Below are 143,383 nucleotides of genomic sequence, written 5' to 3'. Positions count from 1 at the left end.
CTCCATGGCCAGGCCCACGGGGTTAGCCTTCAAACAGATCTCCCAGCTTCTGTTCTTGCCCCTGCAGTGTGACCACAACCAAACAGGCAGAAGGAGCCCTTGAAAACGTAACTCAGATCCTGTCCTGCCTCTGCTGGGTGGCCTGGTACTGCACTTGGAGAAGAAGGCTGTCTTTACAACAGGCTCCAAGACCCCATGACATCATCTGACCCTCTGTGTCCCCAAGCTCCCCTCCTTCTGCTCCTCACCCAGCCCCTCTCACCCCTGTCCCCTCTGATCTCCGGGTCCCAATACCTCAAACACGTCCACTCCTGTCCTACAGCCTGTGCCCTGGCCTCTGCTCTGCCTGCGAAGACCTCTCCCTAGAGACTCACAGGTGGAAGGCCTCACTTCCTTCCCTGGACTTTGCTAGCATGTCTCCTCCTCAGTGAGCCCTGCCCTGGTTGCTATATCTAAAACTACATCCTCCCCGCCATTGTCTGTGTCTCCAGGCTCCTTACCCCCTCTGTAGTATTTTTTTTTTCTGTAGCACTTATTTTTTTTCTGATCTAGGACTAATTTGACTTTTAAACACTTTTTGATCATCATCATCCCTCTACATGCACGCAACACACACACACACACACACACACACACACACACACACACTAGAATGAACTACACGGTGCATCAATCTGCTCTGCACTATGTCCCCGCCACCTGGAACCTCATAAGCTCTCCTGGCACCTGGTAGCCCCGACTTAGTGTCTGTTGAGTGAACGAGTTTCTCTAATAGGGACCCTCTGTCCCCGAGACCCTCCCTAGGGGCCACACGGTGCTTCCTTAGCTGTCTTCTGTGTCGGCCATCCAGCTGCACTGTCCCCTGCTCTGTTGGAGGGGGAGCCCTTGGACTCTCTCAGCCAGGAGACATGTCATACATCCCCTTCCCCGACAGGCCCTAACTCTGAGTAGACAAGGAGCAGGAGCTTGCTGGATAAGTACTTGCTGGAAGGATGAAGAAATATCATTTGAATTGAATTTAGAAGGCAGCTTCAGCAGTAACTTTAAAGGTGCTAATGAAGGTGTATGATTCTCACCCCCAAAGACAGCCCAGGGATTTCAGGGAGGAGGGGAGCCCTTCCACTAGTAAGCAGGTTACAGGTGGAAAGTAATGGTCATACACTGCAGGCAATTCATTATGGTTTTAAAAGTTCATTCGGTGCTCACACAACGCTGGCCAGAGATAATCTATGGCCTGGAGCTGAGGTGAGAGGTCAGCACCCAGCTCTCAGGGCAGAGAGATGGCGTCCACATCGCCATGATGGATGGAGGCAACCTTCAGCTTCTCGTTGTTCCCTAAGAATTCATGTGTGACTGCAGCCCCAAACCCACAAGTGAGGAGAGGGAGGAAGGACAGAAGCCAAGGAGAGGGGGTTGGTCAGCAAAACTGGAATCACTTGAGAAATGGAGACGGCCATCTTAGCCTGCCCTGTAACAGCCTGAGAGATGTATGCTCTTCCTGGGGTTGATTTTTTTTAAAGTGTCTCTCTCATAAGTCATTAATAACTAATTTCACAATCGCTGCATCATGTGACAGTCATAAAATATTGCCTGTGCTTTTCCCAGCAAATTTTAGTATTGAGCCAATAATTGAATCCAAATTATCTATTAAGTTAATTCTTTAGTAGACAATATTTTACACTTGAGGTCATTTTTCACAAGTCCCCTGGAATGAAGTAAATGTGGAATCAGTGACGACATTTCCCCCTCCTGAGCAAGTAAAAATAAAATTGCTGGGTTCAGCCCGGAGGGTGTCAAGCTGTTATGAATTCTTTCTATCCTTCCTCCTCCCAGTTAGAACTAGCTCCATGTCCTCAGACATCACCAGGCAGACAACTGGACGTTACCTCTGTGTAGACTGTCTTCAGTGCAACCCTCCTGAGTCTCCTCTTATGCAGAGTCACATGTCACCCTTGCAGGCCAGACTGACTTTATAACAGCTTAGCAGTTTTTGTGAAATCCGATGCAGAGTGCACTAGGGAAGTCCAGTCAACCCTTGCTTCCTGTCCTGAGAGCCAACCTCCTTCCCACATGGTCCCTGAAGCCATACTGGTGCCAGTGACCCTGTCCCCAGCCTCTTACCACCCTATCACTGGCCATGACGGATCAGGCCTGGGTGGATGTCTGACCAGGGCTGAGGCATTCAGAGTTCTTCTTACAAGAATTTGAACTTGGGTCAAAGAGAAACCAACAAGTCTCAGTTGATCCCTTGAATTAATGATGGGAAAATTTCATGCATTTTGCATGAGATGATAGCTTCATGACCCCAACATTTTCAAGAATCTGGAAGAGTCTGAAGGAGAGAAGAGTGAGAGCAGAAAGGGAAGGAAAGTGAAAGGCGTGGCAAGCCAGAAGCACGAGGTGAGTCCATGAGAGGCCACGTCCCGAGGGCCAGAGATGGGGGACAGGAATGGGACAGGGACCCTGTTCCTGGTCAGGGGCCCCTAGCCTTGGGTTCCATGAGACCCTATATCTCTATGTGGCCTTTGGTTTCTGTTTTCTTATGGGAACACATAAGATGTGTTTCCAGATGGAAAACATCTCTTGACTAAAGGTCTTCTTGAGTGGAGCAAGGGGCTGCACTGGAGCCAGCACACATTTCTAAAAATGCCTTTACCCATTTCCCTTTGTGGGGGTCCTGCACCTCTCTCCGGATCACCACCCAGATCTCTGGGCCCCTTGTTTTTGCTCCCTCTACCAAACACCTCCAGATGGCACCGTGGCCTCTCTCTTAAGGAATTTACCCTCATTCTCTGCTCACCACCAAACCCTGGAGAACAAAGCCAAGCGACTCGTTCATTCTTCCTGTAGAAGCTGAGCAAGGGCCACTGGAGCTGATGGCAGGACAGGCCCCTAGGCCCTGGCAAGATATCACACAGCCTAAGAGGTCTCAGGTCAACATGGTTCTTGCATTAGATCTATGATGAAGGCCCCATTTATCACTGAGCTGACTTGGGTTTCTGTTATAATCAACCAAAAGGACCTTGCTTTAAGAGCACCTGCAGAGTAGGTGCACACCTCAGTTCCCGCCTGCGGCTGGAAGACAGCAGAGAAGAACAGTGCAAGGTTCACAGCTGGATGGACATGCACCTGCATGCCAGTTTCTTCTCCAGAATTAAACAACGATGCTCACGTTTCTCTACTGAGCGTGTTTTGCTGTCAACTTGGGACAAGCAGCCTTTCTACAGTCAGGGCCGTCCCCTTCTGTTCTTGGTTTCCTGAGAAACCCATGATGATGATGATTGCTATAAATGGGTGTCGAACTTCTCTTTTTTATTACGATTATGATCATTATAAATGGATATTGAACTTCATCAAATGCTTTTTCTGCAACTCTTGGGATAATCATATGATTGTTTTTCTTTATTGGCCCATGAATGTGCTGAACTGCTGGACCTTCTGCTGTGAAACCACCCTGCACTCTTCCCATAGACCTACCAACACGACTGTGGCAATGGTTTTGAACACCCTGCTAAATTCGCTTAGCTAATGTTTTATTTAGGATTGTTTTCATCTATTTTTGCAAGTGAAATGGGCCTATAATTTTTTTTCTTCCTGTCCTTGTCTAGTTTAAGAGTAGCAATTAAACTAGCTTCATTAAATGAATCAGATAGTTTTTTTTCTCTTTTTCTATTTCCTGGAATAGCATCTGTAAGATGGGAGTTATTTACTCCCTACGTGCTTGGTGGAACATAATTATAGTTGGATGTGGACTTGGGTCTCTAAAAGAAGGACTGGTCAGGACTTCGATTTCTTCACTCATTACTGAACTGTTTGAGCCACATTTTGAGATGATGTCAAATTTCTTATTCTCCATTTTTTGTATTTATTGGTGTTTCATAGTATTTCTTTGTAATATTATTTTTCTATTTTTAAAAAGCTCAGGTGGTGCAATGGATCAAGGACCTTGAAATCAGACCAGAGACCCTGCATCTTATAGAAGAAAAAGTAGGTCCAAATCTTCAACTTGTTGGCTTAGGATCAGACTTCCTTAACACAAGAAATAAAAGCAAGAATCAATAACTGGGACAGATTCAAACTAAATAGCTTTCTCTCAGCAAAGGAAACTGTCAGCAATGCAAAGAGAGAGCCTATAGAGTGGGAGAATATCTTTGCCGCTCATACATCAGATAGAGCACTAATTTCCAGAATATATAAACAACTCAAAAAACTCTACACAAAGAATACAAATAATCCAATCAACAAATGGGCTAAGGAAATGAACAGACACTTCACAGAAGAAAATCTACAAGCAATCAGCAAACATAAGAAAAAATGTTCACCATCTTTAGTAATAAGAGAAATGCAAATCAAAACTACACTAAGATTCCATCTCACCCCAATTAGAATGGCGATTATCAAGAATACAAGCAACAATAGTTGTTGGAGAGGATGTGGGGGAAAAGGTACACTCATACATTGCTGGTGGGGATGCAAATTAGTGCAGCCACTCTGGAAAGCAGTGTGGAGATTCCTTAGAAACCTTGGAATGGACCCACCATTTGACCCAGCTATCCCACTCCTCAGCCTATACCCAAAGGACTTAAAATCAGCATACTACAGAGATGTAGCCACATCAATGTTCATAGCTGCTCAATTCACAATAACCAGATTGTGGAACCAAACTAGATGTCCTTCAATTGATGAATGGTTAAAAAAAACCGTGTATATATAAACAATGGAATATTACTCAGCTATAAAGAATAATAAAATTATGGCATTTGCAGGCAAATGGATGAAATTGGAAAATATCATGCTAAGCGAGATAAGCCAATCTCAAAGAACCAAAGGCCGAATGATCTCGCTGAAAAGCGGATGATGACACATAATGGGGGGTGGGAGCAGAGCAAGAATGGAGGAAGGAGGAACTGTATAGAGGGAAAAAAGGGGTGGGAGGTGTGGGGGGGAAGGAAAACATAACAGAATGAATCAAACATCATTACCCTATGTAAATGTATGATTATGCAAATAGTATTCTGTTACTCCATGTACAAACAGAAACAACATGTATCCCATTTGTTTACAATAAAAATTAAAAAAATAAAAGCTCAGGTGGTGGACATAGTTCAATGATTGAGTTCTGGCCTAACATGTGTGAAGTCCTGGGTTCAATTCCCAGTATTACAAAAAAAAAAAAAAAAAAAAAAAAAAAAAACTTACGTCTCATTTTTCATTCAGTTTTGTTTTATTACATAACTTTTTTTCAGTCTTGCCAGTGGTTTATCTATCTTATTAATCTTTTCAAAAAACCTACTCTCAACTTTACCAGGCTTCTGTGAATCTTCATTGTAATTTGCAATTTATTTATGTCCTGCCTTTATGTCTATTATCCTCTTCTTTTTCTTTAAGCACGTTCTATTGTTACTTTTCCAGCCAGGTGACATCAGTCCTTAGCTTCCTTGTTTGCAGTATTCTATGTGTTTAACGCTGTACCTTTTCTGTTAAATGCTGTTTTATCTGTGTCCTGCAAATTTTGCCATGTGGTTTATTCATTCACCTAGTTTCAGTATTTTGCAATTGTCTTTATTATTTCTTCTGTGATCCTAAAACTTAGGATTTAACATCTGAAAATCCAAAATCTGAAATACTTCAGAACCCCAAACCTTTCAGCACTAACATGACACCACAGTGTGAGATTCCTCACCTGGCCTCAGGTGACAGGATGCAGTCAAAACTCAGGTGTCCTAACAATATCATATAAAATGCTGAAGGCGATATATAAGGCATGTGTGAAAAAAATGAATTTCACGTTTAGATTTGTATCCCATCTCCCAAGGTATCTCATTAGGCATATCAATATTCTAAAATCCAAACCACTCTCGATCCTAAGCAATTCAGATAAGGGATGTTCAACCGGTATGTCACCCTTTACTTCCCAGACGTGGAACTTTTATTTGGGTTTTGGTTTTGGAGAATTTGACAGATAATAATTGGACATCTTTTTGAGATCTGGTGTGATGTTACAGTACAATATACACTTTCTATTGATCAGCTCAGGACGGTTGGGTTACCCATCACCACACACATTATCATTACTTTGTGATAAGCACATTCAAAACCCTCTCCGGTTATTTCCATCCCATTGTACTTTGGTCAGAGAGCATTGCATGGGGTTAATCCTTTGGAATTTATTGAGAGTGTTTTTGCGCTCTAGTTTATGTTCATTTTTTGTGAATATAATCAAAAGAATGTGTATTTTCTGTTTGGTATAAAGTTATATATTTGCATGTAACTATATACCCATATTGAGACTTGTTAAACAAGTTGTTCAAATCTTCTATATACCTAATAAATTTGTCTGCTTGCACTACAAACTTATGAGAGAATTATGTTTAAAATATTCAAATAAAACAGTTGATTTATTTATTTCTTCCTGTTTCCACAGTTACATTTTATATGTGCATGCCTGTGTGTAAGTATATATATATATACACATATGGTTGAGACTATATTGTTAGATGTGTATTTATTTTTCATGATTTTTATAGTTTTGTGATCTTTTATTCCTTTTATCAGATATAACATTCCTCCTTTTATTCCCTGTAAATTTACTTTTGCTTGCTATCCCTTCTTCTATCCCTTATATCCAACCCCTTATTATGTCTCTCATAGAAAGTATATTCCTACATCTTGTGCTTTTAATACAGTTTAAGAGTCTCTCTACTTTGAACTATGAATTTGATCCATTTATATTATTACAATTGATGTTGTATGAGTTAGGTTTGCTATCTTATTTCCTATTCCACTTTCCATACTTTTTCCTCCTTTTTTCTTTCCACTGGATAAAGTTTCCCTTCACTGATGTGAAAACTCTACTCTCTTTTTCTTGGTGCTAATTTCCTGTAGTTATTCAGGCCAAAGATTCGACCTCATCCTGGACTCCTCTCTTTCTCTCCTCAGTCCATCAGGATGTCCTGCTGGCTCTGTCTTCACAACATACCCACAAACCAACCCCCTCTGTTTTAGTCAGCTTTTTCGCCACTGTGACCAAAAGACCTGGAAAGAACAATTAGAGGGGGAAAACTTTATCTGGGGGCTCATAGTTTCAGAGGTCTTAGACCATAGATGGTTGACTCCATTCTTTGGGGCCTCAGGTGAGGCAGAACGTCATGGCGGAAGAGTGTGGCAGAGGAAAGGGGCTCAGGATATTGCACCTGGAAGTAGAGAGAAAGAGACTCCACTTGCCAGGGACAAAATATATACCCCAAAGGCACACCCCCAATGACCCTCCCTCCTCCAGCCACATCCTACCTGCCAACAGTTACCACCCAGTTAATCCCTACCAGGGGATTAATTTACTGATCGGTTAATGCTCTCATAATCTAATCATTTCACCTCTAATTTTCTTGCATTGTCTCACACATGAACTTTTGGGGGACACCTCAAATCTAAACCATAACACCTTCCTTCTCACCAACTGCACTGATGCCATCGACGCTCACCTGAATTAACATTATTGCTTCCCACCTGGTCTCCAGGCTTCCACTTAGCTGCTGAGGATCCATTCTCAACTCAGGCCCAGAAGGATGCTTCTAAAACATGAAGAGCTCGTCCCGCCTCTGCTCAAACCCTCTACCCTCTACTCATGTCACTGAGAGTAACCCTAAGCCTGTGCAATGACTCCAGTCCCCCCCTGGCTCACTCTACTCCTCTCACCCGAGCTCCATGCTCCTGTCCACACGTGCCAGGCACCCTTCTACCTTGGGGCCTGATGCTGCTCTCTCAGTCAGGCAAGGTGGTGCATGCCTATCATCCCAGCTACTCAGAAGTCTGAGGCAGGAGGCTCACAAGTTCAAGGCCAACCTGAGCAATTAAGCAAGACCCTGACTCAAAATAAAAGGACTAAGGACTTGACTCAGTGTTAGAGGTCTTGCCTACTGTGTATGAGGCCTTGGGTTCAATCTCCAGTACTGCAACACGCACACACACACACACACACACACACACACACACACACTGCTAGTATCTCTGCTCTAAGAAGCATAATGACCAACTGTCTCAGCTCAGTTCCTTGGGACTTACCATCACATCCATATTGAGTCTATACTTCTGGGCCATTTCCAGCCAGCAGCAAGGTTATTAAGCAAGGTTTGCATTCTTACAAAAATGCAAGGCTCTCCAAGGGGTGACTGGATCAAGGACTCCCTACTATTCCTGGAATCACATGTCAGTCTCAGTCTCTTTCTACCCTGAGAGGTCCTCCCTTCTGCAGGTGTAAGACCCACATATGGTCCAAGGCTCCCTTCCCAGGAAAGCTAATCCCGTTGTGGCATCTTCTCAGTGACCTCTTTTGTTCGCTGATTTATCCCAAGTGCAGTAGTGTCTGCAGGATGAGTGTTTAATAAAGGCTAAATGCTGATCAGTGGCATTCATATTAGAAGCAACTAGGGTTCCTAATAGACAAGGCAAAGGTTTGTCCTTCATAACCTGGTCTTTTCAACTAGTTAATTGAACAGTAAGCAGAATACGGAGATCCCAGGGTCCCAATGAACCATCACAACCAATACTTGCACAGAGGTTTAGAATGTTCCTGAATACCTTTACAAACATTGTCACATGACACCTCAACCTGCAAAGAACATTTTTATCTATTTTAAATTTGAAACACACATACACATAGAGGTTAACTGAGCTTCTCAAGGGGACACCATAGAGCCCGGATTCCAATCCAGATGTGGGTGTCCTAGGCTCAGGCTCCCCAACTTCTTCACGCCATGTGAGTCCCAGGATCAGAGTGGGGAAGGGCAAAAGTTGGTGACTTCCTAAGTTTTGTCAAGGACTAGAATAGGCATGCCACCAGACAGTGCAGGCCTGGTGACCGGCCATGGGGACAGGGTCTCCAGCTGCACAGCTCTGGAACAGGGCCCTCCTGGTGCCCCCTGGAGTTGAGTAACTTGGAAGTCCTACACAAGAAACTGCTTCCTGAGGCTCAGGGATACAGAGAAGACTTAGCTAAGGAAGAGAAAAATAGAAAGGCTACACAAAGGGAATGCAGACTTGTGCTCCAGACTGGGAGGAAAGACTGGGCAATGGACAAGAGACCTCCAGAGTCTGAAGTTCTCCAAAGACACCTTCCACCTCACCAGATTAAACTGAGGCGATTTCTCTTCCAATCCTAGGAACCGGAAGCACTTTTCATGCCCACCCGCCATGATGGGAGGTTTTGCACCCAAAACAGTGGAGCAGGGTCTGTGAGGCTGGAGGCTGTGCCATTGAGGAGGGGAGGGGTGGAGAGGAGTGGGGAGCACTCTGATGAGACCCCAGCAGGGCAAGCAGCAGAAGCACTTCACTTCCAATCACTGAAGGGTTCCCAGGGGGCTCTGTGATCAGGAGCACAGGTGGAAGCGACCAAAACCCATGGTCATTTTGTGTCACTGACTGAACGAGGCCCCTTCCTCCTTTGAAACCTGGAATAGCACCTAACAGCCCTGCCTCCTACTCCTCTGGACCAGGGCCGCCGACCCTCAGGCCTGCATGTGTTTCCAGCCAGCTTATAGTCCCAGTGGGGGTGAGCTTTCCAACCAGCCTGCAGCAACACAGGGGGAGGCAACAGTGGGTCTCAATCAGAAGACACTGATTCCATAGCCCTCATGGTGGCCTGGCAAGCTGGCCTTTGTCTATAAGCAACTGCCTCAATTTCCCTAGTGTCCCCAAGAACGTAACCATTTTCTGCACATGCCATGAGAAAGGAAGGAAAGAAAGGAGCAAGGAAAAAAGTGGGAGGCTCTGGAGCTCTGGATGAATTCCCTCCCTCCTCACCCACCTCCAGACACTGCCCCCCACTCCATTCATTGGTTTGGGCCATGTTTTGGGCACCTGCATTGTGCCAGGAACACTTCAGTATGTCAGCTGCAGACTATTCTTCCAGTGGGCAGAGTGGGGAGGGTCTGCCACTAAAACCTGTCTGGTTGTGGTCCTCCTATGCCCACCCAGAAGCTAAGGGAGCTGAATTAAATGCTGCCCACGGTCTCTGGCAACTCCAGGGTTTGCAAGGTGGCAGGAGAAGATTCAGGAAGAATCCGCACTCCTCCTCCTCCTCCTCACTGTCTCTCCTCCCCCACTCCATTCCAGCAGCTCAGTCTTTGCTCCACCACTGCTTCAGGGGACAAGGGGACAGGCACTGTGAGATGGAGAACAAACAGGCCCGGAATCTCCTCTGGCCTCTGGTGTGTCAAAAGCTTGTGTCCTTGGGGAACTGAGAGGACTCAGACTTAGCCTCAGTGACGGAGGGTTCAAGAATGCCCTTCCTAAGTTGTTCCTGGTCATTTTTACCCAGGCTGGGTAGAGAGAAGGGACTCATCTGAAAATGCCAGATGGTGGGTGGGTCAAGGGATGCCCCATTGGCAACCTTATGAACAGGGGTGACCAGATGGGGACGATGACATCTCTGCGGACACCAGCATGGGCAGTTGATGTCAAGGACCAGATGGACCTTCCCCTCCCCCAGCCAGCGCCTACAGTTCAACAGAACATCTCGCTGGGTGCCTGGCCTGCCTGACGTGAGGGTGAGCTCCGGAAGCCTGTAGGCTGACAGGCAGGGCAGGGAGAGGGGAGCCGGAGTGCCTGTCCTTCCTGCCACAGGCAGGACTTGCCCAGAGGGAGGGCCATGAGTGGGATGAGCCCCGTGGGACCCGCCTAAAAAGAGGCGAAGAGTGGACCGTGCCAGACAACACCTCCCGGGGACATCACCAGGAGACTCGCGGCCGGCCAGCTCCCTCTGAGGCACCTGCTGCCTAGTTGGACTTTTGCCTGGGTTCTGTGCATGAGGACCCCTCCCCTCCCCAGCCTCGTCCACCTCAGACCCTCCCCACTCCCACCTTGGCCTCAGTCCTCCTAGCTGGACCCAGTGCCAAGCTGCTGTCTCTGCCAGGACACAGCTACACTTAGCCAACAGCCTGCCAATCAACCAACGCGGGGGTCCCATGGGCTCCATGAGTTCAGCGACCCCCAGACTCATCCTGGTGACAAGAGACAGAGCTTCCTTTTCCAAATCTGCTACCTGCCACTGCCCAGGCTGCTCCTGCCATCAAGCTCCCTCTGTGCCCCATCCAGGCAGCCCGTGTCCCATCGCATCCTGGAGCCCAGCCAAGGCCCCGGGGGCTGCCCTGCCTCTCTCTTGACCTTACTGTGTGACTCTAACAACTGTGGTGCAATTATATGCCCTTCCAAGCTGCCCGGGCGACGGTTCCCAGGGAATTCTGCACTCCTCTCGGGGAAGTGCTGCTAATAGGAAAGAGTAGATGAACACGCGCTGGCGCGGGCACCTCGCTCCCTTCCCTTAATTTACAACAGCCCACCTCTGTTTATTGAGCCGGTAACATATTTGAACACTGACTCATAAGAGGCCCTCCTCACAGACACCGTATATCTGGAAAATAATTCCCCTTCCACTGAGGTGTGTGCAGAATTCAGCGCAGGCAATTTATAGCGCTCTGTGGAGAGAGGCAGGAAGAGGACACTGAAGCAGGGGGTCAGACTGCCCAGCAGCCAGGTGGCCTGTCCTGTAGGATGTACCCTAAGTCCCGCCCCCAAGGGCAACTCCAGGGAAAGTCCCTGTGTTCACTGGTGTACAAAGTGAAGGACAGAGCCAGGGAGGCCACAGGTCAGAAGCCTACATCCCCATGGAGCTCCCTGGCCACGCTCCCTACAAAGCCTCAGCATGTGCTGTCTCCTCTGTCCTCTCCCAGCCTCATGAAGAAGGCCACCAGGGATGGCTGCCTCCATTTTACAGAGGGGGAAGCAGGAAGTGAGTGATCACTTAGCCTTTTGTTGGTCATCTGCTCCCACATCCCCAGGAGGACAGTTTATGTCCTTTTTTTTTTTTTTTTTTTTTTTGATAGGGTAGGGAAAACAAGGCAACAGATGTACCTTCCCTATGCTTCCAGCTGCTGGGAGACACAGCAGCATCCATAGCTGCTAGAGAGACCTTCCATCAACAGTGACCACGAGGACCCCAAAGGCATCTGATTGTGATCAGCTCGTGACAGATTCAGATAAAAAAAAAAAATCCAGTTTCCCTCCCCAGTTTGTCACCTTCAGAGCTCCGGGAAGGGAGCTGGTAATTAGCCCTCATCACTGGGTGAGAGGGCACGCCGCTCCACTCCTCCCACTCCACATGCAAGCACGCACACACGCACACGCTACTCTCCAGGGGAGAATCCAGAGGACGCAGGGATGTGGCTAGTAGGGGTGTGCTCGGGCCCAGGGTGACCTGCAGAGATGTCTCACTCACAGGTGACCCCCAAGCCATCCTCAGGCATCTCAAACCATGGCAACAGAGCAAAACAGAGAGAGGTCGGACCTGAGTTCAAACTCGCTTTGTTACCTACATTGGTTATCTTAACCCCCTGAGCCTCCGTTTCTTCATCTTTAAAATAGGAAGTGTAACAGAAAAATGGTCTCTTGAGGATCACATGAAATATTAGACATCATTGCACACAGTAAGTATTCAATACGGCACACAGTCAGTACTTAATAATTATTCAACGTCTTCTCCTCCTTTTGTCGCTCTTTTTTTCCTTGCCAACCCCTAATAGCCCATCAACTCCAAAACGTTTTCCCCAAAGCTACCCTGAACAGACCCTGATGTTCTGACACAGGATTCATGGGGCAGTGACTTCTTAGGGGCTAAGTAAGTCTGGAGCTGGAGGCTGGGGTTGTGCCACCTCTGAATAAAGAATGTCCACCCACACCCCCAAAACAGAAGCATTCTCAGGAGAAGCTGTAGGGAAGAGGGGGACATGCCAAGCATGGGCAAAGCCTCATGCAGGTGACTTCAGCCATCACCGGGGCCCAAGGGGGAGCACTAAGTGTCAGTTAACCTCAGGGGTGTCCTGCCCAGGAGCTGGTTCTCGCTCCCCTCCACTTCCCAGTTAGAGAAAAAGACAAGGGGCACGTTGGGAGGCAGCTCTGGTCCCCGCAAGGCCGTCCTCATAGCCGTTTGAAGCAAAACGTCCCTACAGTCAGGAAGGGGACTTTCGGAAACAGGAAGGAGGCTCCTGGGGCACAGGAGTCGAGGGACACCAGCTCGTAATCAGGCTGCCTATTGGAGTGAGCCCAGGTCACCGAGTGTGGGAGGACAAGCAAGGTGACACCTGGCCCCCAGGGGAGCCCTTTCCAGGCACTGACCCAGCGTAGCAGATGTGCTAACCCTCGCAGCTGCTTTTGCATGGTGATCTTACCTTCTTCTATGAAGTCAAGGTCCAGAGAGGTGTGATGACCCACCCCAGGTCCCAAAGCTAATTAATAGCAGCCTAATTCCAGGTTTCTGGACTCTCAGTACCAACCTCCTTCCAAAAACAGTAGTTAAGGTGCACACGTACATACATACGTGCCATGTGCGGGTCACCTACGTGAGAACTTGGCAGCTCTTCAGAAGTGAAGGCTGGGATGCAACCTCAGAGGAGCGTAAGTCCTCCAGGGCCACACGGAAGGGTCCTGCCCCCAGGGCATGCAGTTCTCCAGGCAGGTCAGCAAGCTTCTGTGTGTAGGGCGGAAATCCTCCGGGACTGATCTGAGACTGGTGCCAGGGAAGTTTTCCCATTTGTTCTCCCCCAGACACCCTGATTCTGTGGGAAGATGAGCTTCAGCAGGGAGTGAGGAAACATTGTGTCTCTTCCTTCCAGAAGCTTTTGCTGAACCCCAAGGACAGGGTTGAGACCCTGCAACATGTATCACACTGATAACATTGTTTCAATTACTTTGTCCTCCACCTGACCATAGTTCCTCCAAGACAGAGTGGCCTGTCTCCGCACCACTGTTTCCTGGCACATAATAGTCACTCAACTAAGTGAAAGATTGTCTGGTTTGGGGAGTAGGACTATGTGTGTGTTGGGGACCACAGGAAACAGGGGGCTTATGTCAGTGAGTATGAGGGATAGTCATGGGAGTCAAGGGAGAGAAAAGAACTAGGAGGTTGGGAGAGGGACACAAAAAGGAAATAGGAAGGTTCTAAGCACATCCTTGGACACCCAGCAGTGCCCTACAAATGCCTCAACACGTGCTGGCCCAATCGGCTTCCTCAGAGTCCACTGGAGGACTCAAAAGCGTGAGCACCTTCATAACAGTTCAGGCCTCTGGAAGTCCCACCCCACCCGCCTGGCTGGCTACCCAGAGCTCACACCGTAAAAGGAAGGAGAAGCAGCAATGCAGGGTGAACCGAGCCCTGCTCATCCCTGGGGTCTCTGGAGGCCTGAATGCCCGCCATGCTCATCTGCATCTCTGCCCCACACCCCCTGCTTGCTTTGACTCAGTATCCTGGAGAAGAGCCAAGAGAGGGCAGGGTGGCAGGAAGTGGGCCTGAACTCCTGCAAACCTACAGAAATAATGGAGCTGGTAAAACATCTGCTTCCAGATGGGGTTGAAGGTTGGAGGCATTGTTTCTTCCCCTGGCGCAGAGGGAGCAAAGTGGAGGGTGGGGCGGCCAGGCCTCCTGCTTGCTGCATTCTGCCTGGGCGCGGGACAGCCAGCTTTGTCTGTGGGGGCTTCCTGTGTGGCCCCACGTCCTGCATTCTGACTTGGCAATGCAGATTAATCCGTCTGGCCCAGCCATGGAAGAAGTCCTGAGAAAGTCCCTTTGCCTTCTCCGCAAGGGCTAAGAGAGGCAGCCTCACCCTGGAGAGAGGTCCAGGGCAGGGAGGACCAGGCGGGAATGAAATTCTGGCCGGAAGCCCCTCCAGAGATGGCCTACAGCAGCCCTCATTGTACTGGGGAGGAAACGGAGGCCCTCAGAGGAGAAGGGGTTGCCCCAGGTCTCATGGCTCCTTCTCCCCTGCAAGACTCTGGGGCCACAGGACCAGCAGCCAAGCAGGGTGTGGGGGTCACCGGCAGATGGGGCCAAGGAGGATGAAGGGAAAACATGGAGCTGCTCTTGTCTACACCACCCACCAGCCCTACCGCAGACTGGGGCTTGGCAAAGTGGATCAGCCTCCCGGGTGTTAATAGCCTATCCAAACCCCCAAGTTTTTCCCAGACAGGGTTTCATGAGTCCTTGGGGACTTTTAGGGAGAAGCAGGAAGGAAACATTTTCCCCCAATACAAAAAAACAAACAAAAATAATCTGGAAAATCGAGGCCGGAGAGGGGCCAAGCAAAGGGCCAGGCTTCAGAGGGCCTGACCACCTCAGCAGCTGGCTGGCCCTGGGTCAGGCATGGCTCTCCCATGGCCTTGCCCTGGTGGCTGAGGGTCAGCAGAGAGCCTGGTTGGAAAACTGTCAGTCAGAGTCTCTCCTGGGTCCTCTTGGCAGAAAGCTCAGCCCCCAGCAATTTAAGGGGCCAGTGCTTGAGACCAGTTCCCCCACAAATACCTTCCTGAGGTGTAGATAACCCTCAGAGACTAGACCATTGCCCAAAGACTAAGATCTGACTAATTTCCTCAACCTCGGCTCCTCCCCCATCACTATTTGGGTAGCTCCCTACAGTACCCCTAAGAAGAAAAGGGCCTATGTTTCTAGGTCCCCCCACCACAGATAACCCTTCATCTCTTTCTTATTGATCTTTCCAATGTTTATGCAAATACAAGTACAAATGTTTGGATATATTCCCATTTCTTCCCTTTCTTTTATAAAAGATATGATGCAATTTACCTTGCTTCTTTAACAGAATATCATGGAGATATTCCACATATCCATGCATGGAGATCTTCTTCCTTTCTTTCCCCTGTATAGTTTTCCACTAGTTAGATGTTCTAGAATGCATTCATTTATCTGTTCCCCTGTTGACTGGCACAGGGTCGCTTCTAGCCTTCTCCTATTACAAACATGCCCTAAGGAAAGACTCTGTACACCTTGGCTTCTACTTGTACAGGTGTTTCTGTAGCAGAGGTTCCCAGCAGTGAGATCCTTGAGTAGACACATTTGTGATGTTATGGACACTGCCAGCCTTCTTTCTAGACTTCTTCCATTTTCCACCCTGCCAGCAATGATGGAGACCACATGCTTCCCCACAACTTTGCCAGCACTGAATTTTGTCAAGATTTTGGATTTTTGCCTAATGGGAGAGGTAGGAAATGGTTTTGATTTGATTTCTGTGTGGTTCTGATTTGCATTTCTCCCATTATGAATGGGTCGCACATCTATTCACATGGTAAAGAACCATTTGCATTTCTTTTTTTGTGAATTCAATGTTCCTATCCTTTGCCCATTTTGCTCTTGGGTTATGGATCTTCTTGATTGTGAAGTCTTTTCATATTGGAAGGATTAGCGCTTTGCGACATGAATTGCAAATACTTTTTCCTCTGCTTTTCATCTGTCTCTTGACTCTGCATATGGCATTTTGGACATGTTAAAAATCTTTTTAATTTTTAGGTAGTCAAATTCATCCGTCTTTTCTTTCATGGCATCTAGACTTTGAATTATAGTTAGAAAAGCCATTCAAGGTGGCTGCCTTGCTTCCTTTAGAATTTTCACATTTGTCTTTAATATTTAAATCTTTGCTCTCTTTGGAGAGTCTCTCAATGCATGGTATGAAGTATGGAGTCAGATTCATAGTTTTCCAAAAAAGGCTCTTGTTCCAATACGCTTTATTAAATCTCATGTTCACCACATTGATTTGCGTTGCCATCTGTATCCTTTACTAACTTCTTCCATATATCCTGGGCCTACCTGGCTGTTCTTCCCCATTGGTCTGTCTATGTCGATGCCACACTGCCTTAACAAGCAAGACCACACAGTGTTTTCAAATTATGTGATAGAGCTAGACTCTCCTCATTGCCCTTTTCTTTTCTAAGATTTTTTTTTTAGATTTCTTGCTTCCTCCTTTTTCAATATAGACTTTAAAATTACTGACCAAATTATATTGTTCTCTTGCGTGTATGTATAAATACCTAACAACAAATCCCACCATTATGTACAACACTAATGCACCAATCAAAAAAAATATGAAAAAAACTTTAAAATACTTCTTAGTTCCAGAGGAGTGATACCTCTTGGTATATTATTAGAATTGTATTAAATGTGTAAATTAACCCCAGGGGGCATGGACCTATTTGTGATATTGAATATTTCCATCCAAAAACATGTGGGAGATGGGGGAAAGAGATTCAGTTCCAGGTGAAGGGTTCTGAAGCAGGGACAAGTGTGTGATGGGGAATCGGTAACCTTAAAGTTAAATCTGAATTCACATCTTACCCAGCCATCCCTGATACTATAGCATCACCCTGGCTCTTCCTACTTTGCTCCTTTTATTTGAGATTTTATGAGAGGACTTTTAGCAGGACACATTGAACACGTGACCTGATTGCATAATCTGACATCCAGGTTAGGATTAGGATTGCTCAGGATCATGATGGCAGTGGGAAAAGTAAAGGCAAATAGAAAACAAGATACAAGGAAACTTAACGAGCCCTTCTTGTGTATCAAGACTAGGGAGGGGAGTTTGCAAGGAGATATAGATGCTCAGACACCCCCAGAGCACAGAGCTGGGCCCAGCAGCTTGTGATGGCTTAATGCAGGGTGCCTCAGTCCAATCAGCTGCTAGAACAAAGTATTTTAGCATGACTAATTCATAGACAACAGAAGTGTTCCACTCCTGGAGCCGGGGAAGTCCAAAATCAGGCGCCAGCACATTAGGCTCAGGTGAGCATCTGCCCCTCATATGTAGCATCTTCTGTGTATCCTCGCATGACAGGAGACACACACAGCCCTCTGGAGCCTCTCCTATCAGGGCACTAATCCCATTCATAAGGATGGAGCTATCATGTTTTAATCACCTCCCAAAAGTCCCACCTCTTCATGTATCACCTTGGGGATTAGGTTCAACATACAAATTTGGGGGAGAAAAACGTACATTCAGACTACAGCGTGGGAAAGAGGGGATCATATGACATGATAGCAAAATGGCTTTCAGTTCTAAAGGTTGGAGAAACAGCTGTTTGTGGACAGCAGAGGAAAGCCTCAGTGTGAAGTTGAGACCCATGAAATGTCCTGGCACTCAGGCCTGCCCCTGGCCACCAGAGCCTTCCTTCCTGACATGTTCGTCTCCAGCCAGCTTTAGGGTCCAGTGTATTCCAGCTGCACCAGTCTGCTCAGGGAGCCCAGAGGCAGCAATCGCTCTCACCTCTGCATGCCTGCGATGCCATTCCCTCCCGGAGGTTGCCCTTCCTCCTCTGCAGTCCTCTCTTGCTCATCTCCTAGGCACAGCTTCAGTGTCTCATCATCACCGGGGAGGCACCTGACCCCTTCCTACCCATGCTTACTCTGTGATGGTCACTTCTATGTCTCAACTTGATTGAGCTATGGAGTGCCAGACATCTGGCTAAACCCTATTTCTATGTCTGTGAAGTGGTTCCCAGAAGTGCTTAGAATCTGAATCAGGAGACTGAGAAAGGAAGATCTGTGTCTCCAGTGGGTGGGCATCCTCCAAACCCAGAGAGGACCCAAGAGGATACGAAGGCAGCAGAAGCTGGGGGACCCCTCTCTGCTTGACTGCTGGAGGTAGGACACCAGTCTCCTGGCCTTGAACTGGAACTTACACCACCAGTGCTCCTGGTTCTCAGGCCTGTGGCCTTGGATTAGGATTTACATCACTGACTTCCCAGGCTCCCCAGCTGTCAGATGGCAGATCATGGAATGTCTCAGTCAGCCGCCATAATCCCACAAACTAATATCTTACAGTGAATTTCATTTTACATGTGTATCCTATTGCTTGTTTCTCTGGGGAACCCTCATGCATAGTCTCCTTGGAGTACCCCAGTACTGTATTCTATGTACAACCCCCTACTCTACACCCACATTGTTTTTGTATCAAAAATCTCCTCCATTAGACTCTTGGCTTCTCCAGGGAAAGGACTTCATTTGTATTCCAGTGCTGAACATGTCAAAAACATCCAATTGTGTTTGTAGAAATGATAGAGCAATCAAATCAATAAGCAGGGAGCCCTGGGTGCCGATCCCCAACCCGCCACCCTGCTCACACTCACAACTAAGTGAACTTGGACAAGGTATTCATCATCCCTCAGCCTCAGTTCCCATGCTTGTGGAATGGAGAGAAGGACAACACCCCCTGCAAGAATTATTAATAGGATTAAATAACATAATGCCTGTTCACGGCCTGGCCCAGTGTCTGGTGCCTAAAAAGCTCTCAGTGGTAGCTACGATCACTGCCACAAAAGAAATTTTGGTTAATAGGGTTTCTAGTTTGAGCTAGAAACAAAGGTGTCCCAGGCTGGGCTCAGGTAACAGGGACATTTCCTATAAGGAGAGCTCTTTCTAGTGCACTCTGTCCCTTCCCAACAAATTACCCCACCTCCAGTTGCGGCCAGAGCAAGATGTACCAAGACTGCCTCTCCAGATGACTCAGTTTCCCAAATGTATTGCCATTCTGAGCAACTGCCTCCGTCACTGGGTCTGAGCGGATCACAAAGGTTCTGCAGTCAGGGAAGCTCCCCGCCATATGCAGAGCCCCATGGGGTAGAAACACATTCCCAGTACCATGGACTTTCGGGAGCATTCATCAGAAATGCCTGCTGAACAGCAAACCCCAACTTCACATAAGGTCCCATTGGAAAAGTGCTGACAAAGGTCTGGTTATGTAACGGAGGCGGCAAATAATTAGCACAAATGCTCCCCAGCAGAAGTGGAAGAAACACCCCTCAGGCCTGAGCTATTCTCTAGAAGACGGCGGGAGAGCTGCTTACATTAACCCAAGTATCAGGAAAGGATCTGCCTCCCCAGACCAGACTAAATTGAAAATCTTCCAAGAACAGCCTGCTAACCCAAGGGACAAGGGGACAGGCCAGGGCATAGGGATCTTCATGGAAGGGCTGCAAGTGCTTCTTTGCCCCCTGGGAAGGTGTGGAGAAGCCCAGGCCCTTGGCTTGACTGTACTGAGGACTTTTAAAGGGCATCTTACCTTCAGATCCTCGGGGTTCAGCACGTAGTAGGCTCTAGATAAGAGGTTTCTTTTTTTTTTTTTTTTTTTTTTTCATTACTGGGGGTTGAATCTAAGGGTGCTTTATCACAGAGCTACATCTCCAGGTCCTTTTATTTTTATTTTTATTTTTTATTTCAAGACAGGATCTCACTGAATTGCCAAGTCTTTCATCAAACTTGCACTCCATCTACCTCAGCCTCCCCAGTAGCTGGGGTTACAGGTGTGCGCCACCATGCTCAGCTGAATGAAAGGTTCTGAGTGAATAAATATGTTTTCCTGCATCTTGGACTCCTGACCAGAAGGGATTTTCAAAGGACCACAGGAGTGGGAGGGGGTTAGGCCATCGTCAAGGAGGACTGAGTGGCAGGGAGGTCCCTCCAGCCACTGCCACCACATGTCCATTACATCCGTGACTCAGGAGCGTCTCCCAGTCCTCCTTTGTCACATGGGCCCAGGGTTCTGAGACTGGCTGTGCAGGGCAGGGAGAGATGGATTCTTCCTGGTTAAGGGCAAGCAGCCAGCTCTCAGCAACGTGGAGTGAGTTACTGCCTACGCTGTAAATCGTAAGGGCTTCAGCAAGAGCCACTGAATAAATAGGTTACGCTTTAAAGCCTTCGAATGGGGGTTTATACTGGGATTCACATTTGGAAAGTTGCTAAATGCCATCCGCGGGTGTGTCCAGTGTCTGCTTCAGAGGGAGGCGTGTGGGGGTACAGGACAGTTGCTAGGCAAACCTCAGGTCTGTCTCAGCACATGCCCACTCCGCCACCACTGTGTCACTGCTGTCATCTCTGCTAAGCTGCCTAGTGGGGCCTTTGACTTTGAACCCAGCCTTGGAGACAAATCAAGACCTTCAAAGTTGGTCCTCGTCTCCCCCAGTGCCATCAGACCATGCCAACCAAGGGCAAAGGTGGCTCATCCATAGACCAGGTCCCCTCAGCTTCCACCCGGCTGGGGGTTCAGGCACTGACCATCTTCAGAGCAAACTTCAGGGATGGTGCCCACTGCTCCACACTGCCCCAGAAGCATCCCCAACAGGCACAAGGTAGAACGCACTGACCGGGGCCCCAAGCCTGTGGCTCCCTCCCATCACTTAACCTCTCTGGTCTCAACCTGCTCACGTGGAATCCAGATCAAAACCACTGCAGATCTACTTCACGTGGTCCTGTGAGAATAAGAGATGAGATCACAGCTCGGAAAGAGCCCCTTGATAACAGAGAACACCGCACCTGCCCCACAGGTCAGCGCACCAGCCTGGTGCTGGCCTGGCTGGGCCCTGCCACCTCTATTGCTGTTTCCAGGCAATACTGGAAGCCACCTGCTGGGCCAGGCCCCACTGATGGCCAGAAGCAGCAACACAGGCAAGGAAGTCATTCTTGCCAGAGGCCAAGGGCCCACGCTCCAGGCCAGTAATATCACCACCATTTCTCCCATACGAGGGAGCCAGACTATCTGATCTCTGCAGCCCTGCCACCTCTCTGGGCTCCAAGTCATGAGCCAGACCTCAGGCCTGCACCTTCTCTCCAGTGATATCCAGAAGTTTATTCCAGGATTTGAGAGCTCGTGTGCCCAGTGCCAAGCCAGATGGTCAAGGTCGCCTAAGAGGAGGCACCTGGCCTCAGGGAAAGCACACTTACATTAGACAGCCACGACTCCCAGGGCACATCACACCACGGGCCCCAGGGACTTTCTGTCACCATCAGAAAGAACTGCTGAGCACTTAAACGTGGAACAAGCACTCGGAGCCCCATTTTAACTTACATGCTTTTGTGCAATCCTCCTCTGTCCGAGGGAAGTATCATTACTGCCATTTTCCCAGAAGAACCACTGAAGGTTGAGAGGTGAAGGACTTGCCTGGGTTCCCACAGTCGTTAAGTGGCAGACCAGGACAAAGATGCATGCTCTGTTTACTCCAAAGCCTATATTCTTGGTGCCAGGTGCTCAGCGGCTGGTGTTTTCAAAGAAGGTTTTGTGGAAGAGATAGGTAGCTATTTATTTCTTCATATACTTACTCTCCTACCCCCACATAATTCCAAAAAGCTTTAAAGTTGTGTTTATATTAAAGGTATACCTGCAGAGCCACAGAATAGAAAGGGAAGCAGAATGTACGTGAGGCCGGGACTAAATGCTCTCGTTAACCATTTGTTTGTTCATTCATCATTTCTTGGGTCTGTCCTAAGTGCTAGATGCCAATGGCTTCTCCCTGGATGTACTGGGAGGCAAGACCCACACCCCAGCCTCAAGGATCTTCAAGTTGTGTGTATGCGTGTATGTGTGCATGTGTGCACACTGTATCAATAAGAAGGGAAAGGGACAATCAGCCTGAGAGTGTTCTGCTGGAGGTGAGCATGCGTCATCCGGAACAAGGAAGTGGGCCTCTTTCCCAGAGAGTGGGAGTCAGAAGCTTTCTGGAAGAATGTGTAAAAAGAGGGGTGTGCAAGGGTTTCTGATATTTCAGTTCCAGAGCACAAAATTAAACTGTTTGCTGGCACCACAGGACAAAGGGGAAATACTATGTGATTCCCAGTGTTCCAACATCAAGGATGACTTTTCCTCCTGTGCAAGGGTCTGCCATCATATATACCCATATTTAAAGGGACATTGTCTTAATGGACAGTGTCTTGCAGAATGCATTTCCAAGACAATGCAAACCTCAGGAAGTGGCTGTGACTTATAGCAACCCCTGATAGAGCCAAGCTGGAATGGAGTCCAAGCAGCCGCCTGACCTGGCTTTCCAACAGTCAAGCTTGCTTCAACAACTGAACCAGAAGAAAGTAGAAGTGGACAGTGAGGAAATAAATAAGAAAAAGGAGATCAGAAGGGAACCTATATTTTTTAAGAGCCTACTATGTGCCAGGCCCTGCTCCGGGCACTTTATGCACATGGATTCATTCAATACTCCCTACTCTTATAGGTGAAGGTCACTCAGCCCCCTTCACCAGTGACAAATTGAGACTTTAAAATTAGAGCTTAGGAAAGGACCTAAAAATTGAGCTGGTCCACACTGAGATGGGCCGTCTTCATGAATTAGCCAGCCACGGCTCTTACCCCCCACACATTATAGGTTGTCTGGAGCTGTTCACCTGACCACCTGGACCAAACCCCTTGTTTGACAGAAGAGGAAACAGGCAGACAGAGGCAAGTGACCTAGACCAGGACTGGAACCTCTGCTTTCCTGACTCCTAGGCAGACACTTGCCCCTCATGCTTGTCCCCAGGGTCCAGCAGAAGGACTTGCCTGGAGGAGTAGCGGTTCCTGGGACCCCCACCACTGGCTACTTCTCAGTGCAGAGGAGCTTGTGAGGACCCCTGTGCCCTGTGCCTGCACCCAGCCTCAAGGACACAGCCCATCAGTACAGCTCTGACCATCACACACAGAACCCGACAGAGCAGGTAAATCCTGGACCCCACCTGAAGGGGATGGTGTCCAAAATTCCACCTATGTTTTATTCTGGGGCAATGCTCACCATGTGCAGGGACAACAAGGACAGGAGAAAGGAAGTCCCCTCTCTGCCACCTCTGAGGAGCTTTCCATCCACTCTTTGCCTGAGTCCTGAGTTCATGAGCAAGAACTTGAGTACATTTTTTAAAGCCCCAATGAGAGTCTTAGTGAATTCTCCACTGGTTGCAAATCCTCCCAGAAAGAATGCCATCCTGGGGCCACTGAGGGTGATGACCCTGAACTGGCAGGTTTTCAGCTGGAACCTGAGACAGGAAAGCAGGCAGATAGGTAGCAGCACCCCCAGGAGCAAGGGGTTCTTCCCCCAACCCCCTGCCAGGCCCAGTCATGACCTCCATGGTCACCTTGGACCACAAACAGCTGGATCAAAGCAGGGCCAGCCCAAGGAGCTCTGACCTCTGTGGTCTGGTCGTTGTCCAATCCTCTTTCCTCTGATCTAATAGTCAATCTGCTTCCCCCAAAGAAAATCAAGGCTTGATTCAGAGAATTGCAAAGGAATAAACAATCCCACCCACCCTCTATGCTGGGCCGTGAGAAACTTCTATCTATGTGCAAATACATGCCCATGGGTACCCCCATTGCCACCGAATCACTGTCCCCCGACCCTCACTGCCAAATGGGAGCACAGGAAGCAGAAATAACCTGCAGTGCCCTTCACCCAACTGAACTGGCATTATGCTCCAGGAGGCAGTGCCATCTGCGGGTCTTTTAGACTCCCCATCCCCAGGGTCACACATACACTAAGAATTTTTAGTCTCATGATTGTTAGTAAATGGAGAAAACTTGAGACACAGGTTTTGCTGTCCCTGCTTCCTCCCTTCTCTCTTGTCTTTACAAGAGGCCAAGGAGACTGAAGCGTCCTGCAGCTAGTCTGCTCTTCCCTGTTTCCTCTCACCCCTGGCCCCTGGCCCCCAACTGATGACCCCTGCTCCCCTCCAGCAATGGATGGAGAAAGATCATTATCACGAGGAGGCTGCTCACCCGAGTAGACTTCTCGTGAAGTTACGCTTTTTCGCCTGACACATTGGAATCTTTCAATTTGATTGTCCTCCGGAGATTGTATCTATTTCCTTCCCATTTCAAGAGGCAGCTGTTGATCTCCGTTCTAATGGCCTGGTGATTTCCAACAAGTTCCTTGTCCCTCTGCTGATGGCCTTTCTCAATCACATACCTGAACAAGCAAGACTTGATGTTCCCCCTTCTATTATCATTAGCTCCATCTTAGTAAATAAAACCCACCTGCTCCCTGCTCTCCCAAGATGCCACTTAACCCTTTCAGGCCCTTGTGCAGTGCTGGGTAGATTTTCTCCTGCTCGCCTCCCTGTTTATGTACCAGGACAAGTGACTGAAGCACAGGACAAGTGCACACTCTCAGCGCAAATTCAGAAAGACACTTGTAGACCTTTCTTGGGTGTTTGGAGCTGGGACATCATGTTTTTTTAGTGGAGGGGGTGAGCCTGGGTAAATCAAGACCAGCAGCTGTTCAGAAGGACAGGAGGGCGATGTGAGCTGAGAGCTTGGTTGAAAGGTGAGCCGCCGCTGAAGGACTCAGTCAAGGTGCTCATGCAGATGCCCAAGGCCACAGCATAGGACTCTGCACAGCACAGGATGACACCCTGAAGGTATCATCAAACATCCTCATTCCTGTCCGCTGCTCGGAGAGTTCCCTTTCTTCTATCCTCAAGAAGAGCTTGCTAAGTCAATTAATGATCCAACGTGAGTTTGCAGGGACCGTGTGCGATACCTAGGAGGAACACCATTGCCAGGGAGGGCAGAGGCGTGGGACTAGAGAACAGAGCCCAGGATTCTCTCTCAGTCCTGCTGTTGGTGATGGGCTGTGTGGCCTGGGGTGAGGGGCAGGTTTGGACTTGCTTCAACAGTAAGGAAAGGACATCTGAGCCTGCACTCTCTGGGTTTCTGCTTTGTTGTGCTGATTCAGAATCCCTCTGTACCTCTCCTCACCCCATTTTCCTAGAACACTCTCCTGGAACCCACGGACACTCATCCCTGCTTTCTTTCAGTCAATCAACAATCGTTTATTGAAATCCCCAAGCACTGCCCTCAGGATTAAGGATAAAGCTGGAAAAAAAGAAAAAGAAAAAAAAAAAAAGACTGTGGAGCTCTGTCTTGGAGCTTACTTTCTAATGGGAGGAGGTAGATTATAAACAAATAAATACACAAGCAGTCAAGTGCAGCACAACAGTGTCTCAGTCAACAACAGTCCTCTACAATTGTCATGGAGCTGAAAATCTCCTATCTCCTGGTGACATCATAGCTATCATAATGCAATAGAGCAACACGATGACGCAGGTGAGAACAGACCTGCTGCACTGCGAGCCATTGAGGTCATAACACGGCAACTATGTACAGTACAGGACAGAGGATCATGACAGTCAACGCCCACATTACTGGTTGATGGTTTTCTCCACTTTTTCTTCATTCTTTTCAAGAGCTCTCTTTTATAGTTGGCTGTAAAGCAGTACCCAGGGCTGGCGGCAGCAGCACCACATGCCTCGTGTCCACTGTGTCTCTGGACCACATGGAGGCCACATGGAGCGTCAACCTGGACCATCTAGGTTCACAGAACTGCTCTACAACGTCCACGCAAGGACCAAATCGCCTAGCAGTGCAGTTCTCAGAAGGCAGCCCTGTCATTAAGCAACGCCTAGCTGTCCGCAAACACGTGTGTATCCATGATCGTGCGTGCTTGGGAGAGGTGTCAGGAAGGGGCGTCCTGAAGTAGGGCGCCCCCCACAGGAGAGGGCTCTTCAGTGAGCTGACATGAGCGGGGACCTGAAAGAAGCGAAGGAGTGTGTTTTCATGATGAGCAGAAGATGAACAGCCAATTCAAAGGCCCAGAGGTGAGCGTCAGCAAGCAGGCCACTGTGGCTGGGGCTGAGCGGGCAGAGGAGGGCGGCCAGAGAAGCGGTCAGCAAGGTAGACAAGGCCAGACCATGGAGGGCCTCTCAGGCCATAATGAGGGCAGGTCCACTTCAAAGAGATTATACTACATTTCTTTGTTTAAGCAAAATTTTATAATTCAGATTTTTTTATTCTCTTGGACAAGTTTTCCTCCCAATTAATTCAAGCGAGGGGCCTTTTGCCCCAGATTGATGGAAAAGTGCAAAAACTGCACAGTTAAATTTAAAGAGGCTAATTACTGGAAAATATCTAGCAATCCTTGGGCAAACCTCACGGGTGGCGCGAGGCTGCCTAGCACGCTGGCACGTACCCAAGAGGCTTCCGTTCTCCACGCTAGTCCCTGTGAAAGGGAAAGGACCCTCCAAAGCGGCCGGACTGCACGTGGGGAGAAGGTAAGATGGGAAGATGAGATGGAATCAGACAGAAGAGTCAGTTAAGGGACTTTGGGAGGACAATCCCCCAGCCGGCCAAGAAGAAGAGCCATCTGACCTGAAGCAGAGTCCTTACTTCTCCAGGCATGGTGCCCACAACAGATAGGAGAAGGTGAAAACCCAGGCCGGGAGAGCAGGTTCCAAAGCAGAAGGACAAAAAAGGGATTCTGCAGGGAGTGCGACTGGATTCCCAGCCCATGCTGGACCTAATTTTTAACAGGACCCAGAACAAGGGGTGCCCTAGTCTGCATGCACGTGGCATACCCCGAGTCCCACGCAGTGGCCTAGACCCCACGCTTTCATGCTTAAGCATTTGGGAGCTCTGGCCTGACGACAGTGGACAGGGATGGAGGTCAGAGGAGTTGCAGAGGACTGCAGAACACTGAGGGAGAGCCCTGGGAACGTCTCCTGCTCAGGAAGGATCCTGCTGCCGGAAACCAGCCTCTCCAGCAACCATGCTGATTGCAGACAAGCTGGTACCCCCACATCCCGCCTTAAGTCCTGCCACTATCAAATACATTCTGAAGTCCTGGATACTCAAGTCCACACAGAGATGCCCAGGACCTGGGCCTAGGCCAAGCTCTCCCCGTGAGGCACCTGGAAAAGGCTAGGCCTGCTTCCTGAATAGGTCCTTTGTAAGGCACAGAGCCAGTGAGGTAGGGAGGTCCTGGGTGGTGTGTCCTTCCCAGTTCTGCCAGCCAATGGCCAAAGAACAATGACAATCTCAGGACTGATTTGTTCCACCTGTAGCAGGAACCACAACAGTTGTGTCTGCATGTACAAACCTAGCTTGGACTATCTGAGGCTCTTTCTAGACCTGTCCCCTCCCAGGCTGCCCTGTAGCTGCACAGTAGGTTGCAAGAAAGTCCATTTGAGGGACTGGGTAAGGAGCCATCACTGTGGTGGGACAACAGTACCCCTGGGCCACTTCTAATTGTCAGTAAGGACAGGTCTCCTCTGTCGGAGGAAAGTTAGCCCCATGTCCCCATCACCACCAGGCACTCAGTTAGAAATGTTCTCAGTAGCCACCCCAGAAGGAAGCATTTTTGGACCGATCCTGTTGCTGTCACCTCACTCAGCCAGCTTTCTAACAAAACGAGAATTAAGAGTAATTTGAGGTTGCTGGGAACACTAGAAAAATCCTTTCATCTTCCACTGGGAATGGAAGTGAAGGATGGCCTGAGCCAGCAGGTGTCATGCCACAAGGATTTATTTGGCCAACCAGGCTGGACTCTGATTTTCAAATGGAATGGGTGAAAGCAATGGTTTTTATCTTAAATTGTCAACCTCTTATGCGGAGGGGCAGTCGCTGCAGGCCTGAGGAAAAGCAAGGAAGTGTCTCCCAGAGGCTGCAGGAGCGTCACACCCCAGCAGGCTCACCACTGTGGTTTGGCAAACTCGCCTGCAGAGATGGTGAAGGGGAATGAATCACTTTCTGCCTGGGTGGGCCAGTGCAGGAGACTCCTCCGTGACCTCTGGCTGCCAGATGGTTCGCAGGTCAAGGTGGTGGCTCAAATGTGCTCTCTCCTAGGAAGGGAGGCCAGCTGGGGCGGGTCATTGTTCCACGTGGCCCCAGGGTTGGCTTCTCTAGAAATGCTGTCTTGAAGAAGAAACAGGCCAGAGAGCGAGGCACACAGTTGTCAGCCGTGCCCAGCGGGAGCGCCATGGCAGCCGTCCAGCCTCTACACCAGGCATGTGGTGAAAAATCGAAGCAACCAAGCAGGGTGGCAGTATTTGCTGAAAGAGAGATGGATTTTGTCTCCTTGCAAGTCATTTTGCACTGGACTGGTGAGCTGAGAAACAGCTGGTGACACAGACTCATGGGATCCTGTTGGGGAGGAGCCTGAAGTGGAGGGGCCCCTCTGCCCTCTGCCCTCACGAAGGAAAGTAGAGTTCAGAGCAGCAGGCAGGGACTTGCTCAGGCCCAGCTTCCTCCATGCACCCAGCCCTTTGCCCCTACCCCTGAGAGGCAGCTCCTTTTGCTCTTGGCCTTGAGTCCTCCACCAGCACACATAGTAGTGTCTGTGGCAATTAGGGAACCATGCCCCCTCCTCGGGGCGGAGGCCCAGAGCAAGGGCACAGATGGGTGAGTTGAGAGAGTCTGACTTGCAACCCCATTCCCCTGCTGGCTGCTATACAGAGCACAACTTGATAGTAGCACACACTGTCCCCACTTTCCAGCACACCCCATGTGGGTCTGCCCTCCACCCTGCTACCTGGCTACCTGCTTCCTTTCTTACACCCCAGCTCCAACAGAAGTCCATCCCTCCCAACTTCCTCTACCACCAACTCGACTATAAGTTTGAATCCCTGTCCACGCTGGCCAACCTGCCCTCTCTCCCTCCACTCTCAGGTTGATTTCAGTCCCATCAGTCATTCCCTGCTGCCACCACTCTGTACTCCAACGGCCTGAGATGGATGACTTGGACTCAAAAGAGTCTAGAGCAGTGCATTGGCAACTACAGGCTGTGGGCCAAGTGGGGCCTGCACCTGATTTTATAAATAAAGTTTTATTAGAACACAGGATCTCCTGGACATTGACATTTTGCCTGAGACACCTTTTTAGTTACTGTGGCAGAGTTAGTAGTTGCAATTGAGATGACGCAGCCCTGGTCATTCTAGTCCTTCCTAGAAAAAGTTTGCTGGTCCCTGATATACAGCAATCATTCTGAGGTTCAGGGAAGTTCAATGACTTAGCTAATGTCACTAGCCAATAGCCAGCAGAGCCAGGATTGGATCCTTATCCTCTGACTTTTACCAGCATACCCCAGATTTTTCCTATAGGAAAAAGCACACAGAATAAAGGAAGTTCTCTTCAAAAAACACTGGGTGACTTAGAACTCTCCAAAAGCTGACTCCGGGGGCCCAGGGTCCCTTCCTGCAGTGAGACTCTAAGAGCCCATAGTAGCAAAGCCCACTCTCTTGCCTTGGGCACCACCAGGGACTGACAGCCACCAGTCGCCCTCCCAAAGGTGCTGACATTCCCTCCGTTCAGCTCCTGTGACTAACCGATGCTTCCTGTTCAGTTTTGAGCTGCTGCACTTACTCCAGTGGCACATCCTCTGCCTTCATGCATGGAGAGGGGGCAGCCAATCAAAGGGACTCCAGAGAGCGTGACATTTGAATGTTCTGTAGCCACCGTCCCTGGTGACTCTCAGATCAAATCAACTCTGATTTACAAATAACACAAGGACATTTCCTTTTTTGTCTCCCGCTCTTCCTGCCCTCTCAGCTCCACTTGGCAATGCTTCCAAGAGTGCAGCCCAGGGGCTGATGACAGCCATACTCTTGTCTGCCCCAAATCCACAAAAGCTTCTTAGGACGCGGAAAGGAGGAGGAAGGGAGAAGCTCCAAGAATGGACGCAAGAGAAGGAGCCTGGTCTGCAGAGCAGGTGCTACGGAGTCAGGGAGGCCAGGGTAGAGGGCCCACTGTGTGGGAGTGTCGTGACTGGGAGCCCACAGTATGCCAGGCACGTGGCAGAATATCCCATGGGATCCCAACACCACTCCTAAGAGGCGGGACTGACATCATTTCACAGATGAGAAAACCGAAGCTCACACGGGACATGATCTCCCAGTTGGTTGGTGGCAGATCTGGAATTCAAATCAGGTCTTTCTGATTCCTAAATTTGTTCTCTCCTCTTATCCAGGGGAGGGGTGGGCAAGATAAGAGCAGCCCAAGGTCAAGCCAGCAGGACCCCATCTGGTCAGGTTCTTTCCTGGACAGGCTGACTCCTAGCCAAAGCCATTTCCCAACGAGGTCATTAGCAACCCCAGCAAAACCAGATGGCAGGTGCTGAAGCAGAATGCCCACCTCCATCTCCCTCTGCCCCACCAGAAAGACCTTGAGCTGGGGGCCCTGTCACTGAGCAGCCTCTTCCTTCCCCTTCCTCCGCCCACCTTCCAAGTCCACACCATCCTTGATTTCATGAAGTCATTTACAGAACTCCCTCCCCATCGCCCTGTAGGCTCCCAAAGGTACACTCAGCCTGCTAGTGGCCTGTTACCTTGACCTTGCAAGTACCAAAGATGCTGGAGAAAGAGTGTAGGCGCAGCAACAAGCCCAGGTGAACGAGACCCTCCCCATCCCCCCGGGACAGTGACTGCAGGCACCTGGGCAGCCACAGACCAGCATCGGCAAGGCACACACACGTGGCAGCTCAGTTCAAGATGGCAACAAATGACAGCACAGACCCTGGAGCCAGCCGGCCTGAGCACTGCCACTTACTAACCCTCCACAATATCTTAGGCAAGACAGGAGCTTCGCTGAGCAGCAGTCAGCTCACCTTTCTGTAGAAGGGGATATGGCACCAGCCTCTCTGAGTCCCAGTGGGGATCCAATAAATTAATATTCATACAATTTCAGAAGAGCATCTAGCATATGTGAGGGATGTGAGCATGAGTTCAACCTTAAGACATACATATTTTAAAACACTTGCTTGAGGCTTTTTTGTTGTTTTGTGTTTGTTTGTTTTGTTTTGTTTTTTAAGTACTGGGGTCTGAACCCAGGAACACTTAATCACTGAGTCACATCCCCAGCCCTTTTTTACATTTTATTTAGAGACAGGGTCTAGCTGAGTTGCTTAGAGCCTCACTAAGTTGCTGAGGCTGGCTTTGAACTTGCAATCCTCCTGCCTCAGCCTCCTGAGGCTCTGGGATGGCAGGCATGTGCCACCATGTCCAGTCTTGTTTTAGTTTTGTTTTCAGGAAGAGCTATCAAAACCCTTGCAAAATGCCTGATCCTGTTTTTCCGCCCTGGAAGGTAGGGCACAAAAACCCCATTTCACACAAAAATGGGGGGAGGTGATCCTCTGCAGGAACCCGGTTCTTGTTCACATCTTTGTGAGACTTCAAAGTCCTTTCTATTTGCTCACTTGCTTTAACATATATAAGGAAGCAGCACAACTGGGTTTTTCAAAAATACATCACAACTGAAGTATTCAAAGCAGACACTCCAGAAGGCTGGGCACTCTCCTGTTGTCCAGAATACTGGAGACACACCTGGGAGGGAGGTGGACACCTGGACAGGAAAACCAGGCAGAAGGCTTAGCATACACCACAGTCCCTCTCAGTGTCCCTCTCCTCTCTTTCAGAGCATGTTTAGTCAAAAAGGACTTCAGTCATCATCTAAGGCAACATTTCAGGTGAACCAACCAAGGTTGAAACGAACAAGGTGACAAAATTTCCTGTAAGTGACCAAAAGCCAGTCTTCCTGACGTTTAGCCCCACCACAAAGAATGTTAACACCTTATTTATCAGTTTGGGTTCCAAAATGACTTTGTCTTTTCCTAAAAAATTGAATCCATGTTTAAAAGATGATTATCCATCCCCAAGGAGATGCAAAAGAATGGACACCATGTCATCTATTGGTTTACATTCCCTTGTATTATCATGGAGCTTGTGACCAATTTTATCCCCTGACATCCCAGTCCCTTGGATGATTCAAACTCACCTCACAGATCAGGGTCTCTTCAGGAGGCAACACTGAAGCTTTGCTGTGAGTAAAGGAATCCATGTCTTCCACAGACATTTTGGTGGTCAGTGGCTAGAAACTGGGTACACACACATACACACGCACACAAACGCACACGAGACCCTTTGGCATGAGGCTAGCCACAGCAGGTCGACCCTCAGACCCTGGGAGCCAGGGGCTAGCAGGCCAGCCCTGAAGGAGGAGGCTAAAGCAGGGCTCCTGGGTGGGAACCTCAGCAAGCAGGTGAACCGTGGCAGGAATCTGGGAATGGTGAGACGTGTCCATCCTGGTAGACCCGGAGTAGGCTGGCATCAGGAAGTTCTGCCCTGAGACAACAGAGCCCAGCTAGGGACTGAGAATCCCAAGCAGGGCTTATTCCCCAGAATGGCCAGAAAGAGAGGGACCGGGCCTTGACCTGGGAAACCTGTGTTGCCACACACATTAGAAAGAGCCTAGGGTGCCCGGAACTAAGATGGCACCCCTGTGACTAGTATCAATACACAGCGGAGGCCTGGCTAGGCGAACCACTGGCAGGTCAACAAGGGGAAGTGACCCTGCTCACTTGATGTCCAGAACACTGAAGTCCTCAATGGACCTCCCCAGGCCTCCCACTGCAGATCTCCCCTGGGCCTTCCTGCTGGCCTGAGTGGCCTTCCGTGAATTAACAGGAGGACCACAGAGGCAAGGGCCAAGCGGAAAGCTATCTATGCCATTGGCTGGGCATAACTGCCCATGCCGGATGCTTCCCCAACAGAGGGGAGCACTCCTGTGTGGCTTCTGACTTGGCAAGGTACTGGGGCCAAAACACAAGCTAAGATGGCCTTCCAGACAGAGGCACGCCCCAGATGAGCAGCCGCAGCGAAGGAAGCTAGCCTGTACCGCTTGCTGACTGAGCTCAGCGCAGGGTCTGTACTGCACAGGGCTCTGTTCTGCCCAAAATGACCACCAATGTCAAATCTCTCCCCGGTGGTCCCCGCCAGTCTACTCCTGGTCCCACTCCTGTTTCTCTGCCCTTGTCTGCTCCCCAACCCAAGTCTCAACTTCTCAGCCCAAATGTTCTCCTGTCACTAAGAGTCATGTTCATCAATAACTCAATTAACATTAAGAAACTGACATTTGACTCTTCCCAGATTTATTTACAGATTTTCAGAGGAACACAAAGAATGACCATCATCTCAAGCAAAGGAATGAATACTTAATAGTAAATTTTTGGCTATGCACTGCATGGATGAGGAAGTACTTTCACCAGAGTAAAGCTGCCCAGTATCCATTTCTCCATCATAATGGTGCCTCAATTTCCTTGTGGGGTACCTGCCCCCATTCCCCAGCCCAAGGGCTTACTTCCTATTAGGAATGTCAGTCACTAAGACACAACCTTCCTCTCGCACTCAAGAATGGTGGGGGGCAGGCACAAGGCCTGTCCAGCCAGCTGGACAACAGTTGCTGGCCACTGGTCATTGACCCTGTAGATCCTGCCTTCTGGCCCTTCAGCTGTCCCCAGGTCCCTCCCTCCCTCCATAGTTCACCTCCTCCCACAGCCTTCCAATAAATCACTGTTTGAACTAACCAGTCTCTCCTGTGTGCAAGGAACACAGAATTCCAGGCAGACATCAGTCACCCCAGCCTGCAGTAAGGCCAGCAGAGGCTGGGAGGAGAGATGGCTGCTCAGTGTCCTCCCTCCAGGCAGAGACCGGAACAAGATCCACTGCAGCATGACCACCGTGAGCAGATGTTACTGACACGTGCAACCAGAAACCAGAGCCGTTTGACTGGACCCAGGGTCAGGAGGCTGGAAAATGACATCCCATGGCCCACAGTGACAGGACGGGATCACAGGAAGCCCTGAAGGCACAGGCCAGCCTTCCCCAACCCCTCGGCCTGCTACCTTCTGTGTACATGAGCACACGCGCACTCGTGTGCACACACACACACACACACACACACACACACAGATTTGTGCACACGAGTACGCCCTCCTCCTGCCACTCTCCAGGGAGAATCTGAAGAACGTGGCAGGCCCAGTGTCCAGGCAGGCTGGGTGCAAACAGAGGGAAGGACGGACTCAAACACTGATGGCGGTCTTCCCTCTCTGGTGGGAACCAGGAGGCCAGGTCCACCACATACCTGGAGCAGACCAGGGGTCCCAGGGAGAGACACCCTCCACGGCACACAAGACAGACACAGCCACCAGGTGCCTGAAAACAAAACCATATCTAAGGGGACAACAAGCCATCTCTCCCTCCCTAAGGCTACCTCTCCCTTCATTCTCTCCCAGTTAGGAAGCAACAGGCATTCAAACTGACAGGAAGGCAAGGTAGGAGAGATCAAGAGCCCACGACAGCATGGCTGAGACCCTCGAGCCTGCAAGTGTGAAATCATCCCCACGGACCATCATCTACCGGCTCACTCTGGCACACGTGGACGAGACGCACGGGGGGACCCAAGTAGACACACTCATACACACGCGCAGGAATGTTTCCAGCCCCACCGGGAACACCCAGCAGGCAGCAGGGGCCAGGAACACGGAGCGGCGAAGGCACAGGGCAGTGAGGCACAGGCAACTTGCTTCCTAGTACTTTTATTGGAGCCTTGGTTAAGCGTGAATGCGCGTCAGGAGTCCCCGCCACGGCCCGTCAGCCCAACTGGAGCGGGGCCCTGGGGTCGATTTCCTTTTTTCCCTTTATAGACAACATTATTAAAAAAAATAAACTTTACAATAATACATTTTCGCTCATCTGTGGGGTATTATTCGATAGTTTTGTTTCTTAAAAAAAGGAAAGAAAAAGGAAAGCACAGGATATAGGTACGTGGACGTGTATATACACACATGGAGAGAAAGAAGCCTCGTATGTACACAGTCGACGGATATCTCGGAAACGAGGAGAAGGGGTGGAGGTGGGGAGGGGGAGAGAAGGAGCGAGCTTGAGAGACCAGAGTGTTGCAGACACACGTCCCACTGTGGCCTCTTCTGCCCCCTTCAGTGGTCCCTTAAGGGAAGACCCGCCAAATGGAACCACGAGAAACCGAAAAAGCCAACGAAGCATCATTTCTCTTTGACTTCAAAACTCCTGATTCCAAGGAGGAAGCTGCACTCTGCAGCCGGTGCCCAGGGCTCGGCCCCTCCCTGCAGGGGATGGCCCAGGCAGGCTGAGAGGCCCGGGCCCCACGCGTACCACAGCCAGGAGGACCCAGCCCAGCATGGGGGCTCCACACCACACACCGTGAGGGAGGACAAGCCATCTCCATCTTTGAAGCCAAGACGAGGGCTGACAGGGCCCAACCGGAGGCCTGTGGCCAGCTCCACTTCCCCCAGTGACCAAGGCCCTCTGCTGGGCCCCCAGCAGGTTCCCAGAGTGGGCAGCTCCAGAGCAGCTGCCACCGTCCTGTCCCCAGCCGGCATTGGGCACAGCACAAGTCCCTTCGGCAGTGGGGGTCTCAGCGTGGTCTCTTGCTTCAGAAGGGTCCAGAGAGAAAAACACCAGGAGACAGTGACGGGCGTTTCTAGAGCCTTGTACCCCACTGGGGCAGAGTGTCCCGGAAGCCAGGGGGCCTTCGGGCCAGCTCTCGGGCTCCCCACCTGCTGGTCTGTTGGGTTTAGAAAAACTTCTCCCGAGAAGGAACCTGGGAGGAGACAGGTTCAGAGACAAGGCGGGGGGATTTTTTTGCAAGGGGGGTGTGTGTGTCTGGGAGCGTTTCCACTTGGTTGGGCGGGAGTTCTCATCTGTGTAGTTGGTAGAAATCTTGAGACAGGGTCCCAGGGCCTACAAGGCCCATTTCAGCAACAGGAAGGGGAGCGCGGTCAAGGCAGCCGACGGTCTGGCTCTGCTCGGGCCTGAGTTAGGTTTGATCACCTTGTTGCTCCCTGGGATGATATTCGTCGTGAGCTGCGTCCACCGCAGAAAGGAAGACAGAGAAAACAAAAAGGTTCTGTCAGTGGGCTGGGCGCCAGTCTCCTCCAGTCCACCCTCCCTGGCCACCAGAGACCCTCCCTTATGCTCTGAAGGCAGAGCCAGGCTTCCACAGGGCAGGGTAGGGTAGGAACAAAGTGATGCTCTGTCCCTGCCGGGCTCCCAGCCCTCAGGTTGGGGCAGGTGAGCAGAAGTCCCCAGAAAACAGGTTATGTCTCCCTGCTTCAGGACCCGGAAGGAGGATGTGCATCCCATGAGGAGGGAGAGGGTCTAAGACCCCAGGGAGAAGCTCCAAGGTCCCCAAGGACCTGCCTCTGGAGAGGAGAGGAAAGGCAGGGAGGGGAAGCCATGTTCTCCCAATTCCTGAAATCCCTCCTCCAGGAAGCCTTCCCAGCACATCTCTGACTGAGCCGCTCTCTTCTGCAGAATTTTTCACCACACTTTCTTCTCACCTAAGCTACCATGGTAGATCTACAAGGCACATATACACTCCTATGCAGGGGGGTTCTTTAAGGAAGGGACGGTGTCCTTTTCCATCTCTGTATCTAATAAATGTCACAGGACCAGTGCTGAACAGTGCTCGACACATTTGCCTTAAAGATAAGCAAAGCGTGGGAGGGCCTCTGCTTGGAAAGCTACTCCCCTCTCCCAAGGAGACAACGCAGGCCCTGACTGAAGCCTCTGTACTCCCCCACACCCACCCGAGCAAAGTGAGTGCCCACTCAGGTCCAGGTGGGGGCCGAAAGAGCAGACGACCCAGCAAGGGGGTTCTGGGGTTCTGATTTCAAGGCTCACTAGGAAAAAGCCCTCTGGGGCACTAGGAAGGCCAGTCTCCTCCACCCTCCCCCTTTCGGCACCACTCACCTCTGTGAAGCACAGGCTTAACTCTTTGGAGTTATTGGCCTTCAGTCCCTGCTCCTGTAGAGAGAAGGCACTCGTTAGGCCAGGTCACCATGCTTTTTCTGCCCTAGCTTTGACGAGCAACTTGGATAAGGCCCTGCCACTCACTGTTGGCATTGTAAAGCTGAAGGTGCATAATAAAGATCGCTGCCCAGTCCCACGCAGCAGGAAGGCCCCTGCATCCCTGAAGCCCTCATCAATTAGATCCTGGCTTCTCAGGGCTCCTGGGGAACCAAGCTCTAAATCGTGCTGTCCAGTTCACGGCATTCTGTAGGAACCAGTCATCTGCACGTCTGTCTGCATACTCGGAGCTCCGCAAAGGCAGGGACCACGTCTCCTTTCCTTGCATTGAGCCATGTTTGGCTCACAACTCAATTAATGTTTTACTAGATGCATGCACGCATGAATGAATAAATGAATGAAAGCATCAGACCAGAGATGGCTTTCAAGAGCCAGCTCCTGTTATTTGCCATCAGTGCTGGAAGGCTCTGTAGAAAAAGATCATGAGCCCTCATCTGGGCTCAGGAGAGAGAAAACTGTGATTGATTAGTGATGTCTGCCACTGGTACATGTTAGCTGGACATCTGGCAACTGCGCCAGGCCATTTCACTCCCAAACAGATGTGCAGCACCTGGGAACTCTGTAGACAAGATGAAGAGTGAGAAGGAAAGATTGGCATCATGGTCATTCCAGGATTCTCTGCCCTGGCACAACTACTTGGAAGCAGGACCACAGAGCATGCGTGAAGAACAGTGCTTTGTTACCATCATCATGAGAGCCATCCATGGGAACCAGCTGGGGATATGGTGCTTCCAAAGGCTTAGTTCCCAGGGCACTTGTGGGGAAGCTCTGGCTGCCAGGAGCAACTGGGAAGCCCAAGAAATTATGCCTAAATCACGACTCTTGGCCAAAAGTATCAATAATTCTTTGGACGTCGTAGGCAATCGACCACCCAGGCATCTGGTCAGCTAAACAAGGCCCCAGCTGTCACACAGAGACCCCAGCCAAGAGCAGTCACTGCCAGTGGTGGAGACAGAAAAGTGGTGATTAGCACTGCAGGAATGGAACCAGACCCAACCCTGGAGGGTCCTATTCAAGACCAGGTACCAGCGTCTCCAGGTGCAGGAGATGGCCTGGCCAACCCCCAAGCTGCTTCCCTCCATGGACATGCTCCCCACGGTCCTCCCAACCACTAGATTCTCCTTCTCAGGGCGTGGCCCAACTGCAGCCAGGGATGTGGGAGGCCACTGCAGGGACAGAACACCACGCCTGCCCCACCTCAGAGGTCATGCTGTCATCACTGCAGCCCACCTGTCCTTCCCCACCCCGTCACCAATCCTCAGTCATTTATATCCATCCCCACCTGTGATACATACGATCTAGCAGCTACTGATGCCCTTTCTGGCTTCCTGCTGTAACCGTCAGGGGTGGCTGGCCTGTTCTGTCCCTGTCTTGTCCCTGTGTCTCACTTCCTACAGTGCTCACTGAATATGGAGTCCATGTGGAATCCCAGAGGCAGACAGCCCCATTTTCAATCAAAACTGCTGCTCTTTGTCTTATACTGGAGTGATGTGCAAAATTGTTTTTGAAGTCTAGAGCTTAAAAAAAATTTTTTGTTTTGAGAAAATGACAAATCTAGCTGGCCTTTAAGGTGGAGCCAGTACAACATTGTGTGATGATGCCCACCAGCTCTCGGGCAGGCCCAGGGTCAAAGGCAGACCTAGACAATGTCAGTTCAGTTGGGTTCTATGCCAAGGTCAACCCACACGGAGAAGCCCGCAAAGCATCTGAGCCCCAAGCCCAGCCAGGTGTGTGGAGATAAAATCTGAATGCCGATGTCCTCCGGAGCACTGGCCTAGGCTTGGATCCTGCTCCCCAGAATGAGCAGGCCCTGTCAGGTTCCTCCCAGGACAGGAGAGAGGAGTGGGGATCGACAAATACCACACAGGAAAAATGAGAGCCAGAGTCCTTCTGAACCTATGGATGTCCGGTTCTGCAGGCCTCCAGGGCTGACCGCCACACCCAGGGAGCTCAGGGGACCCAGCAGGATTGTCCTTGCTGCCCTGAGCAGATGCTCCAAGTCAAGTGCTGAGACCTCTGGTTTATAGAATTTTCTCAGTGAAGGGTCCTAGCCCTTGGGACCCACAGGACAACCCCTTGATCCAAGGCAGCCCAGAAACAGAATGAGAAGCAAAAGCTCAAGAGGCCACTGCCCTGTACCCAAGTCCTGGTTCTGCCCAGGGCAAGCCTACTGTGCCTCAGTTTCCTCATCTATAAAAGACAGATAGACAACTGTGCTTCACTAAGCCAGGGATACTGCACACAGGACATAGCTCCCCACAAAACTAAGGCTCACTGCTCACTGCACAAAGCAGAAAGTAAGCCAAGCAGAGCTGTGCACCCCAAGGCAGGGCCCAGGAACAAAGCTGTGAAGAAGGCAGAGGATAAGGTGAAACCTCGGTAAGCCAGCAGCCTGGGGCCTGCCAGGGATGAGTGACAGGGCGGGCTCCTGCTCTCTCCTCCACCTCCTCCAGCCTCTTTGCCACAGATGACAGCTGGAGAGGCAAAGGGCTTGGGAAGTCCCCATTCCTCCTGACTTCCACAAAGCAGAGAAGAAGCAAAGGCTGCATTAACCTCCCGCACAGTTAACCTGAGACCTGGCCACTCCTAGACAGGGAACAGTGGGCGTGTCCAACCAGCTGTTGAATTTTCTGGAAGTGGAATAGGGGAGGGGAGTACAGAAAGAAAGGCCACCATCTAATGCTCAGACCACTGCCTCCCTTCCTCTCCAGTTGGGGATGCCCTTCTCCCCAGTGGGTCTCAGCCCTGCCCTTGAGGGGCTCACACCCTAACAGAGATAAACCTCCCCACAGTCGCCTCCAGGCCAGTTAAATATCTGGGGGGGTGGGGGGAAGCTGCCATCCTTCCCTAAGGCTCCAGGCCGGGGACAGCTCTCTGAGGACATAGTCCCCTCAAGGCTGCCCCCGAGCCCAGCTCTCCCTGTGCAACTTGTGCTTGGGTAACTCAAGTCCCTGACCCTGTGCTGAGCCTCTCATACTCTTGAGATAGACTCCGGGTGTGTAAATGACTGTGTTCCAAAGGCAACAGGCCCAGGCTGCTGGGATGGCAGGACCCAGGGATTCTAACAGCAATCCTGTGACGTGGAGCCCAGCAGAGGGACAACTTGGGAAGAGCTGGTCCCCATGGGCTGCACTATGGGGGCATCAGAAGCATGAAAGAAGTGACAGGTGCAGTTAGCACTAGAGAAGGGGCATGGCCATGAATCAGGACAGCAACAAGGCAAGCTTCATCCTTCTAGAAGTTTCTCCCAGAAAAGCTTCCATGCCAGGAAGTTGGAAAGACACAGTCTTCCTCCTCTGCCTTGCCCACCTCTCTCCCCATCCACCTCCAAAGTCCAGTCTGGCTGTCCCAGAGTCTCACTGGCCTGACCCAGGTGCTACTAAGTCCAGTGCTGTCCTGCTGGCCAGATCTCTCCTGAGTCCCTCGCTCCTGTCCCTGGCCCTACCACCAAACCCTGGCCTCTGTCATCTATACCCTGTGAGCCTGTCCCCCAGCCCCTCCCTCCCACACACACCCACACCCAGTGACTGTCACCTCTTCCTCCCCCTCCACTCCCTGTCCCCACCCTCTTTCTATCCCTCCTTTCCCAAACACAAAGGATCGAATATTTTTCAATTTCCAAAACCAGGGCCCTGACCCTCCAGTCGCTCTCCCTTGCCAGCCAACCCCCATCTGCTCTCAGGTGACTCTCCCACAGTAGGGCTCTGCTGTCCTGCGTCCTGGCTCCTGCTGGCCCTCTTCCTGGGACGCCCTCAGCCACTCCAACCCCAGCTCCACAGCTGCACGAGCCAAGCCCGATTCTTCCAGGCCTGGCATCAGGCTTCCTGTCCATCAGCCCTGGGCTAAAGCCGTCCCTTCCTCCCCGAGTCTTGCTTTATTCATTCTCTCATGCCAGCCGCCTTCACCCTCGTGATCACTTGAGCAGGGCCTCCTGGCCCAAGGACCAGGAAATGGCTGATCAAGCTTGTCGGCCTCAGTGCCCAGGTTAGAGTGACCCGCAGTTAGAGTGTACATGGACACACGCACGCACACACTAACGGCCACTGGGCCCCATGCTCTGGCATCCACAGGTCTGTGTACTGGGTAAGAGACCCATCCAGGCAGCAGAGGATGGGAGGAGGGCACTGGCTGCTGGCTGCTAAATCTGCCTCAGTGCGAGGCAAGGGGCCCTATGGCAACCCCTCCAAACTCATTTTTATTGTCCCAAGATGACTGGCAGCAACAAGTGAAGGATTGGAGAGTGGCTGGCGGAGACTAGGAGAGCAAAGGGGACGCATGTCACTAGGTCTCCCAGCCCTCGGAAAGGGACCTGATGAGACTGGCATTCTGGGCCCAAAGCAACCCAAGGGGAGTGTCAGGGATGGCGGGAGCAGGCCATGGCCAGGCGGAGCCCTAACCCGCCACCAGCCTTCCCAGGTCCCCACCACACCGCTCTGGTCCAGGTCCTGCCACGAGACCAAACAGCCTTGTGACCAAGCTTCCTGTATCCCGGATAGGAAACCATCCTTCCCCCGACCCGCCCACCTAGTGCACCCGAGGGCACCCAGCAGGGGAGCTTCGGGAGAGCCTAAAGCCCCCAGCCTCTGCCAGGGGACCTCAGTAAGCCTGCAGACAAATGCACTGTGGACTCCTGGCTCTGTCCTCCAACCCACGCTGGGCACCGTCTCCACGCCAGGCCCTGTACACTCCTTGTTTGAGGTGACACAGAAGCGGGTGGCAGAGCCATCAAGGCCTCCAAGGACACTGGCCCAGTAGGGCAGAGGGAAGCACATCTTCTGATGAGGGAGTAAGGCGGAGGGCAACTTTGCATGGCAGAATCAGGGATGACCACCCCAAGAGCGAACCTGTGACCAGGGCTCACCAGGCAGAGGGGCGGGGAGGGGAAGGAACGTCTCACTCAGAGGAGATGGCAGGTGCCCAGGGCCAACGTCTTGCTCACTCATCTGTGGCCCGTGCCCTGGGCAGCCTCCTGGGCTTCAGAAACAAAGGCTTTGGATGAGGGTCCGAGCCTGGCTGTCTCCCAGGTTCCCGCTCTCTGAGCCAATGGGGTGAAGAGCAAGGCGAGGACGTTCCCCCAAGGTGCACATGGCCCAGAAGAGACCACCTCCAACTTCACCAAGTGTTCTCCGAGTTCCAGAGAACCCCAGACCAACAAGACCATCAGAGAGAGGGCCACAGAGGCAGAAGCTGAGGGCAGGACCTGAAGCTACGTCAAAACTGGACACAGGGTCAACTCGGGGCCGCACCACTCCTGGCTCCGCATCTCTGCCCGGCAGCCCACAGCAGGAACCAGAGCTCCTCAACCCCACATCCAGCCCACCATGGGAAGACCCTTTGCGGGGAGCAGATCTGAGGAGAGTCAGCACAGGGGCCGGGGGCCCATTCCCAGCCCTGCTCAGCCACCGACGGGGTTGCAGGGCCATGGACAAATCACTGCCCACTCCAGACCTCCCGTCCCCTAGGTTTGGGAAGGAGATCTTGGAGCATACTTCCAGTCCAGATACCCGAGTGGATCCCCAACAGGCTGCCATCTCTGTGGGTCTCTAAGGCTTCCCCAAGGAAAGAAGAGGGATAGAGGGGGGCAGAAACAAGGAGAACCATCTTACTTCTCTCCAGGATGTATCCAGGGTACACAGTCTCCTCCCCACCAGGCCTTGGCTTCCGTCCCTGCCCACATTCAGGGACCCCTCTATCGTTATGGGTTCCCATGACTCCCATGACTCCCAGCAGGGCCACCACAGAGCCATTCAATCAGAGATGATCCAAGCTAGCAAAGCTGATGGACGGCAGAGAGGTGCAGGCTGGGGTGGGCCCGTGCCAGCCCCAGCTGAGCCGAGGCCAGGGTTGAGGGCTGAGTCACACTGCAACCCCAAGCCTGGCATGGTGAAGTCATAAAAAAGGCTGCGGTAAAACAGAAGCAGGGGCTGTCCCCTTCCATTTCTGAGCAGGAACCGCATTAGGGTGGCCTGAAGGGGGAGCAGGTCATGAAAGGGCTCCATGCTGACCCAGACATAAGCGCACCTGGAGGTCAGCTGCCACCAAAAAGGGGAAGGGGCAGTGGGAGGAGGGCTTCCCTACCCAGGACAGGCACCAGGACACATGCCAGCTCAAGACTCACTGCTCCCGAACCTTCACGGAGGCTGTACCACTGCAGATGCTCCCCGCCAACCAACTCCAGCCTGAAACATCCCCTGTGCCCACCAGCCACCACCTCACCGTTCCCTCCCTCCTCTGCCCTCCCAAGTATTTTGCACTAGGTTCTCTTCTAAATTCTCTGTTCTCAGCGTGTGTGTGTGTGTGTGTGTGTGTGTGTGTGTGTGCGTGTGTTTCTGTCCTGCCTAGAACCAACCTCTTCAGCAAGGAGACTACCAGAGTGCATGGTGCAGTGGTACCAGGGTAACGCAGCGAGGGAGATGCTGAGCTCCTCCAGAGTGCCACGTGTCCCCTGTTGTGACACTGCCTGTGGTCTATGTCTCATGCTTATTTCATTGTCTGATCCTCAACAAGGCCATAGGACCAAAAAACAGGACTGTGTTCCCTCATTCATCAATGTCTCCCTAGCATCTCACATACAACTTGGCAAGTACCCCACACAGGTGAGAGGACACGTGAGTGGGTGGGTGGGTGGATGGACAGATGGATGGACAAATGAGCCCCATGGGCTTTGAGTCAGATCAGTTAGGTTTGGCCATCGTCCGCACCAGTCAGTTATGTGATCTTGGGTCCATCACTACAGCTCTAGACAGTTTCCTGCACGTGAAACAAGAACGCCAATACCATACTGTGTGAGAGTTCACTAGGAAAAGCAGAGGATCTACTAGGACAAGAGCTGGTAATTAGCAGAGGGCTGATAAATGGTACCCATTACACTTCTCGGGTGCCCTGTGATGTCTAGCATGATGCCATGTGTAGCAGGTGTTCCACGTTTGCAAGATCAATGCCAAGGAATGAACAGGTAAAAACCAACCTCACGGCTCCTCCCTGCCTCTGTGTCCCTGACCTAAAGGCAGGACCTTCAGTGTACCTTTGCTGGCCCCAGATGAGTAGTTTCCCATGCTGTTCTGACTCCATGCTGCTTCCCCAGACCCTTGGCTCCCTGCCCCCTCCCAAGTCCCTGAGTGGCAGAGCCCCACCCCTCACCTGGACAGATGTGCAGGTGGTGATGATGCTGGTCCCCAGGCTGGTGCTATCACTGAGGTCATCTGGCAAAGAAGGAGTCTTCTCCACCCTTGGGGCCTGGGTGGCCGGGAGTAAGGGGTTCTTGGGGGACACGTTCACATCTGTGCCATTGCCGAAGGCCTGAATGGCATTCCCTGGTGGGTGGGGGACAAGCAGACGGACAGAAATCAGGACCCCCTTCCATCACTTCCCCCACCCTGACCACTACCTTCCCTGGACAGCCAGAAGCTGAGGACAAAGGGTAAACAAGGAATTTCACTCAGTTCGGGTTCTTTTCAGACCTACAAAGTCCACATCTAGAGAAGAAAAGAGCAAGAGGGAGCCAGAATGGAAGGAAACGCACAGCATGGTGAGGACGGCCTCAGAGGAGAGGAGGAGGAAGCGGGAGGTGTGGGAGCCCAGGGAGGAGGGCAGGGCCAAGGGGGTCCCAACCGCTGATCCCTGAGCACAGGCCCCCCGGCTCCACTGCCACCTCAGAAGCTTCCAGGCCCCAGCTGCAGGCGTTCCAAGGGCCCAGACTCAGCCCTCCTCCCTACCCACACCTTACACTTTCCATAGGTGGCCTCCACGCTGCCAACTAGCTCTAGTTCCCTGAGCACTGACTCTTCAGAGTCCCGGACAGAATTCTGTCCCCAAGACACAAGCCCATAACCAAGCGTCCAGGGGACTCACTTCCTCCATGCCCCAGATGCACCTCCCCAGGCCTCACGTCCAAGTCCACACCAGGCATCTCTTCCCACCACTGCCAACACTCCCAGCCCCCTGGGTTGCCAGTCACGAAGGTGTCATCTCTATGTCCCCAAGTCCCCCAGACAGAAACCCAGGTGGGGGCCTCCTGGAGCCTCCCTACCCACCCACTGGCAGCCCGCTGAGCTGGTTTCCTAAAGATCTCTCCACCCCATCTCTTGTCACTGTCCCCCTCCCACTGCTCTGGTTCAGTCGTCATTGTCCTCTCCCTACTACAGCCTTCTTAGGGACTCTCTGTACTGTGTCACCCATCAGAATCATGTCCCTACTCCCGTGACCTCCACATCACAACCAAGTGGATCTTATCTCCACCCCACCTGCTGGCGTCCCTTCAACCACCCACGCCACCACCATGCCACCTGCAGGGTCAGAAACCCCAGTGCCTCACGTCTGCAGGACCCTTCATGAGGAGGATGCTCTCGCCTGTCAGATAACGTAATGTGGTCGCCTTCGAAGCTTGTGCAGGCCGAGTGCCGGGGAGCTCCCTAACAAACTGTGGTCTTCTGGGGAGCCCGGGGCCCTGCCAGGGTGGAGAGCAGGTGCCTTCTGCTCCTCAACTGTGTACCCTGGTATGCACCAAGGGAGACAGCCTCTGAGAACCCTCAGGCCTCCCACCTCCTGGCTGACAGTGTCCCCACCCCGGGCTCCTGCCACACCCCGGGCAGGACTCTATCCTAGGACCGTTCGCACTGCACTTTGATGGCAGGCGGCCCCTCCGTTCACCTCCATCTGGCCACACGCCCCTCAGTGACAGGCACTGGAATCTGAATTACCTACTGGGCCACACAGAAAGGAAGAAAACGGATGAATGGACAGACAGATGGAAGGAAGAAAGGAGGACAGGAAGGAGGGAAGAGCCTGCAGGTGGGTGGTCAGCAACAGGTGTCCCATTGCAAACACTAAAGGCAGGCTGCCCTCTGTGGCCTCTGGTTTAGAAGCTAGATGGCTTCCAGTGCCAGTGGGGAAATACTCATTAAAGGAAGAAATGGCAGAGGCCCGGGATGAGAGAGCGCTGTCTCCAAAGGAACCTAGCTGACGCAGTCAGAATAACAGACCAGAAACCTGGGCTTCGGCCTGACACAGGTTCAAGGCCTCTGGTGTGAACTGAAGCTTGCCAGCTGGCAGCTCTCATGTGACTCTTCAGAAGCTCAAAATCCAGGGTCCCTGCAGGCAGCACCCATGGTAGAGAAGCCCCATGTGAATCACGGGCCACCTCACAGGAGGTAACGCGAGTGGCCTAGGCAGGCTTCTGGTTCCCGGGGCAACGGGCAGGTGGGAAGCAAGGGGTTTGTGGGAAGGGAGGACACCCTGGACTCACGGAGGCACGGGTTCTCGGTGAAGTCCCTGAGGAACTTCTCACACTCCTCCTCCATGTTCCCGCTGCCTCGACAACTGCACCAGGGCGACACCACGATGCCGGTGGGGCTGGAGTCCACGTAGTTGGGGGTCATGTCAAACCCTGGCAGGGAGGAAGGGAGGAAGGGAGGGAAGGGGAGATGAGCAGTCAGGCCTTCCCTTGGGCCCCAGCCCCAGGTACGCCAGGGCACATGCACCCCAACTCTATGACCATGGGGTGAGCAAGGGCCAGAGGCACAGAGCGCCTTGTCACCAGGATGAGAGGGAAGAGCCCAGCAGCTCTGTCCAAGACTGAATTCCCTTGTTTTCTCCCTGTTTTCTAGAATCAGGAAAACAAAGGAACAATTCCTGGGTTGGATCCCAGTGCTGACGTTTGCCAGCAGGGTGAGCCTGTGCCAGTCACCCAACTTCTCTAACCTCAGTTTTCTCATCTGTAGAATGGGGACCAACATCTCCCTAGTAAGAGCTGTAGAGAGGCCCAAGAAGAGAGTACCTAGAATGTCGGAACCGCAATAAAGGTCACATTTTCTTCTTGCTTCCAAAACCATACAGGCTGCTAGGGCCCTCCACCCCCATGATAAAGAGACGGGCTCTCCTCCATCAGGAGCTGGCCTCTGCTCTGGTTCTCCTCATAGTTCTATCTGAATCAGCCCCAGGGAAGCTCTGATCCAGGCAAGAGCCCCCACGCCACAAGGCTGGGAGCCCAGAAAATGCAAGAAAACTTACCAATCATGCCAGCGTAGGATCCCAGACACGCCTGGTAATTGTCGGCAGGGCAGCTGGTAAGTGTCCGGTAGGAGGCTCGACAGTTGGCGTGGAAGTCCGCCAGCCGGGACCTGGTGTCAGGAGAAGACCCAACAGAGAAAACAGTTTAGTCTGGCGTCCTTGCCTCCTCTGCCAGCATGTCATGGCAGCTCCTCCCTGTAGCTCCCCAGAGTCAGAGGAAGCCAGGAGGAGGGAGAGGAGGAAAGTATGGGGAACCGCCTGGGGCCTCAAGCTGGGAGCAACTAGGGGACAGATTTCCTAGACAGCAGAGCTGTAATGCAGTTTAAGAAAAGGCCGGTGATGGACTGACCAATAGGGCTCAAAAAGAGACACCACGCACATTTTCAATGGCTCTTTGCGAGAGAAGAATGCAGAGAAGACGCAGGCTGGGTTCACAGGGAACATCTAGGCCAGGGCCAGAGACTTGGGCTCTACTTTCTGCTTAACCACACATCTGAATGCTGCTACCCAAGTCCTTCAACACCTGCACTCTTCCCACCTGCAAATGGACCCAGGGCTGGGGAGATGGCTCAGTTGGTAGAGCGCTTGCCTTGCAAGCACAAGGCCCCAGCATTGGGGGGGGAAAAAAAAAAATGGGTCCAATAACCCCTGTCCTAGTCACCTCATAGGACCTGGCTGAAGCTCAAAGTCCCCACCCCAGTGAAAGATGGCTTACAATAGGGCATTCCTGCCTGGGCTCCTTTGCATCATGTCAAAACTACCCCCACCCACAGTCACCCTCCACTACCACGCCAGTTCCACCAGGTAGAAGCAGAGCCTTTTCTTTTTCTGGTGGCGTAGCATGCCACCGCCCATTCACCTCTGATGCGTCTTCATAACCACAGGGGCACAGCTCTGTGCTCCACACTCGACCTGAGCTGCATACAGGTGGGTACTGTCTGACAGGTCCAGCCCCCGCCCAGTCCCAGAGCTAGAATTCAGGGGAGGCATGAAGCAGAGGTGCCACGTCCAACACACAGCAACCCCCACTCCTTCCTTCTGCCCCAGTGCCCTGGCCGCAGAGGTTACCATCAGCCTGGGCTGAGGAGCACCTTTCCCTGCCCACCATGTCAGGTGGGTGTTCTTGGTCTCAGACATCACATCTGAGTCTCACCGCAGTTCCCAGAAGCAGTGAGGAGGTCTTGTTTGCTGGCATTTTCCCCATGATAAGCACAGAGCAGGACCTCAGGACCAGGTGCCCAGCAAGGGTTCTCTGATGACTCCAATTGCCAGTGACAGAAAGGGCTAAAACCCATGTCACCGGGCTCCTCGGCCATGCTCTTGGCACACTGTAAAGGCCCTCACATAGCCATCCCCAGTTCACCCCCAAATATAGCTGTCCTGGTTCTGCACTGGAACTTTATCCCATTGGAGAAAAGACCAGGAAGAGGGAGGAGGAGGCAAGCGCCAAGAGAGGCAGAGCCAGCCTGCGGGAGGAGAGATGGGAAGCCTCCAGGGGGCGCTCCTGCCCTCACGAGGACCCTGCCATGCAGGCCAGGGGTATCAGAGGAAGGTGGCTGAGAATACCCCACTTCCACACAAATTCCAGTTTGCCTGGAGGGGCCTGGAAGATGTTTTTGAGAAGTAGGGAGCCCTCTGGAGAGATCTGGCCCTAAACAGGCCTCGCGTGTCTCAGTCCCTGAAGCCGGGAGAAGGTCATGATTTTTAAAAAGGTATACTCACATCAGTCCTTTACTATTTAATCCTCCAAGAAACCCTGTGAGGTATGACAAGCATTTATTATTGTTTCATTTGACAAATGAGAAAGCTGAGCATCAGAGAAGCTAAATAAGCCCAAGATCACAGAGCTCTTGAGCAGCGGAGCCAGGACTCAAACCCAGAACACTAACAGCAAGCGGTTGCCCTTTCTGGCAGGTTCCAATGCAGGATGGGGTGAGCCCTTAAGGGTCCTTCCAGAGCCCAGACTCTGCGTCTCTGTAAAAGCAACACCGGCTTCCACAGGAGGCCACAAAGCTTGCAACCGTCTCTGCGCTCATTCTTGTCCATCCATGCACCTCTATTTTCTCACCACCACCCCCAAAACAGGAAAAGCAGCATTTCCAACCACGCCCTTACTCACTGCAGAATGAGGTTTGGCCTCAAATGTCAAGATAGCATCTGTCCCACTCTGCAAGCCAGCAATTCAGAGAGCGGGCAGTGAGTGAAAGATGGGGGCGAGGCCTCTGCACACACCCTGCACCTCCAGAACCTGAGAGGTGGGTGGAGTGGGCAGAGTCTTGAACCGCTAGATGGGATTTGGAGACAAACGAAACAAAACCAAAGCTGTCTGGAGTTGAATTGTGTCCCCTCCAAAAATGTGCCGAAGTCCACATTGCCAGTAGCTGTGAATGCAACAATTCAGAAATAGGGTCTTTGCAGATGTAATCAAGTTCAGAAGAGGTCACGGTAGATTAGGGCAGGTCCTAAATCCTTATAAGAAGAGCAGAGACACAGACACGCTGGAGAGCCTATGACGAAGGGGAGACCAGAGTGATGCATCCACAGCCAATGGCCGCCAAGGATGGTGGACAACACCAGAAGCCAAGAGAGAGCACACTTACGGCTCTGAGCTGAGCACGGAGCATTTCGCTGAGCGTTCAGAGAGAACACAGCCCACTGACTCCTTGATTTGGGCCTGCTGGCCTCCAGAACCCTGAGAACACATTTCTGTTTTAAGCACCCAGATTCTGCTACTTGGTTCCAAGCTCCAGGGAACTACACGGCATTTCCAAAGACTCCTACCTCTGCTTGCTTCGGCCAAATCCAAACAAGGCAAGGCAACAGGATCAGGCCACATCACTGAGGGCTGCAGATGGGCAAGAGAAGGCCAGAGCAGAGCCCTACAGGGGTGGACCAGGGAGGCTGCTCCGTCCCCATCAAAGTCTCTAGTTACCATCTTCTTCATGCCAAAGAGGTGCCCAAGCACCATCTCTTAGCTAGAAGACAGCAGTCCATTCCAATACCATCAACCACATTCCTACCACCTCTCCAAGACTACCTCCTGTCCCTCCCAAGGAAGCCCATTTCACCTGGCCAAGTGACTTTCTCCCACTTGTGCATTCCAGTCACAACATCCAGGCAACTTAAAGGCACAGGGACTTATTGGTATTGCCTTGCTTTGTCTGTGCAACTGAAATACACATCCCCAGAGTGGCAGACACTACAGCTTTCCTCATCCATATCCTCCAGGATCCCTCTGAACAGGGACGAGGTGGTAGACAGCCATTCATCCTTGCTCCAAATATGTATGGAGACCTGCCATGTGCCTGACAGACTCAAGATGGGTGACATGCATGTCAACACAAGTCAGAAGGGAAATCCCAGCACTGGGGCCAGGGCACCCTGCCTACCAGGCTGGGGTCCAAGACTGGGGTGGGAAGTCACTGTCAGCCCACTTCCTGAGGATGATGCCAGCCACAGAAGACCTCAGGGCCCCAGCCCAACCTCCTAGACAGTTCCAGTCCCTAGCAGTGCACAGGGGCCTCGCTTCTCTCTGACAAGGTTAACTGTGTGATCAGCTGACAATGGGCACCCTGGGGGTAATGGCTGGCCTTGACGTCCGTGGGGCCTCTCAAAATGTCACTGGCTCCACAGGCTGGAGAAGGAGCTGAAGCATGAATGGGAAGACCATGGCAAAGGCCCTCTGGGGAACCAGAATGTCTCCCTCACTGGCCAGGGAGAGGCCAGGTATGAGGAGAAGAGGTGGGAGTCAAGAAGCTCAAAGCCTAGGTGGGCCAGCCAGGGGCTCCCGGTGAGCTCAGAGGGAGCCTACCCGGCTGACAGAAGAGGAAGGAGCGTCTGTTATGTGGCCTTGATTGGTCCCTCACTGTGGCTGTGTGACCTTGGGCTGAGTACCATATCTCTGATGCTCAGTGTCCCCAGTTACCAAGCAGGGAGAGCTGCGCCTTCCTGCCTGGCTCACAGGGCTGGGACAGAGTCAGTAAGACAGCGCATGAGAGGAGCCTGGAAAGAGCATGCGCCTGGCGTGGACAGGAGGCACCGCCTCGCCTCCCTCCTCTATGCAGGTCTGAGCCCCAGCACTGCGCCTGCCGCTGGCAAGTACAAACAGGAAACAGCTTTTCCTGGTGCCCTGCACAGAAGGGAAAAAAATACCTGTTTACCCTGTGCTGGGCATGTCTGGTCCTGGGCAGGACCAAGTGAGCACCTCTGGGAGAGACGGCTCCCTCCCTATCACCAACAGGCTCTCGGACAGCCTGCCAGCCTCCAGGCAAACCCTGGCCTTCTGAACCCACTGCCCTCCTCCATGCCACACCGAGGACACAGGAGGAGGAACACAGGCCAACGTGCACTAGGGCGACTTACAGGGAGAGCACCTGGCTCCTCTGTGGCTGCAGCCGACCTCCTTCGCTACAGGCCCGTGGCTGGTGCCAGGGCCTCGGAGAGGCTCAGAGCGAAGGGAGGGGAGGGTGCGAGCGTGGGCCAGCAGACAGCAAGGGGAAGGCGAGGGAAAAGGCAAGGACGCGGCTGGGCTGTCTGTTCATCCATGTCTCCACTCTCGGTGTCAAGTCAACCTTGGCAAGCAGAAGTGACAAATGGGGCCGTTTAGGAGATGGCCACGTCCAAGTCTCCAGGAGGCTTTTGATGGTTCAAGTTTCCTGTCACCTCTCAATGCAGGATAGAGTCGACTCGATGATAGTGGCTCCTTCTGCCAGCATCTGAGGTCAAGTGGTATCAGCTTCCTTCAGCCTATGACACACTCCACCGCCTCCCACCACTGAAGAATGGGCCCAGGAACGCTACAGCCCAGCCCTGTAGGCAACACTCTCCAAGGCAAACGTCACCCTTTCATAATGCATGAGCCAGCTGGTCATGCTGCACCATCTCTAGGCCAGATGTCACTCTCCCCCATTCACCAGGAGGTCAATGGTCTCTTGGACTCCACTCCAGACGCCAAGCACAGACCTTCCTGGATCATTCCCATCACTATGCAGATTTGCCTTTCAAAGGCCCCAGAAAAGAGAGGACATGAAGAACACACGACAGGGAGAGATAAACAGATAAATGAAGAGAGAAAAGCAGAAAGCCAGCAAGAGAACCCAAATGCACACACGCTAAGCTCTCTCAGCTGAGGCGGAAAGAAGGCCGCCGACCAAGTGCCCGGCAGCAGGTGATCAGTCCGAAAAACACAAACCCTCTTCAACCAGCAGCATCAGCAGTCTATTCAATCACAGGGAAGCAGCAGAAGGAGACACCTGACCCCCAATTTGATGAAAAAGTTACCATATTAAATTCAGAACATCTAGTTAATCTAATCTCAAATAAACAATGATTTTTTTAGCATAAGTATACTTTTTTAGTATAAGTAGGACACACTTACACTAAACGGTTTTCTAAATCTGGAATTCAAATTTAACTGGAATCCTGTATTTTTGCGATAGCTCTGGCAATACTATTTGATAAGCTTGGGTGCCCCCAGCAAAGGGGGAAAGATCAGGGCTGGACATGCAAAGAGCCACCCGCCCGTGCAGAAACCACCCAGAAGGGAGGAGGCACTTCCTGTAAAAGTCAATGGTCCTCAAAGCGTGGTCCACAGACCAACAGCATCAGCATCAAAGGGAACTTCTTAGGAAGGTACGTTCTTGAGGCCCTAGCCCAGACACATAAGACCTGAAATTCTAGCAGCAAGGCCAGCAAGCTGCTTTAACAAGCCCTCCAGATGATTCAGAAGCAGGCACAAGACTGAGGGAATCTGCCAAGGTTTCAGGGCTGAGCTGGGGGAGTACCCCACCCCCTGGTCTCAGCTTTAAATATCCCCCACTTTATAGCCAGTCATGGAAGAAAGGAATGCTTCAACTATAGTCCCAGGAGGCTTGTGGTTACATGTAAGAGTACACACATTTGTGAACACACACTCACACACACACACACAGAGGCATGCCCCTGTCCCCACAATTAGGCTTGAACATTCCCCTTCTTAGTGCTGTACTTTGATCTTAGCCAAGAGGAAGCACCCTGGTACCAGCTATCAATGGAACCCTCCCCCTGCCCAGTCTGTGAACACCTTCCCATAGACTTTCCCAAATTTGTGCAGCCTGGAGTAACACTGGAGTGAATTACTCCCACAGGATGCCAAAACTTTCCAAAGCTGGCAAATACATGGCTTTTGGTCTGAAGTTCTTGTCTCCTTCCCAAAGTTCCCATTTATCGGGTTGTACTTGGCATGTGGCTGCCATGGAAACCAATGAGTCTCTACTGGCTGTAGCAGAAACAAAAGCAGAGAAAAGGGAGTTCCCATCTGTTGAGGACCTACTATGTGTGCCCAATGCTGTTATCTCATTTAATTCTCTGAACAATCCCACAAAGACACACTTCACCATGAGGACACGTAGCTCAGAAAAGCTAACTGGCAGTTACACACCCTAGAGCTAGCACACCATGGCCAGACACCTGCCAACAAGAGCGGGCAGCCTTCAGTACTGACCAGTGCAAAAGAATGGGGCACTTGAACATTTCATGGAGGGGAAAAGGGTTCCCAAGAAGTGTAACCAACGACGGGTTGCAAGAACAGTTGTGAGAATACAGAAAGTGACTTCAATATACCAAGTGCCTCTGAATAGTTTCCCTTTCTTCTTTCTACATTATTTATGGGTGCATTACAGTTGTACATGATGGGATGTGTTGTTACATATCTGTACATGCACAGGATATTATAATATAATTTGGCCAATATCACTCCCCAGTACTTCCTCTGGGTTGGCTCTCTGAGGTCTTCTCAATGGTGCAGGGTTGGGTTAAGTGGGTTCAATGTGACGTGACACCGAGAAAGGGAGCATGGATTTTACCCACAGGGCTGCTTTCTGACACCCACAGGGCTCACGGTGGACACCCTGATCCTCCCTCCTTCCACACCACCTCCTGGACACTGCCACCATTGTTTTTATGAAATCAAGGAACAACCTGGCTTCTGTCCCTTCTGTTTATTCTGTAACCATCTGGTGGAGACTTATACTTTCTGTCCAGCACAACGGCTCCCCTGGCCGTGGCAGACTTCCTCCTTGGGTCAGGCATTTCTAATAAAGGCTGCAGCCCATGTCCTGAGCCCAGCTAGACTCCTGACCCACCTGAACTCCTTTCTTCTGACTGCCATGCTCTAGGGTAAGGAAGTAACTCAGGCTGGACCAACAAGGTCCCTGCATGAACTTTTATTAATGGATCAGGCAAGGAAGAACATCTTTTCTTTCTGGTTATGATATACCCAGGTGTGAGTGTGAATATACTGGGACCATGGTTCTGGCCTTGTGGTTGCAATAAGAATACTCACATCTAACCTGCATTAAGAAACAGAAAAACAGAACAAGAGACAAGGGGAGAGAAAGACAGATAGAAACCTCTTTGTATTAAAGTCCTTGGAATATATGCCTGCCTTTCCTATATTATACAAGTCAATCAATTCATCTTTATTTTTTTTAAGCTAGTTGGGGCTCTGTCATTTAAAACAAAACAAAAACAAAGCATTGATACTACTGAGCTTTGCTTTCTGATATTACATGACCTTCTCTGTCCAAGTTCTAAGCAACCAGAAAAAAGCACACTGTGGAAAGGTCATAGGTCAAAAATCAAATCCACAGAGCAGGAGGGCAGGAGCGCTTCAAGAAGAGCAACCGTGAGATGAGCCGACTCCTGCAGGCAGGCAGCCCTGGCCGGGCCTCTCCCCAGCTTACCTGGGGAGGAACAGCCAGATCACTGTTGACACCAGGGAAAGCCACATCACTATCAAAATTGACAAGGACGCAGACTGTGTCAATATATGAAAATTTAAACATGGAGTTATGTTAAGGGATTAAAAATCAGGAGCCCACACAGCATATGCCCCCTGGTCACAAACAGGGAAAAACGTTAAACTAGGAACTGAGGAGATTCAGGAGGAAATTTCAAAAGACGCTAACAGAAGACACTGTTGATTATGTTCTCTTTCAATAAAGCTGCTTGAAGGTTGTAATTAGTTCTTGAAGTTTAATTGAACGAGGTCTTAGGAATCCTAAGTTATAAACAATGATTTTTTTCTGAGTCTTTGGTTAGAGAAAATGTCACTGGTTCTGGAAGCATCATCAAATGCAACCAGCTCTCTATTCTGAGACAAAGAGGCTAGGTGAGCAAAGCCCCCATCTCAGGAGATCTGGCTCCTCACTCCTGGGAAGCCCAGTTCCTGGGAGCATGCAGGCTGGAGAACTGACCACCAAACCCTTCTAGACAAGACACAGGCCTCAGGGCTCTGCTGAAAGCAGAAATGTTTGATCTCACAAAGGCCCTGAGTTCTTCAAGAACCCCCTGCCTCCCTCCCAGCTCCTCCATGGAAGCATGCCCAGTCACTGACACCAATTTCCGACGTACCCACTGGGTTTGAACCTCAGCTTAGCGACTCACTAGCTGTGTGGCCTTGAGTAGGTCATTCAGTGAGGCCTCTGTTTCCTCACCTGCAAAATGGAGGTAACAGTGGTACTTACCTCCTGTGGTCCTTATGAGGATAGAGCGAGATATTCATTGAGGGCGAGTATGAAGTGTCTGGACAGTGCCCAGCACAGAGGGTACTCTACCAAGGTGTGCTGTTGGGATTAATATCAGGAGCCCCACTAAGGACTCCTCAGCACGAGACACCCTGGAGGGCAGAGCTCCATCCCTTCAAACCAAAACCTCATAATACTAACCTAATAACAAGACCTCTCATGTTAGCACAGAGTTGTACAAGTTCCCTCACCTACGTCGCCACAATGAATTCTGACAATTCTCCAATGTCTATACCTCACCCCTCTTTACAGATAAGGAGACAGAGGCCTAGAGAGGCTAATTAACCCACTTGATTCCACAAACACAAGGCCAGAAGACTGAGGTTCAAATCCCAGCTCCCACACAGTGGGTTTTCCCCGCCCCCACTTTCTCTGGCCTGCTAACTCCCCACTCCTCTCCCTCTCCAGCTTTCTACAGCCCAGAGGGGGGCTTATCTCTCTCCTGGAATCACCCAAGGAAGTCACCAGGTGCACCTTCCTCGTTGCCATGTGCCCAACCAGTCTGCAGTTCACGCAGCACCCCCTCCTCACTCTTCCAGGTGAGCCATGAAGGTGAACATGGAAAATATAAGGGCCTGGAAGAGCCCTGTAGCTAAAGCCACTCTACCCCGGCTGACCAGGAACAATCACTCAGACCAGTCCACCACCGAGAGACTGACTGTAAACCACAGTGCTGGGACCACACTGCTCTGCGGAGGTTCAGGGAGACCTGGATGGGGCAGGGGTCAACCCAAGTCCACCTGATCTCCCCACAGGAACCAGAGATGAGAGTCAAGGCCATTTCCTTCTCCAAGAGCCTATCGCTGAACACACTGCTTCATGTCCTCCCCAAACAGATCCCCTTGTCTCCACTTTTCCCATCCCTTCACCTGCGTTCCAAACCTATTATTACCGGGTAAGAGGAGAAAAGAATTAAACGTACGCATCATTTGATTTTAATTGAAGGACTGTTCTATTTCATTGAACTGCTAAGTAAGCTGAACAAGAGATTGTGTTTACATAAGCAAACCCCAAGTCACTATAGACTTGCTGTCACATTAAGTCAATACTTATGAAGACTCTCTATTTAATTATTCAGTGAGGATTGACTTATTATTGTGTTAAGAGTGTGGTTAGCCTTGAGCTAGGTAGCCAGCCAGCTGAAAGATTTCTTTCAACTTTCTCTGAATGCTGATATGGTTCTTGCTGCTGGTGTGAGGTTAGGCTTCCTCTCTCCCTCCCCACACCTCCCTTCCTACTGCTGCAGAGCAAAAGGCTCCAGCTGGATCTCCCTTCCGTGGAGGGCAGCAGGTGACCCTGAGTGGCCGACCTCTTCAAAGGTCTTCTTAAGATCAGCCATTCATCCCAAGACCCTGACCCCTGAATTCTCACCCGGTTAGTTCTTCTGTCCCTACTGCATCCGCTGCAGCTCAGCTGCCCATCCTGACTGAGGACCTCCTACTCAAAGACGCTTCTCCAGTTTTGTTATTCCAGCACTTCCCCTCCTCCCAGCCTCTGCAGAATGTGTTTCCCCATCTTTGCAATCTATGCAAACTCTATTATTCCACGGCATACTGTTACAAAGATATAAAGACCCAGAGAGTTTCTTACATCAAATCACATGTTCTGAAACATAATTGTGCAGAGAAAAATTCAGAGGTGGGTGTTTTGCCTTAACTGCCGACCAACTGAAGAGGCAGAATGGTTAAGAGCAAAAGCCCAGGCACTAAGTCACCAGGGTCCAAACCCTAGCTCTGTCAATCACAAAGGGTACGACCTTGGACAGTGCGCTCACCCTCCTTTGAGCATCCTCAACCATAAAAGGTGGCTAGTAGATTCTGAGAGGAGTAACCAAGGTTGCCAGAGAGTGCCCAGAGCTATGCCTGGTATCTGCACTTACCTTTCATGAATTTCTAGACTAAGTCCTCTGGAGGAGGACTCCCTGGGCTTCTACAGCCCATCATTTGCCACCCTGAGCCCCACCCGTAATTGCTCCTGTGCTGCTCCTCTTGCCAAGAAAGCCTTCCCTCAACCACAACCTCCTTAAAACCTCTTCCACTTCCAAACTATCTAAACTCAATTCAGGGACCACCTCTTCCAGCCAGCCTTCCCTGAATGCCTTGCCCCCAACTCTGAACACATTTCACAGATGCCAGTCACTGCATCTGCATCTTCACATCATCAATGATATTTTTCATACCTGTTTCTCCCACTAAATTGTAAATTCTTTCAGAGTAGAAATCATCTTACTCGTGTTTGAATCCTCAGTGCTAAACGAATTGCCTGACACAACAGAGACTCCATCCACTGGATGGAGGGATGGAGGGAAGAATGGATCAATGAGGGGGTAGGTGGGTGGCAAATGGATAGTTGGGAGGGAGGGAAGGAATGAAGGAAGAAAGGAAGGGAGGGAGGGAGGGAGGGAGGGAGAGAAGGAGGAAGGAAAGGTAGGTAGATGAATGAATGAATGGTCAAGTGGGTGAGAGGATGGACAGAAGGAAGGATGGGTGGGTAGGTGGGTAAAAGGAAGAAAGAAAGGAAGGTTGGTTGGTTGAATGGATGGGTGGATGGATGGATGGATGGATGGATGGAAAGCTGGATGGATGGGTAGACCAATGAATGGATGGATGGATGGATATATGAGGATTGCCCTTGGAAGCAAGGAGGATTTTCCCCTAAGAAGCAGGGAATCTGAGAACTCTAATAACATCTCAACTTGAAAAATAAAATCACAAGCAGATCTCTAGCTGACAGCACAGCAAATTGTGTCAATGCTGCATTTACTTGGACACCAAGATAGCTCAGAAAAAAAAAAAAAAAAAAAGCCCTCTGGTGGTTGTGTCTTTCTGCCTTCCTCTGACTCTGCCAGGTTGTCAGGACCTCGGAAAAGTCTCTCTGCCATCACTGGCATTCACCAAAGGAGGCCATTCACTAAAGGAGGCCCCAGGGGCCTACAAGAATTAACACATATCCTTAAGCACCACTCTTAACATGAAGAAGTGCCTTGGGGACCTACAGAGGAGAAGCCAATGTGTCCCTACGGAGAAAGGCTGGCTGAAGTGTCCATTCTCCAATGAGCAGAAGGGCAAATGGAGCCAGTGACCGGGGTCAAAACTCCTGCTGCTTACATGTCGGGAATCCTGGAGACGTTACTGCACCTCTCAGTGCCTAGGTGGCTCTCTCATTCACACACACACACACACACACACACACACACACACACAGCGAGAGAACGAGAGAGAGAGAGAGAGAGAGAGAGAGAGAGAGAGAGAGAGAGAGAGAGAGAGACAGACAGAGACAGAGACAGAGAGAAAGAGACAGATAAAGAGAAGATTTCTGGGGGGGACTAAATGGAACCACATATGCTAAAGTATTTCTGAAAATTATAATGTACTATATTTGTGTTTATTATTTTTCTTCTTAGAAATAATAAAAAAAAAACACAGCAATTCAATTGCACCCTAATTCTGCTCTTTGCCTGGCTTAACAGACAATCTCCAGGTGCAGGAGCTGGAGCAGGGTGAGGAGACAGGTGTGGGCAGAGCACACAGTAGCCTGGACCCACCAGGCAGCAGAAGGGAGCAGGTGCATTGGCGTCTGCTCTGAGGAAGTGAGGGGGCCTTGGGCCTTCTGACCCCTCCCCACTGTTCTCTGTTCCAGGCCTCGGAAACAAACCGCGTGGACAAGTGTTTTCCCTATCAGGCAAATATCGGAGCAGCCCTGCCACCACTAGGAATCTTTCTCATTATATAGACTAATGAGAACACTGTGCTTCTCAGGAGCAATTTATCAAGGCAACATCCATTATAAATGACATTTTTCCTGAACTAACAAAGGATATGAGGCTGGGGAACCTGGTTAAAAGGAAATGTTTAGCTGATTCCAGAAATCATCCAGAAGTTAATTACCCACCCCCCTGCTGCCCGGTGCTTTCCCTGTTCTGTTCTCCTCCTCCCCCGGGGCCTCCTGTGCTGCCCACACACCTCCAGGACCAAGCCCAGAGCCCCAGCTCCCAGGAATGTGCTGCCTTTAGGGGGGGCAAAGTCTTAAGTGGCAGCGTCACTGAAGCATATAAGACCAGATTATTTGTGGTCCCAACTTGCTGATGCAAGATGAAAAATACAGCAAACTGCAGCTGCTGAACTCAGCTTTTTTCTTTTTCTTCCTTCTTTCTCCTTCGCTGAGGTTAGTGTTTTACAAAAAGGGCTTAAAAAAATAAAATCTATAAACTGGGGGGTTCCAACCTGTCGGCACGGGTCAGGCCGGCGGGAGGCGGCACCCAGGCCTTTCCTCTCCCCGCAGACACAAGCTCTCACATGCATCTCCACGCACCCCCCCAGGAAGGTACCACCACCCTGACAGACACACAGGAGGCCACGCACTGTGCCTCAGGTTTAAAGTCCTCTTCCCCGAGTCCCTTTCCCGACACCATCAATCTGGGGTCCTCTCTCTCTGTGTCTACCCTTTGACTCCACAACAAGCAAACAATGCTATGTCTCCCTCTGACATCACAAGACTGGGCACCAGCATGGCAGGCAAGAGTCACCACCATGGGCAGTGTGTGACAGTGTTGGTTACACGGAGCGACAGGCTGGCAGAGGGCCAGGTACCCTCCGTGCCTCCCCATGTGGAGTGGCTACATGCAAATCAGAGGGGACACTGCTGACAACTCAAGCCAGGAGCCACTGGGCCCCAATGGATTGAAACAAAGTGCAGGGACAAATGCAGAAACTTCCAGAAACCTCTACTACAGAAATGTGACTCCAGGTTGGGGATATAGCTCAGTGGGTAGAATGCTTGCAAGCACAAGGCCCTGGGTTCAATCCCCAGCACCGCAAAAATAAATAAATAAGTAAAAAAATAAAAATGATTAAAAAAAAAAAAAGAAATGTGACTCCATTATAGACCAGGACCATGCAGTCTCTCAGAATTTGAACTGAAGTCTCTGGTTTCAACCAAGAAGAAAGAAAAATGTCCAGGTAGATATTCCCCTGGGGCAGAAGAAAGATGGTGATAGCTTATCATGATATAATGCCAAGCAAGAAGGAGCAAGGAAGTGCTTAGCTCATTACGTATTTGAATATATGTATCTTAATGCCAGCAGATTTGAGCACCAGGCGAAGCTCATTTCTTCTACCAGAGTCCCTCACACATGCCCTGCAGGGTTTCGCCAAGGTTGAGGTTCAAGGGATGGGGAACGAGACATTGAAGTACAAGGTACAGAGGGAAGAAAAATCTGAGTCAAAATCGAGACACAAGTGAGGGTGGGTCCAGGAAGAGAAGGCAGGCCAGCAAAGTCCATGGGAATACAGAGAGCAGGAAAGGAATCCAGCAACGAGAAAGTACAAATGAGAAGGTTCCAGAGGTGGGATCAGGAGAGGCCCTCGCTCAGGATGCATGAAAGGAAACCTTTCCAAGGCACCTTACTAACATAGAGCAGAAGGAAACTCCTGAGAGGTCCACCACCAGCCTCCCACTCTCTCCAGTGGGCTTAAGGGGCAGGCTTCCCCAGCAGACTTGGAAAGCTTTACATTCCCCCAAAGGAAACTCTGAAGCAGAGGCAAGGTCTCCAAGACTGCTCACTCTGTCCTCTTCCCAGTAGCTGGAAAGTGGGTGAGTCTCAATACCATGGGACACCCAGCACTTCTGGGGGCAGGGGGGCTGGCGACCTCCAGTTCCTTATCCCACTTCTCTGTAGGCATACAAGGTGGGAGGCAGCATCTTAGTGTGTCAGCCAGGACAAAGCCCATGGCACGGGGAAGAAGGCAGGAACTGACTCAATAACCAAGGCCCAGTGAAGGGAGCCAACAGGGCAGAAGAAGTGGAGGCTGGTAGGGCAGAGTGGGGGGAAAGCTGGTAACCACATCCAGACCCAGGAAACAAGAGGGGCAGCATGCACGAGTGGACTGCACCTTCAGAATCATACAGCTCACAGGGAAAAACCTTCCAGTCTACTGCACAGATGGGTAACCTATCCCCAATGGGCTTCCATAGGGACCTTATGTTTCTAGATGTTTCTTCTTGCTACCCTCTGGCATTTTGGAGGTATACCAGATGTCCTTACAGGCAACCTAAACTTCATCCAGACATTATTGGAAGTGAGAATATTGGAAAGCAAGAGTACACTCCATCTATCATCACTCTGTATGGAGTGCAATGAATTTTGATACATGTGAATCTGCAACAGTAAGGAAGGTAGACCAGTTGTACAACTGATAAAGTTATTCTTTGAATACCCAGTTGATACCTTCCTCTGCTGCAGTCGGTCTGCAATTATTGAGCTGACAAACATACTATTGGAAGCCATTAACAGAGCCATTGTAAAGCAGGAGACAAACTGGGAACACAATTTGGGACCAGGTGGCTGGTCTAGACAGGATCTGCAAGGGGTAAAGACTGACATTTTAATGAAGGACCCCAAGACAATGGTAAGCCCTGGAACACAGAATGGAACACAAATGATATGAACACAGAATGGAACACATACCATGGAAATCCAGAGTTGGCAGAGAACAGAATAGCTCCCTTAGGTTACCTCCCTCTGACTCTCAACTCAGACTCAAACACAGGTGGACATTCAGTAGATCCCTCCTGGTCAGCTTCCATGACCACTGCAATGAAGAGCTGCCCAAGCACAATTCCAGGTACTGGACTTTGCAGGCTGGGGCTTATTCCCACTCATCTCCATGCCACAGACCTGGAAACCCATCCTTCCTGACTGATCCTGCTCTGAAAAGGAGCAGATGTGGACAGCAACAGATGCAGAGTAGAGGCCCCACCCAAGCATCCAACCTCCAAGGACAGCCAGTTAGTCTGAAGAGGTTAAAGAGCTAAAGACTGATACCAGTTCATCTCAAAGAAGATTCTGTAGTTCTTGCCAAACCCAAGCCTTCAGACAAGGAGTAAGACCTGCAGGCCAGCTCCAACTATAAGCAAAGAGCTGCTGTGATCAATGACAGGAGACTGAAGGGGCTGAGTGGCTTCAAGAGAGCAAGAGGGCCAGGGCCAAAGCCCTCACAGAAGCCCGTGCCCAGGCCAGGCAAGGGAGAGCCACCAGGACGCTGAGCCAACCCAGACACTTGGGCTGAAACCTGTACTTTGCAAACCAGTATTTTTATGCTGTTTATGTTTTCTATAATTATTTCCTTTTAGCCCTGCCTTTGCATTCACTAAGAGACCTACCAAACTAATAATAAATAATCATAGCTAACAATTTTGAGTGTTTACTCTGTATCTGCTAACCACTTCTGAAAGCATTAATGCATTTAATCCTTGCAAGCAACCTGAGACAGACAGGTAGCACGAAATTCCCCACTTCACAGAGAAGGAAGCAGAAGCTCCAGGGAGCTAAGTGACTTGTGGCACAGCTGGGAAGGATGAGGGCTGGACTTGAACCCAGGTCTATTGATGGAGAAGACCAGGATTGCCAGTCCTCTCAGAGGTATGGGTGAGTCTGGAGTGCTGAACATCACCCTCTGGGTAGGGTGCTGGCAGAATCCAAGACAGAGGTGATGGTCACAGGCACAGAGCCAGGGATGTCTGACTTCAAATATAGCAGTTCTCCCCTTGAGAGTCACCCCTGGGCTCCAACCAGCAGTAAATGGGCTTTGGTGCCATACGGAAGGTTGGCATCCATTAGGGTGACAACCCACCTGCTCTTGGTCTCTGCCCTCAAACCCATGGTCCTTCTCCAGCTCCTCCCTCTTCCCAGTCCCCCCTCATCTGCCTTCTCCAGTACCCCTTTCCTTGGAAGCCCTCCTTAGCCTTTCCCAGCATTCCCCAGCAGCACTTGTCCATCTGAGCCCTTCCTCTCTGCCTCTCAGACATATGAATTGTCAACACATTTTCCAGGTCCCACTGTCCTTGGGGTGGCATGGTGACAACAGTCAGCCCTTCTCTGGCTGGAGAAGTGTGTGAAACCCTGCCTCTATGTATTAGTTTCCTAGAGTGGTCCTAACAAAATGCCATAACCTAGGTGGCTTAAAATGACAGGTACTTGTTCCCTTGCTGTTTTGGAGGCTAGAAGTCCAAGATCATGCTGCTGGTAGGACAAGGCTCCCTTTGAAAGTTCCAGGGAGGGTCCTTCCTGCCTCTTCCGGCTTCTCTTGGCTTATAGCGGCATCTCCCCAATCCCTATGTCCACTGTCACACGGTCTTCTTCCCTGTGCATCTCTGCCTCTTCCCTTCTCCATAAAAGGACACCAGTCACTGGATTTGAGGCCCATCCTAATGCAGCATGATCTCATCTTACCTGATTCTCTGCAAAGACTTCATTTTCAAATAAGGCCACATTCTGAAACTCCAGGTAGACATGAACTTGGAGAGACTGTCTTTCTGCCACCCTCATCGATTCCCTCCTGATTCCAGCAGGCCCTTGATTTCACTTCTTCCACCTCCCCTTGAATCAGATGTAGGCTGAACCCTCTGTGTCCAGCCTGGGTGGTCACTTTCCCAAGGACAGGGTTTCAACTCTCCAGGGTCCCAGTCTCTGCCACCCACCTGGGCCCCACTCCATGGGAGGGTCAGAAAGAGCCTCCCTTGCCTCTTCCCAAGGAGCTGCCCCAGCAGAGAGGTTAAGGCTGCACTGAACCAGGTCCCAAGGCCCTGTACCCTGCAGCAAGGTCCTAGGGGAGCACATCGCACCATTCCCCGCCTCTTCCCTGTGCTCTGCCAGGGCAGGACATTGTGCAGCCTGGGCCCCAGCACTCCATACCTGGGTGCTGTCCCCACCCCACCGCAGCCACCTGCAGGAGGCAGATGAAGAAGAATCATGTTTCTCAGGTTTCCAGACTCCCACCTCCCTCCTCAGGACCAGGGCACTCAGTCCCCACGGGTACAGAGACCACACAGGACACTGCATGTGGCAGATAACTAAGTCCCTATAACGGTGGTCAGTCAGAACAGTGGAGTGAGCACTACTACTGCTTGTCTGGCCACACACGGCAGCCTCCATGCCGGGCCTTCCTCAGTCTCCGTGGCTGGGGCCAAGCCATGTGTTCTATTCATGCCACAGTGGTCTCCTGCAGTGACAGCCCATTTCCAATAACTGCTGGACTCAGGGGAAATACTTGGCTTATCTTCCCAAGAATAAACAGGGCAATTTTAATAGCCAAAATGTGGGCTGGATGATAGAGCTAGTTTGTGGATATGACAGACAGGTAGACAGTAGGTGAATCGGGGCTACGCTCCAGGCCAGGTACACACCATCTACAATTGGCTGAGTTCTAGAGGATGCAGAGATGGTGGAGACATTGGCAGACCAAGGGAAGGAATGAGCTTACTGGACTCCCCCACCCCCAGGAGCCACCCCCAGGTCACCTTCCAGTAGTGACTCCAGGACATAGAACCCCTGGCTAGACAGGGTGTCCCTACCTCAGCCCTCCCCCAGCAAGTCACCCAGGGAGCCAAGGAAAAACTGGATTCCTGGGTCCCACAGCCAGGGATTCCCTTTCCACAGGTTTCAGGAGGGATTCGGGAATCAGCAATGTATCAGGACCACAGCTAATTGAGACACGAGATCCACAGAGTTTATCTGGAGAGAGAAGGCAGGATAGGGTGAAAAGCACAGCCCTGGGAGCCCACACTGGTTCAAGTTTCTGCTACACCTTATTAGTGTGTGACCCTGGGTGGGTCCCTTAATATATCTGGTCCTCAGATTCCTTATCTGAACAGAGATCATAAGAATGCCCACTTCCAAGGACAGAAAGGAGTCTGACAGATTCTAACATGGTGACATGGCCCCTAACACACAAGAACTCTCAGTGATACCTCGGAACTATACAGCGGGGGCAGGTTCCCTCTGGAAGCCCACCTACTGTCTAGGATCTGGAAAGCAGAGTCTGTAGCCAGGTGACAGAATCCACAATGGTGCCTACCACATGGGGCAGATTGAGACCAAAGGACGGAAACTTCCAGCCTCAGACTCCGACAAGAGTCAGTTCAGACATACAGGATGCTCTCTGCGCTTATCTCCTCCTCTCCCCTGAGTCGACGTAGCAATAATAACCCTCTCAGCTGGTCTCGGCTACGCTGCGGGGCATTAGAGAAAACAGGCATTGCCACTGCAGCCTAAGAGTTAAAGGGGTGCAGGACTTCCCCTCCTCTTCAGGCCGGTGGGGAGTGACAGGGTCATCTTGAGCAAACCCAAGAAGGAAAAGGTCCCTGCAGATGCCCCTCTGTACTTAGAGATTTTCTCTTTTAATAACCATGGAGAATCAGGTCTCCTTAGAGTCACATGTTACACTACAATGTTTCAGACAGCAATGGACTGCCTGTGTGCTCCCCAAAGATTCTATCGCCTAGTGACATCATAGCTGTCTTAGTTTGTGTAAGTATACTCTACGATGCTCACATGACCATGAAACCACCTAGTGACACAGCTCTCAGAGAACATGACAGTACTATTAAAAAGAGGGCAATTTCCTTACAGAAGTAGCACCTCCAGTTCAGAATCACTTTGGGGAGGCATGCTGACAAATCCACAGGCACACACTCATTTGGAAATCCCTCCTGCAGACTACACTGGCTCACCCTGGTGGCTCCCATGAACACACACTCACAGCTGAGGGCACAGCGTGCTAGTGCTGCCCTTCCCCCACAGCCCCTGCAACACTCTTCAGGACTCTGGGTGGAGTCACCAGGGAATGACTCTCCTATCTGCTTTTCCTGCCCATGAGCATTATGAGAACCCACCCTCCCTGACTTGCCTGGACCTCATGCTTCTGGGACCACACAGAAGAGGCGCGGGCCTGACGACCTGCTATCAGACCTGGAAAACCTAGAATCAGAGAGGCAGGGCCCAGGAAGCTCTCCAGAAATGACCTCTTGTCAGAGCCAAGCCACCCCAGGGACACCCAGGAAGAGGCGGAGTTTCAAGGTGCCCTCTCCAGGGCCTCTCCTCACAGAAGAAGGTGGCACTATGAAGTGATTTCCTGGGTCCTTGGTGCTACAGCCCAAGATAGGACGTCAGAGACCAGTGAGTCCAGCCTCTTACTCTGGAGATGAAGGAGCTGCTTCCCAGAGGGAAGGTAACCTGGTAAAGGCCTGCTTTTCAGTGCCGATCTGTACTCCAGAGTAAGCGAGAGTCTGCACCATGCATTGCAAAGCCAGGTTCGAAGCCCTCTCCCACGACTCAGTCCTCCAGCGCCGTCTCCAAGCCCACACCTCCCTCGGCGTTTCTCACACAAGCACGTGTGCACAGCACTCGTGAATACACATGATCTGCATTTGCTCATGAAAACTTCCAGAACTACTAGACATGCAGAACGGCAGCAAAGCCCTCGGCTCTTCTACCTTGCTGAGTAGTGAGGACTTTACTATTAAGTCCATGGTTCTCAGATCATACACTCCACTCCCCAAATTCCAGAAATAAGACTAAGTATAGTTCATGAAGCACAAAACTTGAGATGGGTATTATTTAAATCCCATCCCTTTGGTGTCAGATAAAAAAGCAAACACAAGAGGTGACATGCATTCCCTGAGGTTTTCATGGTGAGATAGGCCAGATTAAGGGGAAGACACTGGGATTTGGGCCCCTTCCTTCCTATTGACACTAACTTGGTTTGCACTTCCTCCTTCTTCAGAGTCAAGCCCGTAGGGTCTCATTTCTAACTGACCCCCCCCAGCACCCCAATTGGAATGGGCATCACTGTCCATCACCAAAGGTCTCAGCATCATCACGTGGTGAGGTAGTCACGGCTGCAGCATGACAGCCTCATCCTGAGTCACCTTCTGTGCTAATGACACAACCCCACTCACTGAGATCAAAACCATCCTCCTCCCAATCCTTGAACCCAGTCTGTGACAACAAGACAGGGTACAATTAAGTTGGGGACAGTCATTCAGGGAAACTGAAGACAATGAGGGTGTGGACACTGCAGAGAAACGAGAGGGCTCTTGGAAGGTCCATACCCTGATCCATCTCAGTGGCCAAGTCTAACTCCAAAAAGCCTTCATATGCTTTCTTGCCCCTTTTCCAAAGTCATCTTAAAATATATTTTTTAATCGAAAAGGGCTCTGCCATAACAGCACATTTGTAGGTCACTCATCTGGCAGCCTGCCAAGAACAAGGAAGTCGCCGAAATAGGCAGGATGAAGTTTGTACACTAAAACAGGTCTTTTGCTCCCAGGAAAATCCATTCTCTCTCCACTTACAGCCTCATGGCTCCTGGTGCATCTGTAATTCAAATACACTCGTCCTCTGGTTTTCGGTTCCTCTGAAAACCAGCAAAGGTGAGAGGTGACAGGAAGAGCAGACAACCTTCAGCAAGAAGTGACAGCCAACACAGAGGAGGAGACAGAAACACCAGAAAAGCAAACAGCAACCACTCAAAAGCCGCAGTATCTGGGACTAATTAGTGTAGGGGTGAACAATCCTAGAGAAGTCAGGGGACCTGAAGGCACCCCACCATCTTTGACATTACCTGGCCATCAGGGATGAGACAGAGTCATCAAGAAAAGGTTAAGGCACCTGCTATGGCCTCGGGTTTAGGAGACAAAAAGCACCCAGGCACTCCCCAGGTGCTGACTGCACCTCTGCACAGTACCAGGCTCTGGGCCAGGCGCAGGGGTGAATGAACAGCCAGAGCCCACAGTGTCGCTGCTGCGGGGGCAAACGTGGTGGAAAAGGCAGCTGGCTCCTGCCTTCCTAAGGGCACAGCAGAGAGAGAAGAAAGAAGAATAATGAGACGTGCTCTCCCTTCTTCCATCTGCCATCTACCCCTTACAGGGGCCAGGCAGGACTTTAAGGCCAGGAAACCCAGATGTCCCTGACACTAAGAAGAGCCATCATTTTCAGAAATCTCAAGAAGGCAGTTCAAGAAATGGAATCGCCCAGGGTTTGCTGAGTGGGGTGGTCACCAGTGCAGAGAAGGCTCGAGGTCCTGGGGGTACGGGCTCCTTTGCCCTAGGACCCAATTGAGGGACGCTGAGAGTTGCAGCACAGGGAGCCCCTGGCCTTGAGGGCAGTGCCTATGGGCATGAGGGGGTCTCTCTGGGTGAGTCTGGGGTCAGTGGACTTCACAGCCAAGCGGGCAACTGGGGCCACTCAGAGTAGATGCTGAAGGGCTCACCTGAGGATCCCCACTGTGACGCTGGCAGGAGGAGCAAAACCAAAGACTGACCAGCAGCCCTGGACTGACCGAGTCCCGAAGCCCAGACAGGCAGCACAGGCAAATGGGGTCTCATTCCTGCTAGCCAGGTCAGGGAGGGGGAACTCGTAGCTGATTTGGAAACATCAGGAAATGTGAACTGACCCCAGAGCACTGTGAAGCAAAATCCACACACTCAAGACTGAGATGTGTCCTAAGAATAGCTCTGATAGGGGCTGGAACAAAGTGGAACCAAAGCACAGGAAACAGAAAAGGCAACTTTCTGGAAAAGAATGAGAGGCCACAAAGAGGTGACCGCAAAGATCTCTTAATGTGACTGGGCACCTCCCCAGACCCCAGAAGCAAGACATGCAGAAGGAAATCACCCATTCAGGGAGGCCAAGAGGGTGGCTGCAGATGGGAGAGCCAAGGCAGGGAGGGGTCTCAGAACCCAGATTCTTCTGGAACGAGAGTCTAGGGCTCCTGAGGTTTGAAGGCTTTAAAAAGTTCATTCTTATCTGCTGGCTGCTCGCTGTCAGGCTGCTTGATTACAAAATCCATTTCCAAATGGGCCGCAGAGCTACAGACTTTTGAGGAGCTAAGGGCATGGTTCATCAGTAACAGTGTCTCCCCAACTTCCTGCCTCCCAGGTGCCAGCTTCTTCACTAGGGGGCAGCTCGAGGTCCACATGGCCCAGTCTGCAGGCCCCAACCTCCCTCAACCCTCAAACTCCCCACAGATCTGCAGACACTACCCTGAGCCTAGTCCCTGGCCTGCCCAAAGCCCAGGATCAGGCAGAGAAGGGTGGTTTCTCATTAGGGTGGACAGATCACAACATACAGCATCTATCCACAGTATCTGGTCAGCGTGAGAGGCTGAAGCCACAGCACCACCACCCAGGCCTCACCTCAGCACCCCAAGTCTGAATGTCTGCCCGCTCAATTCTCCAGGAAAGAGGGGACCAAGGGAGAAGAAACCCCAGCCACGCCTCTATTTTAACCACCCAGCAGGTTATACCGGGCCCGCATCTGAGCTGGGGGCTGCTGGAAACCCTGCTCTAGTTAAAATACATCTATCTGCAGCATTCAGAAAATAGCTAGCTACAGTATTGCTTTCAGCTATAATGGAAAACTGATGGCTTTTATCTCCCCAACTTTATGACTATTGATGGGATAGAGGCTGAGGTTTGATGACCATTTAATAGCCGACCCTGCGCAGTTAGAGTAGCATCAGAAAGCAATGAAAGCGCCGAGATGATTGTCTGGCAGAGAATTCTCTGCCGAGGTCCAGGAAGCAAAACAACCACCCTCCCCAGGCTCCAACAGAAGAAAGAAAAAAATCAAAGTCATCATCGTTTCTGTTTCTCCCCCTCCTTTTGGCCATTGACCTCTGGGAGGTTGATCCAAAGGGGAGAGAGGGGTGGGGGGACGAGAGCGATCCAGACCTGAGCCCTCACAGAGAAAGCAAAGGGACTGTGGGCTGGGGACCCCACCTCATGGGCTCCTCCACTGCCCCACCCCTCCCTGCCCAGACTTCAGCACCCCTGGACAGGCAGGCTCTGGCAAGGGGCTCAGGACAGTCGGTCAAGTACTCTGGGACAGAGCTGGAGGAAAGAGAAGGAAGCAGAAATGATGTTCCGTTTGCCAAGAATGGGCTGGCACAAGGTCCAATAGGTCTGAGACCTTCTGCCCATCACTAGAAGCCAACAGCCATCTCCAAGGCTCTGTGTATCCAAGCACCAAGCCTTACTGCCATTCTGTCCCTGCCCCTCCTGGGAGGATCTGCCCAGCAGCCCCATCACTACCTGCCCTTGCTCCTGTTGGTACAGATCCAGGTCTGCAGGCCAGCGTGTGAGCTGAGAGACAGCCCGTGTTCAAACTTTGTAGCATTTCACTACAGGTGAGCCTCCCTGAAAATCCAAAATCAGACACGCTCTGAAATCGGAAACTCTTTTTGAGCCCTGACATGACACCATGTGTGAAAAAGTCCACCTATGACACTTGGCTTTATGCACAAAACTGGGTAAAATATTATATAAAATCAGGCTGGGGATGTAGCTGGAATATCTGTGTGGCATGAGCAAGGCCCTGTGTTCTATTCCCCAGCACTGTAAAAAAAAAAAAAAAGTATAAAATTACCTTCAAGCTATGTACATAAAGTATATAGAAAACATAAATGAATTTCACATTCAGACTCAGGTCCCATCCCCAAGATATCTCATTAAGAATGTGCAAATATTCTAACACCCAAAAAAAATCCATAATCTGAAACACTTCTAGTCCCCAACAAGTGGGATAAGCAAGACTTGACCTAGACCTTACAGTTGTTCTCTCCGTCTACGGTCACGAGATGGATGGCATGGACTTCCATTTTTTTAACAAGGAAAACTGAGGCTCAGAAATGTTTTCTCTCTCCAGTGTGGGGCCCAGGTATTTGACTCTATGCAAGTTCACACTCTGCCACTCCAAGTGCTTCCCAGAGCAGGGCACTGGCCAGAGAGAGGAACCAGATCCTGTCACACTATAGCTGTGTGACTTTGGGTAATAGCTTTATCTCTCTGGGCTTTAGTTTGTTTATCTGCAAAATGGAAATTCCATTGGGATGATCTGTTAGGTCTCCTCTACCTCTTTTTTAAGGTGTAATCGTGATTCCTTGGGGCTTTAACAGTCACCTTCTCAAGCACACCCATGGCTTCCTTGGCACCCCAGTTGCCACCTTTCCACCCAGCACACAGCTCCATCCCGCCATGAATAAGACTGAGGTGCATGCTCCATTGTCACAGCCCTGGTGTCTTCTGAGCTCCTAGGTTGTCACTTGGTAGCTACCACATGTTGATTTTTTAGGGATTTCAAATTGTTCCTGAAGGGAGTAGGGGAGAGTTAGCAAGGAGCAGGCAATGACCCTTGTTTGGCTTATTTAAAACAGAAACAAAATCCTTAGGGAAACAGTGGAGAAAGGGGGCCACCACCCCAGACCTCCAAAGGCTCAGCCTGGCCGACGTTCTCCAGCCCTCTCCATGTGCTCCACGGACCCTGCGCTCAACGTGGCCAGCCAGCTTATATGTTTAATGATGCCAACACACTGACTCCGAAAATCTTCCGCTTTAGGCATCATCTCTCCTTGAGTCTCGGGGTGGTGGCTAAAGAGGCCCTTACATATTCCTAAACCCACTGACCGGTGGAGTCCTCACCCTGAGTGTCACCTTCAGTTATAGGAAACCAGACCGCTCTCCTTAATGGCACAGCCAAACCACAACTGCAAACTACCCAGAAACTCCCCTCCCACTCTAAGGAAGACCACTTATTCTAGCTTCCTGGGGAAACTCCCATGAACTCTCCCAGGAGAGTCCCAAGAACTGTCGGAGGGTCAGTTACCTGAGTGCACCCTCTCCTCAGAAAGCCTAGAATGTGGCTGTTGGCCACCATCAGGCCGTGGGACCCAGACACATTTCTCAGACGATAAGAGTGAACAGACAGGTGTACAGAGACCAGGTACACAGACCGTTCACAGGCACACAGCCCACAGGGGAAACCAGATGGCCATTAAAAACCAGTATACCTGCACGGGCTGAGATGGATAATTGCTGACCATGTATTTAGAGAAAAAGGTAGCTTATCAAATAGCACACCCTGCACGATGTCATTTTGTTAGAATATGTGTATGCACTTTTTTTTTTTTTTTTTTGAGGCGCTGGGGATTGAACCCAGGACCTTGTGCTTGCAAGGCAAGCATTCTACCAACTGAGCTATATCCCCAGCCCCACATTTATTTTTAAAGAACGTATTCTCCATACTCCAGGGTATCTGGATTGGGATGTTTTCCCTCTAAGTACACATTTCTGTCTTGCCTGAACTATTTCTTCTAATGAGCACATACCACTTTTATAATCAGTAAAAACCATAAAGCAAATTTCATTTTGAGAATTAGGAAAGAAAGAGGGAAAAGAAGGAAGGCGAAAGAAGAGAGGATAAGAGGAAGGGACCCACGGTCTACTCCCCCTCTTTCCTGCAGACAGGCGGCCCCAGCTTCACTCTATCGGAGGGGACCCGAGCAGGTTACCTGGCTGACGCTCATCCAATGTGGCCAGAGGCCTCTGCCTCTGCTCCTGCACCACCCAAGGCCACCCATGCTAACTTCCAAAAAGATCACAGGGTTAGTTATCAGCAGGGGCAGTAGTCCCCGCTCCACACCCTCAGGGATCAGCTCCAGGATTCCCACAGATGCCAAACTCCAAAGGTGCTCAAGTTCTTTTGAGGTATAGATAATGTGCAGTGCCCTGTGTATGGTAGGTCATCTCTGGGTGACTCAGACTCCCTACCAGAATGCACATGGTATGTAAATACTTATTATACTGCATTTTATTTGTACTATTTTTATTGTTATGTTGTTATCTTTCATTATAGTTTTTCTTTCAAATATTTCCAATCTGTGGCTGATGAAACCCATGAATGTGGAACTGTGGATTCAGAGAGCCAAATGTATTAATTAGGGCTTGGTAAATTCCTAACCAGGGTCCACCCACCTGACCACTGTGGCCTCTTATTAAACAGCACGTTGAGAGACCTGTGAGCCTGCTGATGTTGGGGGCTGGCAGGCAGAGGCCTGGCAAGGAGATCCCCTCCGCTCAGGGTCTCTGGGGAATCCAGAGCTCCCCTGTGCCACCCCACAAGCACGAACTCTCCTCCCTCGGCTGGCTCCTTCTGCTCTGAGCATGACAGTCCCTCCCTTTGGGACAAGTCACTGCTCAGTCCGGTTTCCTCCTCCACCTCCTTCTTCCCAGAAGCTTCTGCCCCGAGGACATCCTCCCTCCTCCCTGCCCAGCTGCAGGACCCTAGCTCTCCCAGCCTCCCCAGACGCCTGCTTTCCACGTTGCCTTAACCCCATCATCTCCACCCCAAGCCCTGCCTACCTCCCGAACTCCCAGATAACAAATCTTTCTCATATTTGACTTTTCCACTGGCCCATTTCAAAGGCCTTCAACTAACAATTTTGAAGTCCAAACATCTCCCCACATACCAGCCCTCCATCTCCTTCTCTCGGACAAGCGTGTCTCCACCAGCTGGCCACCAGGACAGAGACCTTGACGTTATCCTGGATCTGCCCTTACTGTTCACCTGCACTTAGTCCCCAGGAACTGGCCTCTGAAGGTCTCTGTCTCTGATCAGCCCTCTTCACTATGCTCTGAGTTGGCCTTATCTCCAGGTCTGCCACAATGTGGCCTCCCAGAAGGCCTCCCTATACAGCCTCCCTCTCTTCCAACCCCTGTGTGCACAGTGGCCAAAGGGGTCTCTCTAAAATAGCAGCTGGACAGTTCACCATCTTGCTGAAAATGGCTCCCCACTTTCTCTGGAGAAAATAAAACTCCTTGCCAAAAAGTACCAGGGCTTTGTGAACTGATCTCCCTGCCTCTCCCTGGTCACCCCTCTCTCACACACATTCCCTCGGCATGGAACAGAAGGGCCACCTACTAGTAATAGGTCTACTCCTCCTTCAGACCAGCACAGACGTCACCTTCATTAGGCCTTCCCTGACCACCCAAACTCAGAGGGCTGGCCCTCCACCTCCCAGCCAGCACCAGCCTGGAACAGCTAAGGGCAGGTCTGAGGCTTATCTCAGCCTTCTGGGAGAGCTCAGCACCCAGGAAGAAAGTTCCACACACACCCTCCTGAATGGGCTGCCAAGCTTCCGTGAAGATCCTTATTTTAACAAAGAAAACAGAGGCTCCTCCATGGATGTTAAAGGATGTGCCCAAGCTCATCAGCCTATGATCTGAAACCAGGGCTGCCCTTTGCTCTTTGACTCTCTTCCTGAGCACATCATGGTACCCAGAATACAGTCCTCAGGAAAGGAGAGAACTGCCCGCTCAGGAGGACTCTAGCCAGGCAGGGTGGAAGCAGCTATCCCCGAATTCCTCTCCCATTCTAAACAAGCAGCAACTCTTTCCTGTTCCTTTGTGCATAACTCAATGTCCCCACTCTATAGGCAGGAGGGTACCAGTGGTGGCCTGAGGTGCTCATCCACCTCAGCAACCCTGCCATAAAGGACCGCCCATGGGAGCCCTCTGAGTCTTGTGAGAGAGACCTGGAAGGGCCCAGAAGCTGGCAGCTGGTCTAAGAGCACCACGGCTGATGCTGCCCCACCAGAGGGAAGTGGGCAGCTTCTTCTCTCAGGCTGCTCATGCAGACGGCAAAGCACCCTGAGGCTGGCTACAGGAACTTCCACCCCAACCCTGAAGCACCATGGAGAGACACCCATCACCGGAGCTGGGCGCCCCCGACCCCCCCTCAGCACTGCTTTAAGAACGTCCTCACTGAAGACTGCAGGTGAGCAGGCAAGGCTCCTCCGGCTGCCCAGGAGCCACCCTGTGTGGGAAGCCAGCCCTCCAGATTGCTCACCAGTGCACAGTGGCACAGAACAAAGGCTCTTCTCACAAGCCAAGGACTCAGGGCTGGAGCAGAAGCTGAGTCAGAGGCGACCGTGTCATGCACAGGGTCTGTTTCACTGCACAGAGACTCCTCCACTTATGATCCAGTTATGCTCGAGACCCATCATAAATTGAAAATGTCTTAAGCTGGAAACGCGTTTAATGCCGCTAACCTACCGAACATCATGGCTTAGCCCAGCCTGTCTTAAACGTGCTGAAAACACATTCACCTACCGCTGGGCAAAATCATCTAACACAAATTCTGTTTATAATGAAGTCTTAACACTTCACACAATTTATTGAATACAGACACTGTGGAGATTGGCTGTTCACCCCCGTGGTTCCAGGGTGACTGGGAGCTTCAACACCGCTGCCCCTGCCCCACGTCACCAGATGGGATCTTATCACATACCCACTAGCCCAGGAAAAAAAATCCAAATTTAAAATTCAAGGTACAGTTTCTACTGAATGCATATCACTTTTCTGTGTGCCATTATAAAATCAAAAACTCCTATAGCTGTCCCAGAGCTAAGAGGTCACAGGGTCACTGTGCCAGAAGCCGTGGTCCTTGGAGCTGCAGAGTGCCAGGGAAGAGAACCTGAGATTGCCCCCAGTGTCAGGGACACCCTCTCTCCTGCCTACCTCCACTTTCACCCCACACTTGCCAAAGCCAAGCCAGTGCTGGGCTGTCCTTGGCCATTCCCCTGCTGAAGGACAAACATCTTCCCTTTCCTTCGTCATCTCCCCCAGCAAACTCTGACCCACCAACTGGCCAGCCTTTCTTTGGCATCTGGTGTCTGGAATCACCAGTTCATCCAAACTGTGTAGAAGAGCCATCAGGGCCCTCCACCTCCCCAGCCCAGTGATTCCCTGTGTGTCCTCATCCCCTGGACCTCTCAACAGTAGCTGGCACAGCTGTCCCCTCCCTCTTTTTCAGAACACATCCTCTGACTCCTGGGCCCACCAAACCAACACCAAACACTGGGCACTTCCGGCACGCCTGGCCTGTTCTCAGTCCTCTCACGCTGGACTCTCCGTAGGAGAACCCTCTAGCTTTCATTACCAGAGCCATGCTGACGACCCCCAGATATGACTGTCTTGAAGGTGCCGAAATGAACATGCCCAATGTTGGATTCCTGCTCACTCTCCTTACCCAAGTCTTCACCATCTCAGAAAATGACACCGTCACCCACCGAACTGCTTGAGCCAGAAGCCTGTGAGTCACCACTGAGTCCCTCCATCCCCTCACTCCCACCTTCAGGGTAGATGGCTTCCATCTCCAAAGTCTCCGCGGTTCATCTACTCATCTCTCTCCACACGACCACCGGCCGGGGCTGAGCTGCTGATCCAGGGATATGAAAACGACCTCCTCCCTCATCTGCCATTGCTCTGGCATTGCTCTGCACACCAGGCACACAGGCCCTGTGGGATCTAACCCTGCCTGCCACGTCCTGTGCCTCTGCCCCTGACCCCTCTGTTCCAGCCACTCACCTCCTCTCAGCAACGCCAAGCCTTCCCACCTTGCAGCATCTGCCATGCCGCACCCTCTGGTGAAACGTCCTCTCTCCCATCTGCTCCTGCTGGCTCCTCCTTCTTCAGGTCTCAGTTCAAATGTCGCCTCCTCAGATGAAATTTTCCTGACTCCTGTGCAAACAGGTGCCTCCTTCCGTGCCCCCTGTTATTCTCTATTTCTATAGCCTGCTCATTTCAACCCTTTTAATTAAGATCAAGTGTCCTTTATCCAAATGCTGGAGACCAGAAGAGCTTCCAATTTGAGATACCTTCCGATTTTGGAATATTTGCATGTACATAATGAGGTATCTTGGGAACGGGACCCAAGTCTAAACACAAAATTCATTGCTGTTTCATGTACCCCTTACATCCATAGCTAGGAGATAATTTTATACAATATTTCGGGTGCACCTGAAGTTTGACTGTGACTCGGTCAGGTGTGGAATTTTCCATTTGTGTCATTGTTGGTGCTCAAAAAGTTTGTGACTTTGGAGCATCTGGCATTTCAGATTTTCAGATCTGGGATGCTCAACCAGGATAAACGTATCTGCATATGAGTCTACCATCTACCTCCTTCAACAGATTGTGAGTTCCGAGGGGGCGGGGACCACCTCTGCTGTCTCTGAGATACAGCTACCGCTTAACACAGTGCCTGGCCAGGAAAGCCCACACAGTAAAGACCTGTTAAATAAATAAACAGACCCAGTATAATGAAAGAATGAAAAAGCAGAGACCTAATCAGGTAGAAAAATACCGCGTGCCTTACACAGACAAGCTCTAGAGAGCATCTGTGTGGAGTCTCCAGAAGACAGGTTTAGGGAGGTGGCAACCGGACAGTCTTGACAAAAGGCAAGTGCAAGTTCTGCGGAGACTGAGACCCAATGTTGAAACCCTAATCCCCAGTGGATCTGGAAGTGGAGCCTTTGGGAGGTGACTGGGATTAGATGAGGTCGTGAGGGCGGGGCCCTTGAGGGGTGGCTGACGACGCGTCTGCCCTGCACCGCAAACACACAGGCCAGCTGCAGGTGAGGCTGCGTGGACTCTAATTCCCGTACTCTGCATAAGTGGCATTTCCCTGAAGGGCTCATTCTTATCCCAACCCCCAGAGACGAGGTGGGTCCTAAATCGCAGCCCCACCTCACTAGGCAGGGCTGTGCCTCACCTGCAAGGGCGATGCCTGGAAAGCGGGCTGGATGGGGAAGGCCAAGGGCCTCCAGGCACAGCCGTGCTACTAACTCTGCAGTGGCCACAGCAGCAAGACGCACAAGCCCTCTCTTGCAAACTAGGTATCTAGGTTGGAGCTTCCTTCTGAGCGTTTCCCCAGAACCTTGAGGACAGTAATATTCAACATGCCACGGAAGTTCCAGGAAGCGCCATTTGGACACCTGTGGCCTGGAGTGAAAGGCGAGTAGGGTCCCCACGGAGAGCAGCAACAGGGGCCAGCACAGATGCACAGGGAAAGGCAGTTCTCGTCTCTGACAGGGCTGAGGAACCTGCACAGGCAGAGCCTCCCTGCTGGGGCAGCCTCGGGGGCAGGCCTCCATCAGCATGGCTGCTCCAGGGGGCAGCTCTGCTCTGAGGTTGGACACTGAGCTCTGCTCAAGGCCACAAAGGGCCCTGAGAGATTGATCTGCCTGGGGCTCATTGCTCCCAAGAAAGGAATGCCCTCCAACTCCACCAGAGTGGACCTAGGAGGTGGCAGAGTAGAACTGGGATTTCGAGAGAAACTGAGTGAACATGCTATCACCAACGACAACATGGCTCTCCTCCCACCACAGAGGAGATCAACACAGTGTCCTACCACCACACCCAGGAGGGCAAGGACCTCCAGCCCCTCCTTCATTAACTCTCCAACCATAACACAATGCCAGATCCAACACCAGGGACCAAGGAATCACTGAGAGAGGAAGAGAGGAATTACCGTGAGACCCCCAGTCTTCCACTCTAGGCAACCTGCTAGACCCAGGAATGACAGACCGGCTTCCTATTGAGGATCCATCCTGCCTTTCCTGTGTCTGTGGCAGGCATTACTAATCAATCACAGTCCTCTTTGCTTACTGAGCCAGGAGGCAGATTTGACATCATTCCCCAGGGAACCCATCCAAGTCGATCTTTCAGAGAAAGCAGAGGTTCTCGAACTTTAAATCAAAGAAACCTTGGAGAATCTAATGGACACAAGTTTCTTTCTAGGAGATATACCCAAAACTTAGAGCCCAATTTCAAGGTATTCAAGAACTCTCCCTTAAAAGGAATGAAGGTCTGGATGCCTCTGAGTCACCCACCTGTATGTAAATACTGACTTAATGCCACTTAGAAATGATCTGGTGAACACACCAGCCAAACAGCCCCTACAGCGTAAAAAGAGGTTGAGTGACAATCCAAAGGAGCCAAGAATCAAATCCCAGACCTGTTCCTCCCTGCCGCCTGAAGTCGGTGGATCCTCCCCACGCAGGCAAGGGGACAGCTGGCTGGAGGCACTCCTCCACTCCCGGGACAGCCCAAGGGAGGGGACAACTCCCTCTGCGTCCCAATGATCCTCGCAGACAAGGGCAGCATCCACTGCACAAAGGGACCTGGACCGCTGGGGCAGCTCCAGGCTGGAGTCTATTTATACACATCCCCGGCACCCAGAGGTTAAATTACAGCCCCGCAGAAGGCACAGGGCCAGCGGGGAGATATTTATATCCTCCTGGCAGATGAAGAAGAACAGGACATTGTGGAGGGCTGCTTCCAAACGTGGCCTAGAAGGGACACGGTTCACAGGACAACAGAATCACCCTCCCCACAGCCAACACACACACACACACACACACACACACACACACCACTCTCTAAGAACATCTTTGCAAAGAGCTCAGCTGACAGGACAGAAATTGAAAGTTTTGTGTTTTTTGTTTTTGTTTTTTTTAAATGCAGATCATGGCCCACTGGGGAGGTGAACAGAATCCTGCCAAACTCCACAGATTGATTCCAACAAGTTCCAGGCCCCATATCAGAACCTCATAAAGGAAATGCCTATCCTGTCTTCCCTAGATCTCTGGTTAGCTTAAGTCTACCGCCCGAGGCTCCGAGGGCGTGAACTGGGCGAAGGCACAAGGCAGAGTCAAGCTGCTGGGAGGCAACATCTAAGCCAGCTGGGACTGGGGTGGAGCAGCAAGCACCCCTCCCAAAGGCGCCTTCTGACTCTGCTCCAGAGGATGTGGGAGGATTCAGAAGTGCTTCCAATAACCCCAAGGCCCAGTGCGCAGATATCCTTGTTTAATCAAGGTTTCTTCAAACCCAGATCAAGGAAAACCTCCAACGCTTTATCAGTAGTGACATTTAATAAGACAACACAGCGGAGTCTGTTGCACATCACACAGGTGACATCATACAGGCCTGCCACTAGGTGTGCCTCACAGCAAATCAGCGGACTGGTTTTAATGAGGTGCCAGGTAGGCTTTGGCTGAGCTACCCCAAATCTCCTGAGCCAAGATTTGTTCCATGAGAAGCTTGGCCATAACTGGGTCAACTCCCTAAGCAGAAGGAAGGACCAGAGGGGCCAGGCAGGCCTGGCTAAGTCAGGCCCTTAAGCATGGGGAATGTGCTGGGAGATGCTCAAAGATGAGGGACTCATTTCAGGACCATCAGTCCCAGAGAAGCTTTCCTGGACCCCCATCAAGCCAGCTTTGTTCATTAAATTATCCAAGAAATGGGGGTTTCCAGTTCCTGCTCCAAATACATGACATTTTGCTTTCACAAGATTTCCAGCTGTGGATCCCACCTGGAGGGCAGAAACGTGAAGGAGGCCAAGCCCAGCAAAGGAAGGAAGAGAACAGCACGCCTTCCCATGCTCCGTGCAGAACCGAGCACGCTTCCTGCCCTGCAGATGCTCCTCCAGCCACCTGGAACCTCCTGGTGCCATCTGGTCATCTCCACGGCAAGTGGGTTGAGCAGCGCATAGGTGAGCAGGTCAGGCCTGCAGAAGCTGGAAAGATGTCACATCTCCTTCCAGGCAGGCCCACTTCTGGGAAAATACTGGCAAATAGGGCCTTTCAAACCCACCCTTTCATACCATGTACCCTGAGGAGGGTTTGGCCATCTCCTAAGCCAAGCTCATGTCTCCAGGAGCAAACCCAAGTGGCAGGGGCAGGCACAGCAGCAGGCAAACAGGAAAGCCACATGGACAGAATCAAAGCCACAGACTGCAAGACCCTAAGGGTCCTCGGCGATGCCTTGGTTAAGCATCCTTGTCTGATCAGTGACAAAACTGTGGGCATAAGGAGTGAAATGGTCCATTTGGGGCCACTCAGGAGCCCACAGGCAGAGTAAGGAAAAGAGGCAGGTAGAAACCTGCCCCCCAGGCCCCCTGCGTCCACTATCTGCCTGTCATCTCTGCCTCTCATCTATGGTTCTCCCTCACGTAAGTCTCCCAGTCACCTCGAGCCCCAGCTCTGAGTCCTCTGAAGGGCACTTTGCTGGGCACAACATCCCCTAGGTCCCAGCCAGACTCATCCTAGATGTGGGTTCCACCCTCGCTCCCCGCCTCCCTCCTCCGGGTCAGAACTTGCAATCTGCATGTGGGTGGGCGCCGTGGGTGGTGGGAGCAGGCAGACATGGGTTGGAGGGATGTCCTGGTTCAGGACAGGAGCTCGCCCCCTCCTGGGCAACCCGAATCTCCTACTCCCAAAGCGAGCCACGTCCCTGATACAGCAATCTAGATGCAGCACGGTCCGTGAGCCCCCGGGTGCTGTTGTTGAAATCCACATCCCAATGCGAGTGCCAGCATGCCTGGCTCAGCCCCTCTCGGAAACTGTCCACACACAGCTCCTGGGATTCCTCGGTATCAACCCTCGCAAAGCTTAGCCACGTTTAAACACCCGTTCTGGTTCCATGATGTGACATTTATCACCCAATTCTCCTGTTCCCAGCTTCCCCATCTCTGGAAAAACAAACGAATGAAAAACCCTTTTAGTTCTTTAAACAAACAGACATAGACCAAGCCACCAAATTCACGCTGCTCCAAATCCCCGCATCCCACACAAGGCGCAGACCCCAAAGGAACTGCACCGTCCGTGATCCACCTTTCCTCAAAATGTGTCCGCAGTGCTGAGGTCCTGTTCTCTGCCTGAGACTCCCTGTTCAGACGCTGAGTGGCTGAACCTCAGGCTCCCGTCACAGGGACCCTGTGGCCTTCTGGTTTCCTGGGCGCCACTGGCCTGCCCTTCGGCAAAGGGTCCTGAGCTGGGTCGCGGTGGTCCCTACCAGCTCCCTCAAGCCTGGTTCCCCACAGGCTGTCATTCTGCATCACTGTGCATGTGTGGCCTGGTCAGCTCATGTTAGCATCGAGCCCAAGGAGAAGAAGAAACCAGATGCAAGAATCAGCGCACCCACTCCATCACATCTTGGGAGTCACGCGGCCCAGCCAGCGTCCCCCTCAATCCCGGGGACCAAGAAGCTCAGGGCCTCAGGTCAGCACTCCACAGTGGAGGCCCTTGCTTGCTCCTGCCTTCGAGGGGCTCAGTTTCTGCTAACCCTCCTTCATAGGCACAGGATCGGTTTGCATATAAGGTGCACGGTTTTAAGTAAGCAGAGGAGAAGCCCATCCTCTTTCCAGGCCTTCCTGAGCCTTGAGTTAACTCCAGTGCCTTCTTGACACCTCAGCAGAGCTTGTTTCCCAACCAACCAAAGTAGCAGCTCCCCTTCAGTGAGCACGCAGGCCAGCTCCCCCAGGCTGGAAGGCAGCAGTGCCCGCCCCCAGTCCCTCTCCAGGCCCTGGCCCCAGCCCTGCCTCCTTCTGAAGAAGGGAGTTTGTACTCAAGGCCTGCACTTCTACCTCCCTGCCAGGCCTCAGCCACAGCAACACACACACACACACACACACACACACACACACGCATTCTTTGAGACACCGGGGCTTGGCCACTCCCTCCCTCTGAAGCCCCCTTCTCTTCTGGTTTCTGGTGGCCCTCCCACCTCCCCCTCCAGCTCTCGCTGCGCCTCCTCTACCCCTCCCTTACGCAACATCTAGTTTCCAGTAAGTTTCCGCCCTGGCCACCCACGCCAAGGCTGCACTCATCACCTGAACTCTGAGGACGCCCAAACCTGCAGGCATGTCCACCGACCTGCCCACACCACGCGCTGCTGAGGTTTGCGTCACCAAGAAGCTGCCTGAGATCTTACTCCTCAGCCCAGGCCCTCCCTCCAGCCTCATGGCTGAGCTCCAGACCCACAAGTCCCCCAGTGTTGCTGTGGGAATGTCAACAGGCCCCGGGAACCTCTAATACTGCACATCCAACACCACCCCACACCCTGAAGGCTCCATCGCTCCACAGTTATTCACCCAGGAAACACGGCAGAGGCCATCCATGGATCCCCCGAGGAACGTCAATGGAGGGCTCGCCAAGCACCAGCATCCATGTGCAGGGGGAGGTGGGGAGCAAAGAAAGCAGCAACAGTTCTCGACTCCAGGGGACTTTCACTCAGTCACCCAGTTCTTTCAGGTCTACCTGCCACTCTCTGAAACACTCTCCTGTTCCCCACCCCCAGAGTCACCATCCAGGGCAGTATGCCACAGTGGCAAGAAAGCAGTCTCACAGGACGCCAGATCTGAAACACGTGCGCTCCATGACCTTGGGAAGATGCGTCCTGTTTCCTCACCTGACAGATAACGATGATAACACTGCCCACCTCACAACCTTGTGGCAAGATTAAACAAGACAGGAAGCCTTTAGAACAGTGTCCAGAACACAGCACACAGTCTATGAACACCTGCCATGGTCGCAATCCCCGTTAATCCAGCAGCCTCCCGTCATGGCCCCCTCCACAGGTAACCACTGCCTCCGTTCCCCACGAGCCGCTCTCTGTCTCCAGTCCTTTCTGACTAAAAGACCACTGGACTTTTCTTCTCCATCTTGTTTCCCAATTCTCAGCTTAAGCCCCATCCTCTACACCCCGAGGCTGAGGCCAGTGCCCCTCTCTTGTGCTCCCTCCTCTGGAAGAACCCAGCCTTGTCCCTATGAATTAGGACCACTTGTCCCATTATGCTTCCCTGCTTCTTAGAGAGCACCGTGTTCACCTCTGTTTTTCCAGAACTTAGACCCATTTTGCTCACAACAGGGGCCCAAGAAATACTGAACAACACACCAGAAAAACACAAGAATTGACAAGAAGCAAATTTCAAGTCAATATTTTTACAAAGCACTTCCTAATAATTAGGCCACACTTATTAAGCATTTACTGCATGCCAGGCTCTGTGCTAAGCTTTGGACACATGTAATCTAATGATCCTATTAGATGTGGATATTTTTATTCCTGTTTCACAGGTGAAGGGATGGAAGCTAAGGATATCCTTAAAACTTAATCCTAAAAACTCAAAGTCACACAGCTAGCAAGCGGTACAGTCAGAATTTAAACCCAGCACAATTTTTTAATTTTAATTGAACCCATTCTTCAGCCAGCCTTAGCCCAGCTCAGAGTGCAGCCTGCAAGGAGTGGCCTCTTGGGTCTGCAGGAGCGCCCTCCTCTGTGGGATGTTCGCTGGGGGCTTCCTCAAGAGGTGAGACTAACTTCTCCTTTCTTCCAAGACTCTAGGAGTCTGGGATTGGAAACCATAAGCTCCCGGGTGGTTCATCCTGGCTTCCCTCTGAGGCTGAGCTCGGAGGAGGCAAACAGGAAACCGGTGCTGAGCGAATGAATGAATGAGTGAAGGGGAGAGGAGGGTGGGTGAGGAATGAATGAAATCTGGAGAGGAACAGATGAAGGAGAGACGGGGATGAACGCACGGCAACGTATTCTGCACTGTCCACTTCGCTTCAACCTCTCGACACCTTGCAGTGGACGCCAGGGAATGCAGAGAAGGGGGGAAAATGACCGGCAACGCGTCACCCTCAAGCCTGCACCCAGAGCCGCCGCAGCGCCCCTACCGGCACAGGTGGTCGGTCCGGCACAGGCTGCGGAGGTCCAGGCAATTGGGCTTCTCCTTGTCCTCGTAGGAGCAGCTGGGCAGGATGGTTTGCCGGCGGCGCTCAGCACACGCCTGGTCTTGGCAGGAGCAGAAGAGCATGCGGTAGGTGTACTCGCTGGGCACCCGGTCGAAGAACTGGCGCAGGGCCTTGTGGCACTTGCGGCGGTTGCAGCGCTCGGTGGGCGAGATCTCGCGGTTGCAGATGGAGATGTAGGAGGAGCGCAGCTTCTTGCAGTTGTCGTTCAGGTTGCAGGCCTTGGCAGCATCCAGGCAATGGTTGCTCTTGGCGCTGACCACCGGGTCTGCTCCGGTCCCTGGAGGAGGAAGCACAGCACGGGTCAGAAGCCCACCAGGGCACTGAGATCGGCATGCCTTCCCGCGCCCGCTCTGCCTCAGTTTCCTCATCTGTGAAACTGGGTCGCTTCACAGGCCCGCCTCCTGAGGTTGCGGTGAGAGTTAAAGGAGCTAATATCCCGTTACTCAGGACGATGCCGGGCACAGGGTGCCTGTGCAGCTCTTAGGATGACTTGGTCCACAGTCTTATCTCGAGCAATGAGGCGTGCGTGGCCCTGTTCACAAACACAGGAAACTTGATGGCCCTGACCCTCCCGCAGCACACCTTAGCAGTGCCTTAGCGAAGGGGCACCACTGGCACTTAGAGGGGGACAGTGCTGGTTAAGGGTCTTCAGCAGCCAGGGCACCAGCGGCCCCACAACTGGCCTCCCAGCCCTTCCACTGTGACCAGCAACGTTTCCGGGAGTCGCTATACTGCCTCAGCAGTGCCTGCCCCTCCCTACAAACTTCGATTGTTCAGAGGGGGCTCATGGCTCAGGACCACCAGACCCTCCACCCCCAGCCAGTTGCCACCTACAGACCACCTCCTGTCTGTCCTGTCTACAGGCAGAGGGAGACAGTGGGACCCAGACTGCACATGGCCTCCAGAGAGCCAGAGGAGAGATCCTCCATCCCAACCTCTCTCCTACAGACAAGGAAACCGAAGCCAGCACAGCACACTGGCAGGAGGACCGAGCAGGAACCCAATCACCCAGCGCCACAGTTCACCAGGAAGAACCACCCGCTGAGCTTCAGAAGGGCACAGCCTCTCATCCACTCCTCCTCCACCCTACTGAGGTTCTGGGGCTTTCCTGAGCACCTCTCCCCCTGCATGGTCCAGAGGAGGCCACGCTCCCTCCACAGAGGGGCCTGTGACCCAGCATTTGCAGCAGACGGTCCTGGTGTTGACTGCTTGCTCATTCTCTAGGGTGCCGTGTTGCCCCAGGCTGGCCCGCCCAGCTCCTCCCTGACAACCCTGCCTGAAAGCCCAACACCCACACGTCAAACGCAGACCCCCAGGCCACCTGCCCCTGACAGCCTCCCTCATCCTGCTGTGAACAACTCACCCCTCCAGTCGCCAGGGCCAAAGCTCTTCTTTGGTTTGCTTTTTAATTTATTTTTACAGATTGCATTTGGATTCATCGTACACAGTGGGGTACATCATTTCGTTTCTGTGGTGCACAATGTAGATTCACACCATTCGTGTAATCATACATGTACATAGGGTCATGAGGTCTGTCTCAGTCCACCATCTTTCATACAGGGCCAAAGCTCTTGACGCACCCTCAACCCCTCTCTCATTCACACACCACCCCAGAAAACCCAGAGGCTCAGCCTGCAAAGCGTGTCCAGAGTCCTCCACTTCTCCCCCACTGCTGCCATGTTGTCTAAGCTGCCATCACTCTGCTGGCAAAAGCCTCCTGCAGGCCCCTCTGCCCTCTACCCACCCCCCAGGACAGACTTCTGTCATCACCGCAGCTGGAATGAACGAACCTTCCAGAATCTAAGGTGGAGAGCTATTATTCCTGGGGCCCCAGCATCCATTGGCTTCCCAAGGCCTTAGCATCCCCAGCAAGACTCCATACTTGTGCTGTCCACAAGCACAAGCCACACATGGCATGGACCTGAAATGTAGCTAGCACATTCCGAATGTGTATGAGAGATTTCAAAATACCAAATTTTGAAAAGTTAATGAGAAAAAAAAGTATCTGGTTAATTTTCTTTTTACTCTGATTTCTACATATTGTAGAAATATGTTAGACAAACGGAGTAATAAAGTTAATTTTGCCTATTGCCTTTCACCTTTTAACATGGCTACGGAAACATTTAGAATTCCTTGGCAGCAATGCATTTTAGATCTCTTCTAACCTGCATGGCTTTATGGTACCAGGTCTCCTACTCCTCTCCCACTCTGCTCTGTGATCTTCCTGGAATATGCCATCATGGCCTGGCCTCAGGGCCTTTGCATTTGCTGTTCACTGATCTGGAAGGTTCTTCCCTCCTCTTCATGACCCCATGACCACACAGAAATTTCCCTCATTTGGCTCAGGTCTCTGCTCAAGTGTTACCTCACCTGGGAGTCTTTCCTGACCACACTGCCCCTGAAAACCACCCCACACTCCACTCACCCCACTCGGATCTATCTTCCCATAGCACTCGGCACCATCTGCCACAGTATATACCCACTCATTTGCTTGTTTGTATCAAATACAAGCTCCCTGAGGGCAGGAGCTGGTTGGGCACATTAGCCACTGTGCTCATATACCCCATGTTTGATACATGGGTGCTGATCAAGTATTTATATGCAGAAGAATAAACGTACTTACAGCAATGTCTAGTTATAACAAGTACTCAAAAAAAAGTTACCTATAGCATTAAAGAAGCAAAACTGACCCAGAGCAGGTGACAGCAGTCAATGCAGGACCACATACAGTCAGGGGTTAATGTGGGGCCAGAAGTGGCTCAGAGGTGAAGGCTGGGGGATGATTGACAGATGAAGACCGACTCACTCACCACAACACCTCCTAGCCAACAACAGTCCTACAGAGACAGGAAGAGAGAAGCTCCCTCCGCCTTGCTGGAAAGTAAAGAAGCAGAGGTGCATCTGGACGGTATTACTCAGTGATACAAGGAAATGAGCTCTCAAGCCATGAAAAGGCATGGAGGGGCTCACATGAGAGAAGCCAAGCATCAGAGTCCAACTATAGAACATTTTGGAAAAGGGAAAATACCAGACACGGGGGGCGGGGGTGGAAATGGTTATTAGGACGGGGGAAGGAGAAGATGAACAGGCCAAGAGTACTGGGATTGAACCTAGGGGTGCTCAACCACTGAGTCACATCCCCAACCCTTTTTATAATTTAATTAGATACAGGGTCTCTAATTAGTGCCTCACTAAATTGCTGAGGCTGGCTTTGAACTCGGGATCCTCCTGCCTCAGCCTCCCAAGCCACTGAGATCACAGGCCTGGCAGCACAAAGTATTTTTAGGGCAGTAAAATGATCCTGTAATGGTGGATACGTGTCCTTATGCATTTGTCCAAACCCATCAGATAGACACCACCAAGAATGAACCCGACGTCAACCATGGGCTTCCGGTGGTGATGGCGTGTGCTCGTGGGGTCATCGGCTGCAACAAAGGCACTGCTCTGGTGGGGGATGTGGCTCGTTGGGAGGCTGTGTCCCTTAGGTGCAGGAAACAAATGAGAACTCTCTTTACCCGTCCTCAATTTTGCTGAGAACCAAAAAATGCTCAAAAAGTAGAGTTGGGGGAAATTAAGACTGAAAGGGAGTCAAGGTTTGTTTTCTTAATCAATAAACATGTATTTTTATTGAGGACTTGCTATGTGCTAGACACTTCCACCACCAGCAGGCTGCAACCCGGCCTGAGACTCTGCTGGGGACAGAGGAGGAGCTGGAGCCAACACTCAGGCTAAGTTCTGCACTGAGGAAGTCAGGGTGCAGAGCGGAGAGCATCGCCTGGAGCTGGGGAGTCATGGACACAGGGGTGCCTCTGCTGAAAGCCACGACAGGAGTCAGAGGTAGCCAAGAGGGCAGAAAGGGGCCCCGAGAGGGAACACAGGGGCAAAGGCTGGGAGGAGCAGAAAGCAATTGGTTACGTCTGGAAACGGAAGCCCAGGTGGGGAACCACCAGGGGGGTGCTGGGGAGCTGGGCTAGAGGCCCGCGGTCAGGATGGCCTCCCCCGCCATATTCTGGGCTGCTATCAAACCATTCTGCTTGGTCAGGCAAGGACCCAAGGACGCCTGTCAACACCAAGGCCCCTGTGGAGGGTTCTCCCAGACCAGCTGCTCCCTGCACCTGTTAGATGCCGGCTGGCTGGCGGGAGGGAAGAGCACAGCGGCCTGGGGCCGAGGTGGAGGAGAGACAAGGAGGGACTCTGCAGAGGATCAGGCGACAACCGCAAGCGGAACAGCAGCTAATTTAGGCCTGTGGCTGCTTCTGGGCTCCCCAGGTGCTCTGTTCCCGCTCCTCTCAGCATGTTCCTGAGCTAATGCCAGTGTAATTATAGCCTCGGTGGCTTCCATTCGGAGCCTGAGCGGCGAAAGCGTTTGCTAGGGGTGGGAAATGCAAACCCCTGGGCCCGAACTTGGTAAATTTCCTAGAAAAAAAAAAAAAAAAGTGGCAATACCAACAGGAATTGCTTGGCTACCGGCAGAGATGCCCCTCTGATCCTGCAGGGGAGAAGCCCATGCTGGGGCCCTGCTCACAGCGGAGGAAGACCCCGCCTCTGCCAGCCCCTGTCCAAGCAAGGCCCATCCGGCTTCATCCCAAGCCCACCCGTCAGGACGGGGCTCAGCACGCACAGTGCGCACACCCCGGGGAGAGCTCGTTCACAGCTCAGCCTCCCCTGCCCAGCGCGCCCACCCCCGCCCCCGAGGCTCCTGTCCCTCACTGGACAGAAAGCCCCCAAAGGGCAGAAAGGAGGAGTGGGAGATTCCAAACCAACCTCGTCTTCCGGGACCCCTGCTGCTCCTCAGTCAACTGCTGCAGGCTCCAGCCTGAAGCCAAAAGGTGCAGAGGGCAGGGATGAGGATCCCAGAACCTCAGGCCTCTCTAGCTCCCCCGCCCCCACCCCGAGCGGAGAACTGAGGGGCTCCAGGAGCTGGACTCCTACATGCCAGGACTGGCTAACACAGGACAGCCTGTCCCCAACACATGTTGCCACTTCTACCCTGGTGGGTCTCCCAGGCCTGCAAAGAAAAGCGGAGATGGGCCAAGTAGTAAATGGTAAACAGCTGCCCGAGAGAGAGGGACGTGGGATTTAATAACCCTTGGCACTTTCCAAAACCTCCATAAATTCATCCTGCCAGCCTCAACCCCTGGGGACACGTCCTTGCATCTATATCCCCTTCTCTCCTCATCCCTCAGTGAAAGGGGGACACCAGTCAATGGCAGAGGGGCAGGAGGGGTTTCACAACAGAGGTTCCAAGTCAGCCTCCTGGCACCCCTGCCCGCATCCCTGCCCACACCCTGGCTGGCCATCTTTTCTCTTCTCCCTGGGGGTTCGCCCTGAGCCAATGGCCCATCTGCAGCACTGGGCTGTCCCCAGACAGTGGGGCTCACAGGCCCATGGACATGTGAGCATCCCTCAGTTTGATATTCTCTAAATAGCTGTTGGACATTTATAAAGCTGGGCTTACCAAACTTCCATTACCCAGTATCACCGATGTAATTTGGGCCCTGTTAACAGTACCACCTGTGTTAATATTTAATTAATTTTCTTTAAATCCCTGGATTCTTAAATGAATTTTTAAAAATTTCCCTGACTCACTTTTTAAATTTTAGATTTATCCTAAATGATAACATCACCATTAGCTCTGAATTTTTCTAGCACATTAAAAGGCACTACTCTTGAAAGTAAAAGGTTTCTTTCTACACCCATCTCACACTCCAGCAGCTGCTGTGTACCCAAAGAGAATGACCAGCCTAGAGAAGAGGGGCTCAAACTCCAGCTCGCCTGGGACTCACTGGCCCTACGCAGGAGGGACTCTGTGGCTGGCCCCCAGGTACTGGACTTCACAAGCTCTCCATGATTCTGAAACCTCCTTCCAAAGCATAAAAACCAATGCCTAGAGGCCCACCACCCAGCATATAATTTACCAAACTGCCCCCAGCAGAAGGAGGCCTATGACCCTCTGCTGTCACCAAACATGCTTCCTGTGGGCTTTCAATTCCCTCTGCCCATCTCCCAACTCATCAAGATAGACTTTCCAACCTCTCCACGCAGGAATGACAATAAGAGGGTCACTGTTCTGAAATACTCCCACGCCAATGGGGACCCAGATGTCTCACCTTCCCTTCTTGCCCTTCCTTGAAACTGCCGGCTGGTCCCTAACCCCATTTGCAGCAGCTCTGCAGTGTCTGCCCCTGAAGTCTCTTGGAGTTGCCCTGGCCAGGCTGTATGGCTCTGCCACTCGAGTGGGGGTCAGAGAACCTGGGTCCTAATTCTATGTCCACCGCGCTTGGTTATGTGAGACTCCGGGTAAACCCTACCCCTCTCTGGGTCTAGGACTCAATTCTTCATGGGAAAGCTGATGGGTTTTGAACCTTATGACCTCACATTTGGTGACTCTCCTGCCTACCCATCCAACACAGAGGGTGAGATGCTGAGGAGTGGAGGGCCTTGGAAAGCTCCTGTCCCACTAAGTTCCTGTGAGCAGGGACCATAGGTCAACCACAGCAGACTCAAAGGAGTCTACCTGGTCCTGTGCAAATGCAACCGTATGCATGCACACAGCAACACACACACACACACACACAGCTCCTGACCACACCTGCCTCTCCACAAACAGCCCATGGCCCTGCAGACAGCAGTCAGTCCAACAGCAGTCAGTCACCAAATATTTTTATACGCTGACAATATGCCAGGCCCTAGGAATCCAACTGTGAAGAAGAACGACAAAATCCCTGCTTTACAGAGGCTTTTATTCTAGTGCTAGTCTGGTAATAAACACACAAATAAATGAAATAATTTAAAGAATTGATAAGTGCATGAATAGGATAAGGAAATTCAGGGGATGAGGAGAGAAAATGACATCAAACTGAGACAGGGAGTGACACACCCACACACACAAAAAATCGAATGTGCCAGGCACAGTGGCACACACCTATAATCCCAGTGACTCAGGAGGCTGAGACAGGAGGATAGCAAGTTCAAGGTCAGCCTCAGCATCTCAGCGAGACCCTAAGCAACTTAGTGAGACCCTGTCTCTTAATAAAATGTTTTAAAAAGAGCTGGGGATGTGGTTCAGTGGTTAAGTATCCCAGTACCAAAATAAAATAAAATCCAATGTAAGGGAATTCCAAGCAAAAGGAAGAGCAGGCGCAAAAGTCCTGAGACAGGCATGGGCTTGGCTTGTTCCCAGTAAAAAAAAAAAAAACCTGGAATTTCAAAAAAGGCAAAAGTTAGAAAAGAAGTCAGAGGCACCATCAGAAGACAGCCATGATGCCTTGCAGGGCAGGCTAAGAACTCTAGATTCTGCTCTAAAATAATAAGCACTTGGAGAGCAAGAAGGAGGGAACCACAGGAGCTCATTTGCTGACAAATGAGGATCACGGAAGACAGAGTATCCATGGAGGGGTCGGCAGAGAGGTAAAGAGGAGATGGGTGACAGGCAGCTGCAGTGGCAGGTGCAGAAGGGGAGGCTGGGTGGGGTGGTCATTGCAGAGATGGCAAGAAATAAGCCCATTCCACATATAACTTCGGGATAATACCAACAGGATCGGCTAGGCATTGAGTGGGAGGAGAGAGAGCTCTCAAGGAAAATTTCTGGGTGTGGGGCCTAAGCACCAGAGGGATGGTGAGAGCAGTTCATGAAACAGGAAACTCTCAGAAGGGGAGCAGAATGAAATGCATAGTTCTCATCTGGACTTGGTAAGTGTGCAGGCCCAATGGTGTGTAAGGTTGGGTGGTAAGAGGGCCAAGGATTTGCAAGCTGGAGTTAGGAGATGGTCTAGGCTGGAGATGGCAGGTGGGCATAACTGACATGAGAGGTTCCTTAAAGTCACATGACTCAACAAAGTCACCTAGATTGAGGGTGAAAATAAAGAAGAGAAAAAGAGGCAGGACAGAGCCCTGGGATGCTGGTGTCTAGTGGAGACCAGGAAGAGCGGAGCTTGAGTTGGGGGAAATCAAGAGGTGTTGGTTGCATGGAATTGAAGACAAGAGTTTCCCAAAGAAGGAGGATGATGGTCAACTGAAGCCAAATAATTAGGGATGTATTATCAATGAAACGTAGGCTAAGCCAACTATCCCAGGGTGGGATGAAGGCAGTAGGCACAGGAAGCAAGAGGGACAGGCCAGGAGAAGAGACCTCCAGGCCCAGCCTTCCCTGTGGGGTTGCAGCCACCAGCCAACACCCCGACACATCTCATTCTCAGCAACCTTCAACCTCAGATGCACTTTCACAAGCAGCACTTGCTGAGCTCCCACCACAGGTCAAGAACTGCTGGAGAGAAGGGCAGAAGCAGCAGGCTCCTTCCTGCCCGGAGCTTACACTCCAGTGCAGGGAGAGACTAGGACCTCGGAAGCAAATGAAAACTCCCCCTTGCCCAGCGTCACCCTCCAGCTGGGGCTACTGGTTAAGAGTGCGGACTCTGTCCCAGCAGTGGCTGGGGAGATGGAGGACTCCCAGGGTCTGGGCCACCCACGAGCAGAGCAAGAGGGCACAGGTTACATACGTAACTTCTCGAGCTTCATCTGCAAAATGGGACACAATGCCGGCCCTGCCTACATTCAAGACTACACAAGGATGGAACAGGACAACATAGATGAAAACACCAGGGTCCCCAGAGGGCCCATATGCTAACGGCTTGGTCTCCAGGGTGGTACTATTGAGAGGTCGCAGAACCTTAGGAGGTGGGATTTGTGGGAGGTCCTTAGGTCACTGGAGTCGCGCCTTTGGAAGGTGGTTCTGGCCCACCCACTCTTGGCTCAGGTTCAAGATTGTTTGCTCTCTACCTGCTCCCTCCATAATGGGCCACCAATGGGGTTGCCTGATCTTGGACTTTGAATTTCCAAAACTGTGAGCTAAGTCAGTCTTTTCTCTTCGTCAGTTAGCTGCCCCAGGTCCTTCACTGCGGTAATGAAAAGATGGCTAACGCAATGTCTCTCAGAGTCTCCAGTCCACGGCGCGTATGCAATAAGAACTTGTTAAAAAACGTGTCACCTCACTAGAAAGATCCTCCCTCCCACCTCTCCCATCCCTGACTGCTCTGTGTGTCCCGGGCACGCTGCTCCTCAGACCTGCCCTAGAAATCCCAGTGCGACTCCCTTACAGTCTCAACCTTCTCTCTGAACTTCCCCTCACCTCCCAGCCCCACCTCAACACCACAGCCACCCCAAGCATTCTCCAAGGGAAGCTGAATTTTTGGAAGCAAGCCAATCCACCAAAAATCAATTTGATGAATGGCAAACTCACTGAAAATCAATGAAAAAAATCAATTTTGATGCTTTTGAATATCGTTTTATATTTCATCAACTTTTAGCCATGTTTAAAATTCTTTCTCCAATTCTTCAAAAGGTAGATGAGACTTAATTTTGTGGTTCTAACAATTAAATCTTTAAGTGCCATTCTTTGGCAGTTGAAGGGACTTTTTCAGTCACATTTGAGTCTCCTGTTCCTTTTGCATACAGTTTTGGGTTGGGGGTTATATTTAGGACTTTACCATTCTCACATCAGTCCCCACAATGGCGTGTCAGTTTTAATTTTGTATTGGTAACAAGTAAAAACCAAAATCGAGGCATATCAAATTGATGTGACTAACCTAAATCTTTCCTTGACATTTTTTTATTTAGTAGTGAATGATTGTAGAATTTGGGACAATGACAATCCAAAGCAAAAATTTTGTTACCGATTATGAAATATACTTTTCTCATAAGAAGTCTATATTAACTCATGACCCTTAAATTTTTTTAAAAAACTCAATATATCTTAAAATATAGTCACAAAGTCCATCTGCAAAAACCTTCCAAAGACATAAAACCCATTCAATGTGAATTTCTAAAAACTTTTTAAATAATTCCAAGAAATGGAGTTGAGTAAATCTATGCATTTGGCAAAATCAGCAACTAATCATTTAACACACTCATGATGACAGAAAGGGCCACTGGGTAGCTCCTGGACAGCTGACCTCCCAGCCCATAGAGTGAGAGGACCTCCCTTCTCCCCACTTCTGTGCCTTCTGTCTGGCTGTGAAGGTCACATCCCCAGTCCACTGTCCCCTCTCCCCGTGGGGCTATCCCTACCAACCCGCCATCCCTGTGAGGAGCAATTTCACACCTGGATCACCAGCCTCCTCCCCACCCGCTTGCCATGGCTGCCACCCACCGGGATGGTCTGTACACTGGGCCTTCCTCCTCATCTGTCTGGTGATCTCTTCCTACACCCTGGTTCCTCAGGGCTGTGGTCATGCCCTTGGCCTTCATAACATCCATACCAAACATCTCAACCTAAACCTCCTTACCTCCCAGAACCCTCTCTGGAATGTCTACTCCAGCAATTTCTCGACCTCCCCCAGACCCTGACCTGCTGACCCAGCACTTGCTCTCCCTCAACCACCCCCACCCTGTCCTCATGCCCCCATTCCCCAGCCTAGACTCCCTGGCCTCCAGGAAAGCACCCTGACCTCCAACAACCCTGGTGAAGCCTAACCACCCTCTGAGCAGCTGACTGTCACCAGGAAACACAAACAGAATGAGCTGTCTAAAAGTCCTGCCCTCAAGCCTCAAATGCTTTAAATAAAGACCATTTACACTTCTCCTGAGTCTCCCTAGACTGTCTCTTCCACCCCAATTACACTGTCTTAGTATGTTCAGGCTGCTATAACAAAACGCCACAGATAGGGTGGCTTGTAAATAACAGAAATGCACTTCTCACCTCTTTTTCAACCTCCAGAACTACAAATGCTGTGTCTGGTGAGGACTCAATTTCTGGCTCAAGGACAGCCATCTTTTCTGTGTCCTCACTTGTCAGAAAGAGGAAGGGAGCTCTCTGGGCCTCTTTTATAAAGGCACTAATCCCATTCATGAGGGCTCTGCCCTCATGACCTGCTCAGCTCCCAAGGATTCTATCTCCTAATGCCATCACATCAGGGTTCAGGTTTCAAAATACGAATTTGGGGGCAGCACTAACATTCAGCCCACAGCAACTTGGCATAAACAGAAGAGCTATACAGAAATCCCCTCACCTTCCTACCCAGCAACCATCAAACCATCTCACTTATAATCCAGAAAGAGGAAATGATGATCCATGCCAGATGCAGCTGAGTGGCCTAGAGAAGCTTGGATTATGTCCTCTCTCGATTACTAGGGGTGAAGTCTCCCCGGCCTCATGGGTCCCAGCGTACCAGGTGGACCCCATCCTCCACACTGTCCCGTCCCTCCTGAAGTCACCCTTCCCCCTTATGCCCTTCAATGTCTCCCTCTCTCACAGACCATTCCCAATAGCATGCAAGTGTGCCAGCATCGCTGCCCATCACAAAACAGAGCAGAACCAAAACCAAAGAACTCCCCCTGGACCACGACCCCCGAGTCCCCTACCTGGCTGCTCCCCTTCAGAGCAAAGCTTGAAAAGGCATCTCTGGTTGCTTTCTAACCTGCTCACCTCACATTCTCTCCTCCGGCCTCCACAGAGTGGCCTTTCCACCCCACCCTCCCCAAGGACGCTCTACCCAGACCGTCATGGCCCCAGGTGCTGAGTCAGATGGCAGCTCCTCCAAGCTTCTCTTAGTTGGCCACACAGCTGCATCTGACATGGATCATCACTTCCTCTTTCTTGAAACTCGTGCCTGCCTCAGCTTCCCGGACATCCCTAACTGGTTCCCCTTCCCCTCTGACCCTTGTCTCAGCTCCTGTTCTTGGAAAGCCCCGGCCTCCCTCTGCTCTCTGGCTATACACTCTCCCTCAGTGACCTCCTGCTTCCAAGACTTAAAATATCATCTATATGCTAATGACTGTCTGTATCTCAACCCTGACCTTGGTATTTCCAGGTAGAGGTCTATTTGACATCTCAACCCTAGTATGGCCTAAACCGAACTCTTGGTTTCTGCCACCCCACTGGCTTTTGTCCCTCTCCTCATCTCTCCATCCTAGTAAGTGGCAACACCACTGTTGTTCAAGCCAGAAATCAGTTACCCATAATTCCAGCTGGGCATCCTCTCAGCTCCGTTTCCAGGACATACCCCAAGCCCACACATTCTCTCCATCTCTTCCCTGACCATCTCTCACTGGACCCTCCGATGGCCTCTTAACTGGGGCTTGCCATCCTCCCCGTGATCCATCCCCTCACAGCACAAGAGTATCGTTCAAGGGCGTAAATCACGCTGTGCTGCCCAACTGTCTCCAGTCTCCCAATGGTTACTCATCACTCTGACAACAAAATTCAAACTCCTGCCTTGGCCTGCAGCAGCTCAGTGGTCCAGCCCCACCCGCCTCTACGTCCGCCTCCCATGCCACTCCCTGCACCTCACTCGTGGGTGCAGCCACGCGGTGCCATCAGCTCCCATCTCCACGCACAGGTCCCACTGGGGTCTTCCCCTAACTGTTCCAACTCAGCCACTCTCCGGATCTTCCCAAGGCTGGCCCTCTAACGCGCCACAGTCTGCGTTCCCAGGCCCCTCGTCCACCGTCTCATTTCATCTCCTCTTGGCGTTCATCACGATCTCACATCCTCCTTGTGAGTCTGCTCCCTGGCTCATTTTCTGCTCTTCTTTGTCCCCAACTCACAGAACACTGGCCCCGTAAGAGCAACAGACTCCTTTGTTTTGGTCACTGATGTATCCTCAGCACCCAGAACAGGGCATGGCCACCAAGGATGCTCAGTGACTGGGGACGAGCTCTCACATTCGACCCTCCTGCAGGGAGGGCACTGAGCATCAGAGTTCATGGACACAGCCTCCAGACCAGGATGCTCCAAACTGCACACACAAAGTCAAGTCTGCTCATTAATTTTGTGGATCAGGCTGAAATGGCCTTTCTATCCTCCGACACTCCTCAGAGGAGTGGACCACAGCTCCCAGAGTTATCCCATGAGACAAGAAAGGGGACAAGGGTAGTGTGTGTGGTAGGGGACAAGCTGTTTCCCTGCTGGGCAACAGTGAAGATTCTGTTCCAACCAGGGGAGCGAATGGCTTCCCTCTCTATCTTCCCCTCTCTTTCTTTTCCTCCTTCCCTTTCAAGGGAAGAGAAAGAATGGCAGACAGGTTACTGCCCAAAACCCACAGCAACTCCCACACACATCACACACACACACACACACACACACACACACACACACACACATCACACTTCCACAAACCATCACACACACACACACCACCCCATAAGCACATTGGCACACAAGCTCCACTTACACTCACACCTACAGCACACACATACACACGCTGCCCCCCACACACCACTATCCTCACATACCTACCACACACACACACACACCACCTAATGCACACGCCTACGCACATACGCCATCCACACATCACCTGCTACACGCCATCGTCTACACACATGCAGGCTCCTCACGCTGAGCCCTCTCCTGGCTCTGGCTCCTTCTCTGCACAACCCTGGGGTTAGCGGAGCGTGTGGACAGAGGCGGTGCACAGTGCCGGGTCTCCCATCCTGCCTCCCGCAGAATTCACTAGAGGGAGGGCAGAGAGCGGCTGAGCTAGGAGCGTGCTCAGGAAGCGCAGGGTCCTGCCAGCTCAGGAGCTGGGGAGGACAGCAAGAGTCCAGCCAAGAACGGCTGGCGGCAAGCATCCCTGCCACAGAGCCCTTCACACACACAGGGAGCCACCGAGGCCACCTGGACAATGCTACTTGAAAGGAACCAGGAAATCCCCTTACCCCAAAAATCTCACCCCAGCACCTGGAATTCTACCAGGAGAAAGGCTCTTTGGGGTTAAATCTATTCTCTGGGGTCCTTTTTTCTTGTTGTTTTTTTTCCATGGCAGACACAAAGGCAACCAGAGATGAAGTCGCCAACACTGCTCATGCCACAATGTGAGCAGACCTTTCTACCCACTGACAGGAGCCCAAGGTCCTGGCTTTTATGGGGACAGAAAGAATAGAAAGGGAAGAGGGGAAGTGAAGGTCTCCTCAGCTCCAGGGCCCCCAGGGTGGGAAGCTGACTCCCTCCCCATCACCACCATGGTGGCCACTGGTCACCTGCCCCAGTCCCCTCAGACAGCCCAAAGCCCCTCCCTGTCCCACCTCCCTCTGGCCAGCAAAGGAGTCCTCCCCAAAAGGGGAGGTGGAGGAGGTGACCGAGCTGCAGCTAAAGCCCAATTGTGGTTGACACTCAGAGTCTCTGACAGCTGTTAGGAGAAGAATGTGATTTTGAAATTTAAATAACATACTTCTGCATTCGGCTCAGGGAAACAACCTAAGGATAAGCAGTTTATCGCCTGAGCCACCATGAAGCGGGGCAGGGAGAGGGGCCGCCTGCTCCTCCAGCTCCTCCTGCTGCCTCCTGCATGGCTGCCTCACAGGGGCCTCTGACAGGCACAGCTCAGCCTCCTGGACACTGAAGCCCACTCTCTCCAACCAAGGGGAGGGGACGCAGGTACAAAGCTAGACCCCCGCCTTAGTGGGGCCAGGAGCTCCGAGGGGCAGACTGAGGAAAGCAAGAGGCTTCCCTGGGCATCCAGGAGTCAGGCCAGGCCCAGCCCTGCCCAGTCCCAGCAGGCCACTGGGCAGCTTTTCACAGGAGACTGACTCTTGAGCCCAAGGGCAGGTCCCTCCCTCTCCAAGGCAGCCCAGCCCCTCCCTGGGACACAGGCCCCTCATCCAAGCATTTCTCTTGAGCTCTGATAGGGACAAGTCCTGGACAGGAGCCACAAGGGAGGAAACCACTGAGAGGCCATTCCCCTGCCTGCCCTAAGAGTCACTATTCACTGTCCCTGAGCTCACCAGCCTCAGAAGACTGGGGTCGCCTCATCACCCAAGCTTGGCCAGGCCTCCCAGCCGTGATACTGCCTGGAACGTCCTTCCCAGGTCCTCTCCCCCAAGCATTGCTGGTTGGTGACATGCCCTGAACTCCTATGATGTCACCAACACCACATGGTCTACACCACATGGGCAATAAACCACCTACAGGGTATCCCCATGGGTGTCTGTCTGCCCTGCCAGCCAATCAGGACATGGGTCCGATATTTCACAGCAATGGCCTGTGCCGCTTCCAGAACACTCCATGTGGACTAAACAAAGCACTCCTCCCAGCCCCAACCCTGCCTCCCACACGAGTGCCCCAGCGGAATCTAGCACGTCTCGGAACACAGGGGCACACACACCTCACAGCTGCTTGGACCTCACAGTTACTTCTTCCTGGGAAGGTCAAACACTCCCACAAAGCCATGGGCTCCCTCCAGTCCCCAGATGGTGACCCCAATTACCACCATCTAGAGAGATCCTCAGCACCAGTGCCATGTGAGCAGCAGCCTGTGTCACTGCCCATCCCCACTGGGCAGCTGAACTACTGCATATCACAGGGAGAAGAATGAGCTTCAGTGACCCTGAGGTCACAGAGCCAGGAGGGTAAGCCCAAGATTCAAGACTAGGACTAACTGGTCTCAAAGTCTACAATCCATCCTCCACTCCAGGACCCTCTGTGGATGTGCGTGCGGTTCAAAGGACAGTGTTTGACACCCAGGGATACAGAAGAGAAGGCACACACCAGACAGAGCAGGACCACTGCACACACGTGCCACAACACCAGGGAGTGAGCACCAGGAGGGAGGACTCCACGCCACGGCACAGGACAAAGGGTGGTGCTCACTTCTTGGGGGTCATATGCAAGTCTCCTCGGCAAAGGGGTAGTACGACCTAAGCACTAGCTCCTCCTCTCCTGCACCCCCAAAAAGGAGGTCACTGGAGCCTCCAGCAAGAATGTCCCTGCCCTCTCTTGATTCCATCCAAGCAAAACAGCCCACCCCAGCCTTGCTGGCCAGTCAAGGTAGACCCTGCCCAGTCTCCCACCTCAATCTACAAAAGGCCACCAAGCTCAGGGCTCACACTAGCCTCCATCTGTCCACACCCGGTCACAACAAGGTTATCACTGCCCGAGACTCCCACCCCACCACCAGCCTAGGGTCCATTCTCTAAAGCACTAACCTCACCAAGCACTAACCTCAAGCTGAAGACAGCCTCACGTCACCAAGAAGTATGCAGCCATTTTCCAAATGCCAAGTTCCAGGCCAGCCCTGCCACCACCTGCCATTGACCTTGGAGAAAGCACTCCATGATAACATTTAAGTAGCTAGCATACTTTTCCTGCAAAATTCCCAGCACCAGGCCAAGTGCTTACCTGCATTACCTCATTTAGTCCTCACCTAAACCCTAAAAGATAGGTATTTCTGCCACCCCTTTGCTGGGCAAGAGGAAACTTGGGCACAGAGATGAGGAACTTGTCTAAGGTATACACCAGGCAAGGCTGGAGCCAGGAGTTGAACCAGAACTACATCTGTCCCACCTCTCTGGGCCTCAGTTTACCATCAGGTGAAGGGCTGGGCCTACCCGATCCCTCAGTTTCCTTCCAGTTACAGAAGGAACACCAAAAGGTGCTCCACTAATGTGCTCCCTGCCTGTGCCTCGAGCAAGGTTGGGATCAGAAGCCGAGGCACTGGACACCCCAGCCCCACACCCTCCTGAGGTCCACGCCCCTGGCTGGCTCCAGGTCGCCTTCACAGAACTTCTGCCAGGGTGACCTCCTCTGCCTGAGGATCTCTTCTTCCTCCTCTGCCTTCTTCCACCTTCTCCTGCCTCCCCAGCTATATGCACAGGGTCAGAAGGGTCGCTCAACTTCACCATCGGCCCCTCCCCTCCCTCTAGATGACCTTCCACCTCCACGGCACATGTGTGGCTCCAAGGCTCAAATGTCCTCCAAGGCTCAAATGTTGAAGGCTTGGTCACCAGCCTATGGTGCTGTTAGGAAGTGGTGGAACCCCTAAGAGGTGGGGCTAGTGGAGGGAAGTGAGGTCACTGGGTGTGCCCTATCAGGACCCCAGTCCCTTCCTCCGTTTTTGCTTCCCAGCCACCACGGGGTGGGCAGCTTTCCTCTACCACGCACTTCCACCATGACGTTCTGCCTCACCACAGGCCCAAAAGCAAAGGGGCCAAGAGATCATGGCCCGAAACTGGGAGCCAAAATAAACTTTTCCTCCTTGCGAGTTGTTTATCTCAGGTATTTGGCCACAGCAACAGAAAGCTGACTAACACATCCCTAAGTGGCCAAGTCAGGGTCCAAACCCAGGACTGTCTAGCTCCTCTTCCCATCCACCAGGTGCCTCATTAAATGCTCTATTTCATGTTTTCAAAGGCAGCTTGAATTGCAAGAAACAGGACAAACCTCACTTCTTGTCCATGAAATCTCTCTTCCCCTGTTTAAGGTGAGGGCAGGACATTGGGATGCTTCCAACATCACTGTAGTGGTGAGTCGGGGCATAGCCAGACTGTCCTTCCCGACCTTGGCCTTAGGACTAGCTAACCCACAGATGAACCCAGGGCCTGCCAGGTAGGGACTAGGCAGAGAGGAGGGGCAGGGTTTTAGGCATCTGGCAGCAAAAGGTGTTGTAGGCATCCTGGTAGCTTTCCTTGCCAAAAGGATCCCAGGAGGACTTTCCAAGAATCCCAAAAGAGAAAGGTGAGAGATGAAGAACACATACTCTAGGAGGCCCCAAAACATGGCCCCAAATCTAAGATAGGAGGTGGTGAACAAATAGAGGCAACTGGGCCCCAAAGAGACAACAGCCTCTATCCCTGCAGGTAACACAGTCCAGAGGAGACCACAAGACTCCCCTCACCTCCTCCAACCTCTCCACACAGAGAAGGTAGAGGGGCAGCATTCAGTCAACTACAGGCATGTGGAGGTGGGAGGAGCTTTCTGGAGGGTCACCCGCAACCCCACAGGGCTGTAGCTTTATACACCCAAAGCAGCAGTATAAGGTCTTAGGTCACCCAGGCCAAGACTTCCCAGCCTGGGTGTTCCCCACAGGTGGGTGATAAATGTGTCCAGATACTGATGTGTCAGCCCACAGGGAGCCAGACGGGGGCTGTGATGGCCAGAGCTCCAAGCTGGTCTGCACACCATGCCACTCCACCATTTCCCATGTGTCTTCATGGGACAAAGAGCGGAAAGCATTGCTCTAAGCTCTGGTTTCCATTATCAGACAGGAAATGTGAGGTCTAGAGCCAGGAAGTGACATGCCAAAGGCTGCACAAGTGATTTGGGGCAGAGACTCAGCTGGAACCCAGCCTCCCAGCTCTTGTTCCGCCTTCTTTGTGCTCTCTCTACATTGGGCTGCTTAGTTTCAGGGCCTCCCCTCCCAGCTGTGCCCAAGTTTCCCCACAAGGAGCCATCCACTGACCCAACTCCAGGGCTGCTATGGGTCAACTAGAATCCACAGGGACAGAGAGGAGGGATCACCACAGTCCCCAAAACCTGGGCCTCATGGCGGGGAGTGGTCCCAGAACACAGAGACCCAGAGGTTGTGGGGTCCTTATCTCTGAGCAACAAGTGACAGGGAGCTGACTCAGTGAGTGCACATCGGGCGATTTCCTCATCTCAAGTTCATTCCAGGAAGATTTTTTGCTAGGAAGATACTGAAGTGTTGAGTCCAGGAAGCAACAAAGGCCTGGGCAAAGGTGAGGACCTCAAGCTCCTGTACCATTGGAGCCAAAGTGGTTTACTTACAGGAGCCAACCCAGGGGCACCTGCCTACACGGTGGTATTCAGCTAGTACCTGAGCAACCGGGGTACTCCCACCACAGCACACATATGCCCACAATCTCAGAAGGACCAACCCAAGGTGAATTCCTGCTCAAAACTAATCAGGAGAATCAGAATGTCAGTTAGAGGGACCTCAGTCAGTCCATCACCTAGACCACATGGGATGGGCAAGATTTATCACAGAGCTATCACAGTACCCACAGGCAGAACCAAGATGGGAACTTCTGCTAGGACCCTTCTGGGGGGCTCTGATGGTAGGCGCCAAGGGCAGGGTGCTCCATGTAACTGACCAGCCTTGAGGTCTCCATTCCATTCCCTACCACTTCCCACCACTGCCAGGGACCAAGGTCATGTCCAGTCAGTCACTCTCTGGCTACTGTAGTTTGAATTTTAAATGTCCCCCAAAGGCCCATGTGTAAAAGGCTTGGTCCCAAAATTGAAAGTACTGGGAGGCAGTGGAAACTTTTAGGAGGGAAGTCTTGAGGTCTTTAGGGCACTGGGAGTATGCCCTTGAAGGAGATTGTGGGAATCCAGTCTCTTCCTCTTCCTCAATTTCACCTCCCAGGTGCAAAGTGGGCAGCTGGGCTCTGCCACATACTCCTGTCATGATATGCCACCACAGGCTCAAAGCAACAGGGCTAACCAATCATGGTAAACCTTTTCTCTTTATAAGTTGATTACCTCAGGTATTCCATACAGCAAGGGGGAGCTGACTCACACAAGGAGTAAGTGCCTCGCTTCTCACATGGGTCCAGGGTTTCTCCCACCAAGGAGAAATGCATACCATCCCCAGCTCGATCACCCTCAATGGGAGAGGTGGTCACCTCAAGGGAGCAAGGTTCGTTCTTGTGTGGGCAGAAAAAAAACACTAGATATTATAATGGTTTGTGGTCATCCAAAACTCAACCTTCTGTGACAAAATTTTATTTCTTGGTATTTAAATTTTCCAGCTAAGGAGAATTAACTTTTCTCCTTAGGGAAGTAACATCGGGGGATGGTTGAGAAACTTTATCCCACAGAATTCTTCATTTGAAAGGGCTGAGGATCCCATTGGAAAGTCTTTTGTTCACAGTGTAGCAGTGTTTCTCAAACAGCAGTGACCATGCCCCCCAGGGACATCGAGCAATGTCTGCAGATGGTTTTCATTGCCCTGACTTGAGGATACATCTAGTGTGTAGAGACCAGGGATGACACTAGACATCCTACAGCTCACAGGACAGAAGTCAGGCCAAAGTGTTGACGGTGCTACTGTTGAGAAAACCTGGTTTAGAGCCAGAGGAACCTCAGAAGGTTTGATGGCCACAAAAGCGTCTGTCAAACCTGGACCTGCGGCCCAGAGACCCTCGGAAGCCCCTGAGAACAAGCCCACTCTGGTCATCCAAGCACCAATGGCTCTGGAAGAAGAGCCTCCGCCCAAGAGCAGCTCAGAGACAGGAGTCCCCTCTCTGGTGCCTGAGCAGGACCCCCTGGGCCCAGGTCTCTAACCAGAGGTGTTCATGAGGTCGAGAAGGGACCACGAAGCTCATTTGGCTCTGGGCCTGGGCCTGGCAGGCAAAGCTGGAGCCCAACATGGACTCTCACTCCTCAGGGCTGCATGGGGTCGGGACAGCCCAGGGGACAGAGATGCCTCCCTCCGTGGTCCAAAGAGCTGAGGGAAAACCCACAACAGACCAGGGAGCAGTAACCCCAATAATACGGGTGAGTCTCCCTCATCTGAAATGCGTTAAGACCAGAAGTGCTTTGGATTTCAGATTTTTGTCTGTCTGTTTGGATTTTGGAATGTCTGCATCTATGTAATGAGATGTCTTGGGAACAGGACCCAAGCACAGAATTCACTGGTATCTCATATGTACCTGTGCACACAGCCTGAGAGTAACCGGAGGCTCTACACAGCGCACTTGCACTTTGTGACCCATCACAAGAAGACGGGTGGAATTTTCCACAGGGGTATCCTATCAGTCCTCAAAAAATTTGGATTTTGGAGCATTTCAGATTTGGGATTTGGGGATCAAGGATCCTTAACTTGTACCAACCACGGCAGCTGATGGTTCCTAAATGCTCACACAAGCCTTGCAGCATGTGAGGGCTTTGTAATCCACGGGCTCACTCAGACGTCACAACAGTCCAACCAGGTACGTGCTCACCTCACAACGGAGGAGACTGAGGCACACAGAGCTTTAGCAACTTGACCAAGAAGAGCTCCAGAGCAGAAAATTGGAAAGAAGGAAAGCAGAATGAAGGACCCAGGGCAAGACGGGTGACGAAACAGGAGGGTGTCAGTAGGAGTCAGATTCAAGACCTGTCCGTGACAGCCTCGAGCTAGGAAGGTCCTCAAGTGCTTCTCTCCAGACCACCACGAGGGAAGTAAGCCACATGGTCTTCTTTACAGACCAGGAGCTGAGGCTCAGGGACAGTAAGCGACATGCTGATAAGCAGCAGAGTCAGGGAGCCCAGGACTCCTGAGTCCAGGCAGAGCTCCCAGGCCACATCCCAGCAAGGACCACTTACCTGAGAAGATTGAAGCAAGCCTGAAGATGTCCGAGAGGCGGGAGGTCACCGGCTCGTAGGGTGAGGCTTCGTAGAACTCCTCGCCTGGAAGAAAGAACAGCATCAGACACAGGAAGGGGCCTCCTGTCCAGGGCACTCCCAGCGCCCAGCAACCCTGTCCAAGAAAGTTCCACCACGAGGCTCATGAAACTGGGGAGACCGGGCAGCCACTCCCCAAGTGAAAAGGGTTGTGCTGGTTCGATGTGTCACAGGGGCAAGCGGTTTCTCTCCGAGAGTGGACCCTCCCCGAGAGCAGGCAGCACTGCCTGGTGCTTCTCTCCTGTGATCTCCTCATAGACCAAAGCAGCCCCCTCTGAAGGACTTCCAAATGCACTGGAAAAAAGGACAAAGGAGGTGGGGCAATAACCCATGGAAGGCCAGGTACAAATCATACAATCTGAAGCCAGAGGGACCCCACCATGGCTCATCAACACAACTTCCTCATTTCATAAGAGAGTTCTGGGGTGGCCCAGAGAGGTGAAATCACCTGCCTGAGGTCACACAGCTTCTCAAGGCAGAGCTGCAACTAGACTCCAGTCTCTTGGCCTTCACTCTGGTTCTGCCCAGGTCACTCAGGAGGAAAAAATTTCCTCTTTGCTTCCCAAGATGTCACCAGGAGAATCTGGCTGGAGGGGATGAAGGTTGCGGGTGGGAGGCCTGGTTCCCTGCTCCTGTCAACTTGATCCCCCTCCCCACCACCACCTGCCACCTCCTCAGACTTTTCCTCAGGCTTCAGGGTCCAGAGAGCTCGTGAGTGGAAGAGCAAGACAATGCCAGGAGATAAATGGCACCGGGCTGCCCCGGAGACGCCAGCACCTCAGCGGGAATCCCGCAGCCTCTGCCAGCACCTCACAGGAAGCAAATATCCCCAGGAGGCCTGGCCAGGGAGGAGAAATCAATGCACACTCATTCAGACGGGGCGTGTGGTGAAGGGGCAGACAGGCGGGGGCAGCGCACGGCTCACTCAGTGACCTCCATCCACCTGGGCAGGCACCTCCTGCCATGGAGAGCCCAGGTGGGGCAGCATCCAGGGGACCACTGCAGGGAGGCCTCCCCTCCCAGAAGAGGGCCTGGGATGGTCCCGAAGGAGGCGCCTCAGCTGGGCCCAGCAGGCCACTCTGAGGCCAGGACCGGGGGCACAGCTAGCCCGGTGCAGAGACCTGCTGCTGAGCCCCATAGGCTCCCAGAGGAGGGCAGAGCCCAGCACAAGGAGGAAACACCTCCCCACCCTGGCGAAGTGGCCTCTGCCTGCATCTCAACTCAGAGGAGCACCCCCTTCCTGGACAACACCGGCACCCACGGTGAGCGTCCGGCTGGAACCTGCTGACCGACCCCATCCAGACGGCTTGTTCTTCCTGGGCTCTGTCCAATTCCTGCTCGCTGGGCTTTGGGCCATCCCAGCCTGTGTGATCTCGGGCTGTGTCCTCCACCCGCTCAGGGCTCTTCATCTACGCTCTCCTAGGAAACTCCCAGTGGAGGGGCTGTCAGCTATGGCTGGGCACCAAGGCCAGCAGGAGCAGAGCTCAGGAGTCCCTTTTATAACAAAAGTCACTGTGCCTCCCGCGTGCCGCACTCCAGACCTGCTTTCCACGGGCTCATTCACGCCCTCCTCTTCAGCACTCTGTGAGCCAGGCACTATTATCCCCCACCGCACTGACAAGGAACTTGGGACACAAAGGCATTAGAGCAACGTGCCCGAGGTTGCTGAACGCCATGCAGCTGGGAAGCAGCAGATCCAGGTTCCAAATCCAGGTAGGTGGCTCCAGAACCCCAGGCAACACCACAAGGAACACAGCCTCCAGTACCACAGCGTTATTGAAACCGGTGGCTCTTAACTAAGCACTGACGGCGCGCCCTCCGCGGGAGCCGACCTCGGCTGCCAGCTGGACTCCCTTCCCAGCACAGGGTCTGTCCTTCCCAACCACATCTGGCACAGCTATGCACCTGGGGACAGGTCAACCAGCTCCTTGACTAAAGGGTGTCCCTGAGGGAAATGGCCTTTCCCAGGGTGAGTTTGGAGGGCCCATCTTCTCCAAATTCATTCACTTAAGCCGCCTGTTCCTGCAGCAGAATGCACCAGTAGGAAATCCCAGGCCTGGGCCAGTGACGTCAGATGCTGGGAACGGACACATGGAAGAGCCCTCTGCTCTTCACGAGCAAAGGATCGGGAACTTGGATCTCAGTGCTGCCTTTGGAGAAGGCAAGAAACCTGCTTTCAAACTCCCGGGCAGCCAACAGGGACAGCCCACTGTGTAAATACTGGAGGTGGTAATGACAGAGTGGAAACAGGCCCCAGGCCATGCCACCTCCCCCAGGGCAGTGCAAAAAGACCTGGATAAGGGCCAGGGACCCTGGATCCAAACCTGGCCTTCACAACCTCCTCACTGTGGCTGCCAAACAGGAGGTGACCCAAGACATGTCCAGGTCCTCTGCAGTTGAGACTCCAGGAGCTCTGAGGCCATCCGTGCAGAGGCCACGTGCCTGCCACAGCCTACTCCCCTCCCTCCACTGCCACTGCCAGTATTCCTCACAGGCTGAGGGCCTCGGCCAGACACCATGAGCTCAGCCCCATGTAGAGGGAAAAGGTAGCAAAGGCCCGTGTGTGCCCCACCCACCCACAGCGGCCTAGGCGTAGCCCCAAATCCACTGGGATCAGAAGGGAAATGCGAACCCACTACTCATGCCTCTCTTCTCTTTGGGAGAGCCTTCCCCTCCCCCAGCCCCAGGCCCAAGCAAGCAGGCTATCAGGTGTTCCTTAGGAGCAGCGAGGAGGTTCTCGCAGCCTCCCCAGGGAGACCTCTCAACCCCCAGCGCCCACTGGGAATAATTCACTCTCAGGTAGATCCTGTCACTCACAGGGACAAGTGAATGACATTTTCAAAGGCCTCTTGGTTGCCCCTGTCAACCCCACCCAGAATGATGTCTGGCCCCGAGACCCAGAAGAAGGGGGCACACCCTGGGGAGAAGAGGCAGGCTTCTGAGAGGGGGACAAGTTGGGGGTATTTTTCTGGGTGGGCCCAAAAAAAATCTCTCAGCCTGTGCAGTCGGCAAAGGGGCCGCAGCTTCTGCGGTGCCACCATCCTCTGAGGCACACCCCAGGGCTTCACAGATGGTCAACGCGTAAATGAACAAAACCACAATCTCCAGGTCCAGAACCAGGGGCAGTCGTCCGCAGTGAGACAGTCCCAGGTCTCAAGGGCCTTGAAGACCCCAGAGCAGCCCAAAGCACAACGCACCCAGCACCAAGCTCACTGCTAACAGGAACTCAGGGAGGAACATCTCGTTTCTCCAGGCTCCAGAAAGCACTGGACTCCCAAAGTCCAAGAAGGCCGTGAAGCTCCGGGGAGCCACTGACATGAGCAGGGCTGTCTGTGATCAAAGGCCCAGGAGGCCCCAGCCCTTCCAGCAGCAGAGTTTCCATCCCCTCCCTGTCCACTGTGTGTCCCAGCATGTCCACCCCAACCAGCTGCCCGCTGTCCTCTAGGTTGAGAGTGAAGGCTGCCAGGAAGAAAACAAGAAGTGAAGCTACTCTACTCCAGAACCAGGGTCTTCCTCCCAGAGTCAGGCTCTGGGTAAACAGTTCCTTGTCTCCTGCACAAAAGGCCACATGCCCAAGGACCTAAGTCCCTCTTTGCTTATTCCAGTTCCAGGGATCCAGGTTGCTAGGGAGAAGTGACGGCTGATGCATAAGGAATTACTTTGCTGTTAATGACAGTAACACCATTCAGTTATGTGCACTTCCCACCCAAGTGTTCAGAGTACATCTGAGCCAACTTAGAGGCCACTCAGGGACCCCTTTTTCTGCAGCCACCACAGCTCAAGCTGGAATCCTCCTTCCCTTCCTACACCCGAAGGGAGCTCCTTCCTGACCTAAGGCTAATTCCCCTATCCTGGCCCTGGGCCCACTCCCTGCTCTCTTCCTGGGGGACCCTCAGTCCTACCCGAAATTTAAATTCCACCCTGTCCCATCTTGAAATATATATATATTTGTATACGTACACAGACACAGGTACATATGTACACAGGTACATATATATAAATACATAGGGTGCCCTCTGTTCTCTCCTCTTCACACCAAAATTCTGAAAAAAGTTGTCTACATTCATCATTTCCAGTACCCCTGCTCCCATCCGCACCCTCACCAGGCTCCTGCCTCCCATGTCCACCTAAGAAGCTCACCCCAAGGTGGCAGAGACAGTGCCGTCCTTCTCCCACTTAACCTAAAGTACGTGCCACCGGTGGCGGCCCTTCCTTCCAACCATGAGCCCCTCCCTGTCTCCTCACTGGTCCTCTGACTTCTCCCCTAGGGCCCTCTCAATGGCCCTTGGAGAGTGTCCTTCCTCTGCCCATCTTTCAAAGTCAGCAGGTCAATGGTCTCAGGACTCCGCCACTGCCCTCCTCCCACCGTGGCTGTCCCTGCTCCCCGGGGCTCCAGTGAGCACCAGAGGCCAATGTCACTCCTAAATCTCTCTCCAGACCCCCTTCCTCCTCTGCACTCCAGATCTGCAGGTCTGCAGGATACGGCCCACAAGAGACACGTGTCCACACCTGACCCCACCACCCCTACACCCACTTCCTCCCACTCAAATCCTTTGCTGCTCCTTCTAAGCAGACCCATCATCCACCAGTGGCCCAAGACAGGAAACAAGGTGCCCTCCTTGAGTCCTCTCTTCCTTCCCCGTCTCAAGGGCAATCAGTCCCCAAGACCTGTTGATTCTACCTTCTGAAGAGCTCCTCCATCCCTCTTCCCCTTTCTTGCACTGTCCAGGTCCCCTCACCGTTTCCCCTGGCCTGAATCTCAGTATGGCTCCTGAACACCCTTATGAGTGACACTCCTCACCAGAACCACACGAGCATTCTTCTGAAGCACAGGCATGGTCCTCTGTCTTCCTCAAACCTTTCGGGGTTCCCTACTCCTGGGATCCACCAGATCTCACGCTCCCTGCCCCGACGTCTCCTCCCCACCCTTCCCAGGCCACCCTCTACCTTGTCCTGTTACCTGTAGTTCTGTGTGGGACGCAGACTCTCATGCTGCTCCCTCCACCCACCCCCTCCTTCAAGACCCTTCCCCTTTGTAACCCTGACTCTTCAGTCTCCACTTGGAGGCTGCCTCTCCCACGAGGCCCTTTAGATTCTGCAACAGGGGTGAGATGCCCTCCAAGGTGCTACCATTGTACCTGTGACATCCCAACACAGAAACCTCCACCCCCGACCATGAGCTCTGTGAAGGCAGAGGCCAGGTCAGCTCGTTCTCCACGATTCCCACACCCAGCAGGCAGGAAGCTCTCCATAAACATTTGCCAAATTAATACATGAACATCCAGCCAAATGGTCAACCCTCCTAAAATGCGCACGACTCCCTCACATCCAAGTCTGGAGCAAATCAGAGGGTGTCACTGGGGGAGGGGCTCCCAGGTTCTGCCTCCGGCAGGCTTGCCAAAGGACATAGGGCCTGCTGCCCACGCCCTGCCTGGAGACCTGGAGAAGGTGCCGAGGTGGCCACGAGGTCAGAAGCCACATGAAGGCCAGGCTTCCTGGGAGCAAGGCTGTGGGCCCGGATGCAGGGGAGATGACAGTGGGAAGCGGCAAGCGGGCAGCCCGTGACTTGCCTGGCCTTCTCCTGGCTCTCACTTCTTCATCTTGGCCCCTCTTGCTCTCACAGAGAAGAGGCCACTGCACTGTCCTTGCTTGAATCCCACCTCCTGCTCTTCCTCTGCCCTCTGACTCCCTGTTCTCCAGCCTTCCACCTCCTCCTCCTCCGGCTGTCACCCTTGCCCTCCTGAGTGGGGTGGCTGAGGTCTGCAGACAGCAGGCCCCAGGTCCTCTACCAAGCCGTCCTGAGCCCCTGGCCCGCCGCGCCCTCCCGGGGCCCACAGGGCTCACCTTCGGTCAGCCCCAGGTGGATGCTCCAGTAGATCTGCAGGCACTGCAGCTCCTTCTTCATGCCACGCTTGCAGCGGCAGTCGTACAGCGGGCTCTCCTGCAAGACCTCCAGGGCCGCCTGGCACTCCCGGTTGGCCAGCATGGTGTTGCGGTCCCGGCCGGCCAGGCACTGCCGCAGCGTGCGGTAGCGGGAGCTACAGTTGGACTCCGCTGCACACAGCTCATTGGCCCGGACACAGTCCACTGGGGGGCGCCAGCCGTGGAGCTCAGGGCCCTGCAGGGAGGAAGGGCTGGCCAAAGAGCGGAGGGTCTCGTCTGGTTGGTGGGGAGGGAAGACAAGCATGAATGAAGGCCACCACAATCTCCGACTCCACATGCAGGCCTGGAGCTTGGGCCCTCCTGGGGACGGCACGCCCACCTACACCAAAGCACACCAAGGCCAACTCAGCGGAACAGCCCTCCTCAGACCCAAGGTTTCAGGCCCTCGATCTCCCTGGCTCCATGGTGGGCACTGGGTTTCTCCTCAGCACAGGCCCTGGGCCTCGGAGCCAGGAAGGCCCTGGCTCAAGACTGAAGCAGTTCAAGATGCCACAGGTCCAGAGAGACTGTCACCACCTGGGCTTGCTGGGGTGCAGAGGAATTTCACCTGAACTTCGCCCAGGACCCCTACAAACTTCTAGCCACAGGCTCATCCAAGCACCTAGCTAAGCCTTGAAGATACCAGAAAGTCCTGACTCTCAGAACCTGTCTGGGCCTCATACACACTCTGCAGTCCACCACCCACATCTTACCCTAGGGAAACTGAGGCTCGAAGAAGGGAGATGACAACTCCAAATCACACGCAGAGGTGGAAAGGTCCCCTCTGATGCCTAGTCTCCTAATTCTGAGTTGCTAGACTTTGTGAGAAGACAGAATAGACCAACCCTGTGGTTGAGGCTGTCCAAGGAAGAGCGAACCCTTTGGGCCCAGCGCCCCAGAGCTTCCAGTCCAACTTCACACCAGATGGAGGCCTGAAAACTTCCCTGCCACTGTCAAGCTCCACCCCAGCCCCCCCAAAATAACACACATTAGGGGAGCCAAGGAGCAGCCCCTCTCTCCCTCTGCTCCCCTCCGTCCCTGCACCCACCTCTCCCACCTCCATCTCTCAGCTCCTCTTATCTCTGCCTCCTCACAGATTCATCACCTTCTCTCTTGGAGTGGCCTGGATTTCTCTCTCCTCCTCCTCCTCCTGTCTCTCTTTCCCTCTCTTTCCTTTCCTCCCCTCACTCCCCTAAAACCCTCTTCTCTTTTTTTTCTTCCTTTCAAAAGCCAAATAATAAATCAATTGCAGAAAGGTTGGAACTTCCCTCCTTCAGGCCCTGACTAGCAGATTGAGCCCTGCTTCTCCAAAACTGAACCCGCCACCATCAGTCCACCCTTCTGTCCCTGTCCTCATAAGGGAGGACACTGGGGAAGAAGATTTAGAGGTAATGGGTTGGGAGAGGCTGGCCTGTCCCTTTCAAAGCCGAGCTCCCAAAATGGTTCCCTCCATTTGTGGACATCTTCTTCCCATCTCCCTGTCCTTGCTAAGCCCCTAACTCCAGACTCTGCCCCAGAAAAGCCCCATACCATGGTCAGAGTCATCACTGCTTTTTCCAAGGTCCAAAGAATAATTTGGGAGGTTTCTCCACTCCCTTCCACTCCAAAACATAATAAAATCCTGGGTCATTAGTCCCCTCCTCAGAATACCGCAGAATCCCCCATCCCTGCCCAAAGCAGCCACTCTCCCGCCTTCCCCCTAGGAGGCCCTGCTCAGGGGGGAGCTACTGCAGGGGGACAGCGACACCTAGAGGTAGATCTCTGCACAACAAGCCTGTCACTCCCCAGAGCCAAGTGAGAAAAGGAATCACTCCCAGAGGGCCCAGAGCAGGAGGCCCACCCCACAAGGAGACAGCGGAGGAGAAGAACAGGGGACAGGCAGGGCTGCAGAAGGCCTCAGGGAATGGGGCAAAAGAGCCTCCTTCTCACACTGACTGCACCTCTGCCCCAGAACCAGAAGAGCTGAAGGATGTGGCCACATTGAGACAAGAACCTAACAGAAGCAAGCGAGTGCAGAGTGGGAGGTACAGCACTCGGATCAGCCCAGGCGCCAGCTGGAGACGTGTCCTCCACACCAGCTGAGGTGGCATCTTCCCTTCCCAGCTTCAGCAGATTCCTACATCCTTGAGCAGGACCCAAGTGCCTCTGGGCCACCAGGAGCAGCTGAGCCAGCCCCACCACCACCTGCACCTGCTGCCCCCTCCCAGCCCTGGGCTCTCCACTGACTCCACCGCAATGACCCAATAGGTGGTTCATCTTCCACCTGACCATACTGTCCCAGGGGACAGCATCCCTGGCATCCTCAGCCTCTGTCAGCTCAAATCCACAGCAGGCTTCAAGTCAGGATACTAGCCTCAGGAACTGGGACACTTAATAACACACACTCTGCCTGACCTGCATGTGGGGCCAGGAGCCACAGTGGATGGTCATGCCAGAAGCAAGGGCTTTCCCCACTCTACCAACTGGTTCCTGGGATAGGGCAGGGGCACACTCTGCAAAGGACTGATCCTTTCGCCAACTGTCCCTAACTCTTATAGTCTGCTTCACGACCCCCAGAACCCACCAAGCCCAGCCAGAGAAGAGAATCACGGTCACCTGGAGCCTTCAGCAAGGACTCTTAGACGAGGAAAGGGCAGAGGTATCCTGGGGATGTCTCCAAAACCCAGATGGAAGGAAAGTGGATCCATCAAGAAGAGACATGTGCAGCAGCTTCTGGAGACATGTGGGGGGCATGAGACCATACAACTGCCCTCCTGAGCCCAATGTCCCCCCAAAGAGCCAGATGTGTGCTGAAGGCCACTCAGGAGTGAGCCTCTGAGCACCCCAACTCCAGTTACTCTCCTCATCACACTCTGTCCCTAAATGCCAGCACAAGACGTCAGCATGCCTGGGCAAGAAAAGGCCTCTCTCTCCACGACAGGCCTCTGCCCAGACCTCACACGGATCCTTAGGAAGGACTCCAGGGTCCCTGCTCCAGAAGCACCCTTCACCATGTCCTCAGTTGAAACTGCCTACTAAGTCTCAAGTTTCTGAAAACCCTCCGCCCTGAGCAGAATTTCCAACCAATCCCCTACAGTCTTCTTGCCAGGAAAAGGGCCCTAGGGCTAGAGTGTCCCTACCACCAACCCAGTCCATTCTTTTGGGAGCCCTTTAATATCCTGCGGTCACTCTGCTAAGACCTCAGCCCAGCTTTGGAAGGGGACTCCTCAAGGGACAGGGAACTAAAGGGCTGTGACCCAAGGAGATGGTGACCACTCCCTCCTCTCCCGGTCTTGCACCCTCCCCACTCAGCCCCCAGACTGCAGACACCCACTGGGCATTTCTGCCTGTCCACCACACACATCTTCACACACACATACACGCCCACCACGAGCAGGATCCCTAGCGCCACTTCTGGGAAGGAGAGGAGAGCTGACTCTGCAGCCTCATCAGCTGGGGACACACATGGGGCTTTGGGCCTGGAGAGGGTTGCTCTCCTCTACCCCCAGCCCTCAGAAGGTGCCCACAACTGGGAGCTCTACTGGCCTGGGGGTGCGTAGTTCAGCAGCAGGCAATCTGGCTGTTTTGCCTGAAATGCAATTTTCTTTTCTTCGCCCTGATCATTCTAAGCCCCAAAAAGCTGTGTTTTCAAACCAGCAATGGGAGAAAAGGTCAGGTTTTATAACAGTCCCTTCAGAAGGAGAGCCCACTTCCAGAGGATTGCCAGGAGGGCTACAGGATGGCAGTGGGCTCTTCTGCTTCCTTGCTTTGCCCCTCCCACCCCAGAGAGAAGTAGCCACAGGCTTAGGGAGGCAGAGAGTGAAGGCCACACCCCAGGGCAGGGCCAGGCCCCCAGGGAACTCCTACCTTGACCCAGCCAAATATTACTCCCATTGACTCCAAAGCCCCATCCAGATCTATAAGATCTTGGACCTCTCACATCGACCTCCCAATCTGAGCCTTCCCAGAGCCCTCGTGCTGGAAGGAAAGGGCACACCCATGACCCCACCAAGGCAGCCTGGCTCACACCCACCACACAGCAGCCAGGGTGGCTGGAAGAACTCACGCTGAGGCAGATGTGTACCCCTATGTCCACACTCCTCTCTCTCTCTCTCTCTCTCTCTCTCTCTCTCTCTCTCTCTCTCTCTCACACACACACACACACACACACACGTTACCAGGCTTTCCACGGAGCACATATTCCTGGGCAGCAGCCCTGCCTGGGACTCCTGGCCAGCACTTGGCCTTGGAAACACCTTCTTTTCCTCCCCTGCACCCAGAAATGGCCTTCTTTAGACCCATTACCCCAGCAGCGGAGATTTCACATGGCATAAAAAGGGCAGGGGTGTGGGAAAGAAACCGCTGGGGTTGGGGTGGGGGTCACAGGGCAGTCTCCCCCCACCCCCCATCCTGGAGTGAGGGGGCTCACAGAATAAACAGTGGTCTTTGTTCAGATGCCTTTCCTCCCTCGCCTCCAGCCCCCACCTCCTACCTTCTTCACCTGAAGGAGCAAACTTTGGCTTCCTCTCTCCCTCCTCCTTCCCCAGGCACTGGGCCCTGAGCCCCAGAGGTGCCGCGGGGGAGGCCTTGAGGGCGGCTGGCTACCCTGTGCTCTTGCCCACCCTTCTGACTGGAGTCCAGGCAAAGGATAAGAGAAAACTTGCAAAGTGTTTCAGGGTGTGGGGAGGTGGGGTGCCATTTCCAGAGGTTGATTGGCAGGCAGGGAGTGACTTCAGGGCTCCCCATAGATGTCCAAACCGGAGCTCCAGCAGAAACCCTGGCCCTCCACAGCTACCCACTTCGGGAGCCTATCCGGAATGGTGAACTGGCATTTCACCAGCCTCTCCCCTCCCTCCTCTCTTCCAGATCAAGAGTTGGAATTTTTTTTCTTAAGTTGCTGCAATTTGAACCCATTATTGTAAGGGAAATGAGTGCCACCACGGCTTGCGAGTGTGTGTGCGTGGCGCGGGGATGGTTTGGATGTTCTAAGTCTCCTTCCCAATCCCCCAGCGCAGTCAGCAGGGCTGGGGTTCCTCCGCCCGTGTCCACACCGCCCAGCCCGCCGGTTCGCTAGCGCCCGGGCCCGGCTCGCCCAGCGGCGCGCGCTCTCCGCCCGTCTCCCGCGGCGCCCCGCTCGCCCCCCGTTCCCTGGCTTCGCTCCGGCGCCCGAACGCGCGGCCCCGCGCTGCCCCCCAGGCTCACCGCCCGCAGGTACTCACCTAAAAAGAAGAAGAGGCAGAAGGCGTTTGCCAAGATCATGTTAAATAAATCCCACAGTTTTTTTTTTTTTTTTTTTTTTGGTTTTTCTCCCTTGGGTAAAAAAAAAAAATGAAATGAAATAAAAATAACAATAATAATAGCCAAGCAGTGATAATCAGCCCCAAATCCAATGCGGAGATCCCAGCTAGTCCGCCCGATGAGGATCCAGAGTCTTGCGATTCTCGCCTCTGGCTGGAGGGGGTGGGGTGGGAGGCGGGCGGTGGGCTGCCACTCGACGCCCCCTTTGCCCACCGAAATCAAATACACACGTAGCAGTGGGTCTGGCCGCTTTATAAGCCAACAGCCCGGTCCTGAGGTCAGCCCTCCCCTCCGCTGGTCCGGGAAGGCGCGAGTCCCCGCGGGTCCAATTCCCCTGCGCTTCCCAGGAGGGGACTGGGGAGGTGGGGGCGAGGCGATTTGCGAGTGGAGGGCTGGAAGGAAGCGGCGAGGGAGGGAGTCAGAATAAATGCAAATAGCAAAGAAATCCACCGACGGGTGTGAGCGCCAAGGTACAATCCAGTCAGAGCTTCGAGGACCGGAGAACCGAGTCGCTTCTTTCGCACCAAGACGAAGAAAAGATTCGAAAAAATCTTCTCCCGCTACCCCTCGCTCGGCTCACTTTTTTCTAATGGAATTCCAGTGACCGTGTGTGTCTGCGTGCGTGTCTTTCCTCTCCCTCCCTCCCGCTCCTCTCCCTCGCTCTCGCCCTCCGCGCTCGCTCTCCAGCTCTCCCTCGCTCTCTCCCTCCCTGCTCCCTCTCTCCCTGCTCCTCCCTCCGCCCGCCCCCTCCCCCTTCGCGGCTCCCTCGCCGCGGCTCTCGCGCCCGCGCCCCTCTCCTCCGCCCGGGGCTCGGCGCTCCGGCTCCCAGGCGGCTGGCGGCGCAGGGCGCGGGAGCGCGGCGAAGCAGCGACACTCTGCAGCGGCGGCGGCGACACGGCGGTGGCGTTGGCGCCGGGGAACGCTGGCCGAGGGGAGAGCTCCGCCGCTGGCTCCCTTTGCTCAGCCGCCCGCCCTTCCCCGGACTGACCTGCTGCCTTGGCCGGAAACTGGCCGGCTCCCTGGGCGACAGCTCCTGCTCAAAGCCACCGAGGCTCCAAGCCCTCCTCCTCTACCCGCAGAGCCCCCTCCCGCTGCGGGCGGGCTGCGCCCTCCAACCCCCACGGCCACTGCCCTGCCCCCGAACCCTGGGCCGCCGGGTCTCGGAGGCCTGAGGAGGCTGAGCGAGATGGGAGGGCGCGGGTCGCGGGCGCCAAGCCATCCCGGAGGCCTGGGGGCAGGGCGCTAGAAAAACCCCGGCCGGGCGGTCTGGGTCGGGAAGGGGACTCCACCCTCCGCGGGCTGATGTGTCCCTCTATGGGGGAAGCCGAAGCGGAGCGTCTACCCGGTGGTGCAAAGGAACCAAAGGACGCCCTGCGGCGCCAGCGCCCCAAGCCGCGGAGCCCGGGCTCAGCCTGCCTGCCCAGCCTAGCCCCGCGCGCGCATACACGTGTGCTTTCCACGCGGAGCTCGAGAACTTTCCCCGCACACCGCGGCGCGCCGTACCACGCACGCCCCAGCTTCGCAGCCCTTGGAGACTTCCCTTTCCCCGTTGGTCTCCCCTCCCCCGGACCCGGGAACCTGCTGCTGTGCCGGGGCGCCCTGACCGCCTCCTCCGAGGCCTGCGAACCTGCCCAAACGGCGCCGAAAGAATCGGGCCGGGATTCGCATCCCACCGCGGCAGGAGAGCCCGGAGACCAACCCCGGCAAGGGCTCCGCGCCAGGTTCCGCGGCCACCGCCCCCCGCACTCGGCGGCCGGCTGGACTCCCGGGAGCTGGTCCCGAAACGGCTGGCAGCTCCCGGCTCCCGCGGCTCCGGGTGAGGACCCCCTCCCCAAGCTGGGAAGGGAGCGATTGATCCATCTGTCGGTGGGTCGGGCTCACCGGCGTGTTTTAGTCACAGAATTTACAATAAACGCCCAGAAGCACCGAAAGGAAAGCGTCTGGCTGGGAAAGGGTTGAAGAAGTGAGGCTGCTGACACGTTCCGGCAAGACCAGACGGGAGAGGCGGCGGGGCTGCGGACACGCGGGTGCACATGGCGCGGCGCGCACGGGAGCACACACCCACGCGCACCGGGCACCCCACTTTCACACTCCCTTCTGACACACCCTCAGCTGTGTTCGAGCTGCCCTGAATCCCCGGGCTTTCGCGCGCACATTCCTTGCAGGCAGCGCCGCGCGCGCAGACGCAAGATGCTGGGGCGGGGTGTGTGTAGTGCCTCGTAAACTTTCCGCGCTGCCCAAAACCGGATCTGAGCTGAATCCGAGGTGTATTTGGGAGTGCATGTTAAGATACATTAAAAAAAAAAAAAAAGATTTAATAATAGAGTAAATGCTAGACTAGACATTGCGCGAAGGGAGGGGTCACTCAAAACCAGCAGCCTTAGCTAGTGGGAAAGCTAGAGGGAGCAACTTCCATCTTGTGGATTTAGGCGGGAATGCGTCTTCTCCGAGCCTTGGAGCGCTGGGTTCTGGTCTTTTCCGAATACCCCTTTCATTCGGCCCATCGTGGGGCAATGGCCCTCGACCAGTGCATATTCTCCCCTGCCAGTGAGTAGTGGCCCCTAGAGACGCCTCTCTAGCAGGATAGTGAAGGGTCCAGGCAGGGGGCCTGGGGAACTAGAACTCCCCATAGACTCCTCGTCCATCCTCTGGTCACTCAAGTTCTAGGAAATGACTTAACACCTGAAAGGTTCCCCTAGCTTCCTTCCAGACTCAGGTAACTTAAGGAACGGGCTTCAGACAAGTGCAGGTTAAATGATGGAAAGTGACAGGAGTCACGCTGCTAGGGAGCCTTGAACCAGAGGCTGGGAGCCTGGACGTTAAAAATACTTTCTACCTGCCTCTCCTGCTTTCAGGGCCTTCTTGGTGTTCCAGTTACTGCCTCCTCCAATCCATTTGTACCCCATACGGGCATTTCCTCTCCTAAGGACACCCTCAGACTCCAAAATTACTGTTCAGCACGTCCCTCTCCCCTTTCCCCTGGTGGGGGGGAGGGGGGGACACTGTGTGTGTGTGTGTGTGTGTGTGTGTGTGTGAAAGTTAAATCTTCTGTATGTGTTTCTGTGTGTATGTATGTGCGCACGTGTGTATGTGTCTCCCTGCTACATATTAGGAGGGAAACTCTGAACTACATGAGGGCTTTGTCCCCCACTTCCAGTGAAGGGGACTGAGAAAGTAGCAATGGACACCCAGGAATGGCTGCCTCTGAGTTCCTATGGGGATGGAACAGGGAATTCTGGTAGCTGCAGGTAAGTGGCTGGGACCCTTTAGGAACTCAGGACCACCCAGCCACCATGATTGATGACACACACCACCAGCAATGTTTAACCTGTGGCTGTGGCACTCTGACCTTGGACCCCCTCCTCCCTCCTATCTGTTCAGGGGTCTCACATCCTCTGCCAACCCCAGCCCTCTGCCTGAGCGACTCGTGAATATGGCCTAGTCCATGTATCACATCATTATTTCCTGAGTATCTACTATGTGTGAGATCCGCCTACTGAACCTCTCTGAACCTCAGTTATCTCATCTACAAAATGGGCTTTTTAAAAAACACCATCCTTGTAGAATTTAGAAGAGATACTGTACACAAAGCAGCTAGTAGGATTCCTTACCGAGTTGCTCACCCCTTTCTTCAGGGATCCAGGAGAATGAGGGACCTTTGACAGGCAATAAAACCTAAGTGGCAAATGAGAAGCAGAGATAAAAAGCAGCCAGGGTTCAAGAGAAATAAGAAAGTACGTTCTAGAGGATAGAAGCAGCTTACAAGGAGTCATGGGGAGGGACACTGTTTCTCAGGAGATGACAACATAAGCCCTCAGGATGCCCTCTCACACCCTCCCTACCTGCATCCCTCCTCCAGCATGATGAGCCCCACCCAGCTGCTCCTGACTCCTGGTGGACCAGCCTCCTGCCCACCCAGGCGGCCAGCCCCTCCCCCCGCACAGATGGAGGGCACAGTGCGCAGCAGGAGGGAAAGAGAACACTTAGGCCTTTAATTCCCTTCTCTCCCCTCTGGTCCCACTTGTTTTGTAGAGTGGGTTCTCTGGAGGGCAAGAGCTTAGACTTAGAGAAACAAAGTAAGGGAACAGCCCCAGAGAAGGGAGAGGGGGCATTGCCCACCCCTGAACACACACACATGTGTGCACATGTGTTGACCGTACAGCGTGGCCATCTGCTCAGTGACCAGAATCTCATCACTGTATTTACTTTATTGGAAGGAAGAAGGCAGAGCGTTCCCTTGCCCCAGAGATAAAAATCAAGAATGAAAAGAAAACAGTGTCTCACCATCCCAAGAAAACATCAGGAACCACAAAGCTGGTTAGGGAGAGGTGTCACAGCCATGGGACAGCAGCCTGACCCAGGGCATCCCACCACCAGTCAACTAGCACAAATTTATTGAATGTCTTCTCTGTGCTCAGCATGGTGCCAAAGGCTGGGGGAACAGGGCCAGGGTGCCCTTGCCATGGAAGCATGTATTGATGGAGTTAAATCATGCACCCATGAAAAAAGAAAGTGAGCAACCCAAGACTTGCTGCACATGGGAGGTGGGTTCACTCTGGCCCTGAAGCATGAGTAGAATTTAGCAGAGCATGAGGACATTCCAGGCAAAGATACTGCCTCACCAAGGCCACAGCAGAAGGATGGTTTGATGAACACCCCACAGTTTGGAGAAACCAAGAGCACATGCGGGAGAACATCTGGAAGGGCCATCTAGGATGCATGGTGGAGACCAAGCACTGCAGGCTTCAGACTTGGGCCACTAGGAGCCAGTGAAGTTGTTTTGAGCAGATGAGTGACATGGTTTAGCAAGATTAGTCTGACAGCCATGTGAAGGAGAAAGACCAGAGATCAGTTGGGAGCTGATTGTAACAGTCCCAGCCTGCGGTAATGAGGGCCCCAAACCGGAGGTGGCAATGGGCATGGATCAGAAGAGATGGTTGTCAGAGGCTCTGCATTGCAAAGATGAATCAGCAGGATGTTGGTGGTGATTGAACACAGGCAAAAAGGGAGGAAAACTGCCTTCCATTCCTTGAAGGACCAGGCCAGGATAGAAAGACCAGGTCTTACAGTTTAGGCTTTGCCACTGGGAAAAATAAGTAGCCAAATTTGTGGCAAAATACGTGTAGATACTCCTTTAATTCTTATAACAATATGTGGACTAGGTATTAGTAATAGTCCCATTTTACACATGAGAAAACAGAGTCAAGAGAAGTGATTTAACTTGCCTAAGGTCATATTCTAGATGGTTGAACTAGGGTTCAAACTCAGGCAGTCAAGATCCAACTTCCTGCATCAGTCAGTCCTGCCCTCCATATAAATAAGCTAAGTGACAGCTCTCCGGGCCTATCAGTTTTCACATCCGCCTTAAGAACATCTCAGATAATCCCTTTTCTCCCTCCCTTGTCTAGCAACTGTGTGAAAAAATCCTGAGAACCAAAATTCCTTTCTTTGTTTATCCTTTTGACTTTGTCTAGCCTCCTCCTTGGAGTTCAAGTCTAGAGACCAGAGAGAGTCCTGTGTGCATGGCACAGCCTCACGTGCCCAGCTCTGCACCCAAGCCTGGAGCATCCTGGACATTCCCAGTCCTCTTCCAGGCTCCTATCTCCCTCTAATGGCTCCCTCACCATCATTTCCTTGGTACAGAGTCATTCAATCCTTGAGGCCCAGTCCAGAAAGAGCAAGCTAGTGTGGGAATGCAGACCAGCAGGGATTTAACTAAACTAGCTGATTCCCAAAGAGTGAACAGGGCTGCTGGGGGGCGGGGGGCGTGAGATGGGGCCAGGAGGGAAGAAATGCATGCGGCGCTCCTGAGCATTGATTTCTCTAATTGATTCTGGTCAATGTTCTCAGTGCTTCAGCATCCCCTTTAGAAGTAGGCACAGGCAGGAGGTGGGAAATCTGGCTTTACCCAGCCTCTCCCCAGGGCCCCAGAGACATCTCTGCAGCCCCACCCATCTGGGGAGCCCCCAAGCTCCAGGGGAGCCCATTAGAGGAAGCAGCTGTGGCTGCAGCTTAGTGGGGAGGGGAGGGATACAGATGGGAAGAGATGGACAGAGAGCCATCAGTACCACCTGAGGTGTGGATAGCATCCCACAGATACACAAAGCTCACATCCTTCGTCAAGTCCTTGCAACACCCCTGGAAGGGAGATGGGGCCAAAGTAGCTTCCCTTCTAAGTGAGCAAGGCTCAAAGATGGTTGTGGTCGTGTTAGGACCAGCAAGTGGCAGAACCAGGACTCAAAAAGAGATCCTCCATTCCCTGGACCAGTGAGTTTCCCCTACCAGTCTGGGAAACGGGAAGGAAAGATGGAAAGGGCAGGAAGCATCCACCCCACTGCAGTGCCCACACCAGGGCACCATGGCGGGCAGGGAGAAGGCCCCCAACGTAGTTTGGGGCATGGTCTTCCCAGGCCTGGGACAGCTATTGCTCTGAATTTCTCTTTCACCAGACATGCCAGATTCTGGAGAGGACCGCCATCCCTGTCCTCACCGGCCCCTTGGCACCTCCCCACAGCCGCAGGATTGAGCTGGTCAACAGCCCTTCTGTCACATTATCATAAGCCTGAACTAGCCCAGCTCATTGCCCAACCACCCCCACTCCTGACCACATTGCTCCATCTGTGGTTGGCACTGTTCTGACCACGCCCTGCCTTGTCCTGGTGCCAGTGCCATGGCTGGCAACCCCCAGCTGCCTGGAACAACCCCACAGCCGCTCTCCTGAGCCCACACACTTCCCAGCTCTTGGCACTGGCCATCTGCCAGGTTACTCAAGGTCAAGGAAGAATCAAGGGAGAGGGGCAGTGGTTGCTTCTGCCAAGCTGCAGGGAAACGGCTCCTGCTGCCTGGCACCTCCCAGGAGAGCTCTCAGACCCAGCAGCCCCCCACTGAGGCCATGTCTTTATTTAGCCAAGCCTGGCAAGGTGGGTGGAGCATCAGTGCCTGATCTGAGATGGACTGTCTCTTGAAGGGCCAGCTCCGTCTCCAGGGCTGAACAACTGCTCCTGAGGGGTTTTGAACAGAAAAATGGGGACCAGTGTCTCTAAACAGATGTGCCTTCCCTGGGTCCAAGATGGAGTTTGGCCAAATGAGCCCATTTACCTGCAATGCCTGCCCCCATCACCCTGAACTCTTGTTCTGGAATCTTCTTTTCCCACCATTCAGAACTTTCTGTCCTTACCCTGTTGTTTCTGTGTCCCAATGCTTTCCTGCTGTCTTTTCACTCTCACCAGAGTAGGAAACCCAGGGAGGGGGCAACGTTTAACCCAAAAGAATGCATCACTAATGGTTGAATTTTGACCATCATCTGCCCTCAGGCCCTAGACTCTTAGGGTTGGAAGGAACCTTCCGTGGAGACAATAATAGACATCGACAAAAATCTGTCATATAGGGTGAGTGTCCCAGAAGTTCCTCAGACTGCATACACCCTTAGGTGGCCAGCTACCCGTCAACCTCCCCAGGTGCTGGCCAGGTGTGGATGCAACTTGCTTTCAGCAGGACAGACAGAGGCCACTCCTGTCCCCTCCCACTCCCCAGTCCAAGTCACTGCATTCAAATGGTGGGCCCCAGGTGGGCATCCCTGGGTGTGAGGCATCTGCCACTACCTACTCCAAAATGGGGGAGTCTCCTCTCCCTATGAGGGAAGGGGTTTCTGCACTCCTCATCCTGCAATCCTCCCAGCTACCCCAAGAAAATGAGCCTTTGCTCTGGAGTGATTCCACCCAATGCCTGGCTCCTAAGACACACCCAACCAGCAAGTGTGGCGTTGTGGCACGGGGCCCAGACTAGGGTTTGAGTTCCAGCTCGGATCTGATCTTGCTGCCAACCCAGAGGAGAGTTTGGTACCGTCTGGGGGTATGATCTGCCCTCCGTAAGGATATCCCAGTTGCAAGAAAGGGGGCGGGGGGGTGGGCAGGAGGGAAAGAGCAGGGAGGGAGAAAGGATGTGTACTACTGGAATCTCTGTCCTCTGTGTTCCATCCAAACTTCTGCGTTTCATCTTCCATTCAATTCGTTCCACAGAATGAGCCAGGAAAGGAAACTCGGGTTCTAGCTGCCAGCTCTGACTCCAGCCAACCATGTGACCTTAGGTCCTCTGGGAGAGTAATTCTCTACCCTTCCAACCTCACCGGGGAGCAGGGTGATCAAATGAGACGCTGAACATGACAGCACTTGGAAGCATATGAGACTCCCCACAGCCACAGTGACTATTGTGGGTTTTTTAGGCAACCCGCAGCCTAGGGTGGGTTCTGGAGACCACCCCTCACCATCTGTTTCAGGAGTGAGTGCCCTGGGGCCCCCCAAACTACTTGGGACAGTTACCTTAGTGACTTGTAGCTGCACGGTAAAGAGGAACAGGGAACATTCCCTCCTCACGGGTAGGACCCCCTTAGCTCTCCTCACATCCCATACTCCTTACTGAACCCAAGTTCTGTAAGATGGAACCCACATCTTCATCATCACCATGATGAGTACCTAAGTGCTCAGGAAGTGTTTGTTGAGTGAATGAATGAGCAAGCGCTGCCTCTCACCCCATATGACCTCGGCAGAGGGATGTGGGCCCAGGACCCTGGCCTGTTTCCCACAACTCATCCCCTGTTCCTGGACTTCCTGGGGTCCAACTGACCCTTAAAATAAATGCTTCCACTTTTGCCCATTCTATTCTCCTTAGGAAAAATTGATAAATCTGACCAGAGGATTTTATTTATTTTATTTTTTTGCCATGTAAGTTCTTTTAATTCAAACTAGATTGGCTTATGCTCTTAACTTTAAAGTCTAATTCTATAAAGATTTAGCACATTAATGGGAGTCGGACTCATTAGAATTCCTGATCGACACAATGAATCGCCTGGTTCTTACTTGTTAGCAATGTAATCCCCCTCCCCCACCCCACTATGGCCCAGTGACCCCGATAATATTTTAGTCTGAAGAGGCAAAAAAGGAGCAGCAAGCTCAGTTCTGCCCCCAGGCCACCCGGATGAAGTGGGAGGGGGAGGGACAGCCCATGGATAACTGGCAATAGGGCGAAAACCCAGGACCCTCCCACCCCAGCAAGGAACCGCCCTTCTCTGCAGACAGAGGTGGGATCAAAGGCTGTTTACGGTGTTTACAGAGGAAAGAGTGGAGCTGATCTGGTGCCCATCTGCAGGGGTTAGCCCCTCCATACTTCCTGGTGCCCCAGAGTCCCCATGGCAGGGGACACCTTGGTGGCGGGGGAGGGTACCTTAAGTTTCCCACCAGCCTTCCACCGCAGGGAACCACTCTCCTGTCTCCTCTGGGCCAGCTGCAGCCTCGGAAGACAGTCTGGCAAACAGACCCTAAGTGAAGTAATAATCTATTTATTTTGACTTGCCAGTGCATGGTGTACTCCAGAAGCAGCAAAACTGATAATGGTCTCTTTTTTTGTAATCAATCTCAATCAATTATTGAATTCTTCAGTACCTTCTTATTACTTCTCTCTGACACATCCGTGTTTTAAAGAGAGACAGGCCTTAATGCAAGGTAATGGTTCTCTAACCGGAGAAATCAGACACCCGGGGAGAGGGATTCAAATGAGATCTAGGAGGAGCGGTGGTGGCATCCACATGCCCCTCCCTCCCCTACCCACGGCACAGATTGCTCATTGATCGCTGCTAAGACCTCTCAGTGCCAAGCGCCAGGCAGCCGCATCCAGTCACTTGGAGTGGGCGAGCGAGTTCATCTAATCCATTTCCAAAGGCTGGTTCCATGAATCCTGAGTCCCCTCCAGGTCTGTGCGTCTGTGAGGTGACTGAGGCACCTGGACTGACCAGGTGTTATGCCCAGTCATGCCACCAGAGGCCAGGGGGAGGTGTCTACCAGCTCTTCAGAAGAGACCTTCTCAGTTCTCTAGTGAGGACAGGGAAGGGGTTTGTGGGAGGAGACTTGTTATGCCATGCAAAGCAAACCTCTCCTGTTGGAGTCTGACTACTAATTCCCATGAACCCCTGCTACAGAAGAGCTTCCACCAGCCCCGAGGAAAGCAGGTTTTTCTTTCCAAGATGTCACTCACAGCCCTTGCCACACCTTCCACACCAGATACTCCATCCCATCTACCTGAGACCCAGAGAAAGCGAAAGGTCTCCCACCCAGCCCCCAGGGATAGCCAGGAATGGGGAGGCAGAAGGGCACACTGATGCTGCACTTGCTGATGGGAGTTCTGAAAGGTTACCACCCCAAGAACCCCTTCACAGGCCTGTCCTTTCAGAGTTAAAGTTAAATCTTCTTCCCTTCTTTCCTCTCCTTCCCCTTCCTTCCCTTTGTTTAAAGGAGCAGTATATTGAACACTTCCTAGGCTCCAGGCACTGAAACAGACACTGAGACACAACACCTGAGAGACATTGCCTCTGTCTTCAGTAAGACAGGAGGGAGGAGCTACAGTTTGGCAGAGGACCCAAATACATGAACAAATAAGTGCAGTGAAGTTTGTAAGTTGTGGTGATTGGATTAGGGCATCGTGGGGGAGAGAGACCAACTGTATAATGGGTAGATGTAGAAATGGGGATTTGAGAGAAGTCATTTCATAAAGAAAGAACACTGGCTAAGTCCATTTATCAGGGGTCATTTTCATATACATAATTACTCTAAAGATGAAAAAAGATGAGGGTAGTGAATCTACTCTATCCTAAGCTGTGGCAAGTTATGCAGTGCAAGGTATTCATATAAAATGTTGGACTTTGGCCCACCAACATGGGTTGTATTCATTAAGCTAGGTTAAGTTGGGCTTATTGCTGCAGCAACAAACAACTGCAGAGTCTCAGAGGATCAATCCTGTAAATGTTTTCTACTTCTTTATGCGCTAAGTTCAGTGTGATTGGCAGGGGCCTGTGATCCACACAGTCACTCAGGGATCAAGGCTGACTCGTGCAGCATCATCTTGTAGCTGCTGCCCCTGGAACACAAGGCCCCCTCAGTCATCAAAGCAAAAAGAGAGGTATCTGGAGGACAGAGAGCTGACCAAAAATGAAATGGGTCATTTTCACCCATAACCTATTGGTCTGGACCAATTACACCAGGACTAGTAGACATGGGGAGACAGATGGACTGACTGGTAAGTCTCAAAGTCTTTGTCACAGGGACCATAGGACCCTGCGTCCTGTAAAACTTGGGTATCTAGCTAATTAGAGGGTCCATTAGTATCTGGCTCCCTCAGGATCAAGCAAACTCTGGAGCCCATGCATTCTCCCTAACTCCAAAGTGACTGACCATGGCAGAGAACTAAGGGAAACCACAAAACTCAAGTTATTTCTGAGACTCTAATGAGCATTGAATTAATACAAGAAGAATCATAATTAACATTAACTGAACACATACTATGTAGTACACCCACATCGCCTGTAGTATCTCATTTTTAAACCTTGCAATAGCCCAGGAAGATAAATAGTATTATTAGTCCATTTGATATCAGAAGAAAATAAAGAAAAAGTGCATGATTTTTCATATTCTTCAATAAGTAAAATAGTAGAGCAGAAAACCAAACACACAACTACCCCATCTCCAAAAACCATTCTTCTTACCACCAACCTATACTGCTTCCCACAGGGGAATGGGCCCACTAATCACACACACACACACACACACACACACACACACCTTATAGTTCCTAGATCTCTCTTCTCAACCTTACTTTGTCACTAGCCTTATGCTTGAGTATATCACTTTAACTCCCTGAACTTCCACTTCTCATCTATAAAACCCAGATCATAGAAATACCTGTTATCTCCTTTCATGGTCTTATACAACAGTTTTTGTCCGCTACAACTTCTTTGCTATTATGGGACCAAAAAAAAAATAGTTGTGGATCAGACATTCCCCAGGGATAAGGCAAGGGTCTGAAGGGAGGTCACACCTGCTGATTAGGAGACAAAACAGGACAGATCCCTGGTCACCGGAGGTCTTGCTAACACACCTACATGGTCCCTGCCAGCAACTAGAAGGGAGTCCTCTCGGCCTCCTCTGTTGCCACCCTCTCTTTGGCACCTCTGACATAGTCTTGTGTTCATTTTTCCTGCGGAGGCTTCTGCGGGATCTCTCCTAAGTGGGACAGCCATGCAAGACGTTCTGTGGCATCAAGAGGGTTATCAAAGAGTGGAGCATCTCGCTTGCTGGCTGGGCTTTGGGTCTCACCCACTCCCCGCACCCTCTCCCACTCCTGCATCTGGCCCCTGCTTCCCCTTCCAGTCCCTTCTTCTCTATGCCAGCCTCTGACCCATGATGCTCAGGGAGCCCTGCTCCAGCCTTCCCGGTCCACACATCTGTCCCCCGGAGCACCCGTCACATGTCTTACCCTTCCACAACCCAGGCCCTTCCACAACCCAGGCCCTTCCATTGGGAGCTTTGCTTCCACCTAGAACAGCCTCCCCCATCTCTGCCCATAAAAACCCTCCCCAGATGCACTTGCAAATGTCAGCAGCAGTTATCCGAGGATGATGAGATTACAGATTATCTCTGTCTTCTTCTTTCCAATTTCCCCTATTTGCAGATCTGGGCAAGGAGCACGTGTTATTTTTATAGTCAGGAAAACACAATGAAGTCATGCTTTAAGTCCCTGCCCTCCTGTGAGACCCCTCCCCTTTGTCCCAGTTGACGGTTCTTTCTCCCGTGAAATTTTACAGCTCTCAGCCCTACCGTAAACGGCTCTGCACTCTAGTTAGTTTGCTGTGCATGAACATCTGACACCCTCAACCAAATTGTAAGCTCCATGAGAGCAGGAGACCCATTATCACCTCTTTCCTGCACTGCATGGCCCTCTGCATGTATCTGAACTACTGACTGAGTACAACCTTCCCTCCATATCTGAAAAGAATTGGCCCCAGAACCTGTGGATACCAAAAGTTCAAGGATGCTCAAGTGCCTTACACAAAATAGCACGTTTGCCTAGAACCTGTGCAGAGCCTTCCACATGCTTGAAATCATCTCGAGATGATTTCCAATGCCTAATTCAATGTAAATGCTGGGTAAAGAGTTGTTATACTGTATTGTGTAGGGAATAATGACAAGAAAAAAGTCTGTACACAGTCACAGACACAATAGGTTTTTAAAATATTTTTGATTCGGGGTCAGATGATGCTGCAGATGCAGAACCATGGATTCAAAGGGTCAACTGTGTTTACCAATGAGGGCATTATGGTGGCGGTGCTGGCACAGCATCCAGTGGCTTGAGGAGCCGTCGTGAAAGTTAGAACTAAGCAGCCTCGGGTTCCTGTAATCCACTGCCCTACATTCATACAGACCGTTTCTGACACTTCATTTGCCCACTAATTGGGTTTTATCACCCCCCACCCCAAGGGTAGTCAAAGGAGGCCTAGAGAGGGATTGCTACTGGCCCAAGAGTCCAGAACCCACATCGCCTGTCATCCTGCCCAGGACCTTAACCACTAAACCACAGCTGCCACTCCAAGACCTTATTAATAGCCATTTCTCTCTCCAGTCAGTGGCTGGACATGGCTTGCCAGGTTAATAATTTGTTCATTAGGCGCCTAATGAATGACTTGTTAATTGCTAACTTGATGAACAGCCAGCAGTCCCCATCTGCCTGGAGAAATGGCAGCAAATAACCGCAGAAGAGTCGGCCAAGCCCCAGCGGCTCCAGAGCGGGAGAGAGAGGGTGGCAGCTCCCTATTGGGGTGAAACCTGTCATTGCTGGTCCCCTGCAGCACGGCGGGGTCCCCGGGGAATGGGCAACTTCCATGGAGCCATCTCTTCTTCCTGGACCTATAACCGTCCTGCAGCCCAGATCTTCATCTCCTCTGATCCTCTTCTTCAAACCTGTCTCTTTCATTTCCTCCTGTTTTCATTTTCTCCAAGCTTCCACCACTTGACATCAGCACCACTCATTTTAATATGAAGTGATCTCACATTATGTATGACTTATAATGCAATGCCATTCTATTTTCTCAGAGTGTAGGTCCCATCCACCCCTCTCAAAGGCAGCTGTCCCCAGTGGACTTCAAGCTTCCTGAGAGCAGAAACTACATCTTTGTTATTCACCTTGAATGGCCCATACCTAACATCATGCCCAACTCATACATAGTTTTGAAAAGAGTGAAGGAATAACTCCAACCTCTCTTTATAAATCTGTATGAGTTTGCTCAAGCTGCCATAACAAAATACCACAAACTGGATGGCTCAAACAACAGAAATTTATTCTCTCCCAGTCTGGAAGTCTGAGATCATGGTGTCAGCTGGGTTGGTGTCTCCTGAGGCCTCTTTCCTTGGCTAGCAGATGCTGCCTCTTCGCTGTGTCCTCACATGGTCTTTCCTCCGCTTGTGTGTCCCCGGTGTCTCTGTGTGTGTCCAAATTTCCTCTTCTTATAAGGACACCAGTCACATTGAATCAGGGCCCACCCTCACCATCTCATTTTAACTTAATCACTTCTTTAAGGATCTGCTCTCCAAATATAGTCAGTCACATACTGAAATACCGAGCTTAAGACTTGTGAATTTGAGATACGTGATTCAGCCCACAACAACCTCTCACCCCAAAGACGACCTCAGTGCTGGGCACAGATTGCACATTCAATAAATGCTCTGAAGTTGACAGGCATTCCATTTTCTCTGTGAAAAGGGCTTCTCTTGGTGGCCTGGGCTCCCAGTTTTGCACAGACCCCTGAAAAACGCTGTGGAGTATTTAAGGCAAACCCTCTTGGTCATATCTGCTTCCCAATCCTAATGGCTCTGTTATTTTTGAAATCACTTTCAAGCTGCACTGAATAGAGATGATGATTTCTTACATTTGCATAGCAATTTTTCCTATCAGAGCACAGTCTCATTTTATCCTCTCAGCATTGCTGTGAGGGAGGAAGAGGAGTTGTCTTGATGTCCAGCTTACAGTCCAAGAATTGAAATAAGAAGGAGTTAGTCAACTTTCCCAAGTCCAGCTAACAAGGTACTGTCTTACCCTCCCAGGACCTTCCTTGGGAACCCCTGTAGAAGAGACTTGGTGGTTTTCTTCTCTGCGTCCAAGCGCCCAGCATGGGCCAGGCACAGAGCAGTCAGTCACCAAGAAGTTGGACATTACTTATAATGGAGAAGCCAGAGCCTCTCCCCAGAGCAGCCTGAGAGTCAGGAAGGAATGACCCTCACTGAGCCACCCAAATCCAGGCAAAACAAGCCTGAGGACCCAGTGAAGGGTCAACCTCAGATCCTGAGTTTCCCATAGCAGGCCAGCTGTTTAGTTAGGGTCCTGAAAGCCAAGAAGAAATTGAAGACAATTCTGGGAATCATCACTTCCACACCTTTTGGGTGACAATAAGAAAACGTGAATTGCAAAATTATTTCACATAGTATTTATTTTTATCTCTTTATTTTTAGAAGCTGCCTCAAATACATTGTGGAATGAACCAGGGTATGAATTTTAAGAATACACTATCTCACTTCACCCTCAGGGCAAGACTTCAACATCGAGAGGGAGAACCTTATACCCATTTGGCAGATGAGTAAAGGAAGATAGAGAGATCAGGTGTCTGCCCAGCATGGGGCAGGGATGCTCAGCACCCTCCACTCCACACTCTTTCCTCTTGGTTTCCAGATTTGGTGGTGGAGGGAGCACCCTGCGGACCTGGGCCAGGAGAGATCCCTTCTGAGGGCAGGAGGAAAAGGAACACAGCTTCTGTTTGCAGCTGCACCTCCCTCAGCAGACGCTGGTCCTACCATGCCCCCTTCTTCATTCCCAGGTTCGTTACCCATATGTTGACATGACTTTCTGGCCATAAATGGCTCTTGAGCTTCCCACCCCTGTTTCTCCTGTGAACAGCAGCTTTGCAGTGACTTCTAGGGAAGTCCAACGACACCCGTGGGAGAAAGAAAGGACCAGCAGATGTGGCCTTCCTGCACTCCTCAGTCAGCATCTTCACTTTGCTCTTGGGGACAGGGTGCTGCTTCTCCTGAGTCCTGGGCACAACTGGGCCACATCTGTTGCCCTGTCTGATCATCCCCCAACATGGTTAGAAACAGACTGCAGAACAAACAAGCCATAGTTTCTCACCAACTTGATGCAATGAGAATTTGTGATTGATCCCACCCCTCCCACATCTGTACCACCGCTGCCTCATTTCTGTATTCTTCTGGGATGAACATAGGTGCCCCTAAGCCAAACACATCCACAGACACATCCATAGTGCTGGATGCAGGGAGCGGGGAATGACCCACAATATGCATACAATCCTCCTCCACGCCCTCCTTGCCAAAGAGACTCCAGCCTGGGTGTGGTCTGCCTCCCTTCCTCTCCCCACCCCCACCTAATTGAAGCTCCAGCTCCCCATGATTCCCCAATCTCTTCAAGTCCTTCCGCTCTCTGGATAGAGTCTTTCCTGTGTATTTGCTGCCAGATGATTTCAAAATCCACAACTACTTGGCACCAGCTGCTTTTCATGCTAAGGGTGCAAAAGAACTGGTCCCTAGGGAGCACGTACATGGCAGATCCCTGCTGGGATGGAGGAAATGAAGGTGTCAAAGGAGCTGTTACTCAGAGACCTGTTCTGAGGAGGACGGAGGCAGCAGCTAAGGTCCAGATGAATGCCATTGCAATAGTGGGCTGCAGGCACTTGACAGAGCCTGTGGCTATCACAGGGACGTCAGATGCACGGCTTGAGTTCTCAGGGACTCAGAGAGGAGTGCAGGCTTCAGGAAACGGAGCCCCAGCATTGAGATGAGAGGTGCACTGAGGCACAAGTGAATCACCTGCCCTGGAGCCAGGGCTGGGGGGACCCGGAGAAGCCCTCCTGCAACTCTGAGAGAAGAGACACTTGGAAAACTGGCTGGCTTCCGGTCAGCACATCTGGAAAGGAGCCACCTCTCCATCGCCTTGTGAAAGTACTTGACCCTTCTGTCCTGTCCACAAAATCCAGTTTCAAATTGCACTGGTTTTGGAAACAGGCCCATGGCTGGCTCCTCTGGGACCCAGGAAATGGGAACATCCTGCAGAGAGAAAGGCACTTCTGGTTGAGCCAGGACATGGCAGGCGGGCACAGCCACCTCCTTGGGGGGCAGCTGGGCCCCTGTGGAAGTCCAGCTGGCAGCATCCCTCAGTACTTTCTGCCTCACGACTCCCCCTGAACAGAAGTAAGAACTGGCCCTCCTGCAAGGGATCCGCAAGGCTGGTCCCACCTCAGTGCTTCATGAAGTCTCGCTTAGAATGAGGGAGTCTTCTTGCTAAGCTCCCAAACCAGGAGACCTTAGAGTTTGCTTTACCAGCTCTTAGAGAATCTTGGGAGTGTTTTCCCAGGCTGAATCAGGTGACCTCCCGGGGATTCAATTCCAAAGCATCTCCTGCAGCAGCCACTAACCAAACTCACTGGCAGAAGCTGGGAAATGTGGTCTGTCCCTGTTCTTCCTCCACCCAGCGTCTTCAGGGTCCACTTGGGAATAACTCTTGTCTTCCTCTTGCTTAATCTTTATAGTTCCCAATGTCTTCAACCTCTTATCCCAAGCTCTTCAAAAGCCTGGGACCTTAGGGCACTCCTGTCTACAAATCCCCTCCCTCCACCTCCCCCAGGCTGTCCTCACAGCTGGTGTTCCCCAGAAGTAAAAAGAGATCTGCCCCCACACCATACTCATTGCAGAGGAGGCCTTAGCTTTGTTTTGTTTTTAATTAAACTTTAAAATATATACAGATTCAAAGGAAGTTGTAAAAATAGCCCAGAGTGGCCTCATAGACCCTTTGATCAGATTCCCTGAATAGTTACAATTTATATAACTATACTGTAGTAGCAAAACCAGGAAATCCATGTTGCAAGTGGGTGTGTAGCTCTGCCATTTCAGCAAGTGGAGACTCATGTAACCTCCACTGAAATCAGGATCTGAAACTGCTTCTTCACCACAAAGTGCCCCCCCACCCCTTCACCTTCAGTCACCCCTAGCTGTCACTCATCTGCTTCCCATCTCTATCATGTTGCTATTTCTGGTCTCTGACCCTCTGAGCTTTGGCCCTTGAAAGCAGACTAGGTAGACCCCAGCTGAGAGATGGCCAAAGCAGGCAGCCTGGGACAGAGCAACACAGGATACAGGGAGCCCAGCCTCCCTTGGATGCAGACAACCCACAAATGTGGCATGTGCCACGACTCAGTCCTCATCTGCCCATTTTTGGCCTCCCTGATCACTTCATTGTCTCATTCAGACCCCAAGACCCCTGCTGCTCTGGACAGCTGCTCACCTGCAGAGTCCACTGCCCTCCTGCATTCCATAAAGCAGCTTGCTCTCTGCTGCCCCCATCAGGTTGTCTAAGCTCAAAGCGACTAGACCACAGAATTTTAATTTGAAATTCTTCCAAGTCATGTTTCCCCCATCCTGTACCTACATAATTCATTTTTATTACCTAAATATAGGGTTTAATATTGGTCCCTGTTAAATTTCATCTTGTTTGTTATAGGCATCATCTCAGTTTGTCAGGATGTTTTCAAACCCTCAGCTATCTCTCTGGACCTCAATTATCCCTTCGAACTGTCATCTAAAAATTTAATAATCCTGCTCTCTGTGTCTTCTTCCACGTCATAGATTAAATTGTTGAGCAGGGTTAGGACAGAGTCCTATGGCACACTATTGGGGGTCCCTTCTCAGTGGAAATGATTGAGAGGTGGGAGGTGAGTTAACCCCTTTAGGGACTAACTCAGTGGCTCTTAGTCCATCCAGGTGCACTGCCAACTGGACTTCATTTTTTTCATTTATTCACAAGGCTGCCAAGAGTGATTTTACACTGCCTGCTCAGGACTGACCAGCACCAATAGCCAGATCTCAGCAGCCTGTAAGAATAAGGAGGTCATATTTCCTCATATCCAAGTTACAGTGGCTTTGAGTCATCACCCACTTCACTAGGGATCTAATTCTCAGGTATTCCCAAGAATCCAGAGGTTGTATTCACACATCTAAACCTCAACCCTCCCTGAAACTGGCTGGCTACTGCCTGCAAAGGAAACAGGAACTCAGAAGCTAGCTTGCTGGCTGATACGCCTTACCACAGAGTTCTTGTCCTTTAATCAAAAGTTTGTAGCAGCCAGGCATGGTGGCACATGCCCGTAAGCCCAGCAGCTGCAGAGGCTGAGGCAGGAGGATTGCTAGTTCAAAGTCAGTTTCAGCAACTCAGCAAGTCCCCAATCAACTTAGCAAGACCCTGTCTCTAAATAAAATACAAAAGAGGGCTGAGGATATGGCAAAAAAAAAAAAAAAAAAGTTTATAGCTTTCCCCCAAGGCCCACCCAGAGTTCTAGGCTAATCTAGGTCACTATGGGTTCTGGTGGCAACCTGCTGGCCTGGCCCTGGTGCTGACTCCCCTTCTCCCCCAGGAGGCAGCATGCAGTCCTTTCCTGCCTTCTGGCCTCTGCTGCAGCCCTCAGTGTGGCTATCAACATGAGGATGGGGACCCAGTCCCTAGTCTCACAGGACCCGCTTCTCCTGTATAGGTCCAGAATAAAAACAGAGACGTTAGAGAAGGATGGCCTGCAAAGCCACCCTGTGATGCCTCCTTCCCAGGTGCAGGTGGATCATAGCAGGAGAAGGGTAGCTCCTCAGCCGCCACCCCAGCAGCCCTGCTGAGTAGAAGTGCCCTGTTACGCTGATTTACCAATCAAATGGTTATCAAAAAGACAAAAGGGGGTTTGGTTGATCTGCTTTGTTCTAAGTGAACTCATGCTGGCTTCTAGCAATCACCTTTCTTTTCCAAAAACTCACAAATCATCAGTTTCAGTCATCTGCTTTGGAATTTTGCCAAGAATCAACATTGGAGTTACTGGGTAATCACTTCCAGACTCTGGGACGGTACCAAGCTAGCGGTGATACGTGGGAAAGAGTCTTAAGTGGAAACCAGGCTTCCCCAGGCCCTGACAGCTGTCCTTCCCCTCTTACCATCATAAACTCTCTCTCTCTCTCTCTCTCTCTCTCTCACACACACACACACACACACATACACACATCCATGGCACTCCCGGAGACTGCACACAAAAGACCTCAAAGCCCCTCTAACACAGACGAGCTACCCAGCACAAGGACAGCCAAAGGCACCGTCGCTGGCTCTTTCCCATTCTCTTGCCTCTCTCAGAATCACCGTCCCCTCTCTCCCCACCACTCCACTCTCTCCCTAGAGGTAACAGACATCTTCATGGCTCTGTCACTGTGATTCTGCTGGGACCACAGGAGAAGGGGAGCCCAGCACGTGGACAGGGTGATGGCCGGCTCTGACCCATGCTGCCGGCTCACCTCCCTCTGTGAGCACAGCCCTCCATGCATGTGATGGACGCTGACTGCCAGCTTGCTAACGTCCTTGTCTGCGGACGTTGCAAAGACACCTTCTTCCACGGCTGACTACTAAGGCTTAGACTTGAGTCTTCTCAGAATTATAGTAATTAAAGCTGAGAAGAGCCACATGCCAGAGCCCCTCCCTAAACCATCATCTCTGGACTTGACAACGGACTGGGCTCCAGCTCCAAGGTCATTCTGCCCTCTGAAGGTGCCCTTCCTCTTTCCTTCCTGCCCCTCTCTCCTCTCCACACCAGGCCTCAGAAAGCCCAGGGCTCATCCTTCCCTGCCCACAAATAAGAAATCCCTGGGAAGGCAGGCACCTTGGAAATCCAGCTCTTAGCATTTCAAATTAAGCATTACATGGTTGGTCTCCAAGCATTACAGGGAAGCATTTCATCCAGACCTTTCGAGGACTGGGGACCGGGTCAGAGACAACAATTGCAACTGGAAGGACTCATGACCATCCAGACCTGTCTGTCAAGTCCACACCTGAGGAAACTGAGACTCCCAAAACAGGAGTAACTTCTTCAAATTCAGTCAAGTGGTCCCAGAGCCAGGCCCCCCAGCCCTTCCACTTTGTGCCACAAGTTGAAGTAGCAGGAGGCCCTCACCAGAACTGAGTAGACACTGGCACCAGACTGTCAGACTTCCCAGACTCCAGAACCAGGAGCCCAAGCAAACCTCTTCTCTTTGTAAATTACCTAGTGTCGGGTATTCTATTAGAGCATTGAAAAATGAACCAAGACAGAAAGTCACAGGATTATTTTGCTTCTGAGCACTAGCTCCATGCACCACACTCCTACCTAAGCTCTTGAAAAGGCAAGAGGCTTTGGCAGCAACAAGTCAAGACAAAGGGAATGTGAACCAGGAGAAGAAGATGGCACTGCTGTGGGAAAGACTGAGCCCTACACAAAGTGGGAATGGGAATTGTTATGGTCTACATATGACTCGAATGTCCCCCAAGGGACGATGTGTCCAAGGCTTGTGTAATCCCTTGTTAGTGCTCAAGAAAGGATGGTTTTCAAAGGAACAAGACTTGCTGTACATAGAGTTATACTCCTAGAATCCCAACTGTTTGGGAGGCTGAGGCAGGAGGATTGCAATTTGCGTTCAAGGCCAGCCTGTGCTAGGGATGCAGCTCAGTGGTAAATCTCTTGTTTAGCATGGTCCAACCTTAGCATCCAAAAAAAAAAAAAGGAGCAAGTCGGGTCCCTCCTCTTCTCTTTCTTCCTCGTTCAAGGTATACCCACATCCACCACCCTCACCAGAAGTCCATCTTGAACTTTTTGTTTTGTTTTTGTTTTAAGATGGGTCCTTGCTGTGCTGCACAGGCAGGTCTCAAATTCATAGGCTCAAGTGATCCTCCCACTTCCACCTCCCAGGCAGCTGGGTTTACAAGGGCACCTCATGGTGCCCAGTTCAGATCTTAAACTTTGAATATCCAAAATTGTAAGCTAAGTAAACCTCTTTTCTTCGTAAGCATCCTGTGTCAGGTATTTCATTATAATAATGAAAAGTTGATAACACAGGGCAGAAGAATGGCCAGGCTCATATCCCCTTGCCTTTGTGGACTCAGGAACAGCAGCACAGTGTTGTGAGGAGGAGTGGCATTGCTTCCTTAGACGCTGTAGTGGTTGCTCTCTCCATGTGGTGGAACAATTGGAATGTCGTTGCCCGTTGAGTTATACCAACTTCCTCATTGTTTTTCTTTGCAAAACGAGGATGATAATAGGATGCACTACACGGGATGTTTGTGAGAATTAAATGAGATGCAAAGTACCTAGCACAGCTTCTGGCATATAATCAGCACACAATAAATGTTAGATTTTTATTATTGTTTTTATTTCTCTCTTGATGAAAAATGTATTATTTTTACACTGTTGTAAAACTAAGAAAACCCGAGTTAAGTTCTACAGATTTCATTGCTGAAATCATGACTTTGGACAGTTCTATTACATTTGTGTTACTTAAACAAACCAAAAAAAAAAAAATCCCTTCTCAGGAAAATTGGGAGGAAAGTGCTCCTTACTGCCCCCCAAGGCTGTGCTTATGCCCATAAAACACTCTCCCCGTCCAGGGCTGTTGCTCCTGCTCCTCGGCTTATGCTCACAATTTAATTCCCAGAGTGGTAGGGCCGATGTCGTGATACCTCCTTTATTTGGTTCTGAAATCCCAGGTAAAGGCAGGTTGGGGTGGAACTAGACTGATGCTCCTCTCACCTCTGGTCTGATCTCGCCGTGCATAGACAGCTGGGCAGGCTGCCGTCTGTCTGACCGCCCTCCCATACAGTGGGTCTCTTTGTCAGGTCCTGCATCTGTCCCAGGCCTCAGCCTGCAGGACCCTCACCTAAGGACAAGCTGTTCAGAGTCTTGGGGGGCTTGGAATTAGAGCCATGCATGGCTTACCGACAGGGACACGTTCTGACAAGCACGTCACTGGGCAATTTCATCCCCCCTCAAGCACCACGGAGTGCGCGCGCACCAACTCGCTCGGCCCAGGTCAGTCGTTCCATCTGATGCAATCAAGACACGCCACAAGCCGGCGACACACAAGGCTGCTGCGGGTGTGACATTATTTTACAGTAAAGTTTTTATCTTTTTATAAGTAGGAGTACACTTTCAATAACCTTAGAAAGTATAGAGTAGTAAATAGGCAAGCCAGTAATGTAGTCATTTGTTGTCATTATTGAGCATGTGCACTGTGCCTAATTGCGACCGTTGTTCTTTGGTAGGACTGGGAGCCCAGGTTTGGTGACACCAGCATCACCACTAGCACAGGAGTTAGGCACTGCGCAGCAGTGATGTGGGGGTGGGGATGCACTGGTACCAAGTTTTCAGCTCTAGCATTGGTACCAAGTTTTCAGCTCTAGCATAATCTTACCAAACCATCGGCATCCTATGTTAAACCCATCATTGGCCCAGAGCTGACTGTGCAGCCCACAGCGGGATGCGCGAAGACCCGCAGCTGCTCTTTCTAAAGGAGCGTGAGGTAGAGCTTTCTTTCCGTGCTGCAGGGACTTCTGGTACCCAGGCCTGCCACTCCCCGCTCCACCCGCTCCCTGCTCACATTCTCACCCCTCTGCTTGCCTTTCCCCTTTCCAAGATGATGGTCAGCCTGATCCAAGTTCCACAACTCCAGGGAGCGGGGTGCGTGTTCTGACCGGACCGAGTCCCTGCTGTTCCCAGCATGAGAGCCATACCAGGTGTAAGACTGTTTCCGTATTTCACATCAAATCCCGTGCTTGTTCCCCCCACAGAGAGGACCCTACCCCTCAAACCTCTATGTTTGTCCTCCACAGCCTTGCTCATAGTCTTCTCTCCTACAATGACTTTCCTTTACTGATCCAGCCCTACCCATCCTCCAGGAGGATGTTCAAGAGCCTCTTCCTCCTGAAAGCCTTCTTAGATCACGAATAGCCCACAATATTTACTTCTGCTTTCTAATTGCTGGACAACCCTAATGTCTACACGGATCATTTTCAAACTGCAGGTTGTGTATCACTAGAAGGTCATGGAAATCAATGTGATGGGTCATGATGAACATTCTTTAACAAAATGGAATATGAAACATCAGAATATATCACCAGTGATAAATATTGATTCTAAGCAGTGCATATACATATGCATGTGTTGCATACTGATGTGATATCAAATATATTCCTAACTGAGTTGAAAAACACTGGATATTAGTGCCTCTGTCCTAAACAGAACCATGAGCCTATAAACTGTCTAATGTCTTCACCAAAGAGAGAAGAATGGGAGGTGAGCCAAGATGGAGCCCAGCTGCCTGGTGGAGAAAGCTGGAGCTGGAGACACACGTCAGAACTTCCCACAATTTGGCAGGAGAAAGGAGTTAGCAGTGGACAAGGGCAGGGACTGGGTTTCTCTGCAAACCTGTGTCCCTGGCCCACGGAACCAAATAGTAAGTGTTCAAAAGTAAGTAATGAACAGGTGGTGTGGATGAGGCTACATCACTGCGATAACAAAAGAGAAGTCCAAATCTCCCTGGCTTCACGTGGTTTACTTCTTAAGTCCACTTGGGTCTGATGACTCTCCATGCAGTGAATCAGAAATCTGGACTACTTGCGCCATGTCCCACTTCCTGCTGCATGCACACATGGACGACATAGGCCACTTCAGGGTGGTCAGCCCGGTCACAGAGCTGCCACTAACTGCCGGAAGGACGGCAACCGCAAAAGCTCACTTGATGTTGGGTGAGCAGTAAATGTCTCTGCCGCAGCCTGGTCTGGGTACTTGTCTCTGCCTGACTCTGAGCATGAACCTCGCCTCTGCACTGGTCCTTCCACAGGACTTCCAGTGGTCTGCTCTACAGCCAGCACCGTCTGATCTCTAGAGATTCAGAGAAAACAAAGGCCCTGTCCCAGGTTGGAAGGCCCTAGAAGCAGTCACAGGACTGGAGTGCCCAGGGCTACAGGGAACGCCAGAGCATGAAAAAAGGGCAGGGTGTCCACGAGCTGTGCGTTGTTTAACCAGCTTCCTCCGTGGGAGTCAGAAGGATGCTGAATCCCACAGAGAAGCTCTGGGGAACAGGATAAAGCACACCTCAAAATTAGCTCCACCTCAGGGTTAGGGAGCTGAAGGGTTCATGGACGGGCTTCTGTCAGCAATGGTGGAGGCTGCTCCCCAGGAATTCTTCCCTCCTCCCTCCCAGCCTGCTGCTCTGGCTCATGCAGGCAGAGAAACTTCTAGAAAATTCCTTAGGGAAAGAGGTGCTAAAGGTGGCCAGCGACACTGCCAGAGCACACTTCAGTGAAGGTCAGGTCTGAGGGAACAGGACAAGGAGCTGCTCCCTCAGCCTCAGATGCCAGGGGCCATCCCTGACCTCACCAGGCAGGAGGAGGAAGAGCCAAAGTAAGGAGCTTACAAGTGAAGAAGTGATCAAAGGTCCTGGGGCACAGGGGAGGTCAGCCTGGCTCCCTGGAAGGCCCCCAAAGGCTCCCTAGGTGTGGTTCAATTTGGGCTGGATATTGAAGGCCAAGTAGGAATTGAAGACAGCCAGGAAATGCAGTGGAGACTGTCCCTTGCCTCCCCATGACCTGCATCACTCCTTTCTTCCCTGCTGACCATTCAGGTCACTTCTACCCTGTGCTCAGCCAGGTGATCCTCCAGGACTGGTCAGTGCCAGTTCTGAAATCCTGTGCCCAGGTGCCTCCACGCTGGCTTCCCCACCCCTCTTGTGCCTAGTGATGGGCAGGACCCATCCCAAGGGGCGTAAGAGGAGAGGAGCTGAAGGCAGGGCTCTGGAGAGGCACTTGCTCCCTGGGCGGAAGAGCAGGTGGGTTTGCTGCGTCCCTTCCTTTGCTCCTGTTGGAGGGCACCTATGCTGCCTAGAGGTGGACAGGCCATCCTGTGGCCAGCAGGGGTCAAGCACAAGGACAGAAAGCCAACAAGCTAAGCACGGCAGAGTGGGTGGACAGGCGCAGAGAATCTGGAATTCTGACCCATCCTGAGCGGTCACACAATGCCTGGCAGCTGCCTGCCTTCCTGTCACATAGAGCACACGAGGTCCTAGGGGTTTAAGCTCTGTTGACATCAGTGTCCTCTCTTTGCAGCCCAGGACATTCCTTATCGATCCACAAGGGAGAGTCCAGCAGAAAGACATTTGCGCCATGGATCATACCTGGGACAGTGAGAGGTTCCCTGTGGCTGGAGCGGGGAGCGTGCATCTCGGGGGAGGCGCTTCACAGGAAGGCTGAGGACGGAATAGGGAAGGCCACGTCATGGTGAAAAGTTCAGAGGAGAGGTTTACAGAGCTTTCAACAAGGACGTAAGATGATCATATTTATGTTTGGAAAATAATTGCATCAATCATACAAAGAAAGACTTGAAGACCCCGTTAAAGACACAGATGACATCCCCAGAGTAGGGTCCAATACTGTTCAGTATCATCTGCAGCTTCTAACAGAGCTGTCCTGGAAGACTTGACTTGAATTGAAACAAAATTACTCTAATTATTTTCATATGATCTGCCCGGCTTCCACCATTTGCCATTCAGAAAGGTTGGGGGTGTTTCAGGCTCAACCATAAACTGGGACACAGTGAGGAAGTGACCCTTTTGTCCTCAGCATGAACCATGACAACGTGGAAGGTTGTCTATGACTGACTCTGTGATACCCAGGAGCCTTGTCCTGCGCTCCCTCCTCATCTCTCCCACGAAATGGG

At 52.0% G+C, this 143,383-nt stretch overlaps 1 protein-coding gene across 4 annotated transcripts; it reads right to left on the bottom strand.

The window, feature by feature from the left end:
• Positions 1-34,762: 34,762 nt before the first annotated feature.
• Positions 34,763-118,902, bottom strand: Gfra2 (GDNF family receptor alpha 2). 4 transcript variants are annotated; one of them, XM_047549471.1, is made up of 9 exons: positions 118,840-118,902; positions 111,604-111,918; positions 105,682-105,765; positions 84,561-84,915; positions 47,090-47,199; positions 46,326-46,466; positions 44,222-44,394; positions 36,965-37,018; positions 34,763-36,076 (listed from the first exon to the last, which is right to left on the bottom strand). In XM_047549471.1, exons 2-9 carry the CDS (start codon positions 111,743-111,745, stop codon positions 35,954-35,956), a joined length of 1,182 nt encoding a protein of 393 aa, XP_047405427.1. In that variant the 5' UTR covers positions 111,746-111,918; positions 118,840-118,902; the 3' UTR covers positions 34,763-35,953. The 4 variants fall into 4 exon arrangements, with proteins under 4 accessions (XP_047405427.1, XP_047405426.1, XP_047405429.1 ...); XM_047549470.1 differs by lacking the exon at positions 118,840-118,902 and adding an exon at positions 116,880-117,603; XM_047549473.1 differs by lacking the exon at positions 118,840-118,902 and adding an exon at positions 114,277-114,359.
• Positions 118,903-143,383: the final 24,481 nt, after the last annotated feature.

Source organism: Sciurus carolinensis, chromosome 4 (assembly GCF_902686445.1).
Source record: "Sciurus carolinensis chromosome 4, mSciCar1.2, whole genome shotgun sequence".
In the NCBI taxonomy this organism is placed as follows: domain Eukaryota; kingdom Metazoa; phylum Chordata; class Mammalia; order Rodentia; family Sciuridae; genus Sciurus; species Sciurus carolinensis.
Note: the sequence above shows the minus strand (reverse complement) of the source record. Positions and strands in the feature narration are given on the sequence as shown.

Bases quoted from the DNA above. Each gene is read 5' to 3' on its own strand.
- Gfra2 (XM_047549470.1), bottom strand. From the start codon at position 116,919: ATGATCTTGGCAAACGCCTTCTGCCTCTTCTTCTTTTTAG. The intron at 105,766-111,603 runs GTGAGCCCTGTG...TCTTTCTTCCAG, and splicing joins CCACCTGGGGCTGACCGAAG to GCGAGGAGTTCTACGAAGCC. The intron at 37,019-44,221 runs GTGAGGGGTGGG...TTCTCTCTACAG, and splicing joins CCACCTGCACATCTGTCCAG to GAGCAGGGACTGAAGGCCAA.